Source organism: Salvia hispanica, chromosome 3, assembly GCF_029641045.1.
Source record: "Salvia hispanica isolate PSC_SH4W2 chromosome 3, Shi_PSC_v1, whole genome shotgun sequence".
Classification (NCBI taxonomy): Eukaryota; Viridiplantae; Streptophyta; class Magnoliopsida; order Lamiales; family Lamiaceae; genus Salvia; species Salvia hispanica.
The window spans coordinates 10,969,180-11,110,527 of record NC_142694.1 but is presented as its reverse complement, the minus strand read 5'-3'; the positions used below and the strand labels follow the sequence as shown (position 1 = coordinate 11,110,527).

The 141,348-nt window shown below is 35.9% G+C and overlaps 15 protein-coding genes, 3 long non-coding RNA genes, 3 other non-coding genes and 3 pseudogenes across 36 annotated transcripts; 12 read left to right on the top strand and 12 right to left on the bottom strand.

Annotated features, from left to right (window-relative positions):
* Window positions 1-2,196: 2,196 nt before the first annotated feature.
* Window positions 2,197-5,062, bottom strand: LOC125199075 (protein TUNICAMYCIN INDUCED 1-like). Its single transcript, XM_048097239.2, has 3 exons — window positions 4,792-5,062; window positions 4,334-4,681; window positions 2,197-3,112 (listed from the first exon to the last, which is right to left on the bottom strand). The coding sequence occupies exons 1-3, from the start codon at window positions 4,924-4,926 to the stop codon at window positions 2,285-2,287; spliced, it is 1,311 nt and encodes a 436-aa protein (XP_047953196.1). The 5' UTR covers window positions 4,927-5,062; the 3' UTR covers window positions 2,197-2,284.
* Window positions 5,063-5,253: 191 nt separating this feature from the next.
* On the bottom strand, window positions 5,254-5,327 carry TRNAV-AAC (transfer RNA valine (anticodon AAC)). The gene has a single exon. It is a non-coding gene; the product is annotated as a tRNA-Val (tRNA).
* Window positions 5,328-14,394: 9,067 nt separating this feature from the next.
* On the top strand, window positions 14,395-15,993 carry LOC125211070 (uncharacterized). Its single transcript, XM_048110755.2, has one exon. It carries the CDS (start codon window positions 14,476-14,478, stop codon window positions 15,850-15,852), a length of 1,377 nt encoding a protein of 458 aa, XP_047966712.2. The 5' UTR covers window positions 14,395-14,475; the 3' UTR covers window positions 15,853-15,993.
* A 3,904-nt stretch (window positions 15,994-19,897) lies between these two features.
* Window positions 19,898-23,949, bottom strand: LOC125212995 (uncharacterized). Of its 3 annotated transcripts, none has more exons than XM_048113320.2 (5): window positions 22,214-23,949; window positions 21,269-22,087; window positions 21,112-21,191; window positions 20,396-20,660; window positions 19,898-20,317 (listed from the first exon to the last, which is right to left on the bottom strand). In XM_048113320.2, the coding sequence occupies exons 2-5, from the start codon at window positions 22,023-22,025 to the stop codon at window positions 20,049-20,051; spliced, it is 1,371 nt and encodes a 456-aa protein (XP_047969277.1). In that variant the 5' UTR covers window positions 22,026-22,087; window positions 22,214-23,949; the 3' UTR covers window positions 19,898-20,048. The 3 variants fall into 3 exon arrangements, with proteins under 3 accessions (XP_047969277.1, XP_088923304.1, XP_047969279.1); XM_089067178.1 differs by having other exon boundaries at window positions 23,482-23,949; XM_048113322.2 differs by having other exon boundaries at window positions 21,269-22,071; window positions 23,482-23,949.
* A 2,851-nt stretch (window positions 23,950-26,800) lies between these two features.
* On the top strand, window positions 26,801-35,763 carry LOC125199068 (uncharacterized). Of its 12 annotated transcripts, none has more exons than XR_007172521.2 (9): window positions 26,801-26,952; window positions 27,307-27,356; window positions 27,425-27,505; window positions 28,732-28,876; window positions 30,075-30,174; window positions 31,333-31,553; window positions 31,629-31,733; window positions 35,031-35,085; window positions 35,538-35,763. It is a non-coding gene; the product is annotated as an uncharacterized LOC125199068 (long non-coding RNA). The 12 variants fall into 12 exon arrangements; XR_007172519.2 differs by having other exon boundaries at window positions 35,493-35,763; XR_016137180.1 differs by having other exon boundaries at window positions 35,484-35,763.
* Window positions 28,961-40,126, bottom strand: LOC125208864 (MADS-box transcription factor 23-like). Its single transcript, XM_089068655.1, has 8 exons — window positions 39,882-40,126; window positions 39,414-39,608; window positions 34,573-34,651; window positions 30,926-30,987; window positions 30,027-30,126; window positions 29,904-29,945; window positions 29,733-29,816; window positions 28,961-29,616 (listed from the first exon to the last, which is right to left on the bottom strand). Exons 2-8 carry the CDS (start codon window positions 39,593-39,595, stop codon window positions 29,284-29,286), a joined length of 882 nt encoding a protein of 293 aa, XP_088924781.1. The 5' UTR covers window positions 39,596-39,608; window positions 39,882-40,126; the 3' UTR covers window positions 28,961-29,283.
* A 3,644-nt stretch (window positions 40,127-43,770) lies between these two features.
* Window positions 43,771-44,522, bottom strand: LOC125199079 (uncharacterized). Its single transcript, XR_007172524.2, has 2 exons — window positions 44,243-44,522; window positions 43,771-44,073 (listed from the first exon to the last, which is right to left on the bottom strand). It is a non-coding gene; the product is annotated as an uncharacterized LOC125199079 (long non-coding RNA).
* A 4,521-nt stretch (window positions 44,523-49,043) lies between these two features.
* Window positions 49,044-49,820, top strand: LOC125199071 (uncharacterized). Its single transcript, XM_048097237.2, has one exon. The coding sequence runs from the start codon at window positions 49,107-49,109 to the stop codon at window positions 49,698-49,700; it is 594 nt and encodes a 197-aa protein (XP_047953194.1). The 5' UTR covers window positions 49,044-49,106; the 3' UTR covers window positions 49,701-49,820.
* Window positions 49,821-54,063: 4,243 nt separating this feature from the next.
* LOC125213448 (dynamin-related protein 3A-like) lies at window positions 54,064-63,629 on the top strand. The gene is made up of 20 exons (XM_048114005.2): window positions 54,064-54,641; window positions 55,615-55,897; window positions 56,014-56,042; window positions 56,128-56,229; window positions 56,839-56,907; window positions 56,989-57,048; window positions 57,490-57,603; window positions 57,709-57,757; window positions 58,568-58,677; window positions 59,145-59,237; window positions 59,373-59,465; window positions 59,553-59,690; window positions 60,140-60,253; window positions 60,344-60,439; window positions 60,541-60,583; window positions 61,236-61,384; window positions 61,464-61,610; window positions 61,989-62,041; window positions 62,474-62,573; window positions 63,053-63,629. The coding sequence occupies exons 1-20, from the start codon at window positions 54,252-54,254 to the stop codon at window positions 63,323-63,325; spliced, it is 2,505 nt and encodes an 834-aa protein (XP_047969962.1). The 5' UTR covers window positions 54,064-54,251; the 3' UTR covers window positions 63,326-63,629.
* A 3,525-nt stretch (window positions 63,630-67,154) lies between these two features.
* LOC125209212 (putative UDP-rhamnose:rhamnosyltransferase 1 pseudogene) lies at window positions 67,155-68,496 on the top strand (annotated as a pseudogene).
* A 554-nt stretch (window positions 68,497-69,050) lies between these two features.
* On the top strand, window positions 69,051-70,840 carry LOC125209213 (putative UDP-rhamnose:rhamnosyltransferase 1 pseudogene; annotated as a pseudogene).
* A 257-nt stretch (window positions 70,841-71,097) lies between these two features.
* Window positions 71,098-73,062, bottom strand: LOC125199063 (Inositol monophosphatase family protein). The gene is made up of 3 exons (XM_048097228.2): window positions 72,495-73,062; window positions 71,709-72,105; window positions 71,098-71,615 (listed from the first exon to the last, which is right to left on the bottom strand). Exons 1-3 carry the CDS (start codon window positions 72,882-72,884, stop codon window positions 71,215-71,217), a joined length of 1,188 nt encoding a protein of 395 aa, XP_047953185.1. The 5' UTR covers window positions 72,885-73,062; the 3' UTR covers window positions 71,098-71,214.
* A 2,423-nt stretch (window positions 73,063-75,485) lies between these two features.
* Window positions 75,486-77,187, top strand: LOC125199074 (UDP-glycosyltransferase 91C1 pseudogene; annotated as a pseudogene).
* Window positions 77,188-77,422: 235 nt separating this feature from the next.
* On the bottom strand, window positions 77,423-79,525 carry LOC125211546 (uncharacterized). The gene is made up of 4 exons (XM_048111391.2): window positions 79,358-79,525; window positions 78,481-78,652; window positions 77,914-78,030; window positions 77,423-77,817 (listed from the first exon to the last, which is right to left on the bottom strand). Exons 1-4 carry the CDS (start codon window positions 79,465-79,467, stop codon window positions 77,650-77,652), a joined length of 567 nt encoding a protein of 188 aa, XP_047967348.1. The 5' UTR covers window positions 79,468-79,525; the 3' UTR covers window positions 77,423-77,649.
* Window positions 79,526-79,577: 52 nt separating this feature from the next.
* On the bottom strand, window positions 79,578-79,649 carry TRNAP-UGG (transfer RNA proline (anticodon UGG)). Its single transcript has one exon. It is a non-coding gene; the product is annotated as a tRNA-Pro (tRNA).
* Window positions 79,650-79,848: 199 nt separating this feature from the next.
* LOC125216112 (guanosine nucleotide diphosphate dissociation inhibitor At5g09550-like) lies at window positions 79,849-83,258 on the bottom strand. The gene is made up of 13 exons (XM_048117738.2): window positions 82,982-83,258; window positions 82,373-82,435; window positions 82,146-82,229; window positions 81,946-82,053; window positions 81,681-81,853; window positions 81,425-81,536; window positions 81,252-81,332; window positions 81,107-81,169; window positions 80,930-81,028; window positions 80,738-80,862; window positions 80,456-80,666; window positions 80,306-80,380; window positions 79,849-80,228 (listed from the first exon to the last, which is right to left on the bottom strand). The coding sequence occupies exons 1-13, from the start codon at window positions 83,066-83,068 to the stop codon at window positions 80,178-80,180; spliced, it is 1,332 nt and encodes a 443-aa protein (XP_047973695.1). The 5' UTR covers window positions 83,069-83,258; the 3' UTR covers window positions 79,849-80,177.
* Window positions 83,259-84,281: 1,023 nt separating this feature from the next.
* On the bottom strand, window positions 84,282-89,069 carry LOC125212676 (MADS-box protein JOINTLESS-like). The gene is made up of 9 exons (XM_048112907.1): window positions 88,919-89,069; window positions 88,400-88,592; window positions 86,612-86,687; window positions 86,029-86,087; window positions 85,828-85,927; window positions 85,314-85,355; window positions 85,172-85,222; window positions 84,940-85,022; window positions 84,282-84,438 (listed from the first exon to the last, which is right to left on the bottom strand). Exons 2-9 carry the CDS (start codon window positions 88,579-88,581, stop codon window positions 84,429-84,431), a joined length of 603 nt encoding a protein of 200 aa, XP_047968864.1. The 5' UTR covers window positions 88,582-88,592; window positions 88,919-89,069; the 3' UTR covers window positions 84,282-84,428.
* Window positions 89,070-96,706: 7,637 nt separating this feature from the next.
* EIP9 (Chaperone DnaJ-domain superfamily protein) lies at window positions 96,707-98,772 on the top strand. The gene has a single exon (XM_048117180.2). It carries the CDS (start codon window positions 96,801-96,803, stop codon window positions 98,535-98,537), a length of 1,737 nt encoding a protein of 578 aa, XP_047973137.1. The 5' UTR covers window positions 96,707-96,800; the 3' UTR covers window positions 98,538-98,772.
* A 7,026-nt stretch (window positions 98,773-105,798) lies between these two features.
* FKBP12 (FK506-binding protein 12) lies at window positions 105,799-107,503 on the top strand. The gene is made up of 4 exons (XM_048111097.2): window positions 105,799-106,010; window positions 106,101-106,162; window positions 106,945-106,997; window positions 107,238-107,503. Exons 1-4 carry the CDS (start codon window positions 105,889-105,891, stop codon window positions 107,337-107,339), a joined length of 339 nt encoding a protein of 112 aa, XP_047967054.1. The 5' UTR covers window positions 105,799-105,888; the 3' UTR covers window positions 107,340-107,503.
* Window positions 107,504-112,234: 4,731 nt separating this feature from the next.
* Window positions 112,235-113,122, top strand: LOC148930149 (uncharacterized). Its single transcript, XR_016137215.1, has 2 exons — window positions 112,235-112,352; window positions 112,974-113,122. It is a non-coding gene; the product is annotated as an uncharacterized LOC148930149 (long non-coding RNA).
* A 584-nt stretch (window positions 113,123-113,706) lies between these two features.
* Window positions 113,707-115,352, top strand: LOC125213994 (transcription factor bHLH143-like). Its single transcript, XM_048114823.2, has 2 exons — window positions 113,707-113,844; window positions 113,934-115,352. The coding sequence occupies exon 2, from the start codon at window positions 113,951-113,953 to the stop codon at window positions 114,857-114,859; it is 909 nt and encodes a 302-aa protein (XP_047970780.1). The 5' UTR covers window positions 113,707-113,844; window positions 113,934-113,950; the 3' UTR covers window positions 114,860-115,352.
* Window positions 115,353-118,518: 3,166 nt separating this feature from the next.
* TRNAM-CAU (transfer RNA methionine (anticodon CAU)) lies at window positions 118,519-118,605 on the top strand. Its single transcript is given in 2 exon segments — window positions 118,519-118,556; window positions 118,570-118,605. It is a non-coding gene; the product is annotated as a tRNA-Met (tRNA).
* Window positions 118,606-120,741: 2,136 nt separating this feature from the next.
* Window positions 120,742-123,600, bottom strand: LOC125210863 (root phototropism protein 3-like). The gene is made up of 4 exons (XM_048110469.2): window positions 123,073-123,600; window positions 122,850-122,919; window positions 121,499-122,776; window positions 120,742-121,417 (listed from the first exon to the last, which is right to left on the bottom strand). Exons 1-4 carry the CDS (start codon window positions 123,165-123,167, stop codon window positions 120,887-120,889), a joined length of 1,974 nt encoding a protein of 657 aa, XP_047966426.2. The 5' UTR covers window positions 123,168-123,600; the 3' UTR covers window positions 120,742-120,886.
* A 1,166-nt stretch (window positions 123,601-124,766) lies between these two features.
* On the bottom strand, window positions 124,767-128,905 carry LOC125209504 (serine/threonine-protein kinase PEPKR2-like). Of its 3 annotated transcripts, none has more exons than XM_048109107.2 (4): window positions 128,766-128,905; window positions 127,409-128,316; window positions 126,453-126,749; window positions 124,767-125,364 (listed from the first exon to the last, which is right to left on the bottom strand). In XM_048109107.2, the coding sequence occupies exons 2-4, from the start codon at window positions 128,151-128,153 to the stop codon at window positions 125,012-125,014; spliced, it is 1,395 nt and encodes a 464-aa protein (XP_047965064.1). In that variant the 5' UTR covers window positions 128,154-128,316; window positions 128,766-128,905; the 3' UTR covers window positions 124,767-125,011. The 3 variants fall into 3 exon arrangements, with proteins under 3 accessions (XP_047965064.1, XP_047965062.1, XP_047965061.1); XM_048109105.2 differs by lacking the exon at window positions 128,766-128,905 and adding an exon at window positions 128,449-128,749; XM_048109104.2 differs by lacking the exon at window positions 128,766-128,905 and having other exon boundaries at window positions 127,409-128,749.
* Window positions 128,906-141,348: the final 12,443 nt, after the last annotated feature.

The window sequence follows — 141,348 nt, the reverse complement described above, 5'->3', positions numbered from 1 at the left end:
TATTCAATAACCACGTCAACATTTCAACAAGTTGACTATTCAACTCAATCTCCATTCTCATACGCAATTAGGTCACAAAGACACTATGCAATTAATCACTCATCAAATAATTCACATATCATAGCATTTAAGGCATTTAATGCAAAAATTTTATAACCCGAAAATTAGGGTTTGAAAAAGTGGGGCGTTACAGTTTTGCTCAAGGAGCTGTTTGATACTACTATGATAATGCAACAAAATATTCAGGAAAGGAATGAACTTAGGAATAACATTGAAATAGAAATGAAAGAGTTAAATGACAAGCGAATGAATTTAATGGACATACGAATCACACTATCGCACCAAGCACATCTTAAATCATAATATTGGAAAACATAATTAATTAATTGATTATGCATGATTGTTTTATTAATTAAAAATTTTGTTATATGTACATATATTTAAATTTGCTCAATCTCAAGAGAATCTTGTTATGCAACTAGCAAAGATTATTATTAAGTTCAGAAAATGACAACAATTAAAGAATGGTGGCATGACAACAACATGTCTCTAACCAAACCTAGCTCTCAACTTTTGTGGGCTTTAATGTAGAAAACATTAATGATTTAATTCGGATTTGGACGTTCTCTACTACCTATTTATGCTTGATCGCTTCACATTATATTTTATAAAGAACATGGCTATATTACAAAACCAGAATTATTGAGAGATGCCAAAACATTGATTTTTTAAATAAAAATAAAAATTCATATCAATGTATGTTAGATAATTTTTAAAAAGCTGTGCTCAGATAGTTAATACTTACTACTTAAATGAGAAATTGATTCGTTCTTTTGTTCCGATTCAAGTGAGACGTTTCATCTGCCACAATAATTGGGAAAAATGTTTACGAGTTAAATAGAAAAAATAATACTAGAAGAAAGAATAAGAGTTTATTTTTTGGCAAGAGATAAAATGAGATAATTAACTTGGGACATCACATAAAGGAATATGAATCAAGTAACTTGAGCCATCTGAATAGCATATTTACAAAACCAGCATATATATATATGATAATATGAAGGTGATATCATGGTTATGGACTTTACAAACATTTGAGTCATAGATGGAGGTCTATACCACAATGAATCCAAATTTCAACATGACTTTTTTAGAGGAAAATTTCAGCAGGGTGAGATAATGATTGGTAGGTAGAGCTAGACATGCATGTCATAATAGGATGAATCAATTAAATGGACATATTGTATTGTTTATTTGTTTATATTTGATTAGCCAACAAATAACCCACGTCAAGATCTGAAGTCCCAAATCTTGGTATTTGAAGGCCTCCTCTCTAACGGGCCACTGTGTACCCTGATTGAATCCCCTCACAAACTGTCGGGCCGGGGTGTGGGGGCGACCAGGGTGACCGCATCACCTTTTTTTTGCTACAATAAATAAGGGAAATTATGAAGTCTTAATTTGCCTGAAAAAGTAGATTTTCATTCTGTGGTGCACAGATTGTCGATTCTATCAAAGTAACTATACTACTAGTATCAATCATTTTGCTTGGTTGATTAACAAATTAATCCTACGTGGAAGGCTAAGTAACGCTAAATTTGTCCCGACGAAACCAAAATGGGAAATATATGCATAAAACATTAGTAAAAATATGAGACTTTGGAAAAAGAAAAAAAAAAACTAAATGTAAATCGTGTTTTATGTATGTGTGAATATCTATTCAACACCTACTGGCCGATTTGATTCTGATCGGGTTTGGACGTAAGACATGCTAGAATATTGAACCGTTATGAACCCAATAAACCGGTCCAGCTCGACCCGGCCTGAATCAGCTGCCGATAAATCGGTTTTTGATCAATTGTTTAGAAATTATCCATTTTCCTAAAAAGCAAATCATGGTTCTCAATATCATGATTTGAATCTATAATTTTGATTTGTTATTAGTTAAGAATTAAGATGTTTCAATAATCTTATTTGAATATTATTAGACATTTGAGCTTAATTGTGAACTTGTATGCATGTTCTTGTTAGCACTATATCAGTATTTTATCTGATTCAGGACTTGTATTTGATAATTTTTTTAGTTTATCATTCACTAAGTTTAATTTTTTTTTTATAATATATATACTTAATAAATATATATAGGGATATAGTACGGTATTCTGGCTTGATAAATAGTTAGACCGGTCTGATCGATTGAGCAATAAACCGCTATATTTGACGGTTCACTTGCCGGTCTGTTTTTAAAAGCATTTATATTAACACAAAATATGATCACCATACTTCATAGAGCAAATGGAGAAGAAGGCTGGTACACTACAGGAACCTTGGACATGGTCGTGTTGCCGGTCATGACATTCTCCGCGACAGTATCCTCTCCGATCACCGGATCGATCTGCACCACCCTCTCCGGTACAACCTTGTTCCCGTCCACCTTAGCCAGCACCTCAAAATGCATCCTCACAGACTGTGGCTTCGTCCTCCACTCCGGGAAACCAGACATATTGAATCCATCGCTTTGTCCCGTCTTCTTCTCGACCACAAAACCCATCTTCACAAAAGTCTGAGCCGAAACATCCGCCTTCACAAGCTTGAACGAACCCTCCTTAGCCGCTTTGGGACCCAGCACGGACGACAGCAGAGCCTCAAACCCGACCAGGTTAGAGTTGGAGCCATCAATGGATGTGATGGGCCACATTGTGCTGAAGCGATCAGGCGCAAGAAGCGCAGTGGCTTCACTTTGGAGATCAATGGCTGTGCTGCTGGATTTCACGGATTTCCTCTTTGATGCAGAGGATAGCTCGACGAGACCAGGAGCGAGGCGCTTTAACTTGAGCCGGTTGTTGGATGAAGGCGATGAAGAGGTAGGGGATGTGAGCGATGTTGGTCCAACAATGCGAAGGGAAAGAAGAGGGCCGTCATGGGATTGGGCGGCATTGCGTAGCCACTCGGCTAGAGCTAAAATACCTGATGCAAAGTTACTGCTGGTCCGATTAAATGGCAGCGGTAGCTCAATTGGATGACGCAAGCTAACGGATCGAGCACCCTTAACAGTGACTACGGCACCATCTGCTAGAATCACTTTCTTCAGCACACCGGCATCCACGTCATGCTGCATCGAAGAACAATCACTAAATCAGATAAGAGAAGCAAAGCAAATTGTTTTCCTAGTTTCCCTCTTCACATATAGATGTGCAATTCCAGATCACCATACTCATACACAAATTCAATTCCAAATACAATTAAATCAACCTATGGATTCATACATTATATGGTAATAGTGCCTCATAGTCTACCCAAGATTGATGTACTAAAGAGTTTGACACTTTGGAATACTGTTAGCTGTCAAAACTGAAAGATACATAGTCTACTAGTAGCTAATATCATTCCTCGAGCACCATACTCAACTCAATATAAGAAGTAAGAAGGTCGATTTACCATAGCCACAATCAAATAATTACATTAAACTCTAACAGAAAAGCATTAAAAGAAACTATCCTCAACACTCAATGATCAAGAACAAAATATACAGGCAATGACATCCATCGACATCAAACAGAAAATCCTAAGTTGAAAATGGATCTCCACTCATCATACTCATATAAAGCAAAAGCTGTCACCATACTCATAAGTTCAATTCCCAGATATAATCCATTAAACGGAAATCATGCCTCATAGTCCTATCAAGATTGATGGCGCTATTAAATGATGTTAGCTATCAAAAGTGAAAGATAGTGAATATCGTTCTTGACGCACCATACTCAACTCAATATAAGAAACAAGAAGCTCAATTTTCCAAAGCCACAATCAAACAATTATATTCCCTCAGAAATGCACTCACAGAAACTGCCCTCAACAATGTACAGTAATTCTTGCGTTGAAAATGGATCTCCACTCATCAGTCATATATAGCAAAAAATGTCACCTATAGATGCACAAATCCAGATCACCATACTCATAAGTTCAATTCCAGATACAATACCTATGGATCTATGTATTTAACAGTAATCGTGCCTCATAATTCCATACTACCTCTCAAGAATAATTACTAAAGAGTTTGGCACTATGCAATATAACTTTAGCTGTCAAAAGTGAAAGATACATCGTCTACTACCAGTCATATCGTTCCTCAAGCATTATACTCAACACAAATAAGAAGCAAGAAGCTCGATCTTCCAAAGCCACAATCAAACAAATACTATATGAAACTATAACAGACAAGTATCAACAGAAACTGTCCTCAACACTCAATGATCAAGAGCAAGAACAGGACAAAAACATACAACCAATGACATCTATCAACATCAATCATGAAACCTTAACTTAGACTTACAGGTAATGAGATTCGCATATCCTTGGCATCTTGAATCCAAAGCTCCATTGGGCCAGCCAGCTGGAAAGGGGCAAGAACAGGCAGATTATCATCAAATTTCTTCGTCTCCACTAAACCGTTTTCCTCACCCAGCCTAGCCGAATGCGCTGTTTGGAAAATAGGCAAATCCACGTATTCCCAACGATTCACATCCTCCAAAAGCTTAAATGGCATTACTTTATTATCAATCTCCACATCGAATTCATAAGCTACTGACTTTCCCATCTGTGCGTCCCTCAAATCAAACCCAGATATCTTAAATTCATCAGCCTGGAACCCTAATCCCTTCACAATTGCCTCCTTCAAATCCTATTACCATCACCCAGCAAATTTAAAAACCTTATAAGCAAACCTAACTTTATGCATAAGAAAAAATTCATCGCAAGAGAAGAGAATGTCGAATTGCATCAGGTGATTACCGAAATTGCTTTGGGGTATGGTGGATTGGAGGAATCATGGGTGGCAATCAGAGCGGCCGACTTCGAAACCTGAAATCCAATCACAACCAAACAAAGGAATGCAGCCAAATTCAATGATCGAAACCTTAGCTCCATCGAGAAGGTAAGATTACGAAATTCTGAATGGAAATCAAGGGCCTAATCAATTGATTGGCTGATGAAAATTGTATTGAATGTATTGCAAAGAAGAATGAAAAGATGGAATTTTTGCATTTAAAGTTTCTGTTTCTCGATATATTTCGATGCTTCTAGAGCTATATTTCATCGGTAGAGGCATGACGTGGAATTGAAGACCAATAGGAATTGAGTTAGTGATACGAATGGTGATATTTTATTGGTTGATTGACGTAGTTTTCGGTTTGTGGGACCGGTCGGGTCGGGTCGGTCAGGTTTTAAAAAATTTAAAATTAAATAAAAGAATAATGGCTTCGCCCGGACTCGAACCGGAGACCTTCAGTGTGTTAGACTGACGTGATAACCAACTACACCACGAAACCATTGTTGAGAATTCCTCACTTAGTAATTAATTTAACAGTAGAAAATCGAAAATTGGTAATGTGTGGTTTGAGATCTATTTAAAACAATTTGCTTGATACCCGATCAAGTGCTTGGACATAAATAGCGATTTTTTCTATTTTAAAAAATGGCATATGATGAAAATCGATCCATTTAATTATTGAAACAGTACATGGGCTAAAATAGAGATGGAAAGATTAAATAAAATTTATTCAGGAAAGCCTTTGTTATTTTAATTAAGTAATTACTACTTTTCTATTCGATGAGAAAGACAAAAATGTTTTAATTGTCTATTTTCACTGCCGAATGGTGAAATTGAGAGAAAAAAGAAAGGCATTTGCTCTTGTGATATGTTGCGGCCCATATATATGGTGGCCCAATACTTAAGGCCCAATACATGTGACCCATCTCTAACCTGAGAGGTTCCTATGTGGTTTAGGTATGGTCGTGGTAGTGACTACAGGTTCGTGGCTAGATCTAAGGTTTGAGGTCCGGTGTTGATATTTAGTGGTTTTGTTATTGTCTTTCTTTGAGATCTTTGATACTCCATAAATGTGTATCACTAAAAGCCTTCATCTTTATGCGATAATTGAGCCTAAATAAATTTGTTTTTTTTTTTTTAATTTTATATCGGTTCAAGTCTTAGATCTGTTTTGTTTTTGTTGTATAGTTTCTGGCATTGTATCTTGTGGAGTAATTATTTTTGTCGTATGTATGTAGTATGTTATTTCTGAGGTCTCGATAAATAAATAGTGAGTATTGCAGATATAATCCTTAAACTCTCACGTACTCACACACACACCATGACACACCTAAATGAAAATAAAATATAGTACTACTATATATTTGCATGAAGCAATGCACTGTGTTAAAATTAATGTCTAACCCCATTCACGAGCCACGCTTAAATTAACATCCATGGAGTATTCAGTGAATGTAATGATTGAGATTAAGCATTTGGATTTTGGAATACACTTTTAACACTTGCTTTCTCCAATGAGAAATTAAGTTCTTTACTTAATTGATCAATGCAAACATTTTTCTCTCTCCAATTATTTGTGTTCCACAAAGCTTTCATAGGTTATGATGGTTGATGAGAATTGAGAACCACAAAGCCTCAATGATTTGAACATTTATACTATTACTACTTTGTTCAAAAAAAATAATCTAGAATTTTTAGTTTTGATCATTCACCAAAATTACTATTCTTTCGGTCTCTAAAAATTTATCATCTTTCACTTTTATTATTTATGATGGTGGACCTCATATTCCATTAATTCTTACCTATTCAAATTTTATTAAAATTAATACTATATAAAAATAAGATTTGCATATCATTAACTTTATCAACCTATTTTCCATTACATCTTTGAATCTTTCAAAACTCATACTGAATTAAATGATGACAAATTATTAGGAACGAAGGAAGTATTTATCAATTTATATAGGAGTAAATTTCTCTATTTAATTATATCAAAATGGCCGGTTAGAAGTTGATTCCCCTGCTAATAGTTACATGTCTGCGATTCCATCATTAAATATAATATCCAGACTTAATTTTCAAGGCATGATATCATGGGAACTGATTTTTATGTTCGTCGTGATGCATAGTCGTCGGACTAAATCTCAAATTACTTTAGTTTAGTGAAATCAGATAATATTACTGTATTATAGAACAAGTAAGAATTACTACTAAATGAAAATTCGATCTCTATAGACTGTTCCTGCCACAATATTAAGCAGACATCTGTGGAATATCAAATATTTTTCTCTTAATCATTACTATATAATTATCGTTGATTTGCTACTTCGATAATCTTGGTCAGAAAAATATATGTACTGTCCTTCAATAGTTCAATAGTTTATGAAGCCATTTTCTGACTACCCTGATCATATTACTGACTCTGAAAGATGATAGTTGGAAATCCTGCCAAAACATTACCTTACACATATTTTTCTATTTATTTAATTTATTTATTATAATAGTAGTATAAAAATTTACTATAAAATTTTGTGTGATCATATATTTATTGACCAAAACATTTTTATTAAAATCACTGCACACATCACATAGAAATTCTGTAATATGATGAACCGCCTAAGAGCATCCGCAATGGTCGGCTAGCGACCGGCTAGCCGATTCGTCGCGCTAGCCGATCGGCTAGCCGGACCATTGCAATCGGCGAGGTCGATTTCGGCGAGCGGATCGGCGTGGGCTGGCCGATCACTCGTCGCTGGCCGAAGCGCTAGCCGATCGGCTAGCCGCCATTGTGGAGGCCCGATCGGCCAGCGCCGATTTTCAATTTTATTTTTTTTTTAAATCATATATAAACGCGATTTCCTTTTCATTTTCATTTGCACCACTTGTTTTAACGAGTTTTCTCTCTCTCTAACTTTCTGTACAAGAGCATCATCGAGCGATGGATCACAACAACGAGTCCCGTCCGGCGACGAGCGGATCTCAGACTCCCACAGTACCCGTGGGATCTAGATGGGGGCAGATGGGCCCGGGGTTTAACATCCCTTGGAATCAGATGATGGGGATGATGGCTGGTGCGCCGGGGAGGGGGGCGATGGGGGGGTACCTGGGGGGTATGCCGTGGAGGATGCCGGGCGGCGGGCAGTCAGCGCCCGGGTGGAGGGGTATGCCCCAGATGCAGCAGCAGATGATGCTGCAGCAGATGATGGGGATGATGTGGCAGGGGGGATGCCGCACGGTATGCATCCCGGGATGCCGAGGGGGGGGGGGGGGGGTGCAGGGGTCACCGGGAGGGGACGCGGTATATCAGCCCTCGCTTGATTTTTTGACGGCTTCGTCTCACACGTCGACCCCGGTGGAGACGCAGTTCTCTGGCGATGACCTTCTGTCATTGCATGATATGGGGATCGATCTCGGGGACGATGATACTCCCGTTCCAGCGACGCCGGCCGCGCCGAAGAAGAAGACGAGGGGGAGGGGGAAGGGCAAGGCGGTCGGCGAGTTATCGCAGCCCGCTGCCACTGGCCGGAGGAAGTGGACGGAGGATGAGTACGCCCGGGTGGCCAAGGGGTGGTTGGAGGTGTGCGACGATCCACTGGTTGCGAACAACCAGCGGGTCGTCAACATATGGGCGAAGATCAGAGCTGCCTATAAGAGGCACTGCCCGCACGGGAAGGACTTCAGCAACGAGGAGGTCCGGAAGGGGTGGGAGCGCACCAGGGCCGCGGTGGGCCGTTTTGCGAATTTGTACGCCTACGCCCTCCATCAGCTCAGAAGTGGGCAGACTGAGGACGACGCCCGGAGGATAGCCGCGAGTCAGTTCCCCTTGGAGGGGAAGTATAAGGAGTTCACCTTCTGGGAGTGCTTCTTGTTGTTGAAGGACTCCGAGAAGTTCCGGGCGGGGTGCGACGCTGGGTGGCCGAAGAAGTAGCGACTTAACTATAGCGGCGACTACAGCGGCAGCAGCGGCGGATCCCACGACCTCCCCCCGGATGCTGAGGAGTTTCCATCCCCTCCTTCATTTACTGGTCGCCCCCGCCCGGTTGGACAGAAGCGGGCGCAGCGGGCTGCGAGGGGCGGATCCCCCCTATCGCCCCGCGAGGTCCAGTCCTCCGCCCTCCCAGCCGCCCCACTCGAGTACACTCTCCATTCGCGTAACCAAACGCGGGCTCAGATGTTACAGGTCTTCCGAGAGTGGAAGAACGCCACTGACCCTACGGAGAAGAGGTTTCTTTACGAGATGCTCGAGAGCATGCGTGCTGATTTAGAGATCGCGAGGTCATGGCTGGGGGGTTCCGACGTGGGCTCAGATACCACGGGTGGCGGCAGCGGCGGCGGCGACGGCGGCGCGACGACGAGGACGACGGCGACGGCGACGGCGATGAGGAGTAGAGAGTGGCGGGGCTCGTGTGTTGAAGACCTTTTTTTTAAAAAAAAATCATGTACTTTTTTTTTAAAATCTTTGTACTTTTTTTTTAATGGAATGGATTATTTTTCCCGTATATGTGTCGTAAATTTAATTCCGTATTTTAATCGTAATTTTAATTCCGTAAATGTAGTATATTTTGAATTATTTTTATTGCGGCTGGCCTATGGCTGGCCTAAATCTGATGTGGCAGGTGGTATTTTTAGTGTTGCTGACGTGGCAGGGGAGAGAATGACTGGCCTATGGCTGGCCTAAGCACCATTGCGGATGCTCTAAAGGTACAAATAAAACTTCACTGTAGTATACAGTACGTACCTCAATCAAAGAATGGGATTAAATGTCAAATATTCACGTTTCATACAATTAATGGGGCAAACAGTATAACTTATAATAAACTCATAATTGAAATCTTGATTTGCTCTTAGAATTATTAATAGAGGTCCATCATCAATTGAGATTTTTTAGGGTAATTGGGAAATGAGATGCAATATCAGCCACTCATTTTTATTAAATGATCATTTTTGTTAAATGAGTGATCCAGATTTTGCCATACAAAAAATGTTTTTGAATTAATTTATTATAAAAGGGTAGAATGGTAATTTCATATTATAATTAGAGTCCAGCCGCTGAACGCGATCCACGAGCCCTAATTCCTTGCACATTTTGAATCCTTTGTAAAATGCATAAATTTTCCCCAAATTCCCAATCGAATTGCTGCAGAATTTTGATCAGCCGTCTTCTGCCCTTCCAATCGGAGCTCCACGGTGATTTGTTTGATCAATTTCATTCAGCCGTCGAAATCGGTGTCAATGCTGAGGACGAAGGCGTCGTTGGCGATTGGCTACACCGACTGCACGACCTTCCTGCCGGTGACGCTGAGGAGGAACTCCTCGTCCTTCGCCATCAGGTACTTGCCGGAGCAGCTCCGCGCCCTCCACCGCCTAAATCGCGGCCGCGGAATCCGAACGATCCTGGAAGACGGAGGCGCCGTCGGGGTCGGCGGTTAGGTGTTTCTCGTGGCGGCTCTTCAGCTTCATGGATTTGGCTTTGCTGAAGAAATCTATGGCAGAATCAGAATCAATTCGATTTATTTTTATTTAGGGGAGCAGTGATCAGTTTCTTAACAAAATACATTTTGATTGGTGGTAAACGGCGGAAACATCCAGCAAAGGGAATTGGAAATACATATTTTTTTATTAATCTCGTCAACTAATTATGCAATTCATGTCAACTATACACATATAATGTCAATTATATGTGCAATCCATGTCAACTACATATATATTATGTCAACTACATATATCATAGTATGTTATTCATTTGTTGACATAAATAATATAGGTTGTTGACATGAAAATATTTGTTATTGACATTAATTATTTGTAAAATGTTGTTGTTGACATAATAGTTAACATAAATAACGTTTGTTGTTGAGATCGTAGTTGACATAATGCCTCTATAGTTGACATCGCGCGAAAATGACAATTATATCCTCTAGTTGACATAATGACTCAGTAGTTGACATTGCGCAAAAATTATGAATGAGTGGCTGAAAATGCATCTTAGTTTTTAATTAGATAAAAAAATATCAATCTAACCAGACCCACAGTAGGAGTAGTATATAATGTACCGTATATTATGGGTGCAGTTATATACTAGTGATCGTTTTATTATAAATAATTTAATCGTCAATTGGTAAAATTTGAGTTGAGATGTTATTATGCACTAGTATGGTACAGGACCGATAATAATTAATACTAATAATATTATTAGTTATAGTGTAACAATGATCTCAAGATTCAGCTGTGATAAAAATAAAAGAAATTGAAAATCAAACATATAAAACCAAATTTTAAGCAAAGACTTATCTACACGTCATTAGATATATTTTTTTATTATACATATTCTGGCTTGGAGACAAACCACGATTCACAAATTCATATGGAGTAATTTATTCGAAAATGGCATGGTAAAACAAATGAATACGGTGATGAATAAAGTTTCACTGCAATAGTTAAATTTTGAATTCATAATTAATAAATTTAATAAATACTACTAGTATTTAAAAAAACAATATTTTATTTTTTAAACAAGAGTAGTATAGGTAATATACATTTTAATATCCATCCTAAAGTATATTCTATTTTCCTCAACAAGGAAAACGTCATGATTTATGACTTCAGAGAGTATTTGATTTATAACTTCAGAGAGTATAGGTAATATACATTTTAATATCCATATAGGTGTTTGATGTGGACTAATCTGGTCCCTTGTTTTTAAAATTAAAATTTGTAAGTATTATTATTATTATTATTATTATTATTATTATTATTATGTACTTAGAGTTCCCATATACCTGCGAGGTTCGAAAATTGAGAGTGAACTGTGGATTCGTGTTGTTCATCGTGCTTGATGTTCCTTCATTTAATAATCTTGGTTGTCTCCCTACTAAAACTACAAATATTTTATAATTTTATGCAGCTAGTAAATTTTTCTTAACGATAAAAGTTAACTTTTTCATGTTCCTTTTCCTAGGAAGAAATTAGAGTAAGAATTTAATATTTTTATGAGCATATATATTGGACTATTTTTATTGTTTTGAAGGAAAAATTATGAGTAATGAAGAATACAAAAATGAAATTGTTGGAATTTAGATGTGATGCCTGTGGGTGTGAACTCCCAGTGAAAGCGTGTCGTGTTATCCCTTCATTAATAGGTGTTGAATATGCACGCCTTTCAGTCACGTCTATTTCTCTATCCCATATTTTTCGAATCCATTTTTTGTATTTTAGATTAATTTATTACTAGTAATTATGAAAACTAAACGCATAAGATGGGATTAATGAAGTCCTAGAAATAAGATTACAAATATCCGAGTATCTATTTTTATCGATCATAAAAACTAAACGCATAAAAAAAATACCATTATTGTTGCATAGAAAGTATCAGGAGTATTTTTTTTTTCCAATAAGGTACGTATAAGGATGATTTGATTTACAAGATTATCGAAATTATAATATGTGGAGTATTGTACTTGTATTTGGTTTATAAAATTTAATATCACAATCAATCATAGACCATATATCACAATCAATCATAGACCATGTATTCCTAATAATTAGTTATAGTCAGTTCTTCAACTAAAAGAATCTCACTACTAAATATTAGACCATATCTCATAATTATTTTGTCTAACAAATCGAATAGTCACATAAAAGTATATTACTATATGGTTCATGAAAAATACAGTCAAATACGTGTAAATTAATATGCTGAATCAATTTAGATAATTATATTGGTGTTTGTATAAATTATCTCCCTATTAAAAGTGTACATCTCCAAGTTTCGAAATAGAATGGACTGAATTGTTTGTGTCCTTTTCATTGATATTAATAAACCTGTCACACATATCAGGCCACAAAGGTACCCTAAACAAAATCACAAGATTAATGAGCCATACTTAATTGATAGTAGTATTTTGAAAAGCCAAACAAAAAAAAAAGAAAAAGTTACGCCTAATTCATTGATTTTTTTTTTCTTATGGATTTTAATTTACTTAGATACATCCACGGGCGGACCCAGTAAAGGAGAGGGGAGGGCTTAAGCCTCTACCCAAAATAATTTTTTGGTTTTTTATACTTCTAATTTTTTGAAATTTTTGGAAAAAATGTCTTAAGCCCCTACTGTATGAATGTTGTTGGGGACTAAATTATTGAAAATTGATTGATTAAAGGGGCTGAACTTACCTGAAAAAGAAAATTTACAGATGAAAACTAAGAACTATGGCAGACGGCGACTACAGGAAGAAGAAGACTAACTCATAAAACATGATTAATAGAGTAAAAAATATTATTATATTAGAAAACTCCATTCAAAAAGTGCCGAGTTGTTATGCCTAAAGAAGCATGTCAAGTTCTTTATTTTAATAATTTAAAAACAAATGCTTATATATATATATATATATGTCTTCTTGCATTATTACCGCATAACATCAGTTTTTCTTTACTTTTTATTCATTTCTTTTTAATTTAACTGTTTAAAATATGCAAAACAAAAATATACTCTCCATTGGTAAAATTTATACAGGATTTTGTGATATTTTAATAATATGGTTTAGTTTAACATGTTTAATTTTAATTTAAGACGATTGGATTAGAGATTTTTTTTATTTTAATTTTGAGTTTGAATCTTGAATTGAATATTTTAAATTTGATTTAAGTCATATCTGCTTCTATAATTATTGTATAGCAGCATTTTCATTTATGTATAGGTTTAGTTTTACTAATAAAATATTTATGCATTTTTATAGTTGTTGTGCTTTTTATTTTTTTCATGATTACTATGTTTCATATCTACTCTATTCTTTTCTTTATAATTGAGTTATTTTTTCATTTTGGAAAGTTCTTTATAGTTAAGTCATTTCTGTATATAGTAGTAATTTTTTTTTATCTTTCTTACTTTATTCCCACTACTTTATTCACTTTTTACTTTATTCTCTTCAGTTTTTTTTTTCTCTCACTTACTTTTTTATCTATTTATTTATAACACTTTACATCCATTTCTTAAACTTCGTACCGAAAAGTTTCGCCTCAATTATGAGGGAACATAAAGAGAGTATATATTAGTATAAAATTTCTACTCGTAGAGCCCCTACTGAAAAAAAATTTTGCGTCCGCCACTGGATACATCCTTTAAATAAAGAATAATTTCGCTATTGAAGATTTGAAGTTCCATAAAGTGATCAAACGAACCTTTTTGTGTAATTTAAAATTATGTTTTGTTACATTTATTTTGTTATGAGTAGAAAATATCACCGGACTACACTTACATGGTTGTCACTAATTCTACTTTGTTTTAAGGGAGTAGTAACACTTTTAAAGTATTTAGTAATAATAATAAAAAATTACAGAACGATAGATAGAGGGACAAACAAAACCTCATTGATTATAAATATTGAAGAAAGTTTGATTATCTGAACTTATTAAATTAAAAAGTAAATTTATTGCTTAATGGAAATATATGGAATTCATCAAAGCAATTGTTATCCTCACCCGCTCTATCCACACAACGCGTCACAGTAAAACTCTGGGTGCACGGAAATGTATGTGCACCGTTATGTGAAGTTCTTAAACCTTGAATGGTGGAGCCACTTCACACACTCGCTAAATCTCTGGAAAGTGGAAACCCTCTCTCTCTCCCTCGCTCACCGATCACCACTGAAGTTATGGAAAATTATGCCTACAATTCCTCCTACCCTGAGTCCGGTAGTTCATCGCCGCGATCCCGAGAAATCGAGTTCGAAAATTCCGCGCCGTGGGAGGATCATCAGTCGCAGAATTGCAACAAGGTCAAGTTTATGTGCAGTTACGGCGGAAAAGTCAACCCGCGGCCGCACGATAACCAGCTCTCCTACATAGGCGGCGAGACGAAGATCCTCTCCGTCGATCGGAACATCAAATTCGCCGCCCTGCTCTCCAAGCTGGCCGCGCTCTGCGATTCCGGCGATATCTCGTTTAAGTATCAGCTACCAGGAGAGGAACTGGATGCCTTGATTTCGGTGACGAATGACGATGATTTGGAGCACATGATGACCGAGTACGATCGGTTGTTCAGGGTTTCGCCGAAGCCGGCAAGGCTGCGTGTTTTCGTGTTTTCGAACCAGACTCCGAGCCTGAACCCCTCGGCTCGGAGTTTCGGCTCGGAGGAGGCGAAGACGGAGAAAGAGCGGTTCGTGGAAGCGCTGAATTCCGCGCCGCAGCCTTCGGTGCCCGCGGCCGCCCCGCAGCAGCAGCCGCCGCGGAATAGCGTTGATTTTCTGTTAGGATTTGAGAAGGCGAATGCGAATCAGGCGGTGGCGGGGAGAGTTCATGAGTTTGAGGATCCGGTTATGATCGGGTCGGATCCGATCCAGAAGCACATTCAGGATCTACAGAGGCTGCAAATTGAGGAACGGCAAGGAATGTACAGAAGGAAGAGCGACGACAATCTCTCCGTCGGATCCGGAGGCGGCGAGTACAATAAACAGCCGGAGAAGCTACCTCAGGCGGCAATCCCCGGCGGCGTTCCTTATTGGACGGAGAAACAGGCTCCTACCGGAGTCTATCCTAATCCGGCGACTGCGAGCAACATTGGTAAAGAGCAACAGCAAGTTTACATGATTCCGGCGCCAGCAAACGCATACCCGGCGCAGATGATGAGGCCAGCCACCGCACCCCCAAATCAAGGCTACTACGCGGTTCAGAGGATGCCGGCAGAGGGATACCGAGAGCAGCAGCAGCCGATGTACAACATGATTCAGCAAGGCGCCGTGCCTCCTCCGGTAATTCAAACCATGCCGCCGCCGCAGCAACAGCAGCAGCAGAAGGTAGGGGGATACTCCGAGGGTTACAGGATGGTGGGGCAGGGGACAGCTGGCGGTGTTGGAATGGTGGCGGAAGGAGGATACGCGCCGGTGGCATACGACGGGAGGCAGATGGTCTACTCTGCGCCCGGCGGTGTGATGGCGCAGCCGCCGCAGTATCAAGGTGTGGCGGCTGATATGAGAGCGGCGGCGGAAGCAGGGGCCAAAGCTGCTGCCAAGGCTACGCAAGCATCTGTGTGATTGAATTTGAGGGTAAGCGTATCAATAACTTGAGTTTATTAATGCAATTTTATGTCGTCTTTTATCGTTGTTTAGTTATTGAGTTTGTCACCTGAACTGAATTCAGAGGAGTAGTATTTGTTGAACTGCCAATTTTCCTCTTGTTCTCTTTGTTTGATTTTCGCAACATTTCTGTTTTAGATCTCCTTTTTGTGACCAAAATATTTTGATTTTGGTATATTAGCTCCCAAAGTTTTTACTCAAGTATAAAGTGGGAAATATAAATAAAGTTTGTTATCAAATAAGGAAACAATTCAATTAAACAGACGATTCGAAAATGAATACTACTACAACTCAATTTGATTACAAATTCTATTCGCAAGTTTGTAAGATAATTCACTAATTTACAAGGAGACAATATTATTAGCCGTAAATCGTAATTGCGGTAGATCGCCACTTTCTTTCTCAGTTCTAATAATTTCTTTCTTTCTCAGTTCTAATAATTTCTCATCAATCGCATTCCAACAGCACTCCAATTTCTAAACAGATTTAAAGTGAAAGTAAAATGTTATCGCATATTAAAGCGTTTCGTTCTTTTACTCCAATTTTCCAAATCAATAAAACGTTTACAAAGTTCAGAGATTTATGAAAAAAATATATAATGCAAATGATGGAGTAAAAGTATTCCGCTAAAGCCCTGTTCGGTTGTCCCTACTAAATCTCAAGATTAGTTTAATTTTACATTTGGTTGGTCATATTTTATCTCTGACTCAATATGATATTAAGTCCAACATGAATAGTCCCATTATTAGTCATCTAGGCCTACCCCCCTTCGACAAAAAAAAATAATCGGCCTCTATAATTGCTTAACTTTCCATATTTACCCTTTTGCTAAGAGATGGTTTGCAGGAAGAAAGAGGGAGAGAGGGAGGGACTTAGACTTCGATTTCATTTTTATTTGTTATTTTTTCCAATTTCCATTTTGTGTTATTTAAAATTGGTATTTTTATTTAATTTTGTCAATAGTTTGTGCAATGTAGTTATTGATTTGTAATTTATTTAATTTTGTCAATAGGTGGAATGTGATTATCAAACCTATTTCCTATAATATTTGTAAATTGGTATGATCTTAATTTTCTTATAATATTTTATTAAAATGTGTGTTTTTTTATCATATATTAATATATTATGCAATATGCCTACTTTTAAAAAAAATGACAGTTATAATAAGACTTCTTCTATTATTGAAGCATAAGAATATTTACAGATTTGATAGAATCGTAGTAATTTGTATTTGAAGTTTTGATAATTTAATATTGAAATATAAAAATAATAACATCCTTGCCAGATTATTATTTGAAAATGGAATTTAACATATTTTTGTTTATTGGAGCAAATTCATACATGAACGCAAAATATTAGACTCGATGATTAGGATAAGTATTAGAAGGGTATCATGGTAAATATACATCATCTTCGCATTCAAACTAAAAATGCTTTTTAAGGAGTATTAAAATTGACATTCCAACAAAACATCTTTTTTTAGTCTAATATTGAGTCATGGCTTATGCAAGATTATATCTTGCTACTATTTAGTCTTGCAAACCGAACACCACCTTTGTATATTATTTTTAGAGTAAAGGCCAAAACTGGTCCTGAACATATGGTCATTTTATGATTTTGGTCCTAAACTTTATCTTTTGAATATTTTGATCCTGCACATTTCAAATCGAATCACAATTGGTCCTCCGTCAATAATTCCGTTAATTTTATATCAGTCAAAGGGTTTAACTAATTTTGACCAAATTAGACCTTAGTAAATATTCAATTATTTCTTAGTTAATGAATAGTACATTAAATCCCCTGGAGGAAGTAGAGTGCGGGGGGGAGCTGGCGGTCGACGCAGCAGGTGAGGAGGCGGCGACGCGGGCCTCGCGGAGGAGGAAGGTGGTGGCGCGGATGACGGTGGCGGAGGTGGGAGAGGAGAGGAGGTCGGGGCACATAGGGATGATGCGGCGGAGGTCGGGGATGGTGAGGCCGAGGGAGAGGAGGAAGACGACGGTGGATTGGATTTGGGAGACGGGGGTGGAGAGGAGGGGAGGGTGAGAGTGGAGGCAGTGGAAGGAGTCGACGCCGAGGGAGTCGAGGTAGAGGATGATTTCTTGGATTTGGGAGGTTTGAGGCGTCGGGGGAGAAATGGGATTAGCAGGAGACTTGATTGGGGGAGGGAGGGAGATGGTTTTGGTTGAAGAAGGAGGGGGGAGGGGAGTGATGGCGGCGGAGGAGACAAAGACAGACACAGAGGGACAGAGATGCGAAGGAGATAAGATGAAGAAGGCGTGTGAATTAATTGAATATTTAGAAAAGTAATTAGGGAATTAATTAGTGACTTAAAAATTAGAATTATAAGTCTAATTTGGTCAAAATTGGGTTAAATTCGTTGACTGTTATAAAATTAATGGAATTATCGACGGAGAACCAATTGTGATCCGATTTGAAATGTGCAGGACCAAAAAATCCAAAAGATAAAGTTTATGACCAAAATCGTAAAATGATCATATGTTCAGGACCAGTTTTGGCCTTTACTCTTATTTTTATCCATATAAATACTAGAGATTTCTCAAATGAATAAATACTATACTCACAAAATTAAAGTGAAATTGTTATACAAACAAGGTAAAGGAAATTAGTATATAAAATTAGGGAGAGTTTCTTAAAAAAAGAAATAAAAAAAATTAATATATTTTATTTTATTCTATCTCTTTTTTTAGTTTCTCTTCAAATTATTCTCTTATATTTCTCAATTTGATAGTAAAAAATATTTTTATTTGAATATCATCTTCAACATATATGGAGAGAGAGGCCATGGGATTGAAAGACAGGGTCATTGACGAAGGTCCCGCCATTAAATTAATCAACCTTCTGGTTCAAGTTTCCTTCTATCTGGACCCACTTTGTAAGACTTGCATATTGTCCGATCAATTAAAACTCAAGAATTGGGTGTCTTTGAAAGAAAATAAACATAAGAATTGTGATTGTTTTTCATTGATTACAAATGACTAATTAGATTGGACTTCGTTGGTAGGGTCCTCCTAATATATAACACTAAAATTAGGATATCAGATACTTCTCTATTAACAAATGGTTATATTTCCTTTAAAATTAGGATATCAGGTACTTCTCCATTAACAAATGGTGATATTTCCTCTAAAATTAGGATATCATGTACTCTCCATTAACAAATACAACATTCGTCCCACAATAGGAGTTTACATTTGTCTCGATACGAGTTATAAAAAATATAAAAAAGAGTGAGTTGAAAAAGTTAATGAAGTAAGGGTCATAGGATAAACCTCGATGATTACAATAACTTCTATTTATTTTAATGCTAATAACTAACTTAATGAACAAGAAAATAAAAATATAGAAAAGATACTCAAATCCCTAATTAAACTAATTAAATAATGCTCGTATTAAAGGGTCCCACTTTTATTTATTAATTTCATAATAAATGTGGGTGAAATGGGTTAGTGGAATATGGGATTCAGTTATTATTTATAGTAAAAGTAAAAGTGGACATTTATTGTGGAATAGACTAAAATGACAAAAATTAATATTTATTATAGGACGGAGGTAGTAATTATATTTCCTTTATTATCTATCCCCAATAATTGGCTTGTTTATTTGTTTTAATACTGTTAATAAATAAATCTCGCATATTACTAACTCGTATTTTATTAATAGTACATAAAAATATGACTAACTACGCACTTAGTTTTACATTTTTTAAAATTGGAGTAGAGTTAGAGTAAGGTAATAAATCGCATAAGGATGAAATATTTATTTGTTTTGAGTAAGGGAAAATGGGAATAGCTAAGTTGAACACACTAACCTCATTCGTTGTACAACCAGGGCTATCTTCCCGTTCAAAATCAACAAGATTTTAGAATTCGAGATTTTGAAATAACTGGATTTTGATTTATCAGAACTAGAGCATTTTAGAATTAAGATCGTTCAATACTAAGCTAAATTACAGATTTCAAAACTAGAGAGAAATATGAATCAATCGAACCAACAACCCAAAAACAATAGTCTTTTCCGTCTAAAATGTAACTTAAATATTTTTTACAAGAGAAACAAGACAAATACTCCGTATGAGTTTTACCAAGAAAAGCCTCTATACAATTGAGTCAAACATCAGTCTAAACTTTGCAGGTCTAAATACGAGAGTACCCTCCTCTCTGTATTGGTTCGCCTCCCACCCCGGTTCGCCTAATGTAGGACTTATGATTAATGGAAAGGCATCTCCTCAGGGTCCGCGTCCTCTGCCACCCCATGATGTTGCTGTAGATCCCCGGGAAGAGGAAGCAGAGGAGAACCATCGCCAGCATCACCACGCATATCGCCACCACGTTGTAAAATCCATCCTTCAACTCGGGGTCATCCTGGCCCGTCCATGGAACCCCGCCCACGTTCATCCCAAACACTAGAAAACACATCCAATCAACGACACATATGAATTCGTTCTCAACCAACTTCAGTGGTGGATTAAAATCTATCATACCTCCAGTTATTATTGAGAGAGGCAGGAATATAATAGAGAGGAAGGACAGGTAGTATAGTTTCTTGTTTATCTGCTCCGACTGCCAACTGTCGAGTCCAGCCTGCAATGCTGAGACCCGGTTAGCTATGAACCTCACGTTCTCCTTGAGGCTCCTTATGAGGGCAATGAGCTCCTCCAACGCGATAATGTCCTCGTACGTGAACCAGTCTTTTGACCCACACTTCTCCTTCACCCGAGGGAACACTTGCTCACTATGCGCGATCACCTGCAGTTCCACTCCACACCATCAGAATTCATTGTTAGAAGACAAAACTACAACATCAACTCATCAAGAAAAGAGTCAAGTTTCCCAAAATGGTTATTACTACTAAGGCTTATGTAACTAGCCTTGCACTTAACAAGACAATATGCCTTTTCATTACACAATAGCATTCTCCTATAAACGAAAGACAATACAATGTAGTCTTTCAAGTTTCGCGAAATGGTTATTACTAAGGCTCATGTAATTAGCCTTGCACTTAATGAGACAATATGCGTTCTCATTACACGATAGATGGCAATTTGCATTGTCCTGTAAATGGAAGGCTAAATAATGTTCCTGAATCGATCAAGCCAATACAATGTAGTCTTTCACGTTTCATCGCTCTTTCAATACAATATCCCTATTTTCTAACATTTATCACTCAAGCATTTCTTCGAAACACACTTGTTTTTACCTGCAACAGCCTCTGCAGATCAAGATGCATTTTTGGGAACTTCTTGTCATCAATCATCTGTTGCTTCGAGTCGAAACCACCTAAACCAAACCAAATCAAAACCAAATAAAAAACAAACAACGAACCTAGATAACTTATCACAACAACACACACCTACCTCTGTCAAGCTCAAACTCTACAGAGTCAAGCTCGATCTCGAGCTTGGTCACCGTGTCCTGAAGATGATCAACATGTGTGTCAATTATATGCACAACGAGATTAGACACAGACCTAGGAACCGGATTGTCAGCCTCCTCCGAGTGATTCATAGTTAGCAAGAAATCCAAAACATGCTCCCTAATCACCATAGTCCCCTTACTACTAACACCATCACCACCATAATCAGAGCTCTCCACAGCAGGAATCTCATACAGCAGAGACTCATTAGCAGGGGAGAATCCCAACCTAGGCACCCTCCCTAACGAGACCGTGATCACCGAGTGCTCAGTAACCCTAGCTGCGATCCTAAATGTGAAATTGCTCGAAGGGGGGCCGGGGGAATTGACACGGAAGACGAGGGCGCCGTCGACGTGGCCGCAGAAGGGGCCGTTACTGGCCAGGGAGAGGATGTCTTGGAGCTTCAATGGAGGGCAAAGGACGTCGATTAGGTATTGGGCTAATTGGGAGATTTTTTGCTTTCCTTTGGGGAGCTCAACGTGGTACCAGCAGAATTCCTTGCCCTTGCCCTCTTTGAGGCTCCATTCCTGATTGTAGTAGCTGCCGTCGCCGTCGAAGATGTAGGCCTTGCGCCGCACCGGGTGCTGGGAGGAGTTGAGGTGGTTAACTTGGTAGCTTCGTGGCTGTGAGGATTCGCTGTCAACGTCCTCTGCGGAAGCTGCGCCGACGTCGTTTTGTTCGATTTCGTTCATCTCCATTTTTGTGTTCCGATCAAAATCAAATCAACCCCATTTTTGTCAATTTCTGTATGGAAATGCAGCTTCAAAACAAAACAATGATGATGAAATTATTTTAATTTCGTTGTCTCACATTGTCAAAATCGATATCAACGTGATTTTTGTTTACAATATTCTTTCAATCTCTTGGATGCGAAGATGTGACTCACCGTAAAATAGTAGCCGGGAATGAGGAAAAATTCAATCTTGAAAAGTTTTAGGGAAAAAATGAGGGGAGGTTGAAGATAATTGTTAGACGGTTTTAAAATGATAAAATTGAAATGATGTTATTGTAGAATCATTGTGGAGAATAGTGACATGAGATGCTTGTGATGAATTTTGTAACAGAATCTTCCTAAAAATCTGCAGAATTAAATCTGTGCTGCAAACTAATTAAATTGTTCCCTTGCATGCACCATGTAGGGATATTCAATCTTATTATAAATTTTATTTTGTCATTTGTTTTAATACTTCCGCAACCAACACTCATATAGACTATACACTACTGAAAACTGTTTAATAATGAATTTGACTTGTTATAGCATTTGACACAACTTTAATGTTTCAGGTAATAAGTATAAAACTTACAAATTGCTACTCCCTCCGTTTCGCCATAGTTAAGGCGAAACTTTTCGGCACAGAGTTTTAGAAATGAATATTGGGTGTGTTAAATAAATTGATAAAAAATAAGAGAAAGGAAAATGCAGAGAGAATAAAGTAAGAAAGAGTAAATTAAGAAAGAGAAAAAGATTACCATATATAGAAATGACTCAATTATGAAGAAACTTCCTGAAATGGAAAAATGACGCAACTATGAAGAAACGGAGGGAGTATTTGAATTAAAGTTTCTTTAGAAAATTGTCATAATGAGTTTCATGGAGTATCCATTTGATAGGATCCTGTTTTCCGCCATTGTGGTTGGATAAAAAAAAACAAATTTATAAATCGTACGTATATCCTTTTGAAGGATGACCTTACATAGTACTCCCTCCAAAGTATTACTGATAAATACTACTCTCTTCGTTCCACTTTAGAAATCTCATTTGAGTTTGACACAGATTTTAATAAATGTAAAAGAAAGTTTGTGAAAAAAAAATAGTGAAATGTGGATGGAAAAAAGATAGTGAATCCTACTTTTATACTCCTATATTTGTTTTATAATAAAATAGAGTAAAGACCAAAACTGGTCCTGAACATATGACCATTTTATGATTTTGGTCCTAAACTTTATTTTTTAGATTTTTTGGGCCATTTCAAATCGGATCACAATTGGTCATCCGTCAATAATTCCGTTAATTTTATAACAGTCAACAGATTTAACTCAATTTTGACCGATTAAAGCTCTTACTTATGATTTTTAAGTCACTAATTATAGCATTAATTATTATTCTATTTATTACTCCTATAGAGAAAAAAAATAGAGATATTAAAACAAAACCTGTGATAACATCGAGCTGAAGAACATTGGAAATTTGGGGGCCAGAGAAAGAGGACTGCCCACTAATCCCAGGCATTAGAGAGCGTTCCTCCCACGATGAGGTACAAATAATCGGTCCAAGAACCCGGCGCCAGCCCGGCCCCGTAATACCCTAAACCCTTCCTCCCAAGAAACCCTAATCCGGCTCCCGTTTCTTCCCAGCGAAGCCATATCCACCACCAAGCCGCCGTGCGCTGCCGCCTGCCCCCTCACGGAGTGGCCGTGGCCTCTGGCCGCAATGCCGAACGGGGTGGGGCACTCATTGGACAGCCTCACGAGCTCGACGACGTCGTTTTCGGAGGAAGGGTGCAGGACTGCTCGAGGGGGAGGGAGATGTTAGGTAAAACGTCGGGAGGGAGAAGACGATCCATTTTCTGGGAAAAGAGAAAGAATTTGTTGAAATTTCAATTTGTTATTTTAATTTCCATTTGTTAGAAGATGATTTCTTTTCAGGCTAATGTTTAGTATATTTATTGATTAATATATTTGTTTTTTTCTATAGGAGTAATAAATAGAATAATAATTAATGATATAATTAGTAATTTAAACATCATAATTAAGAGGTTTAATTGGTCAAAATTGAGTTAAACCCGTTGACTGTTATAAAACTAATGGAACTATTGACGGAGGACCAATTGTGATCCAATTTAAAATGTACAGGACATTAAAATCTAAAAGATAAAGTTTAGGACCAAAATCGTAAAATGATCATATGTTTAGGACCAATTTTGACTTTTACTCAATAAAATATGAATGTAAAAAACTTAGTGGACGGGAGACCTATTACCATTTATGGAATTTTCATACCAAGGTCATACAATGGGACACCAAGAATGATAAATTGAAACTCCTAAGAGCACTCCCAATGGTGCCGGCTAAAAGTCGGCGTTTTTTCGCCGTCTATCGCCGACCAATGGGAGAGGTCGGCGATAATTCGGCGATTTTTCCTCCCGTTTTATCGCCAATCGGCGAAAAATCGCCGGATTATCGCCGACCACTGTGGGCGATAATTCGGCGATAAATATATTTTTTGTTTTTTTTTTTTAATTTCCCCCTATAAATACACACCTTCTCTTCATTCTCTCTCCATCCTCATCCATTTTCTCTCTTCATTCTCTCCTCATCCTCATCCCTTTTCTCTCTTCATTTATTTTCTCTCTCTCCATCTATATTTAATGAATTCTGAATCGTCTTCTCATTCTCGGTCCGACGAGGAGATATCTCATTCTTCTTCCGAAGAGGAGGTACCTCCCGCTCTCACCGGATGGGATGTCGCGGGTTTCGCCAACAACCCAGTCAACAACTATATCTCCCGTTTCATACAAAGCGAGCTTGCTCGAATGCAGCAGCCACCCAAACGGCCAATCCGCAGGCGGCGCCGATACATCCCCCGCGACCACGCTGGTGGGCACGATCGGCTGTTCGCCGATTATTTTGCTGAGGAACCACGTTATCCGGCAGATGTATTTCGTCGCCGATTCAGAATGCGCCGCTCCCTCTTCCTGCGCATTGTTAATGCGTTGTCCGCGCGTTACCCCGAGTTCCGGCTCCAGCGAGACGCCACAGGGAAGCCCGGTCTATCGCCCCTGTAGAAATGCACTGTTGCCATCCGACAATTGGCATATGGAGGGTCCGCCGACATATTCGATGAGTATCTGCAATGCGGCGAGACGACTGGCAACGAGTGCCTGAAGAATTTTTGTCAGGGCGTGCGAGAGATATTTGGGGAGCACTACCTTCGCTCGCCGAACGCAGCTGACTGCCAGTTCCTGCTGGATTGGCACTGGAGGAGCCACGGCTTTCCGGGGATGCTCGGCAGCATCGACTGTATGCACTGGCAGTGGAAGAACTGCCCAACCGCGTGGCGAGGCCAGTTCACTACCGGCTACAAAGGTACGCATCCCACCATCATTCTTGAAGCCGTTGCCGACCAACGGCTTTGGATTTGGCATGCTTATTTTGGTATAGCCGGGTCGAACAACGACCTAAATGTTCTCAATTCCTCGCCCCTTTTCAACGAGCGGGTCAACGGGTTAGGCCCCTCCATCGAATTCACGGCCAATGGCAATGTGCATAACATGGGGTACTACCTGGCTGACGGCATCTATCCGCAATGGCCCGTGTTTTTGAAGATGATCAGATGCCCAGTCGGAGATAATAGAAAGTATTTTGCCCGAGCGCAAGAGTCTGCGCGCAAGGATGTGGAGAGGGCGTTTTGGGTGCTCCAATCGCTATTTGCACTGGTAAAGGGCCCGACGCGCTTTTTCTACCAGGAGGATATTGCCGACATCATGTATGCGTGCATCATCATGCATAACATGATCATCGATGATGAACACGAAGGCGTCCTCAACGTCACCAACGACACCAGTGTTGCATCATCGAGTCACGGTGTCTCAACCGAGTCCGAGTCCGAGTCCGCCCGCCGGGGTGTACCGTACAACGAACATGAACAATTCAAGGCGTTCATGGACATACACCAGAAGGAGGCCCATCGAGCACTACAACACGATATGATCGAAGAATTGTGGGCAAATAGAAACCGCGCCCACCGCCCTTGAATTTTTTTACTTTGAATTTTTTTTTCCATTCCTGTACTATTTTTTTTTATTAATTTTCGTCGTTGTAATGTTTACCCGTGTTTAATACAACGAACTTTATTACTATTATTTGTTTTGTCTTATAAATTAAATTAGCTAGCTTTATTATATACAAAAATAAAACAATTAAATTAGTGATATGTAAAAATGAAATGTTGAGTTAGGGAGAAATAAGGTAGAAATAAGGGAGAAACCATTGGAGCAGTTGGCTAAAAGTTGGCTAAAAACTGAGGATAAATTATGGTGCTGATGTGGCGCTGATGTGGCAGGAGTTAGGGAGAAATAAGGGAGGTTTTAGGGAAACTGTTGGGAATGTTCTAAAGTAGGACGAAGAGAATAATGGATTTAAAATTATGAAGTTTTTTTACTACTACTACTGCTGTTGTGGAGTAGTACTATTATGAGTTATTTTCTGCTTGTTTTAATTAATAAAATAAATTATCGAAGATCAGGTATGCGTATTTGAGTGATATTACTACTCTCTCAATGTTAAACTCATTTTTTCCATAAAGATAACATTAATATAATAAATTAAATAAATAAAGATTAAAGCAAAAAAAGAATTAATTATAAAATCTCCAAGTGGTTGACTCCGGAGGCTCACAAAAACACCGGAAGCACTGAATCCCAAACCGCTTGTTACAGCTATTTAAAAAAACTCGGTACGTAGTTCATGGGGCTAGATATTTTCTTCTCTCTCTTCATCTTTATATGTCTCGCTGCCCACAGCATCAATCATTGCTGCCTAAAAGCTTTCTTCTCGATACTTCTCCTTTTATCTGGAAACCGCGATTACGCATCGAGATCTCCGTATCGCCATCGCCAACACCAGGTGATTCTCTTTTCCTTTCTTCTTTCGCAGCTTCAAAGCTCTTTTATTCTCTCTTCGGTCGCCTTTCGCGATTTTGCGTTGTTCATATGATTCTGGCGATTTGATCGGATTACATACTTGCCTTTGTACTGCTGTGGCTTTCTTCCTTCTGCCTGGCTTATGTTGGACGCACATGCATTACATTATGTTGTTTTCAGCTACTTTTTGTTGTGAGAAATTATTCGCACTAATGATGTTCTCGTCATAGCAAATGATCCTTTGTTTTTCGTTTTGGTTTCTCTTTAATTAGGTGTTTTTGATTTGTTGAGTATAGTTTCTGGTGTTAATTTAATCTACTTTGTATTTGATATCCAGCTGATTATGAGGTTTTTGAAGCCAAAGTCTACTGTTCCAGGATCTATCAGGTGAAGAGAGTACAATATTGATTCTCTTGATTCGTAGTTTTAATTGATGGTTGATTTTATGGTTTCAGTTCATGGTATCGTTCCTTCCTTGATACCAAGCTGGATATATAATTATTGAAGCTATGTTGACTGTTTCCACTATACATAAGGTACAATTTACAAATCATTTTTCTTTTGCTTCATGTTTTTGTGAATCATAGTTTTGATCATCAAATTCACAAGAAACGTTTGTTTTCTAATTTTCCACATGTCTTCAGCTTCTCATGGTTATACGTAGTTGTTCAATTACTATTAAATTATTATATGTCATCATCGAACTTTGCTTGTTTTCAGTTTTCAGCTAGGATTATGTTGTTGGCACTTGATAATTCTAATAACATAAATGTCAAGTTTAAAGGTGTTAACTAAACTATTTTAGTAATCATTTATGTTAGACTTGCTAATCTTATTCTTCATGTTTGAAGAAGGAAGTTCTAGAGTTTTTCTGAGCTTGTTACTTGTTAAACCTTATAGATATGGAGTAAAAAAAAGTAATACTGTTAGCATTGATGTTGGCCTCTTTCTTTCGTGTTTATTACTGGAATATATATAATTTGCTTGATGTCTGTTGTTAACTTGTTGTAACAGTATTTGATTCTAACAACCTGTAAAAGTAAGCTCAGAAGTAAGTTATTTGCATCTACATTTCGTAGTTGTCTGTGTCCTTCAATATGAGGGAGGTCCTGGTATTGGTCCATATCATTGCGGTCACTAGTAGACAATGGAGACAAAATTGCCTCGAGGGTGGAATAGAATATTGGTGTCTTGGTGATCCATTATGAAACTCATTCATCGTCTATAAATCCTCTTGTTATTGCTTTGGAATATGCACTTGCCTGAGGTTGATTTTGGATGTGAGCCAAAAAATTATAATTAAAGTGGATATAGATTTAACCCAAATCATTGAAAAACTAGCTTGGAATGAGAGTTAAAGAGTTCAAAACCATATATATCCGAACAACTACCAGTGGATCTCCTACTTGGAGTTAAAAATATTATTCTTGTGTCATTTGTTTCAGTCACAACCTTGTCATATTTATCAATGACTTGCAACATGCCAACTTCTGCTCTTTGTTGCATTTTTGTTAGATTAAATTGGTGAACATATGAACTGGTAATAGATACTAATAGTATGTAATCACAGGCTTCTGGTTATTTACCTCTAATGAGCTTTATGTGCACTTACTAAGTGCAAGAGTTTTGATTTTTACTCGATTGGTTTCCATAGTAGCTAATGGTCAACTGTCAAGGACTCAAGGTCACGAGCAACATTGTGTAGCTTGTCTGATTACATTTTTTGAAGGTTTGGTGATGAGTCTATTATTTGCCTCTGTAGTGAAGTGATATGCTGATTTGGGAATGAGGTTGATACCACCTAACACTCGTCTAAGTGACACAAGTTAGAAGAAAGGACCTCATATACTTCATGTCATGAAAAGCATCCACACCTTGCAGTGTATATTTAGGAAATGAATTTCATGGTAAGTTGTTAAGTTCGTGCAGGACCTGTGGTTTTAGTTTGTTGCTTGCCATTAACGGAAAATAAATTACTTCTAGAAACATGGTTTGATGAACTTGTCCTTTACTTTTATCTCCCCCAGCCCCAATAAATGGCGATTTAATTATTACATTTACTGAAGCATCAATTTTGGACATTGTTTCCAGTGAGCATTAGTAGGGACTACAGCTGCCGACATAAATTACCACAATATTAGTTTGAGCTAACCTTAAACAGTCATTGCTTCTTCCCTCAGCCATCATTACAATAATCATGAGACTATGTACATAAAAATCTCTAGTCTTCACACATTTAATGAACATGATGCCCATCCGTTTCAGACGCTTATTGTCAACCATAAAGTTTCTAGTTCATCGGAGCCATTCACTCTTAGGATTGTAGGATAACTTGACATAGAACTGCTAAACACATTTCCTGTGCTGCCAATATGTTATTGCTGCAGTTGAAGCCTGTGAGTTTTATGATCATTTGATAAGATTGACAAGTGCTGAAACCATTCTTAGTGGTTAATATATACATATGTGGATTAGGGATAAATAGAGCTAACCCCAAATTCATCACATCTTTTGGTGCACCATCTGTTTGCTTTTGTGGCTGGCTCGGCTCAAGATTTATTATAGGTAAAAAAGAATATCCATCACTGATGCTATGTATATGGTGGGATGCCCCGTTTTCTTCACTTGTTCCTCCCGGCCCATGAACCTGTATTAGAATGTGCTTTAATTGTGACTCATTATACCTCTACAGTTGACTGTTGGGTGTAGTTTTTGTTCATCATCCAAGTTAGAGTCTTAGTCTTAGTTGTTGTCAGCCAATACCTTTTTCCGCAATTCCTCATTCTCCTTGACAACAAGATTCATCTTCTTGTGAAGTTCCATATTCTCTTGATGAATGATGTTTCCCTGTAACAAAGATTAATGATGGTATCCCCGATTCTAAACATGAACATAAAATAGAAACTCTAGCTTGTTAATTATCTAAAAGTGGACCTTCTGATTCAAGTCGTTGATCTGAGTAGTCAGAGTTTGCTCCTGCTTGAGATGAATTTATGAAAACAGAAACTTATTTGAGAATTTGTCCATATAGTTGCGCTATACATGATTTTCACTTGCCTTTTTCACACGTACACCTTTCAAGCTCGTTTCTAGCTGATTTTCCAGATTTTGGAGGTCTCTGATGTTCATTCCAGCAAGTTCCTCTCCCAAAAGCTTCCTGCAACCACAACAGAAGAGACAAATCATTTCAGATGAAAGATGAGAGGTATAACTATATTTTAGGAGCACATGGCCTATTTTAGTCCTACTAACTGAATTTCATTGTACAGAGCCTCTTCTACGTACTCCCTTTGTTCCATGTTACTCGCACTTTCCTATTTCGGCTCGTCCCAAACTACTTGCACTATTTTTTTAGTAAGAATTAGGGTATTTAATTAATATATTAGAGGTAATTAAGTATTCATTATTAAGTGATCTCCCATTATACTTAAAATACTAATTTAATTACACTGAAAAAATCAATCTCAAATTAACGACCTAAAATGAAAAGTACGAGTAATATGGGACGGAGGGAGTATCTTTTATATGATGGTGCGTTTCATGCATACACATTTGTAATGTATTTTCTGTGTCTCAATATGTGCATATGCGTATTCATCTTCCTTGCGTTTACTGCATTTTCTGTCTTGAGTTTATATAACAGGACGCACTTTGCAAAATTATTTATGTTGTGACTGCAGTGATACATCATACATGCCATGTACAAGGCAATTGCAAAGAATAAACTGCAGATACTTTAAACCCCTGTACATGGGGCAGTATTTAGGAGTATAATATATGTTCTACAATATCATCTGCCTTTCCTTTACCTATAATTTCTTTTTTTTTTTATCTCTTCAGTATTTTATAGCTCTCCACCAGCAATAACTTAGTTTCAATCAAATTTTTGTACATAACTTTGATTGGCAGAGGAATACTAATCAAAGTACTATGCATAACACATCTAGTGATATTACCTATGGCTTTCTTGCAAATACTGTAGTTGTTGCCTCAAGTTTTCTGCTTCCCTTTGCCATACCTATCCAAAATTGACCAAGCAAAATTAGGCATACTTACAACCAAGATATCAGTCTACCAATCAAAATGCTACAGAAATTCGACCGCCCTATGATGAAAATCACATTAGTTGGAGCTATCTTGTTCTGTCATCATCATTAATGCTAGATGAATTTACTGTACTGTTTGGTTGTTAATATAACAGAAGATTATCGTTGTTTAGCTTTATCTTGCTTTTCCTATTTAATGTAATCTTTACATTGTCACTCCTGTAATAAAGAGGAGTGCAACCTAGCTGGTTTTGGAATGTGGAACATTGGGAGAAACTTTCTCATCCCCTTACATTTTCCAATTTAAAATCTTACAGCATGACGTGGATTTTTGGGAACCTGTGTTTCAAGTGGATCATGGTGAATTGTGATGTCTGCAGCTAGGAATGGTCTTTCAATGGTGTAGGGGGAAGAAGTAGAAGAATAGACACTCAATATAGTAAAGCTTCTTCTGGAAGGGGGTATTAACATCTGACGAGGGTCATTCATTAATCATGAGAATATGCTTCCTAATGCTCGAATAGGGAAATAACTGCAGGTAAATTGTCCTATAACCTGAGAACTAGGATCTGATAACGATGGCTTAATAGTAGAGCTTGTCTTGTGAATTCAGGTAGGCAGGTGCGATGGGTGCAAGTCTTCAGAAGGCGAAACTGATGACTAGCTTCAGTGATGCAGAATTAGTATATCTAATTACCGCCAGGTTTCAGATTTTCAGGTCAGATTCTCATAATATGTATTCCCTCCTCAAACTCGAGATCTCAGTGTTTGCTAAAGCATGTTAAACATTTACACTGAAATACGGAGTATAAACTTTAAACATAATGCACCCCTTAGATCTATAGAATTTAGCATCCTAAATTCTAATCAACAAATTAAGTAAAACTATGTAGTAGCTACATCTGAAGTATCGATCAAAACTTCCCTCATGTAACCAGTAAAATGAGTGTGCATAAAGTTGATAAAATATAGTAGAACTATGTAGTAGCTACATCTGATATAGTCTTGTTTGATGGTTAGGGTCCTATGATATTATCTAAGTCTACATTTAGTGGCATATTTGTTGTTTTGGTGGTGTTGCTTGTGTTTGATTTCAAGTTGAGATGTGATGGCACAAGACTCCCACAGATGTGATGACATGAAAATTTATATATATGTGGTTTTCATTTATGAACTATGCTCTTTTTTGTCTTCTGATTCCAGTGATTATGGTAAAACATTAGTGAGAAACAATGATAAAAAAAAAAAAAAAAAAAAAAAAAAAAAAAAAAAAAAAAAAACCAAAAAAAAAAAAAATCTATTAAATCACGAAGAATGTGTCGTTTTTTGTTTTTTCAGTAGTATACTACAAAATTTAAATGACAAATCATTTAGTTTCAAAAAAACTTCATGGAGGCCATTGTTAGGATGACATGCAAGTTAGAGAGAGATGAACAAGTAGAGTGGAGGGGAATTTTTTTTTAGTTTCTTAGGCTCAAAACATAATTTGTTTAATCATCCACGTTGTCACATTAATGTGTGTACTACTATTCATTCACACTAGGCCTGCTTATTCGGCCGGTCCTGGTTCTAACCGGACCGGTTGATTGGTTAACCGGTTTTAAATTTTCATAAATTCAAGAACCGGAACCGGAACCGATCGGTTCCGATTTGGAACCGGCCGGTTAAGAACCGGTCGATTCCGGTTCTGAACCGGAACCGATGTGTAATTTTAATCCGAATTTATTTATAATTTTAAATAGTTCAATACTAAAAAAATAATAATCCAACATCTAGAATTATAACAAATAATACCTAAAAATTAAAATAAATACACAAAATACAAACCAACAATACAATAATATTCATATATGGATAAGAGTGATGCCAAGTGTAGTAGGTCGGGTCGGATTAGTTTATGTTAGCAATTTTTTACTAATACAAAAATAGGAGTTCTAAACTTTAGCAATTTTTTTTAAAAAAATGAGTTTTAAAATTGAATTTCATTTTCCCTTTTTTGGCTAAACATAGTATTCATTGGAATTTCCAATGCTAATTGATATTGTTGTGACTATTTGGTTTATACCGGAACACTTAATAACTTATTCACAAATATGTTAAAATCGTATGTTAAATGAATTGTTACATAAATTTGTAATAAATATATCATATGAAATGATATTGTATTTGTATAAGTTTTTTTGAAAACTAAAAACAAACTTATGATGTTCTACTCATTGTAGTTAGTTCATAAAAAATGGATTAGAGAAATAATTATAGATTCAAAGTATCACAGATTAAACATTTAAATCTAAAAATCACTCAATGTTTCAAACTATTTTACTTTAATTCAAAATTAATTCAATAAATTAGAATTTTTAGTATATTAAATTATAAAAAAATAAAATTGAATTATAATCCGGTTCCCGGTTAGGAACCGGTCAGTTCCGATTCGGAACCGGAACCGGTGTTATTTAAAAAGTTGGAACCGGTACCGGAACCAGAACCGGATCTTCCGGTTCCAGTTCCTCAATTAACCGGTCGGTTCCGATTCTGATTCCGATTAACCGAGAACCGGAGAACCGTTTAAGCATCCCTAATTCACACCATCAAAATTTTACATGTATGTGCCAACTCCTTATTGCATTTGCATGAAAAGTATCGCTGAGGAGCAGTTGTACGATTTGAAACTTCATGATTTGTTATTCAAATGTTGAAAGTTACATGATAGACCTTTAGTTCATTAATTTTGTGATTTTAAAAATAACTAACTTAAAATATTACATAATGATGTGCTTTTTAGTTTAGCTTATTATGAGATTTTCTGGATCTAATAATAAAAATACAGGTACGCACACATAAACAAATTTCAGTACTTACGTTTTATAATAAAATTCTAAAGATCTTATGTGAGCAAAGAAGTACTTAGATATATAAGTCACTAGTACTACAATAAATCTAACAAATTTGAGATACGAGTCCCCTGTCCCTGCAAGTGACTTGACGAAGAAACTTAGTTTACTGGTAAGATGTGTTTCTCCTTCAATTAATAAATAAGATTTGGGTGACGAAGATGAATGGAGAATTATTATTATTCTTTTTTTTTAAATGCAAGGATTTTTCTGTTTATCACAAGTTTTGGATTTTTCTTACTACTATAACTCACTCATGTATTATGCATGTTCTTTTTCCTTAGAATTCAGTTCTAATTTGGTTACGAGGATCAGTGGGTTGACAAATCTGAATGTATTATGTATGTGTGCTTATAGCCTTATATATCATCTAAACAAGGAGTATTACTTTATGTTTTGTTTCTATTTGATCAACTAAACTTGATTACAAAATTTAATTAATAAATTTTACCTCTAGTGTGACGCCTACAAGAAACAGAAATTTACTTTCTTCGGTTTACAATCTTTGATTTGTGGATCTTCTCTCTCACTTTTTCCGGGAAACTCATTAAAACTAGATATAAATGATCATTCTACATTTCTACTGAAACTGGATACACATTTTAATACATTTGGCAATAATATTTCCACACCCAGAATTTGATAGGGGTAACTGATAAAGATTACCTTTATCTCTGAAGTAGGATTCATCAGATTGTAATTCTCCTCCTTGACTTTGTTGTATCGGCCGATTACAGATTTCATGCTGCTCGAATTTTGAAAATATCTTGATTATCAGTGTCCATTATGCTATCAATGTGTACATATGCATGTATACCAAGATAGAGTTAATCACATTTTAAATTGTACGCCATTCACATTTGACAAAAATTGGCTTCAACTATTCATAATGCACAAATTATCACAAAATTAATAAAATATCTTGAAGATAAATTTCTGGTGTCCAAAAGATGACCCCGCTTGTCGGGTGTGAGTTTGTGGATTTCAATGAATAATGTTTCATCTGTCTATAAAAATATTTGCTTCAATGTCACAAATGTCAAGTGTGATCGTTATTTTATTCACACAAAAGTATTCATTTTATTAAGCCTGTATTAATTCTGAAACATTTTTTTAGGAAAAAGGAGAGGGAATTAAAATTGTGATGGAAACGGAGTAATTTCATAGAGGAGATTCATGGTATGATGATTCATGCATTTAGTTATTATTATCAACAGTTCCTGGTCATGTTTATTCAAATATTATTGATTTAACATTTGAATTCAATTTATTTTTTAAGATGAGAATTCAATGAGTCGCAAAACAATTTCATTATTATCAATTCGACACAAGATATTTATGAATTTAACTGAGAATCATTGCAAAAGTTGTGAATAAAGGCACTATATAGAGCAATGCAGTTAGTTTAGGGATAAATTATACAGTGACGACCTAGCATGGGCAAAAACTATCAAGTAGTATTGACTACTCATTAATTAAGAAACAAATCATCTTGTCACTTTTATAGTAGAATTATTCTTCTAATATTGTACTCTTATTTCTTCAAAGTGGCAAGATGATTTTTTATGTACATCAAGTTTAATTAGGTTTCTCATCTTTCTCTCACCAACCAAATATGGGGACACAACAAGACTTGTGCGCGGCAGCTGCATAGATGCGGCAAGATCAACACTGTCGGTTGAATCGACCGGACCGTCTGATTCACCATTTTTTTGATGTATCAGTAATATTATGTCTACGAAACTTTTGCTTCAAAGCAAATGAGATTATGCGCATAAAGCATAAGTTATGTAGTGTAGTATTAATTTCATAAATGTCACATTTTTAAAAGAAAATAATGTAAAACTTGATAGTACAGATGAAACCTTTTTTTATAGAAAAATGACGCTGATAAAGCATGAGTAATATAAGTGATAGTACTTCTTTCGTGCCCCGTTAAATGTCCATCGGCACGAGTTTTAAGAAATGTAAAGAAAAGTAGATTGAAAAAATTAGTGAAATATTAATCTCATTTATATATACTTTGTATTAGTTTTATATTGTAATAAAATGTTAGTGAATAGAGAAAATAGAATGCGATATCTACTTATCATTTATGATAAAAAGTAAAAGTAGACTCTGATAGTGAATTGACGAACTGGAATGGCAAAATTAGATAGGAGTACTTAATTGGAGATGCATAGAGTAGTATAAAAAAGATTTTGTTTCAAAACAAATACTAAGACTTTTCATCAAAACAAATGAGACTTTTATAAAAATAAATAAGATTTTGACCAAGTCAAACCAGGCGTGAGTTTGGGGCAAGAGTCAGGTCGGGTTCGGGGCGTGAGTCCCAACTGCCACATATATGTCACTGCCGCATGCAAGTTTTTGCAATCAAAATATTCTCTCGCTTGATTAAAATTAGGGTTAATAATCGAATTTATTTCAGATCTTTATAAATTTTATGAATTTTATTGTTAACCTTGGAAATTAAGTAGTACTGTATTAATTTTATCATCAATCCTTAGTGATTTAATCAATTTTATCCCATGTTCTTTAACATACCAACTATATCAAAATATTTTCAATTTGTATCAAGTAAGTAAATTGTTTTAATAATTCAAAATAAAAATAAAAACAAAATAATAATGTTCACATATACAAATAAGTCATCTTCTGACACGTCATGTCACAATCCCACCGTTAGAGTGAGATTTCAATAATAGAAACTGAAACTGATACACTACATGTTAAAAAGTGTGATAAAATTGGTGAGTTGAAAAAATAGGGATAAATTGTTACAATTATTACAGGTTAGAGACAAATTCGATAAATTAAGGTTCCACACCAAAGTGGCATAATGACTTGGTGTGCCTCATCAATAACTCCTTGACAAATAAAAATTAAATGGTTCCACATGCCACTTCAATTAAACACCTATTCACTAAACTAACACTACAATTAAGCCTTAGTTAATTGTTTTATGGAAAGTGAGCAAAACATTAAATATAGTGATCACAATTTACGTGTCATATATATAAATTTAATTTATATGCAATTGGCCTCATAATATAGTAATATTTTATATTTATAAAAGTAATCATATACACATTACTTACAATAGTGTTACAACTCTTTCTTTGATGATACAATTTTAGAATTTTATGGGTATTATCTTTTTTCTTGTTTTATATTTATATATAAATTATATTAATAGAAATTATGGCTATAACATATGTTTTGTTAGCATATTAAATTATATAATTTTCAATATGTTTTTAAAGAATGTAAAAAATAAAAAAATAAAAAGAACGAGTGAAAATTCAATACACATAAGAATATTTGTATATGCATAGAGAGCTATATTATATACGCATATCGAAAAATTGATACACACACATAAAGAATATTTTTATATTACGAGAGAGAGATATGTTATATACATATATATGGCACACAAATTCTTCCATGTGCTGATTGCCGCCATATTTAATATTTTGGCTCACTTTCCATAAAACAATTAACAGAAGGCTTGACTGTGCTGTTAGTTTAGTTAATAGGTTTTTAATTGAGGTGGCATGTGGGACCATTTAATTTTTATTTGTCAAGGAGTTATGGGTGAGGCACACCAAGTTATTTTTTCTAGTAGTAAATTTTTTACTAGTAGTAATTTTTTTCTATTATTTTACATTCTAAAATTGGTGAGTTAAAAAAAAAATGACTATCATCTTCTTTCATTCTCAGCTCCTCATTCCCAAATTTCACCCTCCAAGCCCTAATTCTCTAATTGCATCACAGTTTTACGAGCACTCAGATAACTTGGATTATTTTTTTCTAATTCATCAGATCATTCAAAAATAGTTGTCCCCTAGTATTTCTTTACGTGGTTATAGTTGCCAAATGAAAGAAAACTCGTTTTTATTATAACTTACTACTATATGATTGTAGAAAATAGTGACAACGGTATAGTGATATTATACAGAACCAAATTTGAACAAGTAATACAATTACTATAGTATTATAACTTAAGCAAATAACACCATTTTCGGTAAGAAAAAATTAGTACAAAAAAAAGTTTAATATGAGTATGAATTAGAAGATCAAATTATCTAATTAATCACAACACACATACATGATACAGGCACATACATTACTAGATTTTCTCGTTTATGAACGTACAAGGTTTTTCTGAAAAATGTATACTACTAATATTTTTTTGGCAAAACACATTCTTAGGTCCTTATACTTTATTCAAAATGTTCATTAGGTCCTCGTACAATTTTTTCGTTTTAATAGGTCCTTATAACTTTCTCATAAATTTCATCACATCCTCGTACAATTTTTTCGTTTTAATAGGTGCTTATACTTTGATTATAAATTTTATTAGGTCCTTATACAATTTTTTATTTTAAGATATTTTTTTACTTTTATATTAGATAATAGTTTATATTTAATTAATTAATTTTCATGGACCTTTTAATTTTATTATTTAACTTATCTTATGATTATAAATATTTAGGGAAACGTATCTTTCAATATAAATATAAATAATCAATTGAAAATTCGGATAGTTATTCAAAAAAAAAAAACTTCGGTTTTAATCTTCAATCATCACGGTTAATCTTTTTATTATTCTCTACAACTTACTAGATTATTGGATAACAAGATGATATTATCTTCGTAGACTATGCTAAGTTAAATAATGGAATATTAAAAAGTTCATTAAGTTTAATTAAATTTAGATTATTATCCAAGATAAATGAAAAAAAGTCCCTAAAATAAAATATTGTACAAGGACCTAATGAAAGTTATGATAAAAGTATAAGGACCTACTAAAACAAAAAATTGTACGAGGACCTGATAAAAATATTGTGAAAAGTATAAAAACCTATTAAAACGAAAAAATTGTACAAGGACCTAATTAACATTTTGACTAAAGTATAACCACCTAAGTATAAAGAGCCTATTTTTTTTACTAATAACTGCCATTAGAGTCATATCATGCAGCATTCGCTATTTTCGAGATTAATATGTTAATTATGTATTTCAACGCATTATACATTGCAAACACATAGTACTATTTGTATCATGTATATATGTATGTGTGTGTGTCTATTTTATGAATTCCTCAATCTGATAAAAAGAATGATTCATAGAAATTCTAAAACATGAAAGATTACTCATCTGCAATTTGCATGCATGATATACTGCACCTGATCTCCCAAGAGTACTACTATAAGTTATAAAATCCTTCTTTTCCTCTAATTAATCTATATATTGAATAAGTACTTTAATTTATTTAATCTCACTTTATAGTTCATATGAACACAGACGCACACACACACATATGTATCGAAGAAAACAAGCTCACATAATCGTTTCCACGATCATCTAAAAAATAATGTATCCTGCCTAATGGTAGGTATAATATATATAAAAAAAATCGAGACATTATATAATTCAATTAAAAAGGTGGAAAATATGTTTAAAATATGCAATTAATTAAAGGAGGAAAATAGCAAAACCTGGTGCTTGAAAAATCATGGAGCTTTCCGGTGCTGGAGAAGATAATCAACCCAATCTCCGCATCGCAAAGGATCGATAACTCTTTTGCTTTCTTAAGCAATCCATTCCTTCTCTTCGAGAAAGTCACTTGCCTATTCGTCGAATTATCGATCCTACGAATCACAATCTTCCCTCTCCCCATTTTCTCCTCCTCTCTGCAACTCAAAAAACCACGAATCAGAAATTTTCCTTCCGATTCGCTTATCTCTACCTTCTCAATCTGAGATTAATCGGCGATCTAAGCCTATAATTAGCCGAGATCGGAACGATCGCGGACAATCGGCCATTGATTTCTCCAACACAACAACATTTTATCGCAATAACCAAATTGTAGATACAAAAAAAAGTAGAGAGGGAAAAGGAAAAGAAGAGCGAGAGAGAGAGAGAGAGAGAGAGAGAGAGAGAGTTGAATATAGATTATGACTTACTAATTGGAGCTTGGAGTGAGGAAGACTAACGAAACGAAAGTGAGGGTTGTGTTTTGGTTTTGGAGGAAGCTGGTATTGTAAGGCGTGAGGAAAGCGGTTTTGGGAAAACCGAAACCGGTGTTGGAAAACAAGGAGCTGCTTAATTTAATTAGCCTAAAATGTGGGGGTGGTTTTGGATAGAGAAATGAGTAATTATTAGATTAATTATCCCCAATTATGGACCAGCTTATTATAGAAAGGCGGGAATATTAGTGAGTGAGAGAGAGAGAGAGAGAGAGTAGCATAAAATTGTGCTACTCGCGAAAGTGGAGGCTGTGGTTTCCTCGTACAATGAGTAGTTTTGTGAATGGTTGGGGTTGTTTAGGAATGAGTTATAAATTAATCTGACTCTCTCTAGCCTATAGATCTCCGACAGGTGGATAACCGAGATTGGGTTTTGGTGCACCAACCAGGTTTACTTTATTTCTTTCTAAAGATATTTTTAAATGGTCAAATTTTCAAATAAATTACGAAAATAGTACTACTACAATCCTAGTTTATCCAATACGGAGTACATTTTAAATCTAAAAATAAAATTATGAAAGATGAAAAATTCGCAATTATCATGCTCATCTCATTTTTCTGCAAAATGGTGGAGTATATTATAATGTAGCAACTAATGGATGATTTGATTTATCGTTATATATTTCGTGAGAAAGGAAACAAATTTCATAATATCTCATTTTCATCTCTCGTGAATCAATTTTCAGATTTTGAAAACTACGAGACTTAGCAACGTTTAACCAACTTTTTGTGATTTGTTTGGATATTTTCCCCTGTTAATTTGATATTCTAACTCGTTCAAAATATAAAAAAAAAATTGATCACGTGATTATATAAAAATATATTGAAAGGAACGGTGGAGTGAGCTGCCTCCAATAACGTACATTATCTAAATTTTGAAGTTACTATTTTACAATGATAATGTACTATTCCCTTTGTCCTATAAAAATACGTAGTCTTTTTTTATTAGTCCGTCCTATAAAAATGTGTATTTTCTAATTTTAGAAACTCTTTTATTACTAAAGATATGAGACGTTCTCCACTAACAATACTTTAATTACTTTTTTTTCTATATGTCCCTTACTTAATTACTTTTTCTTTCTAAGACCATCTTCAGTCGTACACTAAAACCTAAAATGAAATACTCCCTCCGTCCCAGAGAAGTTGGCATACTTTAAAAATGGCACGGGATTTTAGGAGGTTTTGTTTTATGTGTTAAATGGAGAGAGAAAATATAATTTTTATATTCATGTGAGAGAGAACTTTTTCCAAAAAGGGAAATGTGACATCTTTTGTAGGACAAACTAAAAAGGAAAGTGTGCCAACTTCTCCGAGACGGAGGGAGTATGTAATTAGGTCCAACGGCACTCCAAAACTAATCTCATTTTTTATTTTTGAGTAAAAAAGCACCTATTTTTAGGTTTACGCTAAACCAAAATTAAAAACTTTTTCAAATGGTTGGAGTAGATGTAACACTTACACTAAAATAGATTTGACTTTAATGTAAATAATTGGAGATCTTTTAACGGTTAACTAATTTAAACTAACCCTTTCCTAATCAGCTTTATCTCCATTACCAAGCACAAGTTAAAGTAAATGAGAAATAATTAAATTTATGATACTCGCTCTGTTCGTGAATAGTAGTTCCATTTTTTCATTTTGGTCCGTCTGCGAATAGGAGTCCTGGTTTATAATTACCACAATGGTAAAAAGGTTCCATACTTTACTAACTAATTTCACTCACGTATCATTTAAATTTAATATATACAAGTGAACATATATTTCACTAACTTTTCTCCAACCACTTTTCTTAACGTTTTTTAAAACTCTGTATAAATAAGAAATGAAACTTTTATTTGCGGACGGAGGAAAAGTAAATGTCACGAGAACATCTTATATAGACATGTACTCCATATCTTTTATATATATGCCTAGGGGATCCAAATTTGAATTATTTTATTTTGATGCAAGTTCTTAATCCAGTACTTACGAATAGGTAACAAATTAAACAATCCTAATAGAGCCGACAAAGCTGTCTAAATCATTCTTAAATGGGCTTTTACATATAATGAGCTGTACAGCATTATTTTAAGATTGGAAACTTGTACTCAATTTTTTTTAATTTAATCCCACCATTAAGCTGTCCCTGTAGATATTTAAAAAAATAAATTGTTGTCTCGCTGCAAAGAATCTTTCAACATAGTTCTTCATGGATGATAGTGATTTTCCTCTTTGAATTAAAAAACGAAATTACTTAACTGTCATAATAACATAACTATATACTAGTACTACATATAGTTAATCATATGAGTACAATTTATAAACACCATTTTTATTTTTTATTTAAGTCATGTTAGTACTATTTAATTTGAGTTTAATACTTTAAAAAATTATTATTAATGTCGTTAGTTTTATAAATTAAAAAAATTAAACTCAATTTATTTTATAGCGAAAGTGGAAAAATAGAATTCCATTAATCGGCGCTTCCTTGTAAGGTCGAAGTTCGAACTCAAGCAACCATTCTAAATAGAAAAATATTAGTACTATAAACTCTATAGACGAAGCTACAATTAATTAACAAAGATGAAAAGCAGGGATCGACGTTGGTCGTTGGGAATCAAATTATTGACAATTAGACATATATAGCATATTTAAGAAAATAGCTACAATGTACTTAAAAGTTTATTGATGATTGATGAAGGTGCGGTGCAAGTTGCAAAAAAATAAATTATGAGTATAGAGAGAAAAGAATTACTCCACTGAGTGTATTTCATTGCTTGGCATATGTAGTAGTACTAGTCACAGGCGGACGCAAAAATATTTATTAATAGGGACTGAAATTTCTAAATTTTACCATAAAGTATACTTTTGAATAAATTAGAATATTTGTAGGGACTTTTACATAATAATTTATACTAAATTTTAGAAAAAGGATAAAAAATTAATATCAATGAGGGCTTAAGCCCCTCCCCTCCTCACTTGGGTCCGCCCATGGTAGTAGTAATACTTTAGAACGAGACGGCTTCTCTTTGATGGATGAGAAATACTCATGGCTAGCGCATGCTACTTTGCGTGTTTCAATATTGTAATTATTGTAGTATTAGTCTTAATATAATAAAAACAATATGGAGATTATTTTCATCTTACCTACATAAAAAGGGACCATAGTAATAATTGGAATAAGGTATATTCCAGTTCCAAACTGAAGATTCTCTTATACTGGTGAAAAAGAGGGGTCAGGGGTGTCACTATCTCCATGCTGTAGCCTTTCGTTGAGATTATTAGTCATTATTCATAAAGATAAATCCAGCCTTAAACTTTTATTTGTATTGATTTGCCCTAACTTCTATTTATTTATTAAGAAGTGCAAACCGTAGTTTCAAGCCCTTAACTATTTTGTAGTATTATTATCATTGTTTAAAAATCACAAATGCGTATGCAAGTGCTCATCAATTCGTCGGCACTTATATATGGTGTTGTGTATTTGTGCTTGACAATTTTTTAGTGATTGTACATCGTCATTTTTGTTCTTGTTACTCTTTTTTTAGAGTGTGCTTGCTAGTTCCTATGTTCTTGATTTTTTTTATGACGGTGCTAGGCTCTGTTGTTTTGGAACAACTATTTAGAACTTAGATGCATCTTATTAGGAGTATATGTTAGTCTATGCACTTTATGTTTTGGGTGGCTCGGACTTTGACGCGAAATTAAACTTTAGCTCGCAATATTTGTGAAAAATTATATGCTACTATTTTCTCTTTATTTTCCAATCAATACTAGTATGGGGTATTTGGTAGACATGTTAAGTTATCATAATATAATTTAAGTATGATTGGCTTTAAGATAAGAATTAAGATTAAATCTAAGATAATTTATTTAGCATTCTTGTTTGGTAGCAATGACAAAAATTAGGATAAAGACATAAAACGACTAATTTAACCCAATAAAATTAATCTTATCCCAAATCTGTCCCTAGCACATATCATCATTCATTTCTTCCCATTTCTCTTAATCCCAAAAAAGTAGGGTTTCTCCGATCCGGCGCCTCTCGCGCATCTCTTCTCCGATCCAGCGCCTCTTCTCCACCCATTTCTCTTGTTGCAACATCTCTTCTCCACTCATTCCTCTACCTAATAAAAGCAATTTCCTCCTCCTAAACAAGGAAATACTATGATTTACTCAAAATTGAGGATACGTCTCGCATTTATTACTTCCACTCTCACTACAACCCAAACTTTCAAATTAGAACCCTATATTACTAGTCACCATTTTAAAGGATGGCATACACTCCATTTCCAAACTAAAAATCCAAAATACTCCACCTGAATGAGTGAATGCAAAGGAAATCACAGCGGCAGAGGCGGCGTGCTAAGCCGCCGGAGAGTTGATCAGCGGCGAGGCGAGATGGAAGTAGCTTCCCCAGAAATTAGGGCTAGAAGAATTGGGGATTTTTCACGCAGAGATCAAAGATAATCTTTACCAAAACAAAATAAAAGAGGAGTAAAAGAATAGAGTATTTTAGTCATTTTATATTTTATCTGGATATGGATATAGGCCTGATAAATTAACACACCTGTTTTGGGCTGATAACATAAATAAAAAAATGAACTAATTTTTTTCGGGCCAAGATGGGCCTAGGTCTTAAACATGGGCCATATAAATAAATTATCTTATCTATCAAACACTCAAATAAATCAAGATAACTGATCTATCATGACTTATCTAATCTAAGCTACCAAACACCCGAAGTATCGTCAATTTTACATCTAAATAGAGTTGTTGTTGCCTGCGTTACACGCAATAACATCGATTTTGCATTTTTTAATAGTATAATTATTGACTTCTGGCAAGATATAATTGTATTTTTTTTTCTAAAAGTGAACTACAAAAATGGTCCCCGGACTTTAAAAATATCACCAGCAGTCCCTGGACTAAGGGTTAATATAAAAAAGAGTCATTTTGCACTGTTTCAATACGAAAATGCCCTTTTGAGGGGTTTTGGGGGGTTTGGACAATTTGGTCCTTTTACACTTTTAGCATTTTAAATCTGATATTATTTCAGTTATGTACTAAATCTGATATTATTTCAAAATTATCATTCTTCTTCCCTTTTGTCATCCTTCACTTTGTTTCTTTATTTCAATATTAGATTTAATTTATAAAATTAAATTTTAAATTTTAATTTTTAAATATCAATAAAAAATTTAATTAAAACTATTAATTCATGGACTATTGATTAAAACTATTAATTTTTGTTATTTAATATAATATTCAGCTGAATTGAAGAAGTACAAAAAAATAATATTAATCATGATGGAAAAATAAGAGCTATTCTATTTAGCCTCCGTTCGGTTATTATAATTGCTTGTGATAGAATATTATGAAGTTGACTAAAAATTTTATATAGGAGTATTTTTGTTGAAATTTTCTAGTAATTTTGATTGTTTTCAAATTAATATACGAAAATTATACTAATCTTACATTAGATGCATATTTATTTCAGAATAAATCGTGTTATGTGATCTATTAAATATTGATTAAAACTAAGACGTTGTCATATCTTATTAATTTTTGTTATCTAATAATTTTTATAATTAAAAAAATTTATTGATATTTAAAGACTGAAATTTAAAATTTAATTTTGTAAAAAATCTAATATTGAAATAAAGAAACAAAGTGAAAGATGACAAAAGGGAAGAAGAATGATAATTTTGAAATAATATCAAATTTAGTACGTAACTGAAATAATATCATATTTAAAATGTTAAAAGTGTAAAAAAAACAAATTGCCCAAACCCCCCAAAAGGCATTTTCGTCTCGAAACAGTGCAAAAGGACCGTTTTTAATATTAACCCTTAGTCCAGGGACTGCTGGTGATATTTTTAAAGTCCAAGGACCATTTATGAGATAACCCCATAGTCCATGGACCATTTTTGTAGTTCACTCTTTTTTAAAATACAATTAAAAATATGCAGGCTTGCAGATTTTATGTAACTTGCTTAAGGTGTGTGATCAAATACTAACTAATTTATAATAATAAATAATAACTAATATAAATTTAGTGTGTTAAAAATATCAACACAAAGACATAAATTTATCAATATTCTTGTTTTGATAAACTTATGTCTTTGTTGATATTTAAATTTACATGTTGTATTGATATAATTATGTCTTTGTGTTGATAATTTTAATACATTAAATTGAAAGTTATTAATTATTACTATAAATTACTTAGCTCACTAACGCAGCCCACTTGCGACTTGCTTAATTTCTAATTATAATTCGGTAATTTGATACAAGTATACATATTTTTTTTATTGAATCGTATACATTTTTAAAACATAAAACCAAATATTTATATTGTTGATATACATTTACTTTTTTTACATTACTAATTTGTTAGTTTATTTATATTACTGTTAGCGTGTTATTTGATCATTCTTGCTTTGTGAGGTGTTAGGTTATCAGTATATTAAAGTTCAAAAGTGAACCATTAAAACCTTACCGTTTAAAACATAAATGGGATTTCGAAAGTTTTACATTTTTACTCCTTAATTTGATACCACAATCAATTGCATCAGGATTTTCAATGAAATGCAAAATTTCAAGATGTAAATCTCAAAAAAGGAAAACTTAATTAACAATTTTGAAATTTTTTGAACTTTTTTTATTTTTTCAAGATAAAACATTGAGCTCCCTTCATCTCTTTTGTGACTTGAGCCCGATTTATTGGAGAGAGAGAACAAGTTTTAACAAGTCGTAACAAATAAATTTGAGATTCTAGTTGAAGGTTTTACTTTTATTATTTTGACAGATCACATGACGTGTCAAGTCACAATAATATATTCATATGTTATTGAAATTTTTTATTTGAATTATGTCTTTTTTTACGAATTAGCACTACAATTTTAATAGCAAAAATCACAATAATATATTCATATGTTATTGGTCTCTAAAATTATACGGAGTAATTTTTTATCTAAATTATGTCTTTTTCACGAACTAGTACTGCAATTTTGATAGCAAAAACCATGAACTTGTATAGTAATAGTGCAGTGAATTTCCAATGTTATGGAATTTCACCCAAATTTGAGAAAGAATTTTTTGGATAGAAAAAGCGGGCATAGCATGGAAAAAAACTAAGCATAATGAATGTCGTTGTAGACCATATAAGCATAATGTGATAGGTAATCAACAACAAGGTTCTCTTCTATGTTCACATGCCACAACATGACCGAGTTAAAATCTTGAAACATTTTGTTGATTCTCAACACTATGGCTCGACAATTAGTAGAGATTTCTAAGTATCCCTTTTGTCATAGCAACAACCACATGACTATTGCTTTCTAGTTTAAGGTTTTACTTTTATTATTTGACAGATCACATGACGTGTCAAGTCACAATAATATATTCATATGTTATTGGAATTTTTTATCTAAATTATGTCTTTGTACGAATTAGCACTACAATTTTAATAGCAAAAATCACAATAATATAATCATATGTTATTGGTCTCTAAAATTATAATTTTTTATCTAAATTATGTCTTTTTTACGAACTAGTACTGCAATTTTGATAGCAAAAACCATGAACTTGTATAGTAATAGTGCAGTGAATTTCCAATGTTATGGAATTTCACCCAAATTTGAGAAAGAATTTTTTGGATAGAAAAAGCGGGCATAGCATGGAAAAAAACTAAGCATAATGAATGTCGTTGTAGACCATATAAGCATAATGTGATAGGTAATCAACAACAAGGTTCTCTTCTATGTTCACATGCCACAACATGACCGAGTTAAAATCTTGAAACATTTTGTTGATTCTCAACACTATGGCTCGACAATTAGTAGAGATTTCTAAGTATCCCTTTTGTCATAGCAACAACCACATGACTATTGCTTTCTAGTTTAAGGTTTTACTTTTATTATTTGACAGATCACATGACGTGTCAAGTCACAATAATATATTCATATGTTATTGGAATTTTTTATCTAAATTATGTCTTTGTACGAATTAGCACTACAATTTTAATAGCAAAAATCACAATAATATAATCATATGTTATTGGTCTCTAAAATTATAATTTTTTATCTAAATTATGTCTTTTTTACGAACTAGTACTGCAATTTTGATAGCAAAAACCATGAACTTGTATAGTGCAATGAATTTCCAATGTTTTGGAATTTCACCCAAATTTGAGAAAGATTTTTTTGGATAGAAAAAACGGGCATAGCATGGAAAAAAACTAAGCATAATGAATGTCGTTGTAGACCATATAAGCATAATGTGATAGGTAATCAACAACAAGGTTCTCTTCTATGTTTACATGCCACAGCATGTCCGAGTTCAAATCTTGAAACATTTTGCTGATTCTCAACACTATGGCTCGACGATTAGTAGAGATCTAAGTATCCCTAGTCATAGCAACAGCCACATAACTATTGCTTTCTACTTCAAAACTTGTACCCCCAATCATCTTAGCCAATTCTAATCCATGAAAAACACACCAAATCTCAGCAAGCAAAAATAGAACAAACCTCGATATTAGCCACAAATCCATGTTTCCAATTACGTGCATCGTCTCTAAACAATCCTTAGTCATATTAAAACTCAAGTAACACACAAAAAAATGTCGCTTAGACCATCAGAAGCGACATCGTTTTCTTATGTTGACGGTTTTATTCAATTACATAATCAAACACTCCACACCCAATTTAATATAGGAAAATTTTCAAACTCGTGGAAATTCATTTTGAAGTGTGAGCTTACAATATTAGCGAACGAACTATCTAATTCATAGAAAATATCGAATTCAAATCAAAGTTTATGATTTGAAATAGCACTACCTTTTTATTATTAGACTAAAGTTTCATTGATATAATTTGTTATTCATTTGAAATTAAAAGTCTCGATAAACTTAGTCAGCATACCTTATTCGACGAGAATTTATGACTCTTAAAATAGACTGAATCACATAAAATCTAGACAACTTAATTATACCCAAATTTGTATTTAACCCTTTACCAAAATTAAATTGTCAGTATCAACATTATTTTATTTGCTTTTTTTTTTACCGTTTATATATAATCATTTTGTTATAGACCGTTGCTCTATCTCTATCTCTATCTCTATATCTTTCATTCATGTTGTAGCAGACTTCTCTTCTGCAGTCCTTTTTTAGATCCAATGGATTCTGTAATATGTTTGGATCATCTACCTTCTGTTTATTATCATTTCGGATTTGGATTTGTTGCGTTATGGAATTTCAAAGAAATATCCGAGATTTTCGCCCTCTTTTTGCTGATTTCCTTCGGCTTCAAATCCTTCTCTTCTCTCTGGTTTCCAATTGATATTTCTAGGGTTGATAGATCAAAAAAGGTCATTGATCCGAAATTGAAGCGAAAATCAGAGGGGAAGCATGCCTCTGTATCGGAGAGAAGGCGAAATTGCGATTCGGAGGTGTCGGCATTGAGGAAATTGGTGAAGATGGAGCGGCGGAGAGCGGATGCAGCTCTGGCGGAGGTGGAGAGAGAGAGGGCGGCCTCTGCCACGGCGGCGGAGGAAGCGATGGCGATGATTCAGCGGCTGCAGCGCGAGAAGAACTCGATCGAGATGGCAGCCAATCAGCAGCGCCGATTGTCGGAGGCGAAACACGTCCACGATGAGGAGGTGATTCAGTCGTTGGAGTCGCTGGTGTGGAGTTACGAGGCGGAGCTCGGCTTGCTGCGGCAGCAGCTCGGCGGCGGAGTGGAGGAATCGCTTTTCTGTTTGTCACCTTAGTTTTTTTAATCATTTGTTTTAGTCTAATTTAAATAATTTTTTTTTGATTGGATTCCTCTTGTTTTATTTAAACAATGTGTATTGAAATTATTTTTTTAGGGTAACTAGTATAATTATAAATGGAGATATCTCTTTATAAACTGTGAGGACATTTTTGACGTCGTCTTCTAGGTGTATTTTCATCTGTTTAATGTTATCTCTAGTATTGATAATATTTCATACTAGTACTATTTAGCAGAGAAATAAATGGGCAAATATCAGTATATTGTAGGAGTACCATTTTTGAACATCTAGGGATGGAATTTTAAATAAATGATTTTTTTTTATATAAAATTTCATCCATTTATCTTACATGCACTAAGAGCATCTTCATCCGTACTCTTAAATAAGAGCACAGAGATAGTCCCGGATCCACTTTTACTCTCTATCCTTAGGCAAGAGCACAACACCCACATCCATGCTCTTCCGCAAGGACAAGCTCAGGGATCTCACCATTCAGCTATTCAATTTAAATACTTCAATTACTAAAAACATTTATACAATATAAAAATACATTAAAATATAAATAATACATAATTAAATCATAAAAAATTAAAATTACATAATTAAAATCCTAAAAAATAAAAATACATAATTAAAATCCTATAAAAAAAAATTACATAATTAAAATCCTACAAATTAAAAAATTGAAAAATAAATTAAAAATGTGCAGAAAACGGATATAATTTATTGGGAAGTGGGAAAATAATTTTTTTTAAAAACGATTTTTTTTAATTAATTTCAATTTTTTTTTAAAAAAAAAGAAAAAAATAAAATTGCCAAAGGCTATGTTGTTGGCCAATCGCAGCCCACCACGTAAGCTTGCTCAGCGGCACGGACGGACAACGTGCAGTGGCGAACAGCGGCGTCCTTGCCAGCGACACGGACGGCGTCCGTCGGCAAGGACGACCGCTGCGGATGCTCTAAGGCGTGTTCCGTTGTTGTAACTCACTATCATTTAATGTTAGTAGAATTATTTTAGTTAGAGGGGATACTATGACTAATTATTATTCCGACTATCCACATCTATAATTAAATTATGGTATTTAATTTAGTGAGTCAACTATGATACATATTCAATTATAAAATATAATCTTATTAAATGACGATCCTCTAATTTTACTCAAAATTAGGCTATATACCATTACTCCCCATACGTATTTCCATTTTTTAAATAATTTTGAATTTCCAATTTTTTAAAAGCGGCGTTAAAAGTGTTGGATCACCACTAACATGGGGTTGGCAAGCCTGGAAGACCTGAATTCACATAATTTTCAAACTCCATGATGGGAGTGGATCCTCTGCAGTGGAGGATAATCACAGCATGGTGTTATGCTAGAGAACGACGTCGTATTTGATTTTGGTTTCTTTTGCTGATTACTAACCTATTGTTATGCGTTTAAGTTACTGTACTTTTTAATGGGTGATTCATTATTCTTATAATTATTATAATATTATATTAATTTAACGGCGTTGATTTGATTTTTGTGGAAGATTATTATACTGCATTTTTTGGTTTCCTTGAATTTTTATTGTTCCTACTCTTTTTTGTATTTTTGTTTTTTAATACTCTCGCTTCCTTGGATTCTCTCTATAGTTCAAATTATGAGAATCATAATTACAATTTTATAATGCTATTCATTTTTACTTACTATATAACATAGAGATAGAAACCAGTTTAATAATAAATGCATAGTTGTGTTTTATAAAGAAAAATATAATAAAAATACATATATTTCACTTTGAATTTATTTAGCCAATTCATTACTACTCCATCCATCCGATCCCAAATATGCAATCTTTCCTTTTTAGTCCGTCCCACGAGATATGCATTTTTTAATTTTAGAAACTCTTTCTCTCTAATGAGGTGAGATTCATTTTCCACTGACAATACTTTAATTATTTTTATCTCTCTACCTCTATCTTACTTTACCAATTTTCATTAATACTTGTGTCAAACCCAAAACGCATATTTTTTAGGAACAAAGAGTAATATTTTTTCAAGTAAAAGTTTTTATATTTTATGGTTGAACATACTCCCTCCGTTCCAAGGTAGTTGAGTCGTATTCATTTTTGGATGGCCCAAGGAAGTTTAGTCATTTTTAATTTTGGCAAAAACTTTATCTTCTCTCATACTCACCTCTTTTCATATCTCTAACTTTACTCTCTCGACTTTAACCGTTAACACATCAATTACTTAAATCTTGTGCCCAAAAGACATGTCCAACTATCTTAGGACGGAGAGAATATAATTTAATTTTTTTTAATTAAACTTTGGCCAATAGAAATCTATACAAGAATTTTGTGAAATTTTTAACGCACAAGAGTTTATTTTATCACATATGTATATAATATATACACTATCTAATTATTAAATTTCATTTCAAAATTCAGAGTATTATTTTAGTATATTAAAAACAAAACTATTTTGCACACAGTATTATTATTATCATTGTTATTCTGCAAACATTATAATAGTTCCATTTCCTTGTTACAAAAAGTGTCATTAAACGAATAAAATATTATAATAATAATGAATTACCCATTAAAAGTACAGTACGTAAAGCATAACAAAATGTTAGTAATCAGCAAAGAAACCAAATCAAATACGACGTCGTTCTCTAGCACAGCACCATGATGTGATTGTCCTCCACTGCAGAGGATCCACTCCCCTCCATAATTCAATATTTGGATCCATCAAATTCAAATATTACTGAGATTTAAAACCTTTATTTTAGTTGTAAATTCATCTGGTCTACCTTTGAACCATTCCAGTGTAGTGGGTTTATTGTTTTCAAAATCACAATAATTCAATAATCGCAATTCATGAATTACACAACATCTAGTTTTATGATAATTCAATCACAACACACGTAAATAATTTTGAAAGCTTTATTTGACGTGTCTACAAATTAAGGACTCGTTTGATAAAAAAGATGAGATACGAGAAATATATAAAATAAGATAAGAAATACGGGCTTTCCATGTCAAGATATGCAAATATATGATTTTTTGTTGTTGTTGTTTGATAGAACAGAAATTATCTAAATTAGTATAGTATATTAAATAACATGGCTTAACTTGACAAATTTGCGAGTTACATAAACATGGTTAAAGTTATAATTTTGGTAAGATTGGATAGGACCCTTATCTTATATTGGACTTTGAATTAAGCTTAACTATAATATCAAACGATTAGAATTGTCTATATATAATTCTCTATCTTATATTACTAACTTATAAAACACACCCTAATACCATAATACCATGACATTATCTATTTGCTCTGCCTACAAATTTACAACTAAAAAATCTCTCATTTGAGTAAGTGATATGATGCTTTCTGTTTCACCTCTTAAAATAGGAATTGCTGGCGAAAAAACATGACATCTATTACTTAACCTACAAGACAAAATTTGCCAATTATTTAAAAAATGGGATAATGGCCAATTAAATCTAAGAAATTTGGCCAAATTTTAACCAGTCCCTGTGATGTTTGCAAATATGTTATATAATTACTTAGTTTCAATTTTTCTTAATTATTCTATTAGTATATACCAAATGACATATTTGATGATGTTAGAATAATGTTAACGGAATCAAATAAATAGTAGTAGTAGTATTTTTTTTCTTCTATTTTCTTTTATTCTAACTAAACGATAACATATGTCATTTTATACACAAATGAAAAAAAAATCAAAATTTGAAAATTTACTGATGTTATATTTTCAAATTTTATGCGACTAATAATAATTTCACTAAATTTTGCAATTTGAATAGCTATTATCCATTTTTAAATTTTATATTTGGACTCATTAATTGTGAATTGGGTAGAGAGTGGTGTGCCATCACCACCATACGGCTCCACAAATGTCCGCTTCATTAGCCTGCACCACAGATGGACTCACATTCAATTTTAATTATCCTTTCTCCATTTTTTTTCAAAAAACCACAATAATTAAAAATTGCAAACCTTCAAAATCAATACCCCATTAATCAATAAATATAAAAAAGTATTTTGAGATTTTTTTATAATTGTGAATTTGAGATAGCAATCCAAATTATTAGTATCAGTATCAGTATGTTTTTATAAAAATGAAAAGAATCTCACTACATGCTTCATACTCTGATTCCTGTTATGATTACATTATAGTACTAATAATAAAATAAATTTAAAATATTAAAAGTAAATATTTACAGATAAAAAGTTTATATAATTAAAAAAAAAACCTAACCATGCGACCTCTGCATCGCTCGCTCTCTAGCTAAGGCGGTAGAGAACATTCGCATATATATACACACGGTTTCATTTCTGCTATTCTTCTCTCTCTAAAAATCAAAATTCAAACGCTCTCTCTCTCATCCACCTCCAATCACACATTCCACCACGCCTATCTAGGGTTTTCAGCTAATCACTCTCGCGATCTCCCAAATCAGATCTTAATAATCCAGTAATTTTGACAATTCACGCAATTATTAAACTCTGTATTTCACCTTTTTCACCACGACTCCATGGCGGAAGAGCAATCGTCGGCGGCAGCGGCAGCGGCGGCGGCGGCGAGTAACGGTACTGGTGCGACGGCGCCGCTAGGGCACTCGGTCATACCGATAGTGAATAAGCTGCAAGACATCTTCTCGCAGCTTGGAAGCCAGTCGACCATCGAGCTGCCGCAGGTGGCGGTGGTGGGAAGCCAGAGCAGCGGCAAATCCAGTGTGTTGGAGGCGCTGGTTGGACGCGATTTCCTTCCGCGTGGAAATGACATCTGCACGCGCCGACCGCTCGTGCTGCAGCTGGTGCAGACCAAAAGCAAGGGAGACGGTACTGAAGACGAGTGGGGGGAGTTTTTGCATTTGAACGGGAAGAAGTTCTTTGATTTCAACGAGATTCGGAGGGAGATTCAGGTAATTTTCGTATATGTTGTGTTTTATCAAGCGCTGCCATTATGCCTTTGCATATATATTGAAAATTGTTAAGCATAGAGTTAATCCTATTATTTTAAACTACCTTGGTGAAGAAGCCACTGTATGATGTATGAACGAGATGTGTTTCTGTAAAGTGACAAATTTGTAAGTTATTGAAAATAAAAAGAGTGTATTGGTACTTGGCTTAAACTTGAAACTTAAAGCACTTAGATTATTAGGAGACGGGTGCTGGGGTCTGATCACACTATTTTTCATAAAGTGTGTTGGCAAGTTGATTTGAAATTGAGATACGGAGATCTTGAAAACATTCAGGAACATAATATGGCCCAAACATTCATTCAGTGAAGTGATTGTCATGCACAAATATGTTTGTACAATTTACACTAGTCAGGACTGGACTCAACTGACAATAACTAGAATACATTTGTGAACACTCCTAAAAACTAAGCACATTATGATTGCCATTATACTGATATTTAGGGGTGGTGAGTTGTTTTGTTTATGTACTTTTGAAGGGTTCAGAGGATATAGTTAAACTCATGTGAAAAGATGGAAAATCCGAACAGATTTTAAAACTTACAAAATACTTTTAGTGATATTCCTTTTTCTTTTGAATTGCAAGCACTAATATTAGTTCTTGCGTTTCAGTAATGCATATCTGTAGATACTGCTAGGCATAATGCAATGCTGGTATGTTTTACAAGTTCACTATTTCACTGGGACTTGATACTATTTGAATTTCTTACATTATTTCATAATTTCACCTAAGTAAGGACAACTTCTGGTAGAAATAGTAACCATGAATATGAAAGATTAGCTTCTGATGGATTCTATTTTGTTAACGATTCTGGTATATTTGTGTCACTGTGTCACATTGAGGGTAGGGCCTTCACAGCTTTGAATGTGATGCATAGCTTTTTTCCAGTATTTGATCAGCTTAATTATTGTTTAGGCTGAAACTGAGAGAGAAGCTGGGGCAAACAAAGGTGTATCGGACAAACAAATCCGTTTAAAGATTTTCTCCCCCAATGTTCTAGACATTGCACTTGTGGATCTACCAGGCTTAACTAAAGTTCCTGTTGGCGATCAGCCATCAGATATTGAGGCTCGCATTAGAACAATGATAATGTCATATATCAAGCGTCCAAGTTGCTTAATTCTGGCTGTAACACCAGCAAATGCTGATCTAGCTAACTCAGATGCACTTCAAATGGCTGGAATGGCTGACCCCGATGGTACCTTCTATATTTACTTATCGTTTTTATTTTCCTCTTTAGAGTCGATATCTTGCTCCTACTCTAGTGTTAGTATCTGGATTCTGGATTTCATGTTTTCAAGTTTGTACCTGCAGGGTATAGAACAATTGGTGTAATTACTAAGGTGAGGTTTACCATCATAATTTGATTTAATGAACCTAGTTATTATGTGCTTTTATTCTTATCTTGGTGGTGCTTTGTTGTTTCAGTTGGACATTATGGACAGGGGTACTGATGCTTGCAACTTTTTGCTTGGAAAAGTTATTCCACTTCGCCTAGGTTATGTAGGTGTTGTTAATCGCAGTCAAGAGGTGATTTTCCTTGTTCTTACTCTTACCCATCAGTTGTTACCCGTTTCTACACAATATGTTAATTTAATTCCTTATGTTAAACCTTTAGAATTTTTTATAGACTATAGATGATACGATGATACTTTAAAACACACCCTCCGTCCCAACTTAATTGTCACTCTTTTCCATTTCGGACCGTCCCAACTTAATTGTCACACTTCATTTTTACCATAAATGGTAAGTAGGTCCCACATTCCACTAACTCACTTCACTGACATTTTATTATAATAAAACCAATATAAAAAAGTGGATCCCACATTCCACTAACTTTTCCAACCAACTTTTCTTACATTTCTTAAAAACCGTGCCCACTCCAAGAGTGACAATTAAGTTGGGACGGAGGGAGTACAATGCAGATGCACTATTTTGTTGATGTATAGCTTAGAGTTGGTCTAAGAATATTAACTTATAGTGTCAAGTCCGAAGATTCCCAATGTATATTGATTACAGAACAATTAACAGAACTATATATATTAGGGGGCGAGAGAGAGAGAGAGCAGTGTTGTATGTAGCATGCCAGACGGATTTTGCAACTGCAGCTTATGCCCTTGATGATTATTAATTATGCAGGATATTATGTCTAGGCGGACCATCAAGGATGCACTTGTAGCAGAAGAGAAATTCTTCCGCAGTCGCCACGTATGACCTTGATCTATTCTGTTTAGAACTGATTTCTGGATCTCTTTCTTATTTTAGATTATTAATGTATATGTTCTGCAGGTGTACAATGATCTTGCTGACCGTTGTGGGGTGCCTCAGTTGGCCAAGAAGTTGAACCAGGTATACAATGTTAGACAGTGTTCTATATAAATATTATGTGAAAAATTTCTTATAGGTATCCTTGAAAGTACATCTATTTTCAACATGTAGTTTCTGGATAACTGCTTATTCTTTTCTAGTCTTCATAGTTGGATTTCTTTCTTCATCCTTGCATGGTTTTGTTACATACTTACATACTTGTCAACTTGCATGCGTGTTACCTGGGTTAGTAACTGATGAGCATAAATGTGCCATTGAAATGACTCAGAGCATTCTCTTCAGTGTGCAATTTAGTTTGCTGGTTGAAACGTGGATGCTCAAATGCTGTCTGTCTTATGTAAAAAGGGAAATTAAGATCTACTAGTACTATACTTTAGAGCATGAGATATTGATACTTTATGAAAACTAACAGATACTTATTGAGTTTCGGTTTGCTTGATATTTCCTTTGTTCTTGCTACAGATTCTTGTTCAACATATTAAGACTGTTCTTCCAGGATTGAAAACCCGCATTAGTGCCGCCCTTGTCTCTGTTGCAAAAGAGCATGCTAGCTATGGAGAAATTACTGAATCAAAGGTTCGTTTGTATTCCTAATGAATGTAAAATGATCATATGTATGGCTGTTGGTGCTATCCTGCCTATTATCTTGATCCTAATATTTGACCTTCTTTTGATGAACAGGCTGGCCAGGGAGCACTGCTGCTGAACATTCTTTCAAAATATTCGGAGGGTAAAGACTTCATTTGTATTAACTTATTAGATAAGTAGGTCATTTAAGACACCAAAGTTAGACCTTTATCACAGGCACTTCTCATCACCAATCATCCCCATCAAGGGATTTTGCACGAGCACTGCTTTAAACTTCAATGTCCCTTTATATGAGGATGCACACTAGAGTTATTAAATACTCCCTCCGTCCCTGAAGAGTATGCACTATTTCCTTTTTCGTCCGTCCCCAAAGAGTATGAACATTCCAATTTTGGAAATTCTCCTCTCTAATGAGGTGGACCCATTCACCACTAACAAAACTTAAAAAACTTCTCTATCTATCTCTCTCTTTACCAATAATGCATTAAAACCCATGCCGAACCCAATGTTCATACTCTTTGGGGACCGTCATGCTAAAATTTTAGATATGAACGTCTACTCGTTCCATATTCCATAAACACATCAACCACTCATGACAAGTATTGAAGTACATGCATGCTCATTTATCTTGTACTAATGTTTTACTAATGCATAGTAAACTGATTCATATATTCTTTATATGCACTGTGCGGTTGATAATTAAATTAACTTACTGTCTTACTCCATATATCATATAAAAGTCTGACCTGTAGTAGCTGTACTGTAAGCATCTAGGGCCACTTTCCCCGATTATCAATTATAGTCGTTCTTATGTTTGTCTAAGACTGGAAAAATGTGAAACTGTCCCACCATTGATGACCACATTTGTCCATTTGCTGCATTCCTGGAAATCTCCCTCAAAAAGATTTATGTAAATGCTACTTACTTGAGGAGTTTATTTTGTTCAAAACAGCATTCTCCTCCATGATAGAAGGGAAAAATGAAGAGATGTCAACTTCTGAGCTGTCTGGTGGAGCTAGAATCCATTACATTTTCCAACATATATTTGTTAAAAGCTTGGAGGTTTGTGATTCCTATTTGATTGAATTTATAAATTAGTTGTGTTTGAGTTTGATTTTATCTTGAATTTTGTTTCCGAGACGAAGGAAATATGAATATGATTATTCGTTTGTTTTGTCGACTAGTCAAAACTGGAAGCTAATAATGCTGTGTACAAATTAGTTCAGACAAATAACAGAATAAAATGATTAAGCCATGCTCGCTAAAAACGAAACATGTTTAAAAGTGTCGTAGTCATGGCTTTATTAATCCCCCATCCACCAATCTACCAAAGATATTTCAAAAAATAGTTTGGATTATGTTGCTCCACTATTGAGATCGATGAATGTATGTATTTTGCTGCAATGTGCTAGTACTATCTTATCTAAGATTCAGTTTTTCTTGAGCTTCATACTTATGGATGTTTTATCTACTCAATTCCTTTGTATCCAGCTTCTATTTGCTTAGTGCAGTCCTTTCTCTTTGTGCAGGAAGTAGATCCTTGTGAAGATTTAACTGATGATGACATCCGTACTGCCATTCAAAATGCAACTGGCCCGAGATCTGCACTGTTTGTACCGGATGTAGGTTTTTGCTCCTACTTTCCTTTCTATTTGTGTTGTGTTATACTTCTAGGTCAGGGAAAGCTGCAAGTGCCTTCATTTTGTGTTTTCTCTTTCCTTGTAACATTTTCATGCCAAATAATTTCAAACACGTAGGTTCCATTTGAGGTTCTTGTTAGAAGACAAATAGCTCGCTTGTTAGATCCAAGTCTTCAATGTGCCAGATTTATATACGACGAGTTAATGAAGGTATATTTATACAAATTACCTTTTGAATCGGCCCATTGTTACCTTTTGTCTTTTTAACTGGACATGTTCTCTGGGTGTTGTTTATAGATGAGCCATCGTTGTATGGTTAATGAATTGCAACGGTTTCCGGTCCTACGGAAGCGCATGGATGAGGTTATTGGTAATTTTCTGCGAGAAGGACTTGAGCCGTCAGAGACAATGATTGGTCATATAATTGAAATGGAGGTATTGTGCATCTGGACGTATACCCTTTTTTCACACCTTGTCATATTTTTTATTTGGCCTCATAAAAGTACTGGTTATTTATCATTTATCTCACCTAAGGATTTGATACAAATATACTTTATTGTGCTACTTATCAGTCCACTGACTTCTTTAGTGATGAACCTGTCTTATGGATTCAGTATAGTTATTCTGTTTTCTACAGTAAACAATCAAATATAGTAGTGGATCTTATGAAAGAAATGATTTCGTATGTATTGTGATATTTGAATCTTTTTAGTATAAGGAGATAGTTAACCTTTTCCAGTCTAAGGTGATTTGTGATATGAATGGACTAAATCTTTTCAATATAAGGAGATAATTGAACTTTTGCCGATTATATATTCTTTTTCATGAAAAATTTGCTTCATTTACTTTTGGAAATAGCTGAAACATAACTACTCTATTTATAGATGGATTATATAAATACTTCCCATCCAAATTTTATTGGCGGGAGTAAAGCTGTTGAGACAGCAGTGCAACAGACCAAGTTATCCAGGATTGCCACACCTGTTTCAAGGCAGAAGGTCCACAATTTTTGTACTGATGAGTTACAGTCTTCTCCAATTCCGAACAATGTCATGTTAACTAATATATGGTTGGCATTTATCAATTAGGATGCTGGAGATTCAGATAAAGTAATAAACTCAGAGAAAAGTCTAAAGTCTCGTGCTATTCTTGGTCGGCAAGTGAATGGAATTGTTCCAGAGCAGGTGAGTTTTGTACGGATGCTCAAAGTTCCTGTGGAGCCAAATATTTATTTAATTTCAAAGTGATTAATTGCTTTCTTTTTTGCTGCTCTTTTGGCAAAAAGGGTGCTCGGCCTGTTGCAGAATTAGAGAAAAGTTCCTCATCAGGTACATCTGCCATTTTATTTCAGGAAAAATTTCTATGTGAATAAACCCTTAAAATCTGATGACACCATCTCCCTCGGAGGAGTAAGAACAATACTGCTGGAGTCTTTGTTGCATACTGTTATCCCACATCAAGTTAGTAAGGATCCTGCCTTCAATAGTATAAGTTTGGATAACTCTCTCCCTCTACAAGGCCTTTTGAGGAGAAGATAGGCCCCATTCTAATAGACTGCAAAAAAAATTTGTTAGAATTTGATTAGTTGCCGAATCCATTGTAAAATGCATATCATGTGCCTTTGCAAATGGTTAGTTGTATATAACCAATTTTTCCTTCTATTTTTGGAAAAAAATGTCCATGAAGTTTATTAGTTACACTGTCTTCCATCACTGAAATGAAAGTATGAGATTGTGCGACTTAAGCACGGCTTTCAATTTGAGGAGCTGGTAAATGATGTTGAACTTCTTATTGTAAGAAGTGGTTCTTATGATAAGAACCAAATTATTTTAAAAGGTTTCAAGCTGGAGGCTTCCATTCTTTTCAAGATCTTGAGAATACTTTTCCTGCTTTCGAGATAGAAATTGATCAACAGTTTGTCATGCAATTTTTGTGAATGATTGTCGTTACTAGATGTGACATCGTTACATATTCAAACAGGTAACAATGTCGGTTCATCTTGGGGAATATCTTCAATTTTTGGCAGCAATGATAATCGTTCAACCACAAAAGAACATTCAACCAGCAAACAATTCATTGAACCTGTTCAGACCATGGAACAGGGTATCTCAATGATTCATTTGAGAGAGGTATATCCTCTTTGGTAATCAATATATTTTGGGAGATATTTTATTCCATGCCATCTAACCGACTTCTTTATTATTTAAGCCCCCTAGTGTATTGAGGCCCTTGGAAACCCACTCAGAACAAGAGGCTGTCGAGATTGTTATAACAAAGCTGTTGCTGAGATCATATTATGATATCGTACGGAAGAACATCGAGGATTCTGTACCAAAGGCTATTATGCATTTTTTGGTATTCTAATTTCTTTTTCTCAAGTTTTTTGTTCAGCTTATACTATTCTAGTATTCTGTTATTTCTGTTACAATTTATCTGTGATTTATTACTAGTGACCTATGTATCATTCTGAGCATGGCGTGTGTTTGTATCTGAATATTGATTCCTTTTCAGTCACTCAATCTCAGTCTTATGTCCATTTTGACTGAAACCCCATGTTAATTCCTTGAATATCTGGTCAGGGATGCAGCTGCCGTATATGCACTAGTCTCATCTGTTCCATTATCCTTTTCTTTTTTAATCACTGCATGTACTAATGTAACCTGTTTAATCTATGCATCTTAAGTTGTTCTTCTTTGATCATAACTGTATACACATGAATATTTCTTCTTGCAGGTTCACCATACAAAAAGAGAGCTCCATAACGTTTTCATCAAAAAGCTTTACAGGTATGTTATGTTTCCGAGATATGGTAATTTTGGATGATGGGGAAGCAAAAGGAGGATGTGAAATATAAGGTGGAAATATGGTTATTGGAATCAAGAAATTGTAAATGAGCATGTTTAGAAAATGCCATGCAATGATACAACGCAGGCTAGATTACCTCCCCAATCGAACAATGTTTTGTTTTGGTTAATATTACTTTCTTCCACCCTATACAAAAAAAAACTGGATGAGAAATTCAACGACACTCTAGTTCCCTTTCCTTTGATTATTTGCCTCTTATCAGCAATTTAGCATGGATGTCCACTGTCATGTAACATATGAATAAAATGGCCGTGTTAAGTTGCAATTTCCTACCCTCATTCCCATGTTTAAAGTACTTTTGAACTTTCCCGAACACAAATAGCTGATGCGTGTTCTCGGTTGTGTTTGAGCAGAGACAACTTGTTTGAAGAAATGTTACAGGAACCAGATGAGGTGGCTACTAAGAGGAAGCGTACCCGAGAAACACTTCGTGTCCTGCAGCAAGCATTCCGAGTAAGTCTTTGTATTTGTGGTTTAGTCAATACCTTGGGTTAGACACGAGAAAAAGTGTCAGTTACACCATCCCAGCCTTATTCAAGTGGATGTTCCCTTCTTTATGCTTGATCAGCAATTTCTCATTTGACGCTTTTCCATGCTCCCCCCACGGCCCCACCCCCAGTCACCCCACCCACTAATCCCTTTTCACCTTTTCAACTAGCTGACAAAAATTCAAGCTTTGAAGTTGATTAGACCCTTGAACATAAATTTGGGATGATGCATATCCCTGTTTCTCAAGGCGACGTAGTAAAAACCTTACGACTCTGGACTTGTAATCAACTTTTCCAAGTTGCCTAGTTAGTATGCACGAGGAAGTAGTGATACATTTGTGTGGCAGATTTTCCTCATATTTTTTTCCACGGGCACTGTAATTTCTGAACAAAGTTGCGTTGCTGGTAAATAATACACGCGTTTTTGTTTTTTGTGTGTTGTAGACATTGGATGAACTGCCACTTGAAGCCGAGACAATTGAGAGGGGCTACAGCTTGAGTAATGATACAACAGGTCTTCCAAAGATCCATGGGCTTCCGACCTCATCTGTATACAACACCAGCAGTGGTTCCACCGATTTATACGGTGCATCACCTAAACACTCCAAGTCACGGAAGTCATCGCATTCCGGTGAGCTGCACTCTCCTTATTATCCAGAAACCAATGGCAGTGGACGCAGTTCGGTGTCTGGTCTTTATCCAACACTCGATTTTTAGGTCCTCGTAGAATGCTGCAAAACCAACAGCTGCAATTAAACGACTTCCTACGCAGTGTTCTTTATGTTAAATCAAGATTTTTGCCTTTTACAGAAAGCTTCTAATAATAAAAGGAGCTGCTGCTATAGCGAGTGGGTAACCTTTCTTTCTAGAAATAAGGGTTGGTTGCGAAGTGCATTTTTTCTGATAAGCTTCAAACTACTCTCTCTGTATAGTGTGCATTTATACTATTATTGAGTCCCTGTAATTTCTTACTATATCCATATTCGTTTTTTTTTTGTAATTTTTTGATTGGGCGGATAAACTTGTCATTTTGTCACTTTCTTTCTCTCTATTATTGGCGTCTGAAGAATCCCTGCATTGATCGATGTATGCTTCTTAACATCGCATTAGACTCGTGGTGTTTAGAAATTGACACGCACTGGAAAACCGATCGAACTGATGCGGTTGGTCTGTCACCGAATCGACCATATATTTGTGTATATATATTCTGTCTTCTATCATTCACTTACTACCACGATTCTTGCTAATGACATGCACTGGATGACCCATGATCGAGTGTCTTGATGAATCAAGTTTGAATTCGGGCTTGTAATGTCCTGATGTGTCGACTGCGTCTGTCTGTCCTAATGTGATCTCGATTTGAGAGGGTTTGTTGAGTACAAAATCTATCCTATATTGGATGTTGGAGGAATTTAAAAGGTGTATATAATTTCTGACTAATTCTAATTATCATAATTAATTTAATGATTTTTGAGGGTGATTCAAAGTAGGTTTAACCTAAATCGAATAATATCAAACTATTGCGGTGGCCTATGACTATATCAACACAAATAGAATGCAATTTTAATAATTGAACATAAATATAATACAACATTAATAATTGACAACCTCACATAAATATAATATATACAACTTTAATAATTGAACATAAATATAGTATAACATTAATAATTGACAACCTCTCTTCGGGGTGAAGAATCAAAATCGGTGGTATGGACACACGTGTGACGTGGCTGATGATACGACGTCTGCGAGTTGGATCACTTGGAGTGTATGTATGCATGTGATTTTACTTTTGAACAAATGGATAGAAAAACTTATAGTACTCTCGTCCCAGTTAAGATGACACACTTTTATTTTTAATTTGTTCCAACTAAGATGACATATTTCTATTTTCTGTAACTTTCTATCTTAATTCATTCAGTTACTTTTTTCTCTATCTAATTAAATATTCAACTCTTTATTTCTCTCCATTTAATACTTTCACACACTCTTTGTCTTTCCAATTAATCATAATAATCTACAATTCCTAAAATCTCGTGTCAACTATGAAATGTGATCTTAGTCGAGGCGGAGGGAGTAGTAGTTACTTCCTTCATTCCGGTTCTGTTTTGTTATTTTGGTCCGTCCCACAGTAAGAATCCTATTTCATTTTTTACCATAAATATTAAATAAATCTCACATTCCATCAACATATTTTCTACTCACTTTTTATTATAAAACTAATATATATACAAATGATATTTATATTTAACTAACTTATTCACATCATTTTCTTTATATTCTTAAAACTAATACCAAAACTAAATAGGTCTATTGCGGTCCGCGGAAAGGAGGGGGTACCATTTCTTTTTTATCAATTTCTAGTCATCCATATAAATAGTCGAATCATATCTTATCAAAATTGGCTAATTGCTGTCAAAATAAAGGTAAAATAAACTATCCAAAATCATTTTCATTCTATCAGAAAAAATATTTATTTAACAAAATGCATGAAATGAATATAAATGAGTACATATATTATATACATAGATGAAAATATTTTTACGCCCTATACTTTATGACAGCATTATTCATGAACACCATACTCGTTTAGAGGAAGGGATCACCTCATACATAGTATAATACATTTTATAATACATCATTAATTAATTGAGAAATGAATCTTATTTTATGGTTAAAAAGATTATTTCTAAAATTTATTTCCTTCAATTTCTTACTACCATATTTAATCAAAATAATTTTGTTAACTCTTGTTAAAAAAATATCATAGGTCAACACTTTTTTACATATTCAAAAAAATATATAAATGTAAAAAATTTCCCATTTTATTTCTTTTTATTTTATTTTATTATGATGATTTACTTTTTAATAACACTCAAAGAGCGTCGCCTTTATATGAAATTATAATAACATGAAGCTTGACCAAATTTTATGTTTTATATAGCAATTAATTTATCTCAATATAAAATAATATAAAATTTATTATATATGTTCTATAAAAATAATTTTAAATTTTATTAAGTTAAAAAAGTTTTTTTAATTAATTAAAATTTTGCAATTATTTTTATGGAGTACTGTATTTTCTATTTTGATAATAGCTATATAAAATATGAAATTTGGTCAAATTCAAGTTAATTACTTACTATACATTTTTATATGATCTAACATCTTTTACAGATAAAAAAAATCAAACAATCTCAATGAAATTAGAAAAGAAATTTTTAAATTTTTTGGAATACATAAAAATTTAATCTTTTTATATAAATATTTTGGAGTAAATAAAATTTGACTTATTAAATATTTTTAACAACAGTTACATAACTTGGTTGATTAATAAAATAAAAAAAGAAATAAAATGGGAAATTTTTGACATTTATATATTTTTTAGAATACTTTATATAATTTTTTTAAAAAAGTCAAATTTGACCTATCATATTTTTTTAACGAGAGTTAACAAAATTATTTTGATTTAATATGGTAGTAAGAAAGTGAAGGAAATAAATTTTAGAAACAACCTTTTTAACCATAAAATAGGATCCACTTGTCAACTAATTAATGGTGTATTATAAAATGTATTATGCTATGTATGATGTGATCCCTTCTGCTCGTTTAGTCCATGTTCAGATTATATATTTTGTCTTATAAATTATTTTTACTTTAATATTACAAAATATACTATTAAATCTATTAATTCTACAAATTACATGAAAATCATAATCTGATTTGTTCTTATAGAAATTTGTCAAATAATCGTAGTCATTAATTTTGGAGTATTTATTGTTCGTTGCTTGCGGAAGATAGTGATTAGTGAGCATTGAAAAGTAGAATCGACCGCATACAGTTTTGCTATGCAAATGTACAAATAAATAAAGTGAAGTGGGGTTCAGATTCAATGGTTTATTAGGTTTTAGCTAGAATTAAATTGCTTATAGAAATTTATCAAATAACGTAGTCATTAATTTATATACTACTTCTGTCCCTGAAAATTTGATACAGTTTACTATTTCGGTCCGTCCCTGAAAATTTGATACACTTCACTCTTATCATTTTTGGTAGTGGACCCCATATTCCACTAACTCATTCATACTCACATTTTATTATAAAACTAATACTTTAAAAGTAAGACCCACATCCTACCAACTTTTTCAACTCACTTTCCATTACATTTCTTAAAACCCGTGTCGGATCAAAGTGTAGCAAATTTTGGGGGATGGAGGTAGTAGTAGTTATTTGTTTGCGGAAGATAGTGAGCATTTAAAAGTAGAATCGACCGCATACAGTTTGCTATGCAAATGAAAATATAAATATAGAGAAGTGGGGTTCAGATTCAATGCCACATTTTTAAAAAATTAGCTAGTTGTAAGCTTGTAGTTTTGCCTTTTTTCCTCTATCGTTAAGTGAGATATATTTCTTTTCGACACGAAATTACAAAACTGTGTTTCGTGAGTTAAAAAAAAATTAAATAAAAAAAAGACCAGGGAAGCACATAACAGATCTAATGTCTCTCTTTATATAAGACAGCATGCCACAAGTTTGGAGAAACTCACACAGAAAAATGGAGCTTCTCGAGATCCCAATGCAGTCGGTTGATGGACTACCGGAGAATTGCGAGGCCACCATGGATATCCAGAAAGCGCAAACACCGTTCCTGAAGAAAGCACACGACATGTTAGCTGAGCCATTCGAGCATCTGCTTGATAAGGTCACCCCAGATTTGATCCTTGTCGACTTTGCTGCATACCGAATTTCAGAAGTTGCTGCCAAGCATGGCGTAAACACTGCGTTTTTCAGCGTTTACACGGCTGCCACGTTGGCTTACTTTGGGTCACTGGCTGAGCTCAAGGATGGGAAGCCACGGCCGAGTCCTGAAGGCCTCACCAAGCCACCGGATTGGATCCCTTTTCCTTCTCGTGTAGCTCAGACGAAGGAGCACCACGCACGTACCTGATGTATCAGGCGTGTCCAGCGTCCAACGTTTGGCGAAGGTTGTCGAGGAATGCAGCTTTGTTTTGGTGAGAAGTTGTGAAGAGTTCGAGGGCAAGTACTTGGATCTAATTCAAGAACTATATCAGAAGCCGGTTTTACCTATTGGATTACTCCCTCCGATGACTGGAGAGAGCGAGCACGCATCCACTGACTCGAGCTAATGGCTGGATGGGAAAGAACCCAAGTCAGTATTGTTGGTAGGGTTCGGGAGCGAGTACAAGATGCCCCTCGAGGAAATACACGAACTGGCATTTTCAATTGAGCTTTCAAGATTACCTTTCCTCTGGATTCTGAGAAAGCCACAAGGTGTGGATAGTTCAGAGTTACTGCCTCCTGGTTTTGCCAGCCGAATGCAGAGCCAGGGTCTCGTTGTTCTCGGTTGGGCGCCTCAACAAAGAATACTCGCCCGTCCAGCAATCGGGGGATGTTTTTTCCACTCAGGCTGGGGAACATGTGTTGAATCTCTTGCTCATGGCCACCCACTAATTCTTCTCCCCTTCGTATCAGACCAAGGACTCACTGCTAAGCTTATAGCAGAAAACCAAGCTGGATACGAAGATGGTTCGTTTAGTAGGGACGTGGTTGCTGAATCCATAAGACGAGTTCTTGTAGATGAAGAAGGCAAGCAGTTGAGGCTGAAGGCTGCAGAGCTGCAAAGTGTGTTTGGCAATCATGAGAGTCAAGATAATTATATAAACAAATTCATCGACCATCTGATAAAGAAGCAAGTGTAAACTGGATCACCATCAACCAAGAAGAGCACCGTAATTGCATTTCCATTCATGTCTTTCCTTTATCTTTGTTTTGATTTCAGGTTCTGTACCACCACTACAACATATTCCAGCAAATTACGATCCAATATGTTTGTTTTGGATGAAATTTCGAAGTTTGCATCACTCCTAAGATATAGGACTAGTTTGGAATTACGAAGAAACACTTTATATTCATGAGTTCGAATTCGGCATAATACAGCCGTGTCATCTAAATCCCAACAAAAAATAATGATAAATAAACCAAAATTAATTTATCTATCCAAAAAAAAAAGAAAGAATTACGTGGAAATAATGAGGATACAATTTCTTCTCTATCCAATAATGCTGAGGGATACAACTTCTTCCCAATCAACCAATGCAACAATCATTAATAACACCTCAAGTCCTCAAGAATGAGATGTCTTGATATACAAACGAGAAAGTAGAATTGGACAAAGCTAAACCAAAACAGTTTGAATGTGCGATCATGAGTTGATCATGGACTGCACAAAGTGAAAAACTTAATTTATAGCAAAAGCAGTACTTACAAATATCCTTTTCGTTCACATCGAAGGCCACTCTTTTATTTTTTGACATGTTTACTCATTGTGATTGATATCGATCATTACATGCATAAATCGATACAGTAAAAGCATAAAACAACAACAACCGCCCTTTTCGTTGTCGTCACTTGTGCGATTAATGTATTCAATGTCATAAAGTTACAACAACACTGTTCTGCAAAAGTACAAATAAAGAGGCGTGGCGTACAAATTCCATGCCTCAATAATTGAAAAACCAGCTACTTGTATCATATAGCCGGCCATGGCAATACTTGAATACAAAATCTCGATCTAGTAAATATAAAATTCCAAACACAAATAAACTGAAGGGTGTCAACATCTCTACATAAGATCTGCAAAGCACAAGTCTGCAGAAAACAATACAGAAAAATGGAAGCAAAAAATCACCACATAATGATGTTTCCATGGCTGGCCTTCGGCCACATGATACCCTTCTTCGAGTTATCGAAGCGATTGGCAGCGAAAGGGATGTTTGTTTCATACGTTTCCACCCCAAGAAACCTGCAGAGACTACCTCCCATCCCATCATCTTTAGCAGCCAAGATGGAGCTTCTCGAGCTCCCAATGCAGCCGGTTGAGGGACTACCGGAGAATTGCGAGGCCACCATGGATATCCAGAAAGCGCAGACGCCGTTCCTCAAGAAAGCGCACGACATGCTAGCCGAGCCATTCGAGCATCTGCTCCAGAAGGCAGTGCCAATGCCGGATTTGATAATTGTTGACTTTGCTGCATACCGGATTTTGGAAGTTGCGGCCAAGTATGGCGTGAGCACCGCGTTTTTCAGCGTGTACACGGCTTCCACGCTGGATTACTTGGGGTCACCGGCTGAGCTCAAGGACGGGAAGCAACGCCCGGGTCCTGAATGCCACGCCAAGCCACCGGATCGGATGATGCGCAACACGCACGTACCTGATGTATCAGGCGTGTCCAGCGGCCAACGTTTGGCGAAGGTTGTTGAGGAAAGCAGCTTCGTTTTGGTGAGGAGCTGCGAAGTGTTCGAGGGCAAATACTTAAATCTAATACGAGAACTATATCAGAAGCCGGTTTTACCTATTGGATTACTCCCTCCGATGACAGAAGAGAGCGAACAGGCATCCACTGACTCGAGCTGGGCCAGCACCTGCAAATGGCTAGATGGGAAAGAACCAAAGTCAGTATTGTTCGTAGGGTTCGGGAGCGAGTACAAGATGGCCCTCGAGGAAATACACGAATTAGCATATTCAATTGAGCTTTCGAGGTTACCTTTCCTCTGGATTCTGAGGAAGCCACAAGGTGTGGATAGTTCAGATTTACTGCCTCCTGGTTTTGCCAGCCGTACGCAGAGCCAGGGTCTCGTTGTTCTCGGTTGGGCGCCTCAACAAAGAATACTCGCCCATCCAGCAATCGGGGGATGTTTTTTCCATTCGGGCTGGGGAACATGTGTCGAATCCCTTGCTCATGGCCACCCGCTAATTCTTCTCCCCTTCGTATCAGACCAAGGACTCACTGCTAAGCTCATAGTGGAAAACCAAGCTGGATATGAAGTTCCCAGGAACACAGATAGTTCTTTTAGCCGGGACGTCGTTGCTGAATCCTTAAGACGAGTTCTGGTGGAAGAAGAAGGCGAGCAGTTGAGGCTGAAGGCTGCAGAGCTGAAAAGTGTCTTTGGCAATCATGAGAGTCAAGATAGTTATATAAACAAATTCATCGACCATCTGAAAAACATCAAGATAACGAAGTAAGTGTAAAATCCAGTGAAACACGAAGATCTGCAATCACCGTGAACCAAGAAGAACAGTCAGGTCAAGTGCCAATAGTAGTTGTGATGCCATTTATGTCTTTCCTTTATCTTTCTTTTATTTCAGGTTCTGTATCACCAACTACAACATATTCTAGCTTCTAAATGTTATACTGGTCTCTCGTGGAATTATCAAGGAATACTGCAAACTAGAAACTAAATCGAACCTGATAATGAGTAATGTTAACTCTGTCTATTTTACTGTCATACAAGATAGTTTCGAAAATTAAAAAACAATGTACCTGAAGTCCAAGCTTGCTTCCACCTCTTCATTAGGAGAGTATCGTTCTATGAAAATTACGAACATATAAACTTGGGCTGCATTTTCGACTGAAACATGTTTAAGAATAGCTAAATAATTCAAATTCTACTTACATTACATGGGATTTCAGAAAATCCTTTAGCACATGGTATAAAAGTGGGTTTTAAACAGAATGTACAGTAGAGATGGCGGCAAACCATGTAAACGAAAAGACTCAACAGACAAGACAAAAGTACATTTTCTATACATCATATCCAGGGTTTACTTTTTGTTGCACATCTCCATAACTCTCTAACTCTTCTATATCATCCGGGCTTCCGAGAAACAGAGGAAGTCTCTGGTGCAATTTCACAGGCTGAAGAGACAGTATTCTAACTTTACCATCAGATCCTTTACCTCCTGCTTGCTCGGCTAGGAAACTGAGTGGATTAGCTTCGTATACAAGTCGAAGGTGATCCCTTGGGTTCATCGCAATACCACCATATAAGAGTGTCCTGTGAAAATCAGCAACAAGAGAGCATATATATCTGGCTGAATATTTCTTAGGATGTTTTCCCTTGCCTTGTCTTACAGTATCTATATACCGTCTTAAACCTTCCGGCCAATCAAAATATCGAGCATCATTTACAGAGTATATTTGCCCTGACATGACAAAGAAACATAATGAAATTATTAGATCGAAAAAGCAGTGTTTTCCTTTCATAAAAGTTGATTACAAAATCAGAAGTTCCATACCTCGCGGAGGAATTTTAATGTCTGGGTGGGTCAGGATGAAGTCTCCTGTCGAGTGATCCAAGGTGAAGCCATGTGTTCCTGAGCCGAAGCTGGCACACAGAAGCGTAGCTGACGAGTAAAGGACATAGCCAGAGGCAATAAGCTTAGTTCCACTCTGGAGAGAATTCAACAACGCCTTCTCTTCTATTGGCAGATGATCGAGTTCCTCCAATTTCTTATAAATCCCAAATATCGTTCCAGTAGGAATAGATGCATCAATGTTCCGGGAACCATCAAGAGGATCCAACACAACAACAAACGGACCATCATCAGCAAGCCAAACAGGAGCATCATCTTCCTCCGAGGCCATCACTGCAACTTTTCCCGAATTCTTCAAAGACGACAACACAATCTCATTCTGCAATAAAAAGTGCATTTTTGATAACTCAATCCCTCCCCACTGAATGTCCAACAATGAAAAAGATGGAACAAGAGTCGACGTGTAACGCTATTGAATGCTAATTCGAAACGAAACAAGAGGCTTTCACCAACTAAACACAGCCTAATAAGTAATCAATGATATCAACTCTCTCAACACCAAACACTATGTCTACATCATAATTACACAAACCCTTCTTTTAATCAAATCTGCAACAAGTCATTATCCACAATTTCGAAGTGATAATCATCACTTCAAATAGCAAGCTAGTAATCAACATTTCATAGAGACATAAATCTCCTAAGCAACCTCATGATAAGAAACAACAAAAGGGACATTAAACAATCAAAATCAACAAGAAAACGCACCGCCACAATATCGAGCGGCTTCGGCTTATCTCTCTCAGAAGTGCATGCTCCTGCGCCGGAGCTTTTGCCGAGATTCGAGCTGAGAGGCGAAGCCACAAGAGCAGCAATCTTCTTGCAAGCATACTCCAAATGAGTGAACAGCACCACCAGCTCATCGCCGACGTTTGCGCCGCCTTTCCCCATATACTCCGCCAGGGTCTGAGATCCGGCGCCGCTGTGATCACCAACCGCGCTGATTTTGGAGGCTAATCCACCGAGAAACGCCATTTTTCTTGAGGGATGAGCTGCAGCGAGAAATTGTGGCGGGGAAATTTGAATATTTTGGGGGAAAAGGTGAGTTCTTGGAGGATAATTTGAGATGGGGGTGACGATTATGGCTGCTGAATGCATCTCTGAGTAGTGGGGAAGCTGGAGTATAGTGTGGGAAGGCTCATTTGAGATGGGCTAAGGTTTGATTTCTTGTCTGAGGATTCTATCTTGGGATTTATGGATGATGTATTTGGGAATTTGGTTGGCCAAGAAATAGAGAGTTGCAGCAGGTGGTTGAAAACTTGAAATTCAATCAAAAATGAACAATAGTCATCAATAATTTTTTATCAAATTCTATTCAGCCCAGTTTTAAAATACAAAAGGAATATCTTTTTAGGCGCACAAACTTTGTCAAAGTATTAGTCCGTCAATTACAAGTCTACAAGTTAATATCATTTGAGGTATTTTGATTATTTTCTGGACGAAAATGCCCTTAAGGCCTTCTAAAGGCAATTTGGACAATTCTTTCGCTACTCATCTTGCGTCAAAGACCTAGAGTCAAACAATTTTTTTATTACTCCACTATTTTATTTAGTTACCATCCAAATTGAATTTAAATATAATTAAATTTGCTGTAAAAAATATGTGTTAGTTTTTCAATTATGAGATGGCTAATTATTTAATGATAGTGAATTGGGACTTGATACTTTATTTTATTTTTTCAATCTAAACTGCATTTTAATAACTTACTATAGGTGATGAGTGAATTCTATTTAGTTTATTTGTTTTGAAATTAGATAGCTATTAATTTTAGATTGTCATTCGGAGATGAATTTCAAAATGGAGATCAATTAACATCTAAATTGAATTTAAATATAAAAATTTACCGTTAAAAATTCTTGGATTCTATGTCTCTAACGCAAGATAATTGGCGAAAAAATTGTCCAAATTGACCTTGAAGGTCTTAAGGGCATTTTCGTCCAACAAAAATTCAAAATACCTCAAATGATATTAACCTGTAGTTGATGGACCTAAAATGATACTCCATTTTCAAAGTTTATGGACCTAAAATGATATTTTGGCAAAGTTCGTGAACTTAATGTTCCCTCTAAAATATAATATTATATTATCAAAATTACAGATTAGTAGTACTACTATGAACTAACTTATTTACAATAATTAAAGATAATTTTATAAGGATTCTAACGAGATCTCACTTGAATATGTTCCGATGTCAAAATTTGAAAAATATTTTTCAAAAGCAGCAAAATGTCATATTCAATGAATAGTATTGATATGTTTAATACACTATCTTGACATTTTAATTCAAAACTTTAATTATGATAGTTTTCTTATCTTTTTAAATTTAAATAATAATAAAACGAATATACTCATGACGATTTATAAACCACTAGATCTCTACAAATCTTATGGTTCTAAATTAGTTTTAGTTACAATTAAAGGTTTAGTTAGCAATTGACCCCTCCCCTAATAGACCAATATCATAATTTAAATATCTACTATTATTTCAAAGAAACATATCTCTGCCATGTTTTATCATTTTGAATTGGTAGTATTAAATGGTTGAGTTTTTTTTTTTTTTTTTTTCCTCTTCAGAAGCTTCAACTCTTTCATAATTCTTATGCAGATTAAAAATTCTCAAAATCATCAAGATTTTGTTTTGTTGCATTTAAGATCTTTGTATAAGTGGTGATAAAAAAATGTGACTTATATCAATTAGTTGCATAAAAAGTTTTCAAACATTAGTTTGAAAGGTTCAAATATAATTTGATCATACGTATATGAGTACTTGACTTGCGTTGAAGCGTTGCTGGGTTAATCTACACTCTAATATCACTTAATAATCACCTTCATCCAAATTAAAAATAAGTGAGGATACAGAGTCAAGTTCTACACAACTTTCTGATGGCTGCTGTTAATACTAATCAGCCTTCAAATGATCAAACACAATTAACATGAGATTAACACAAATATCGGAAATTAGGACCACTAATCTAACCTAGAAAATGTCATTGTAACTAAGCAGTCCTCTAAATATGGATGGAGATATATCACTGCTGATTTTCTGAAGAAGTCAGTTTTTGTAAAAAATCCCGCCTCAAAGCTCCGAGATCAACACCATCGTCAACCAAAAATACTTGTGTCGACACTCACTTTCGATACCTAGAGGCAAAGATGACAGTCATGAATACAATTAAGAAGTCCAATGGCCATGCTACTGCAATAAGAAACTCAACAAATAATCTGATTCATGGTATTTGCAACACATTGTAGATTAAAATGGTAACAACAAACTAACTGATTCTGGTAACCGTCTTACTAAATCAAAAGAAACTTGTCAAAAATATTCCTATCTACAAACATTTCAAAAGATGTAGTATTTGTTAATCCTTAACAATGAAGTTGTACTTGTGTGAGTAGCGCCAAATTAGGGTGGGAAGGAGACAAGTGTAATAAAGGGCTTTAAAAGGTCATCAAACACTCACTATCTCATAAACCATTTTCTCAACAGACCAATGGATTGACGTTATTCAACCAAACACTCTACAACTTGATAGTACCTCTCATCTCCACGTTTTACAAATGACTATCACAGCCTGGCCATGGCCCATCTATTCTCCACCATTATGGAGGAGAAAGGTAACATGTACGGTTGCTGGTGGGCCATTCCACAATAGTTGAAAAGCTAGCGACTTGTAATATATAGTTGGCCAAGGCAATACTTAAATCAACCATCTTTTTATCTTGAACATCACAAATAACTCATCTAATCATATTGCCAATGGAAGCAAAAACTCACCATATAATGATGTTTCCATGGCTGGCATTTGGCCACATGTTACCCTTCTTTGAGTTATCGAAGCAATTCGCAGCAAAAGGGATCTTTGTTTCATATGTTTCCACCCCACGAAACCTGCAGAGACTTCCTCCCATCCCATCATCTTTAGCAGCCAAGATGGAGCTTCTCGAGATCCAAATGCAGCCGGTTGACGGACTACCGGAGAATTGTGAGGCCAGCATAGATATCCAGCCTGCACAAATGCCGTTCCTGAAGAAAGCATACGACACGTTAGCTGAGCCATTCGAGCATCTGCTTCAGAAGGCAATTCCAGATCTGATAGTTGTTGACTTTGCTGCATACAGAATTTCAGAAGTTGCTGTCAAGTACGGCGTAAGCACTGCGTTTTTCAGCGTTTCTTCAGCTTACATGTTGGCCTACATGGGGTCACCAGCAGAGCTCAAGGGTGGGAAGCAACTTCCCAGTCCAAAAAGCGACACCAAACCACACACGAAGGAGAATGCAGAGGGAGTGTCCAGCGGCCAACGTATAGGAAAGGTTATCGAGGAAAGCAGCTTTATTTTGGTGAGAAGCTGCGAGGACTTTGAGGGCAAGTACTTGAATATAATTCGAGAACTATATAAGAAGCCAGTTTTACCTGTTGGCTTACTTCCTCCGATTACTGAAGAGAGCGAGCATGTATCAACCGACTCAAGCTGGCCTGAAACCTGCAAATGGCTGGATGGGAAAGAACTCAAGTCAGTATTATTCGTAGGGTTTGGGAGCGAGTACAAGATGCCACTCGAGGAAATACATGAATTGGCATTTTCACTTGAGCTTTCGAGATCACCTTTCCTCTGGATTCTGAGGAAGCCACAAGGTGTGGATAGCTCAGATTTACTGCCTCCTGGTTTTGCCAGCCGTACTCAGAGCCAGGGTCTCGTTGTTCTCGGTTGGGCGCCTCAACAAAAAATACTCGCCCATCCAGCAATCGGAGGATGTTTTTTCCACTCAGGCTGGGGAACATGTATTGAATCTCTTGCTCATGGTCACCCACTAATTCTTCTCCCCTTTATATCAGACCAAGGACTCACTGCTAAGCTGATAGTGGAAAACCAAGCTGGATATGAAGTTCCCAGAAACAAAGATAGTTCTTTTAGCCGGGACGTCGTTGCTGAATCCATAAGACGAGTTCTTGTAGAAGACGAAGGTGAGCAGTTGAGGCTGAAGGCTGCAGAGCTGCAAAGTGTCTTTGGCAATCATGAGAGTCAAGATAATTATATAAACAAAATCATCGACCATCTGAAAGACAACATGATAAAGAAGCAAGTGTAAAATCCAGTGAAACACGAAGATCTGCAATCACCATAAACAGGAAGAACAGTCCGGTCAAGTGCCCATAGTAGTCATGTCCTGCATCGAGTCAAGCATTTAATAAGTTCCAAGTTGGGTTTTCTTTTCGGTTCTTTCCCAACTTGTATTAAGAGTCGAACCGCATAGGTTAGTATTATAAATAGGTCTTTGTCGCTTCTTTATTTCTATTAAGAGTGAATAAACTTGTATCTTATCTTTCATCTCCTACAAACCCTTATCTCTTGTTCAATAAAAAACTACTTTTCCATCTCTTGTGGAGAACGTTGTCAATCTTCTCTCGTTCCACACACGATACATAGTTGCAATGCATCAACCGGTGCTCTGAGTGTTGTTCTCATAGACCTAACCATGCCTGCTGCTGATGATCTACCAATTCCCGACGCCATTGTTGAATGTCTTGACAATATCATAGCCGTGATCAACAGCCTATGACATGCCAACTACACCCAACTATAGTGGGACAACTAAAAAGAAATACGACCCAACCATACTGGGACGGAGGGAGTATTATAATAGCAAATGATCAACATAAAACCATAGAGTAAGAGACTACAAAATTATCAAATACACAGTCAAGTTCTACACAACTTTCTGATGGCTGCTGTTAATACTAAGCAGCCTTTGAATCACTAAACACAACAAAATTAGCACAAATCTCTGTAATTAGGACCACTAATCCAACCTGAAAAATGTCATTGCAGGTATGCAGTTCTTTAAAATTGGATCGGGAAATCATTGCTGATTTTCTGAAGAAGTCGGTTTCTTTGAAAAATTCTGCCATCTTTGCTTGTTCTTTTCCAATGCCGACCTATTTTGAGAGAACTTAGTGAGCCCCTGCCTCAAAGCTCCGAGATTGACACCATCGTCCACCAAAATACTCGTAACACTCATTTTCGATACCTAGAAGCAAAGATCACAGGTTATGTGGTGATTCACAGCCAAAAAGATTGTCATCCATGTGGTTCAGAAAAGAAGAAGCACGGCATGAGATCTTACCGCTTGTATGTTGCGATTTTCATCATCAAAAAAGAGCATCTCATTGTATGGAACACCAGTCCTCTGCTTCAGTTTCTGAAAATGATCGGTCTTGTGGGTCCAACTCGAGAATATCTCCTGAAACGTTACAAATGTCAGGCAAATCCCAGTTCAGAATGTATCTAAAGCATTCGACGGTAGAATGTCAAGAAGTGCTCAAGTAGAAAATAGTACCTATCCACCACCACCGCAAATGAATGATGGTCTGGATTGTGCCATACCAAGTACGATAAAATAAACAATTTTTTTGCTACAGATACATAAGCATTTGTATTGCATGGTATGTACAAAGAAGAGGATTGAACAAAAAGCTTTTGTAATGACTTTCCAATGTAAATCCCCCACAATGGCCAATGCCTCAAAATGTAACAAAAATGAGGTTTTCTAGTAGCTCGATTAGGAATCCTTTATTCAAACGAAAAACTAGTAGCTCTTCTAGTCCTAAGCATATATATGAATTCAGATAATTTCACAAAATAACATAATTAAGTAGCTCAAGCAATTGATCAAATGGCAGAGTTAGCTCACCTGAGCAACGAAAAATGATTTTATTCCCAACTTCTCAAGAAAAGTGTTGGCTTTATCCGGAGTTGGTGATCTTGAGGCAACAGCGATATCAATACCTTTATCCTTGAGAGCATGCAGTATGCCTTTGGCATGCGGATATAGTGATGGCATTTCACACTTGGAGAGATATTCACTGCAGAAACACACAGCCAGATTCCCCATGAATACAAATACGCAATCCAATGAACATACAATAAGAATAACTCAACAGATAAACTGATTCATAGTATTTACAACACATTGCAGATTAAAATGGTCAATACACACAAAAATGGTCCAGTTTCTTACCCTAGTATCAAGGAACTCATCAACACCATTGTTTAAGCTATGGTAAAAGTTGGTCAATAAATTACTAACAGATTCTGATAACCATCTTACTAAATCAAAATCAAATCCTCAAAAATATACTCCTATCTACAAAGAGTTTAATCTTCCAGAGGAGCAAATCACCCAGCCACTCGTTCACAATGACTGTATCCTACAAACCGATTAATATTTGCATCCACATGTTTCTGGTTTGCTACGAAATAGTAATGCATTAATCCTTGTGATTTTCAAGTTCAAGAAATAATAATGTCAAAATCTAATGAAAATGACCAGAAAAATTGCTTCCGCATCTAACCAGCCCTATGTTGAATGCATATATTCTATAATTTCCATTGCACATCTTAATAGATTAACATAAACCTATACTGTGATTGCAGCTTAAAATCAAATCAAATTACCAATAGAACACCCGAATTCTCCCAAACCAAGCTTTTCTATCAATCTAATAAAAGATCACTTCTTTTGGGTTCATTTCCATGATCAAACAAAAAAACATAGTAGAAAATATTACCAGTAGAAGGGCCAGAGAGTATAATCAAGGTCAAAGACGACGAGACGAGGCAGCACCTCGAATTCAGCTATGATCTCCATAGCCTCTTTCTTCACCATCTCGTCGCTCATTTCTCTCTCGATTCTATCAACTCAAAATTCGGAATTGGCAACTGACTTTTTTTTTTTTGGATTTTCAACTGAATTTTTTTTTTTTAAATCCAAAAAATAAAAAATAAAAAGGGGCATTCCGAGAATCGAACTCGGGACCTCTCGCACCCAAAGCGAGAATCATACCACTAGACCAAATGCCCACTTATGAATGATATGCCAACGGATAATTATCTCACCTAATCAATCGAGTGATGAAGTGAATACTAATATACGATGATGACAAAGGCTATTTCTCATTTCATAAGTAAATTACTCATTTCATTGATTGTTTTTTTCTATCAACTATTCTGATTACATAATTCGATCAAGGAAGTTAAAAAGTGAATACAAGTCGTACCATTCCACCAAATTGGCCAGAGTTCGATTGAAAAGCATTAGCACAAAAATTGGTAAGTTTAGTTGCAACCAACATCAGCATCCATGGCTATAACTTAGATGGCTTGTCCCATTACACTTAGCAGAAAAATATATCCTTATTTTTAGCTACTAGAAAATGCAAAACCAAAAAAAAAAACAAAAAAAACTTGAGTAATCTGGTAAACTTGTATGAAGCTGAGGAGGAGCATGCATGTACTAGTTTCATCTTCTCCGGTGTCGGGATTTGATCCTCTGCTGTGAACCACACAACTCATATAATGAGAGAATACAAGGGTAGAATCTGAGACAGCTCATTGTTCACCAGCACTTGCTGCACTAAGGTCCACTGACAAATCAATAACCTAAACCAAATCATAAACATGTTAGAATTAGTTATACTCTATTTTGAGAAGTTGTACAATATTCTAGTTACATTCACCTTTCCAGTAATCTTGTTATACATAGCCAACACATCTTCCACAGTGGACTCAAAGTGTGTGGATGGGTCATAACTCTGCAATGCAATAACACAAAGTTATGTGAAGATATATGATGACAAGTGAAGCAGAGAGAAGAACGCGATGCGTACCATAGAAATATAACAGTGGTCAGAATCGCAGTCGTTGGTGGGCTTATATCTGTCATAGGTTTCGTAGAATATCTCATCAACCGGTCCAAGAAGGTCCAACCCGGGCTTCAGCTCTGCCTCCGGATCATCAGTCTCAGCCTCTGTCAAAACGAAAGCAATGTATTTGCCTTTTGGCGCCACGTTGTGATAGTACGAGCAGCAGAAGAGATACCTAAGTGAAATCAAAGATACACAAGTAAAACAGAAAGGTATGAGTTGGTGAGAACTGAGAAGCATATATACATGTCTGATTTACGGCCAAGCTGCTTCTGTGGGATGATGACTTGAGCTGAGTGCGACTCGTGAGTGTCTGGGATCGGGTGGCTCATTATAATGACAGCACGCGCAACTTTCCCTACCTTCTCGGCCTGAAACCAAAATTGGTCTGAAAACTATCTCCAAACTATATGTATGCATAAACGCGCAAAAAGTAACCTTATCGGGTGAATATGAGGGGTCGCAGACAACTTTCTTGCATTTAGCCGTTTCTCCTTCGGATGTTACTCCAACCACTACTCCATCCTCATATTCCACCTATAGATTGAAAAACAATTAACACATCTCTTCGCTGAAGGTTTCCACGAACGAAGCTAGGATGTAACAGATTATCACCTTACAGTCTGGCTTGTTTAGCATGTAAGTCCCACCATAAACTGCGCTCAGGCGAGCAAACGCCTGTTGATCAGACATTATAGCAAGTCAAAACTACGCTATCAGTATATTCGTCTGAAATTATGATTCTCAGAAGGGAGCAAACCTGAGGCAACTCTCCAAGTCCGTACATAGGATAGATGTAAGGAGATCCGGATTGGAATCGCGCCAAAGATTCTGCATACAGCTGTTTGACAGACGAAAGTTTAGCAAAGCTGTGCTACTTCTTCTTTTATTCAACTAAACACTATAGATTGCAATTTAATAGAATCTCTCCACCTTCATTCTCTTCACAAAAGCCAGTGCCGGCTTGTCCAAGTATTCATCGCTGAAATGCAGAGCCAGTGCATGGCCTATAAAATCAATCGTGTCGTCTTCCAGTTCATACTTTCTGCATTTTAGAGCAAACAAGGCTGTCACTCAGAGTTCAACCGCGTTCCATTTACAACATCACGAGTAATTCACAGGCTAGGACAACTACACATTGTGTAAATTGGCAGTGTAATAGAGTGATGCATAAGTGTGAAAAACTGACGAGATAAGCTGTCTTGCTGTAATCGTGCTCAAGTCCATCCCGTGATGAGTCTTGGGATCACTCTCATTAAAGTCTTGAACAAAGACAAAGAACTTGCGCGCGCGCCTCTTCTCAAAAAGCCCCATTAGTGGGGATTTCAGTGCCTCGACATCAGTTGCCGGGACCTTGTGGATCTGTAGCATGATGTCAAGTGTCAAGGCTGAACAAGAAACATAAAAAGGCAAAAAGAGAAAGCTAGCAAAAGTTCATTCATCAGTCATCACACCTTTCCTTTATTGTAGACAAAACTACCATCTACAGCCTTGAAGTTGAGGTACTTGGTGACGTTCGCATGAATCAAGACGCGTACTAAAGTTCCATTCGCCATCATGAACTACAACAATCAAATTAACATATTATTTTTACCAATCATAACACAAGTGGCTTAGGCAATGCAATTTGTAGTACATCAATGTTCACCTATACCTTTGGGATCATATCAACGTTGTACTCTCTGCTTGCGCCTAAATTCTCGGGCGGTTGCTCCTCTCCCCTGAAGCGCTTCCAGAGCTAAAGAAAACGAGATATTAAATCCAAACCACTTCATTTTGTTACTTTCAACTAGGTAAAATATACATTTGGTCATATAATTGTACAATATACTACTAGTAGTTAAATTTAATCAGAAATGAAAAATAGTTCTCTAACATTACCTGAATCAAACTGAGAGAGCTGGATTCTCCTCCATAATAGTCATTTTTGTCCATGTGTAGTACCTGTTTGGAAAATCAAAAAAATGAAAACAATACGAGAAGTAACGTAAAACCAACTTTTCCCGCCAAAATACTCGATACAAACTCAAAAAATTACGAATATAAGAAAGAAATCGATCAGAAGAACATGAATCGAAGAATCACTAATCATATTGTCAATTTTTTTTTTTGAGTTCTCTCTCGAATTTTCAATTCACATATTGAGGAATCTATCTAACTTATCAAACGAATAATCACATTCGCTTGTGGCGTCATTCTACCACTCTGCATTCTTAAATTCATTCAAATCGGACGAACATCCATCCGATCTATCTGATCATCTATCCAGTTCTATCAAGCCTTCCGCAGCGTTTTCATAACTGATACGTCGTCGTTCATCAATTAATCGGATCATAATGTAATATTAGCCGTGTAATCGAACAAAAACAACTCTAATTTAGTCAGCAACGGTTGATTTTACCAGAGTTAATATTCCTCAAGGCACAAACAGATCAATCAATCCATTTTTTGTCCCAAAAACTGAAACAAAGGAGTGAGAGATGAAGTTACTTTTAAGCCATCGACGGAGAGAAGGCCGCTGAGAATGCATTCTTTCAGACCAGTGCCGAGAACGATGACATCGTACTCTTCATCCATACTTTTTTCAGGCACAGCACAGGAAAGAAAGCAGAAGAGAAGGTGTAAAGGAATTAATGGAAGAATGAATGTAAGAGGAGAAATGTGAATTGTGAGCGAGGAAAGAGTAACATTAACGCGCAAATGAAGATCGAAGAGCGCGGGAGATTTAGCAGTGGAGCGAGTCTTCTCCGCAGTTGATGGCCACACTATTATGTTCTTCAACCGTTTATATTGTTATTATTACATATACCTTAATAATTGGGCATAATGTTTGAATCTTTTTGTGGTGTAGTAGCAGTCAATATATTTTTCCAAATAATTTACCGGAGTAAATAGCTAAATAAATTATGGTTACATTGATCAGAAAATAAATATAAATTCATTATATAGAAGTATAAGTTAATTAATTTTTCATTTAACATAAATGAGAAGATATTTAAATGAGAACTTATATTTTAAAAAAAATGAAAAATATTCCGATCATTCAATGAAGAAGATCTACAATGAATGCATCATCTTGCTACACGGATGCAATGCTTGATTTCGAATTCGAATTTTGCAAGAAATACTAATTTTAATGTGACATGACATTTCATAGCTTCCTCGTTAAAATCAAAACAGAAATTAAATTAATAAGCGCAACTCAATTGGTAATTAGGCGCTTTCCCTCCAATTAATCATATCACCAAGATAATTAAGGATTATAATTGATAAAAAGAAATTTAACAAATATCCAACAACATTTACTTATAAATCTCAAAGTATATACCAAAAATTGATTTTTACCAACTCATTTTTGTCAAAAGATGACATGAACTTTAAGGTGCTCAGACTTTGGCAGAAGTTTATATTTTCATTGTATCGAATTTTTGGGATCTATGTGAAATTTATCATTGAAAATTTCTTAACAATAATATTTTAAAGGCACATCGTACACACATCTAAATTCCTATAATAATTTTATGATCAAGGTATCGCGGCGTTGCTTTGTTTTTAGTCCTTATTTCGGATTTTGGATTTAGTTAGTAGTTGTATTACTCAATTTTCTATGTTGTACCTATAATTAGCTGCAGCGGAGACTGTAAATAAACTTTGTGAAACTAAATTCAATTTTTTTATGAGGGGCTAAAAACATAGTACTACTACAATAATTTTTTTGTTCGATGATGTTTCACTTGACCCTACGAAATTAAGATGCAAAATTTGAAAAACTATCATAAGTTTCAAAGTGTAAATGTAAATAGAATCATAGATAGATAGTACTTCCCATGTGATATGTTATTACATGGCGACAAACCATCCAGAGCTAGAAATCATGCATCCGTTTACATCAAACATTACACAAAATATATCTCATACATATATAGTTACAGTTGGATTAGGGCAGCCTGCAATCACAGAGAGGCAATAATAGTTTAATTAAGTTTCATCATATAAGATTAATTAAGACTAGGACATTAATAGGGTAATTGGTAGAAAAAACCATGAACTATTGCTATATTTTCCACAACCTTTAAAGTTGGTCATATAAATCACGAACTTTGATAATTGTGCGAATTTTCCATGGCGATTATTACTTGGAAATTAGAGGCTAAATAATATGGATTGTTACTTGGAAATCAATAAGTCCGCATGAAATTTATTAATGCAAATCTATTTCAGAAATGATAAATATGTTCCACTAAGATAAAATAATTCAGGTTAATTTTAGCCATGACTGAAATTAATCACCATGGAAAATTCACACAATTGTTAAAGTACATGATTTATCTTGCCAAGGTTATGAGAAATACTAGTACTAAATTTTGGCAATATATAATTCATGTTTTTCCAACCAATTATTCATAACTAATTACTACTATATATTTATAATAATATACTAAGCTTACCCTAGCTTGAGGAATGTGTCGGTGCAATTGCTGTCGGAAATGGGCTGAATTCCTAGGTCAAAAGCATTTCTTTTGCTGGATTTCTGCGCATCATGCAAATTCAATTTCATTTAAGTCAAAATAGTATAAATGTAGTAATATATACGATTATTTGAATTGAGGTATATCAATGCATCTAAATTATTTTATTTTTTTTTAAACTTGTAATAAACTAGCTAGCTCTTAAATTGACCTCTATTGGCTGCGAATTCAACCGTGAGTTTTCTTCCATCAATTTAAATTCCTGCATTATCCAATCAATTAAATCATGAAAAATGTGGTCCATCTAAATATATTTGTTAGGTAGAAAAATTTGGGTGGGTAGAAGCACTTGCCCTTGTCTTGAGCACCCTCATTTCATCTTCTAGCCTCTCATTCTGCCACCAATCAAATTATGTAGACGAAATAGTTCTATATAAATATGTGGCTAGTGAAAGTGCAAGGATGGATGCAGAATAAAAGATTAATAGAGGCTATGTTTTCTAAATTTTATTCAAAAATACTACTCCCTCCGTCCCGCTTTAGCAGTCTCATTGACTTTTCTGCATTCGTTTTGTAAAAATAATAATAAATAGTTAAAGTGGAAAAATAATAAAGTAAAAAAGAGAATAATGTAGATAAGACTCTTCTCTATATTATTCTCTTTTTTACTTTATTATTTCTCCACTTTAATTATTTATTATTATTTTTACAAAATGAGTGCAGAAAAGTCAATGGGACTGCTAAAGCGGGACGGAGGGAGTATATTTTTAGGTGACTCAGATCATTGATATAATCGCACATATAACTTGGTACATGCACGTTATGTGTATATTACATGTGCTTGACCTATAGACTGTACGTACATACCTTAGTTTTTCGAATGCGGCTCATTCCTCCCTCGATCAATTTCTCAAGCTTCATGAGACTGGCTAAGCTAAGCTCTTGGAGATGTTCTCCCTCAAGCTGTCTGTATATAGAAAAACAAATTAAACAAGTATATAAATACATATTCATCTCTATGTTAATTATTGTATCATATCATATATAATGGAGTGTGTCATGAATTACTTTAGCTCAATGCTGAGCTCCATAAGATGCCTGCTGAGTTTGCCAAGGCCATCATTTCCCTGAAAATGGCTCTTTGATTATTTCTAATTTCTCAACAATGCATGAGATCATGATAATTTATAGTACATCAGTATATATAAAGAAAATGGAATAAGATTGAAAAAATCTAGAAACCTTTTGTATTGGTTTAGTAAGGTGAATATATGTGAGCATGCATATTTTATCACCATATAAATATGATTCATTGATCACTATATTAATAATGAATTCCCCAGATATGCATCCATGTCTCTACTCCAGCACTAATTGACCAAATCTACTAATTAAGTGAAAAATTATCAGTACAAAATTGCACACAACAGCACTGATTTTCTTCAAAATTAACTAATTCAATCAAAGTTATAAGAATCATTTAGTGAACATAGAAATGATTGATTATCTAAACATATCCTCAAGATTCACTATAAGTCAAGATAAGATCGGTTCAAATTGAAAACTACATACATCAAATTAAAAGTTAGTGAAGAGTAGTTTATTTCGATCAAGCCTGGTAAAATAAAATAAAACTTATGAGATCGATTACCTGAATATGGAGGGGAGGTTGCCTAAGTAGTTTGAATTCTGTTTGATGATCATGCCTTTGGATGATTTGCATCATGCTTCAAGAAGCCACAAAACTTAATAAACAAATTATGAAGCTAGTGTATAATTAAACCAACCGTGTATATACATATTTCATCTAATTTTTTAGCTATATATAAAAGTATGCGTTTGAATGATGAAGATGAAAGGAAAGAAGCACATCGATTCATATATGTAAAATTGTAAATAATTTCTCAATCATTAGCTGAAAATGATTCTTGGCTTGGGTAAATTCGGATTATATTAATGTAATACCTAAACCTACATCTTTCAACAGTAAAACATAATCTATATTAATGTGATACCTAAAACCTACAGCTAGAGAATATTGTGTGTGAAAACAATGCTCACTTTTGTTTTTATTTTTTTGTGCGATTTTTAGTAGTACATTACTGATTCTTTTATGTTAGAGATTTGAACATACTACATTAATGCCACAATCATAAAAAAAACAAATTAAAGATCAATTTTCTAAATTGTTTTTAATTAGTTTTAACGCGCCAAATTAGAAATCACCTCTTGACAATATATGTTATAAGCATATGGAGTATATACAAAATCTTCAATTTGTTTCCGCAAATCCTAAATGAATAGCTGTCACATAGAGTAATATGTTTTCTAATCATACACGTATATGGATATTATAGGAATGACATTGGATGAAATCCACCAGACTGCAAGCTTTGGTTGTTAACATAGTAGTAGTACTTTAGATTCATAATAACATTGCACTGAATCACTTGGATTATAAGTTTCATGTCTATTTTAGTACTCCACTTTATTGGTCCTAGCCATTTCCCCCCAATAATCCACCATGAAAAGTACAATCTTAGTGTCAATATATATATATATATACCTGATTGGTCCTAAATACAATCTTAACTATGTCTATAAATTTGATCTTAACATATGGATCTCTAGAGTACTAGCCTCTTGTAAGTAAGTTTAACATAAACATGAATATAAGACTTACAAATCCTCCATTATACACAACATAGTATTATAAATAGATAGATATATATACATATACAATCTGACTTGAATAGTTACAAAAGAAGAAGTTATACATGTTATGTAGAAGAAGTTTGTACTATATGTATGTATATCTCACTTTCTCTTTTCATCACATGTGTTATGTCTAAAATGCATGAGATTTTTGTCTATCTCAGTTTAACTCCAGCAATTAATTGGTCTTTTTGTTGCTAGCTCTATGTTTTCGCAACTTGTAAGCTCTAATTAATCTCTTTCTCATGTATGTACATGAATCAAATTCAAAAAAGATTTTAGAGTACATTAGGAGTTAATATAAGATCATACATATGTTAATAGAAAAACTAAACAGAAAATCAGTTCCTAAACCCTTGAAGTACATAATAAAATCACAAAACTTGACAAAAGATTTAGTTCAACTGTTAAAATTAATACCAATAAAAACCCATCTCTCTCTCTGGGTGTGTGTAGCCCCCATATTGTACTTATATTCTTGATAGTAGTAATGAAAAATTATTACCATATAGTGTACTGTATTTGGTTATGAGTAAAGCATGTATTGTTTCCAATTTCCATGCCTTTAAAACAAGATCTATGACATATGTAAACTAAATCTTAATTAATTTACACATCATCAAGAACTTCCCTCAATTAGGTCTTAACACACAATTAACCTCCCAAACCACACCAGTCGTACTTCTGTGTGTGAGAGAGAGAGAGAGAAGGAGAGAGAGAAAACCTTGAGGAAGAGTAGTCGAAGAGTTTGCCGGAGGCTGAGAAAACAATAAGGGCAATCTCAGCATCGCAGAGAGTGGAGAGCTCTCTAGCTTTCTTGAAAAGCCCTTTTCTCCTCTTGGAGAAGGTCACCTGCCTCGCCGTCAAGTTGTCAATCTTCTTGATCTCAATCTTCTGCCTCACCATTTTTGAACAACCTAAAAACAAACACAAATACTACTTTATTACATCACACAGCTGCGAAAAAGAGGGTGTCCGTACAAATGGGGATGTATATTTAGGCACTAGGTTTTTTATTACATCCTCAGAAACAAACAGTAAAACCCTCACTTCAAATTCTTCTCAAAATATAACTAAATATAGCAATGGATGATAAAGGGAATTTTTTTTTTCTTTTATGGGGTAGTATTTTTTACTTAAAAAAGAAGAATTTAACATTTAAGGGGTGGGAGAGTAGTACAAGAGATTTGCAGAAAAAGGGGAAATTTGCTGCATATGCTAATTCAGGGAAGATTTTGACTACCTGGGATGAGAGAGGAAACTGGCTAGAGAGAGAAAGCAAGGCTCTTCGCAAGGGTATTTGTCAATCAACCTTAAAGTTTAATCGGAGTTGCTGCCAAAGCTTCTGTGCATAAGGGTGGGGTTTGTGGTGGGGTGAGCATATTATAAATATGAATTTTTCTTTTTTTTTTTTGCTTTCTTGAAATTAACGGTGTGTGGGTATTTATTGGCCATAAAAACTTAGCTAAGACACTATTCAATTCCACCAACAAATGTACTTGCAAGGTTAGTGTAGATACTACTACCATTCATACCAAATAAAGGTAACGTATGCTAATGCAGTCCAATATTATGGCTTTGATTTTAGCATAGTCTTATATATTATTCAAGTCCAATTAATTATACTTTCTCCATTCCGGTAATGATGGTATGTTTCTTTTGTATGAATGGTATGTTTCTTTTGGGCATGAATATGCGGAAGAGTTAGTTAGATAAGTGGGGCGGGGCAGAAAATTGTTACAGTAAGAGCTATATTATCTAAATTTTATATGGAATAATCATTTTTCTATATTTTCTTGTTTTGATATGGGTTTTTGCACTTCATTTTACACAAAATAGCAACAAAATTATAATGTTATGTAACTAAAATAATTAAAAAATATAATAATTTGGGAAGGGCTTAAGCCCCCCCTCCTTAAGCACATGTGTGTCCGCCCATTAGTGAGTGATTGTGACTATATATTTTGTTTGTATTGATTTATATATAAAAAAAAGGAGCGTGAAAAATGCGTTTTAGACTTATGAGCCGCATGCATGTGAGGCTAAAGCTAGTGGCTGAAGTCGTCATATAGTGGCACGAGCCGCACAAAAAGCACAATAGCTAAGTGAGAATAGTCGCCGCTACTATTTCTCTTATTACTAACACATTTAAATTACTTTATTATTCACATATTTTTACACAGGAAGTCAACCTTCCTAAAATCTACTATAACCAAAAGCAATAATATGTTAGCATAGAACGAATGTACTACTTAGTAAATATATGATTTTATGATAGTTTGACTTTATTTATACATCTATATCATTAATCTTAGTAAAACATTTTTGCGGATACTTATACTACTACGAGCATTATTTACTAGTGAAGAAAATTTTTATACAAAAAGAAAGGATAATACCCGCAAGACCTGAATGGTATCCCTACTATATGCATAAATGCCTTTGATATAAATAATAAATTATCTATAAATATGAAGATCTGATCTATACTATATAGTTAATAAGAAAATTTTAGTTAAAGAAACATGATTTACCAGAAATTCGAATTTAGAGATGGACAGATATGAAATCGATAGGAGCTAATGTGGTTTCTATTAAAATAGTACTACAAGTTTGTATAATTCATTATTTATTGTCCTTTGACGAATGCGATGACACCTCGTGAGCAACATTTATTTTTATTTTTTCAATACCACATATATTTATCAATATATATCTATAAAGTTTTCTTAATATGCTCATATTACTATGTACATACATCATACATGTGTGAAGATTGCATATGTATCAAGCAAAAGTAAAATTTTAACCGGTATTTTTGTTCAGATGATTTTGTTATCGAGTCAGATAAAATTAGGCAGCTTTCTTTAATTAGAAATACATTTGTACTAGAAGTAAACACTTTGCTAATCGTTTTTAATTATTACTATATTTATATATACTTGCCTTGTGCAACTCCAAGAGTACTATTGCGCACAATTAGGGACTATTTGTGTATATTATATAGTTTAATTATAGGTTTGTAAATATAGATGCAGCATTACCTATAAGTCAGTTAAAATTGTGCAAAATGTGCAAAAAATATGTGCATTAAATATTTAATACCAAGAATGGCCTAATTATTTATTTATTAACCTTTATAATTATTTGACTATCTTCGTTTCTTCTCACCAAAATTTAATGGGCCACTTTATCTCTACCTTGTGTAAATCATAATTAAATATGGTTATTTATCATGGCCATGACCATGAATTGTTTTCATTGATAATTATGCAAAAAAATCGAAAACACTTGTATTTTAGATAGGAGGAAAGTATTTATTTTCATATTCACAACCTTTCGAAATATAATTCATTTTCATCTAAATCATGAATTTTTATCAAAATTTGATCAGTCATATATTTGAAATCATAATATCATTCATAAAAAAAAAAATCTTTCTTATCTTTTTTCTATTATTAATTTAATAAAAATGTCATCTTAACATCAACAAACTATGTCATTTTGTATACTGATAAAATGGTTGAAATTTTTTAAAATTTCATGATTTTATATTTTACTTTCAAATATTATAGAACTGAAGTTGATCAAATTTCATCATCACATTGCATATAATATACGGCATTTAAATCTTCAACCCTAGCTAAATCTATTTAACTTCCACAATATAATTATGTTGATAAATTAACACCACAACCCAATGAGGTACGCTGATTTATTGTGCAACTACTCCTAGGTGAGTGGTCCTGGACCTCCTGGTGCAGTACTAATTAAATACCCAATTAAAAATACATGTACTATATTATATTAGTCAAATGATATTTATAGTAGTACTACTAGAAGCCCACAAATGTAAAAATAATTAATTTAGGAATAAAGCAAGATTGTCCGGCATGCTGTAGATCAATTAAACCTTGTGATGCATATTATTCCCGTACACCATAGCATGGCCATGGGGACATCACCTCAAATATATGACTCTTTTGCCCTCCCCTATTTCCACCAGTATTATTCAGTGCCATTTTTTTACTTTTATTTGATTTCGACATGTTTCAAAAATATCAGGCAGGTTCTCCTCCATTAAACTAACGATGACTTATTTTTCGTTTTGGCTTCTGTCAATCGAGACGTTTCGTTATTAAAAATAGAAATATTTTTATTTCTATTTAATTATTACTTACTTTATTTTATCCATTCAACGCATAAAATTTTGTACCGTCCAAAGGTCATCTTCCGGAGTACAAAATATGCAAATTAGTTTTGCAGATTTAGTAAGTCTTAATTAGTTGAAGTTGGACCTACTAAGTATGACTATATATGACTTAATTACTAAGGGCATTCACAATGGGGCACCCTATGCAACGCTTTAAGCCCTACCCTATGCACCACCATATCAGCATTTTATCATCCGTCCCTTCCACCTGCAGTGGGGTGGACTATAGCCCACCCTAAGCGATGCCCTAAGCATTTTACTTCTATTTTGTATTTATATTTTTATGTTTGCAGATATAAATAAAAATAAACAAATAAAAACAACACAATTAAAGAGAAATTCTAAATTTACTTAATTAAAAAAAAGTTACAAAATAAGAAATAAAAAAAAGCACTAAATACAAAAAAAGGAGGCTAGTCTAGAGTAGTCCCAACTTGCGGATGAGGCCATCGATCGTCCGCTGGATGCCTTCGATTTGAGCCGGGTTGGTCGCCTGCATGAGGGCGGTGTGCGCGTCCAACAACGTCCTGTAGTCGGAGGAGGCCGTCAAATCCGCGTAGGTATGGGCCGCAGTCGAAGTCGCGGACGGCGTCGAACTCGGGGTCGGCGACGGGGCCTGGTCAGGCGGCGCGGTGGAGGAGGATGTGGCCTTGCCCTTGCCATTGGCAGCCTTAACGCCAGGGGGACTCCGGGAGGACATCGGTGTGCCAGAACTCTCATCCTCGAACACTGGACTGTTGAGGTCCATTGGAGACGCGCCGCTATTGCTACTTGTATAATCAGCGAAGGTGTGCTTCGACGCCCTCCTCCTCGCCGTCGTCGATTGGGGAATCACACCACCAACGAACTTCTGCTTGTCCCTCAAGAGCGCCCAGGACTGATAGTGCTTGAAATCGCCGTACAATGAAATGTACGCCTGCATCGCTTTGTCCCGCACATCCGCGAGACTCTCGCCACTGCCCTGCTTCCTCTCGCACTTCTCGTACTCCCCCGCGAACAAATTTACCTGCTTCTTTATTTGATCACAGTGCTTGCGGAGCTGCTCCTTGTGCGCTTGTACGCGTACGCCGGCTTGGCCGCGTTGTATTTCTCGGTGATGCACTCCCAATACGCAGTCACCTTCTGGTTGTTGGCGTACACTGGATCCTCCGAAACATCAATCCAACATCTCGTCAAGACTATGGATTCGGGGTCGGAGTAGTTCGTCCTTCCCGGGGCGAACTCTTCACACACCTCCGTTGTAGACAACTTCTGGGCTCGTGCCTTGGTCCGCTTCTTCTTGGTGGCGGACCTCGGCGGCGGAGGGAGCGGCGGCGGCGGAGGGGCGGTGGGGAGAAGGCTCCATGTTGGACAGTCCGTACGAGTCGGTGCTGAAGTCAGGATCGTACTCGGCGTTGGTGTCGAATGGCCGGTATTCGTCCGGTTCTGTTCCCGGCCATCGTGCACCACCGAACATCGGACTATTTGGATAATCTCCGGAATCCATTTTGCTTGAAATGTAGAAAATGTAATGTGAATTTGAGAGTGAAGTGAGTGAAAAAATGAAGTGAAAATGAGAGGAATATATAAGTTTTGAAAATTTAATAAAATTTTAAAAAAAATGAAAACGCGTCGCATCGTCCGCGTCGTCCACAGTGACGGACGATGCGACGGACGATGGGTAACCCATCGTCCGCCCCATTGCGGATGCCCTAATACGAAATTTTGTGGTTATCGCTTGTCTTACTGAAAAATCTTGAAAAATACTTAATCGATCATAAACATAGTTGGAACTAAGAAATATTCACCAGATATGAATGTTTGAAGTCTATGCAAAGACCATGTTGTAAATTGTTAGAATTAAGAAATATTCACCAGATAAGAATGTTTGAAGTTTACGCAAAGACCATGTTGTAAATTGTATGCACATGTTATGTGACAATGGTTCAACAACAAACGAGAATATTTTTATTTTTCATCCATCTTATGAAAATATCTCATTGTTATTCATAAAAAGTTCTTCCAAACTCATTACCCATATACTGCATCAAATTATTCACAACTTATACCATTAAGGGCAGCCATCAAACATTAATAATAATGTTGGTCACACTGTGCATTAACACTATTTTAAATTTTTGCACCATCTTTCTTACTTTACCAATAATTATTCATTCTCGTGCCGTCCCAAAAGTCCTTATTTTTGGGGACGAATGGAGTATATTATAAAGAACTTATGCTGTGTTTAGTTGACGGGAAAGTAAAATATTTAAGGAAAAATATTCCTGAGAATATAATTACTAAAAACTTTACTTTCCTCTGTTTATAAAAATATAAAGATTTTAAATTTTATATTTATTTAAATACTAAACTAAAATATAATACTCCACTAATATTTATTAATAAAATAATAATATTATTTTTAAAGTTACTTAATAAATTATTAATTAAACATATAATTATAATTTTTATATTATTATGGAGTATTTATTATGATGGAAGTAAAAATAAATTATCCATCATAATAATAAATATAATAATATATTTTAACAAAAAATGATATAATAGTAATAAATATAATTATAATTACTGTTATTTACTAATATTATTAAAATTTTACAATTAAATTTATTGATTGATTATTAATTTATAAAATAATTACTATAATAATAATAATTATTATTATATGATTCATAATTTCAATAATTATATTAATTTTTTTTAATACATTATTATGATAATAACAACTACAAAAAATATAATATTGACACAATTATTATTATTATTATTATTATTATTATTATTATTATGATTGTAACTATCGTTATCATTATATTAAAATTAAGTATGATTCATAATTTTATATTATTTTAAAAAATAATTAATTACTCATAATAATAGTAATATTAATATTAATAATAGTTGTACAGGATTATAGTACTCCCCTATTGTTCCGTCCCATAATAAGAGTTTTGTTTTGCCATTTCGTTCTGTTCCACAATAAGAGTCATATTTCACTTTTACCATAAATGATAAGTAGGTCTCACATTCCACCAACTTATTCCACTCACATTTTATTATAAAACTAATACATATAAGTGAGATTTCTATTCCATTAAATTTCTTTCACTCACTTTTCTTAACATTTCTTAAAATAAGTGCCGGAAAGAAATGAGACTCGTATTCGTGGACGGAGGGAGTAATAATCAATTTTCTCTACCACCACATTTGAAAATGATTATTCACAAGCCCATATATAATTTTATATAAACACGTGCATGAGAGTATCCATCATTTCATAATAAAGCAAATAATGGTTGCTAAGGCCACGTGCATCGGCCCATAATTTTCAAACAAGTAGGCCCAGTATTTCAGCCCAATCTATACTCTTCTGATTATTTGTTGCTCCATTATCGTACTCCTTGTTTACTTCTACGCTTTATTTGATTATTTTTGTGAATCAATAACTATATTAACATTTCAAATGATTGGATGTAAAGCTACATTGTTCACTCATATGGTACATTCAAAGAAAAAAAAGTCAAATCTGTAATAAAATAATTAGAGTAACACATTGCATTTCAGTGGTTTGAATAATGATGTTTGGGAATTAGGTTAGTCAAGCACTTCGAGCTTGATTTCTATTAACATCGCAAAAGAGGCTCCGAGTATATTAATGAGTGCAATTATTGTGACTATATATTAAAGGAGTTTCATTTATAGAATATTTTTTTAATTATTTTTAGTTTAAGATATTATAAATAGAATAATTAAATTGTAATTTTGTGATATTATTATTAGGACAAATGCACTATTAGACGTATTTCCTAAATTGTTTAGGTAATTTTGTCCCATGTGTGTACAAAATGAAGTTACCGTTATCTCAAATAGTGATTATAGTATAAGGTATAAATAATTAGGTAGTAGTAGTAAAATATAACACCAATACTTTATAGATTTTTACAATTTATATGTTAGTTAAGATTAAGTGATTAACTGTGAAAAAAAAAATCACTAGGTCTGAACTAATTTTAATTTTTAATTGGTTCCACAAAATTTTAAGTAGTGGAGTACTACTATTAATTTGTGATGTTACACCTTTTTTTTAATTTATTCCAAAATTATAACATATTTTTATTAAAAAAAAAAATATATATCGTCTTTACACTTAATACACGGACTAGCCTCTTAAAATCTATACCATCGTCTATGTGTGACATTTATTATAGGTAGTATAGAGTACTTATTTATACTCCCTCCATCTTATATTAAAAGTTTTGTTTTTTTCTTTTTAGTCAGTCTACCGTTAGAAGTAGTTTGATTAATAGTAATTACATTTTATATTTTATTAATTTATTTTACTCAAATTTTGTTTGTATAAAAATAATACTCCTTCCGTCTTATAAAATTATGAGCGATGCATATAGCATGAGAATTAAGATAAAATTGGTAAAGTAAAAGAGAATAGGAGAATGATAAGATAAAATAAGATAGAGAAGAATGGTAGTCAGTAGATACATAGTGAGACCTATATTATTAAATTGATATGACTTTTTAAAAATGGATAAACATATTTTTATAGAATAGATTAAAATGAAAAGGATATATATTTTTTTTTAGGACGGAAGAAGTATATAAAAATGAGGTGGATATTCTGCAATCGACTAAATTTAGAGAATCCAATTGACTAATTTTAAATTTAAGTTTTATTACTGATCTGCACTATATCCAGCTGATGACTGACCTCGTGAAACCCCCATTATACCCTCCTCACAACCCACTCAACCTTTGTCCTTTTCCGAAAAGGCCTCATCCTTTCTCGTACTTTCACCCACCACTCTCACTCCTCTAACTCTGATTTCACTCCCATTGTAACAAAAATTCTGCAATTCCCAATCCCTCAATTTTCTCAAAAATTGATTCTAACCTAAAAATGGAGCATCCATTTTTCCCGACGACCACCACCCGCGCGGAAGCCCTACGGTGGCTGACAATCGCCGAGAAGCTGCTGTCGGCGCGCGACCTAATGGGAAGCAAGTCCTTCGCCACCCGCGCGCGTGACTCCGACCCCACGCTCACCCCCGCCGACCAAATCCTCGCCGTCGTGGACACTCTCCTCGCCGGAGACCGCCGGATCGGGAACAACCAGCAGGACTGGTACGCGATCCTCCGCCTCACGCCGCAGCAGGGCCGCGAATCGGACGCCGCCGTCGCCTCGCAGTACCGCAACCTCGCCATCGCCCTCAACCCCCAGCGGAACAAATTCCCCTTCGCCGACCAGGCCTTCCGCCTCGTCGTCGACGCCTGGGGCGTCCTCTCCAACCCTACCAGGAGATCCCTCTACGACAAGGAAATCTCCTTCTATTCGCAGCCTCCGCCGCTGCCGCCGCTGCCGATTCAGCAACCCGACCCGTTTACCAATCATCCCCTTCCGTCAATGCACCAGAACTTCATGTTCTTCGGGGGCAGCACCTCCACCGGCCTCGCTCCTCAACAGCACCAGAGCAGCGGCGTTCCCTTTTCACAAGTCCAGGTACATGCAAACCCTCAGCCCGACCCGGTTGCTTCCGTCGGGTTGAACCGAGAGCCGCAGAATTTTATGAATTTTAATTCGGGTGCTAATCTCGCATTTGGGGGTGCGTCTGGGTCTAAAGTAAGTAGCGCACAAGAAGGTTTTTCAGCGTTTGCTGGAAATGCTGCTGAGCCTGCGCAAAATTACTCTGGTGTTGATGAGAGAGCTAGTCGTAATTTGAATGAAAGTGATAATGTGGGGGAGAAAGCAGATGAGGAGGGTGAGGATGTGGAGGTGGAAGATGAGGTGGAGGTGGAGGAAATGGAGGCGGCAAGAAATGATGATGGATTGCCTTTCTGGACTGCATGCCCTTATTGCTATTATATGTATGAGTATCCTAACTTGTATGCTGATTGCACTCTACGCTGCCAGAATTGCAAGAAAGCATTTCAAGCGGTGGCAATTCCGTCCCCTCCGCCACTGGTTGATGGACAACAAGGCTACTTTTGCTGTTGGGGCTTTTTGCCCTTGGGTTTTTCTATGGAGAATTGGGAGAAAAACAAGGGTGCTGCCTCAACTTGGACTCCCTTTTCACCTATGTTCACTTGCCCAGGAGATGGGAAGAGTAATACTAGAAAGAAGAACCCGCAGCCTAGGATATATATTGATGATGATGAGGATGAGGATTTTGTTGAGGTTTCGGATTCGAGTGGGTCTGATGATAATTGGAATAGGGGTGCGGGGAAAAGGAGGAAGAAATCAAGGATTGTGAAAGGAAAGGGGGCTAGTGTGACGCCCCGTAGAAGTGCTAGGAATGCACAAGTTGATAAAGGTAAGAATCTCCCAGTGCAAGATGATTTGGTAGCTCCAAATGGGGTGGAGACCCCTAATAAAACAGCAGGTGACTCGAGTAAAAAAGTGCCTGCTACCACTGCTAGAAAACAACCTGCTAGGGTTGCTAAGAATTTCGAGAAGTTGGATTTGAATGTGGAATTCAGCAACGAAGCTGAGGAGCCTGCACCTAGGGTGAACCAAGGGAATGGACCAAGCCGTGGGGAGGATGATAATATTGGGTTTTTTGAGGGTCTTGATGAATTCCTTAGCAGTCTCCCCATTCTTAATGTCGTAGGTGATGACAAGGTTGTCAAGGCCTCTTAATAAAGTAAGACCTTTGCGATTGTAATTGTCGGGGATCATGTTTTGTTGTTAGCGCAGCTTAGTGAATCGAGAGCTTCTCGTGTTGTAATTTTGATCTGCAGTATGAAATTATGTAGATCAACTTAGAATATCAGTTGCTGCTGTTTTTTGCATCTTCGTTAGTTGTATGTCTTATTTATGTCCTTTGAAATAATCTCATAGCTGCCCCTTGATCGTATGGCAGTTGGACTTGGTAGCTCTGTGCAGTGATAATTGTGGTTGTGGATGAGCTCCGGCACTTAACAATGCCAATATTTTCCCGTTTGAGTTATTGTGCTAGTGAAGGTCGTATATAATGTACTTTTGTGTAGTATTCTGCATGGCGACTTGGATAAACATATTGATGCATCAAAATGCTTGAGTTTTCCAGGTGAGTAATTAGTGTTAATGATCACAGGTATGGAATTTTTTCAATTAAATTAATTATCTATGCTGTCTTATGCTTGTTTGTTCTAGGATAATATGCCTGGTTAACAGCTATGAAGATCCTCTAATATGTTTGTTGATTGGATTGCTACCAACAATGTGGCATGTTTTATCTATAATGGTTGAACAAATATCTCAGTTTTTCTTTGAGTTATCTCGATGAAAACTTAGAGTTGTGTCTCTTAAGTGCCTTCATGTTTATTCAAGAAACATACCAGCACTTTTTTTGGGGTTGTATATATGCTGTGCTACTTCTATTACAGTTGAGTCTGAAAATTGTCTTCTTGTGGGTTTTGATTTCATTTTTGATCATCTTCATTATCAGAGTGAGGTTCTCAAAGTATGATGTAAGAAAGGTAAGTGCTTTCTATTTCTTATGATTTCGGAACGTATGATACTTGAGTCCCTCACAAGATGCAGATCATATGCACGTGTCTAACTACCATTATCGATCAGTTTTGGATGAATCTGGAATGTGCCTATTCAGACTATGTTCACTGCATAGAAGAATGGTTTCTTAGTTTTTTTGCATTTGCTCGTGCTAATCAAACGGTTTGTGTTCTCCTTTTATTTTGACTAGCTTGTGCTCATGTAGAACTAACTATATCACTGCTGCTCCGCTTGTAATCATCACTCGTTAATGTGTTGACTGTGAGATGCGGCAGCTTCTTTCCTCAATAAATTTTAGGTCCATGTCAGGTAAGTATAGTACTACTTGCTATACCACATTATGATCTGCGTATTGTGAATAAGTCATGTATCAAGATTTCAGTCTGCATCTTGGGAACTTGCTATCGTTATACAAGAAGCTGCAAATGCACCATTAAAACGGAACTGTATGTCCTACCGTGCAGCAGTGCAGGGCCTGCTTAAGGTTGAGATCGATACATTTACTGCTTTCCTTAATTCTTGATTTCCTTCAAATTTTGGACTTGGTAAGTTTTTCACAGTAGGTTTCTCAACCAGAGCTGATTACAAGAATGTTTTTAAGGATTTGTTTACTTTGGAGTGATCCAATAAACTGAAAGATTGTAACTTTATTGCATATTATTAACTGAGGAAAATCATAAAGACGAATTTCGTACTGAAAATTATCATCGAATATTTTTTTATACAAATGGTCAATATATTCAATCATGAATAAAAATAAGTAATATCTGATTAATTTTTATTACTACTAAAAATTGAAGCAAAGGAAAATCAATATATGTATCCTGTGAACTATAAATGAAAGTGAAAATGAAGTGTTTGGACACGATTATGAACCGTAACCAAATATAATGAATTTTTAATTATTAATAATAAGAATAGACTAAAACCCGAACTGAAATTCGAGACAAAGCTAAAAAGGCTAACAAGACAACAGAAAGTGCGGCAAATCATCTCAATTATACAGACCCACAGTCTAAAGCAAGGACACTAATTACAAAGACTTCTAAATAATGCGAATGATAACCAAAATAATATAAACTGGTCCATATCAAAATAAAAATGAATTAGGAGTACAAGTCTACAACCCATATAAACTCGAGTACATCGATTAAAACTGATTTTTAATAACAAAAGTAAAGAGCTGAAATGGCTAGTCAATTATCCCAAAATTATGCTAATAAAAAACTGCAATTTATATCAATCCTTATTTTCCCCTTTTCACTTTTTTTGGGATTAGATACGATCTTATTCATTGAAGCGTATTTTCAATTGTTTTTTGATTAGATACGATCTTATTCATTGAAGCGTATATAATATATGAATGGAGACCAACTAAACCATAGTAAAGTTCAGTGCTAAAACCAATCAGTATAATTATATACTACTACCTAATTAACAAATGTGCAATAAATATCTCAGCAATAATACATTGATAATTTTGGTCTTGAGCCAATTCTAGGTCTTGTAGAATGCAAAAATTGGTTGTAAAGTTCATTATTAAGCACAATCATACACTTTTGTAGCGGAAAGAAGTAAATTCATCACATCAACAACAAACACCAGCGTTTAAAACCTAATCACCTATGATCAATGATTGAGAAACTAGTTAATCAAGAAATCATATTATAAATACTCAAAACGCATCCAACAATTCTCAAATCAAACAAGCATCCACATCCAAACATAATTCACTAGTTCAAAATGGCTTATCGTTCCCCCAATGTGCTCGTCCTCGTCATCGTCCTTTTGTCATTCCCATGCATGGAAGCGGCCACAGCAGGCGGCAATCGCCGCCTGCTGCAAGGGCCAGGGTCATTTTTTCCTAGATTTCCAGGGATGACGACCCCTTCCCTCCCAATAGTGTTTCCACCTATGTTTCCATCACCATCGTCGTCGTCTTCATTCCCGAACTTTCCTAGATTCCCGGGAAATCCCTTTTTTCCTAGTACTCCTCAACTCCCCGATAATCCATCTACGCCCAATGCTCCTCAATTCCCCGGAAATAGTCCATTGGTGCCCAATGCTCCTCAGTTCCCCGGAAATAGTCCATTGGTGCCCAATGCTCCTGAGTTCCCCGGGAATCCTTCGTTGCCTAATGCCCCGGCTGCTCCAGCGTTTACTCCTCCGCACGCCCCTTGATGATCGATGGAGGAACCAACTCATGTTCTAGTGATTTATCATCTACTCTAGGAATTAATTTATTTTGTGCGTCTGTGTTTGTGTGTTTTTGATTACTTGTCATTCTAGGTTGTGTTGCTATTGACTTATTGTAATAAAAATGTATTGGTGTTTGTTGGTGTAACCATTATTCGTCAAATATATCTTCCTATTTTACGTGAGGAGTTACATGCATGTTAGTAGCTCAAAAGGTTGAACTTGAACGTGTTGGTGTTGTTTGGATAGATTTGATAAATCACTAAAAAAGTCGAGATATGTTCGACCATTAAACTTATTAAGGACAAGTGAAGTGAAGCAAAGCAGTAGAAATGTAGAATCGATACACTTCAATAAATAAAAAGTCGTTAAGGATATTTTTTAACAATTAAGGATGCTAATTTGTGTTTCTAAATATACCACCAATGCTTAAAAAAACGTTTAGATTATATGTGTCTCAACTAAAATGAGAGGACGCAGATAAAAGCGTCCTAAAAAAGCAAAAGATTAAGTTATTATGTCCCTAATTTATTTGGGAACGCTTTTTATTCCGTCTTAAATTATTGTTATTTTTTAAAATTTTCTAATGTAACTAATTACGTCTATATTTTTGTGCCCTTAAAATATAAGTGTTTTTTTTAGTGATAGTGAAACGAGATAATTATCATGTCTATTTAAATTAGGGCAAATTGAAATGTATATAAGAGAAATGTTTAATTAGCTACTTTTATAAGTTAGTCAGGGGAATGATAGAAATCAATCAAAAATTATTAAATAACTATTTTTCTGAAAAGATATTTTTGATTGGTTACCACAAAGAGAAAAAGAAAAAATGGAGTAGTAGACTTGTTATAGAAAATTGAGAGAAAAAATAATCTATATTAATATTGGCACTTATACTAATATTTTCCAATTTAAGGTAAAAACGAGTCGGGCTATAAGTAAATCAATCATAAAAGAAGAAGACTAAATTTTGAAACCCAATTAATAGCTTCACTTAATCCGCTGGCAATGGGGGCGTTTCTTAGCAGTTTATCCATCCAACCTAGTTTTGCCGTTGTATCTCCAACAAAAAAAAGGCTCAAGTTAGGCATGCCACGATTAGAATAACAATTGATGCTTCAAATTGCACATTTTTCAAATTCCATTGTTTTGATTTCTAAAACTTAGAACTTGTACTCCATCCGTCCTATAGTAGATGTTACACTTTCCTTTTTAATTTGTCCTACAAAAGATGTCATATTTTCGCTTTTAAAAAAATTCATTCTCACATTAATTATAAAATTATATTTTCTCTCACCACTTAACACACAAAATAACATCTACTAAAATCGCTTGTCATCTTTCAAATGTGACATTTACTATGAGACTGAAAGAGTACTATTATTGAATTTTAAATTGGTTCAAAGATGTGCATTACATTAACCCATCAAAGATAGCTTATGTAAATGCATTTAGAAAAAAACTATATATTTGAATATACTTTTTAAGAGTTGTAATCAATGTCGAACCTTTCTTAAAGACTGAACTAGAGATCAAATCTGGGCCATAAGATCTAGTTTTTTGATGGGATATGCTGTTGTGTAAATTTTTTTCGCTCTTCATTACAAGCCAATTTTACTTCATTGTATAGGTTTATTACTTCATTACGTAGGTAATATATTGAAACTACAACATGTTTTTACTTACTTCAAGTAGGTTTTGAAATGATTCAACATATGATTCATTCGAATTCATTGACATGAGCTTTTACTTTATTCACATTAAAAAAATGCAATTTATTCAAGTGAGTTTATTACTTCATTCAGAAACGTTATTACTTCATTGGATAAGGTTTTTACTTCATTCCAGTAGGACTTCAAATGCTTCTACACATACTTCAATCAAATAATTTATTATATTATTCCATGTGTTTATTACATCATATCAGCGCCGTAGCGGTGGTGATAGATATTGTAGAGAGAAAGAACGGCACGAGACGGCGAAACTGCATTTACGTACTAGAATGAAGTAATAATCCTATTAGAATGAAGTAAAAACCTATTGGAATGAAGTAATATATTCTGGAATGAAGTTAAATCTTCGTAACGTGTTAGTATGACTTATTTACCTTCGGATGAATTAAAATAGACTGGTGATGAAGGAGAAAATAATTTATAAATTTGTGAATCTCATCCATAAAAACTAGATCTAAAAGCCCTAATTTGGTATGGTTCGGTGGTTCGGTCTTTAAGAGTGGGTTTGTGGATAATGGGACTCTACTTTTTAAATTTTAAAATATGTTGATATATTTTGAGAGTATATTTATTATTTGTAAGGGTGTCTCCAATGGCGGACGTCCCGGTAGGACGACGCCGGACGTCCGCCGTAGTGGGTGGGAAGGGCGCCCACGCCCGTCCCGAGTGCCCGTCGGTTGGCCTTGCCCCTCGCATCGACGTCCGACCGGACGTCCGCCACTGTGGCGAAGGTCGGACGTCCACAATTTTTAAATTTTTTTTATAAAAACAATATAAATAGGGCTCCCCCAACTTCATTTCATTCACACCACTTGTGTTGACAAGTTTCTCTCTCTAACCTCTTTTTTCAATTATCTATAATGGCGAGTAGTCGTGCGGGTGGTAGTGGCGGAGGCGTCAGTGATAGTGATGGTGATAGTGATGATGAATTGGATCTCGCTGTCCAAGAGGCGATTGATCGATTGCTCCGGCAGAGGCAGCAGCGGCAGCAGCAGGCGGCGGTGACGGTACCTCGACCGATCCATCGCCGATGGCATGTACCCCGGGACCACATTGCTGCACATATTCGGTTGTATGAGGACTACTTTGCTCCGCAACCGCGTTTTGGGGATGCCTTATTCCGCCGACGTTTTAGGATGCATCGTGCTCTGTTTATGCATATCGTTGGTGCTTTAGAGAAAAGGTACGAGTTTTTCAGGGTCAGGGAGGATGCGGCTGGCAAACTCGGACACACGTCAATACAGAAGTGTACGGCCGCAATCAGGCAACTGGCGTACGGAGGCCCAACCGACATGTTCGACGAGTACCTCCACATTGGGGAGTTTTCAGCCGTCGAGTGTCTGTTGAATTTTTGCGCGGGCGTTAGATCGATATTCGGGGATCAGTATCTTCGGCGTCTGAGCCCCGAAGACTGCCAGCGGCTGATTAATATGCACGGGTCGGTGCACGGGTTCCCTAGGATGTTGGGCAGCATCGATTGTATGCATTGGGAGTGGAAGAACTGCCCCGCCGCTTGGAAGGGGATACACACTTCCGGCTTCAAAGCCAAGCATCCCACGATGATCCTTGAAGCTGTAGCTGACTACTGGCTGTGGATATGACATGCTTATTTTGGAGTGGCCGGGTCGAACAACGACATCAACGTCCTCCAGTCGTCGCCCCTGTTCAACGATCAATGCAATGGCGTTGGTCCCGCCATCAGTTTCGTCGCCAACGGAAACCAGCACAACATGGGATACTATTTGGCGGATGAGATATACCCAAACTGGCCCGTCTTTGTGAAGACGATCAAGCATGCGATCGGGCCAAAGAAGTCCTACTTTGCGACCCGCCAGGAGGCAGCGCGCAAGGATGTTGAGCGCGCATTTGGTGCGCTCCAGAGTCGATGGGCGATGGTGAGGGGTCCGGCACGGCACTGGTATATTCCCAACATCGGCGACATCATGTACGTGTGTATCATTTTGCACAACATGATTGTCGAAAGTGAAGGGGACGAACTGACTCAGTGGACCAACGAAGATGACACGGGTGTCGGTCCAAGCCACGGCGTGGCCACCGCGAATGTGAACATGGGGGTACCTCATGGAGAGGTTGAGCGGTTGCGCGCATTTGCCGACATGCGGCAAAGAAATGCCCATATTCGACTTCAGGAGGATATCATCGAAGAGGTTTGGACGCGGAGGGGTGGACGTTGATGTGGTTGTTTTTTTCTTCTATCTAATATGTAATTTTTTGTTTCGAATGATGTATTTTTTTTTTAATGAAATATTCGTATTTCTCGTTCGTATTCGTGTCGAATTTTAATTCCGTGAATTTTAATTTTAATTGCGAATTAATTTAATTGTGGGAAGGGCTAGTGAAAGTCCTAGTGGGAAGTCCTAGTGCAGTGCGAAGGGCTAGTAGAGGTTCTAGTGGGAGGGGCGCCACCGGAGACCCCCTAGACGTAAAAAAGAAAATAAAGTGTTCACAGTTACACACTCGTTACACTAAACAGTGACAAGCAAAACCCTAGATAAAGCCAAAAGGGGGCGAAACTGCAGCAATCTTCCTCACCAATCTCAGCTATGGGAATTGACAAGGAATTGATCAGGCAAGGCAATGGCCCCAAGCCCACACCCGGCCAAACCGTCACCGTTCACTGCACCGGTTATGGCAAAAACCGAGATCTCAACCTAAAATTCTGGAGGTACCTTTTTTTCTTTCTCATGCTTATCGATTAAAGAAGAACCGTGATTGATGTATTTGACCTTACTTTTGCGTGAATTTGGGGGAATAGCACCAAGGATGCAGGGCAGAAGCCTTTCACTTTTCAGATTGGGAAAGGCAATGTTATTAAAGGTATTCCTCAACGAATTTTGGTTGAATTTGGCTTTGATTTTTATTTTGAGCTGACTGTGTGTGTTTTGGCTGAATTGTGTAATTGATCGTGAGATCCAACGGTGAATTAGTTTAGCGCAGTGGAAATCGGCAATGATTGAGTTAGGTGTTTCGGTAATTGAGTTTTGTATGTGTCTCGTTGAATAGTCATTTTGCTGTGCCATTATTTTGGTGAAAGTTTTTTATCATTCATTTGGCTACAGATCTGTTATGGTAGGAAATGATTGCTGTATGCTCATATGAAGAATAAATACTGTATGAGTGGATAAAAGCAAGTAAGAATAGAGTGTTGGAGTTCTTGTACCTGTGAATATCACTCGTTCGTGAAAGATGATGATATGTACAATCTTAATTTATTAGTCACTTGAGTTTGCTTGGGGAATTAGCTGGCAAACATGAGTTGTGGTGAAGTTCCATGTAATTGACACCATGATTTGCTACATGTTCTTCAATATTGTGCTTTTATTCCCATTATTGCCTATGGTTGAAGACTTGTAGCTTCCTTCACCACTATTTTGAATTTTTGATGATCAAAGAACCAAATTTTCACCTTAAGAAATAATCAATCAATATAAACATCTTTTTGATTTGATGAGAGCTACCTTAATATGATTCAGATGGAATATTGAGAAACCTTTAATGTATGATTGCTTATATCACTTGAAGGTGCTGTATCTCATGATTTTGAATGTGTTATGCTGATGTTTTTTATTGATTAAAGTAGCACTTTGCCTCTATTGCAGGATGGGATGAAGGAGTGCTGGGAATGCAGTTAGGAGAAGTTGCTAAGCTGAAAGTATGGAAACGTTCTATAGTTGTTGTTCTTGCATTATAAGTAGTTGCTAGTATATAATTTATACTCCATTTAGGTTGTTGTTTAGCCAATCAATTAGGATCAAGAACTGCTGCTTCTGATAGTAATTTCTTGCAATATTCCAGAAACCAAATTAGAATTATAATTGCTCTTGATGTTTTGTTATGTTATTATCTTTTTCTCTAGTATTTTGTTAATGATTTTGTGGTTTTAATCTTGCAGTGCTCTCCTGACTACGCGTATGGCAGTGGTGGATTCCCAGCATGGGGCATTCAGCCGAACTCAGTTCTGGTTTTTGAGATCGAAGTTCTGAGCATCGAGTAAATCACACTTCTATAATCTATGTTGTGGAAGAAAACATAGCATATATTAATGCTTATCAAACATGTTTTACTTGGATGCTTTGCTACTTATATTATGCATGAATAAACCTTGAACCATGAGCATTCCTCATCGAAATTGGGATTTACAGTTTCACATTTGTCTTATTGCTGGTTTCAGACTTTCACAAAGTGATTCTTGAGTGCGAAAAATATGTCCCATGGTTGCGCTGTGTGTGTCGATTGTGGTATTTGAGTATATGATTATATCTATCTCGTCTATTTCGTAGCCATGATTTTCCCTTCTCTTTCCATCAATTTGTTTAGTTTGAATTATATACTAGTATATTTGTATGACATGACTAACCACTATTTTAAACATTATACTTTTGTTTCCAGATGGATGTTATATCGATTCAAGTAATAACTTTATTTTGAATGTGCGAGTTTTAGTTATGGGAGTGCCTACTTTTAAAACTAAAAGTGCTACTCATTTGTCTCTCACGCGTTTTATGTAATTCCTTTTTCTCAATTATGATGATTGAGAAACAATTTTTTAAACTATTTGGGCTTCATATAATCCTAAGTTCTTTTTACCTTCCCAATGGAGGTTGGGGTCGATCTATTCCACCTTGGTTTATGAGAGCCGGAGAACTTAATTAAATTTGGTATTTGGAGTTAGACGATGATTCTTCTAAGTTTGGGGTTCACTTCCTTTCCTCGTACACCATTCATTGTTAGTAATGGCTGTCAATTCAGTTCCTCGGCCTTTGTCACTGTGTTTGATCTCTTGAAAGCATTTCTTGGATTGGCCATTGGTCATGATTAGTTTAATGCCTAATTTACTTGAATTAAACATACCAATTAAAAATTGGATAGGTACACATGTTTTATGATAAGTAGGTACAAGCAAATGTTTTTGAATGTACAAGAATTTTTAATCTAAGCTTTTTATAAACTATATCTCGAATTAAGGTGTAGCCTACTCAAGATTTATGGCTGTAAAATCGCAGAGATGTTTACATAAGGTGTATGCAATAGTAATATTTATCCGATAATAGAAGTGCACATAAACAAAGACGTTTAAAAATGGAATACTCCTAGAAAATACAAATATTTCCTTTTCTAATTAGTATTTTGAGCATCAAGATTCCACTGCTGTAAAAAGTGGGCCTAATCCTACGCAATTATGTAGACAAATAATTTGCTTTATGTTTCGTTTTAAACTAACTTAGTGCAAGCAAATTAAAAGTTGCACTTTGCTTTGCCTCTCACACAACTGAAGTTGTCGAGATTACTTAATTCTTGGGCATTTAATGTATGTGCAATATCAAGATAACTTTATACAGTAATAATATGATATGTCAAATTAACTTGCTACGTGTAACGTGCTAATTGTAAATAGCGAGTAGGATTAACAATTTTGGTGGTTATATTCGCTCGAATATGCTTTTAATTACGACTAAATAGTCTTAGTTTAGAACTATCTAGTTACTTCAAGAAATACGTGTAACTTTATAATTTGGTGGTGTTCTTCACATTTTCTTCCCCAATTCAAATTCTCTCAACTCATGTCGAAAAGTTTCCAAAATTAAAAAAATGGTGACTTCCAATCCATTATATTGTGAAGGAAATAACATACTGAGTCAAAACAAGAGAGAGTATTAACCAATTAAAAGAAGAAAACGTTAATCCCACAGTTTAAATTATTTATGCAACTAATTAACATGCTGAGATATAATCCTCATATTATAACTAAATTTAATAATTTGTTTAGAGATCATTGAATTTGATTCCTTCAAATGTTTGTGATGACACACACATAGGGCTGGCAATTTTTGACACGACACGATAATCCGACACGAATCCGCACGAAATTATTGGGTTTGGATCAAGTCTTATTGGATGCGGGTCATTATTGGGTCGACCCACTAAGAACACGAAAAAATCGGGTCAGGTGCGGGTTGGATGCGGGTCGGGTCGGGTAACCCGTTAAAAATTAATATTATTATTTTTATTTTGAGTAAAGATAAATTTGCAAAAATTGTATACACAAAATGCCCTTCAATTTTTAAAAAGGATAATATTAATTTATTTTGATTAGATAGCATCATTAATTACATATTTTTGTGACTAATTTGACCTTATTTATAATTTTTCATTTTTCATTTGTATTGTTGTACAATATGTACCAAGACTCTTATTAAAAGATAAAATTTTAGAGAGAATAACCATCCATAGTATTTTAATAGAATAATAATGGAATAATTTTTTATTCATTTTATTTAAACTATCACAACGATATAAAGATAAATAAATTGCTTTTTTTTTTACAAAGTATAAATTAGGAAAACACTCTTTTGTTGGGAAATTCTCTCATATTATTTTTGAAACCATTGATATTTTATCATTAATTTCTAACTTTTAATTTTGAAAATAATATTATACATATTGGTTGATTATTCTATCTAAAATTATTAACATTATAATATGGGTCATTCAATGATGAGACATTGTTGGACTCAACACATATAATAGTAATACAACATTCAAATGTATAGCACTTGCTCCAAAAATTGATAAGATCATGAAAAATTATTAGTATTACTATATGATAAATCACAATATTTTCAATATTTCATTTACTGTATTATTTTAATATTACTTTTATAATTATTTTCATAGTGCGTAATAATATCATAATAGAGATGGTACGATGATAACATGTGGAACCCAACATGTAAGTTGTAACATATCCTTTAATTATATGACTGCTATATAAATTGATATATTTAAATATTATGATAAACCACAACAAATTTTAGACCCATATTATAAAATTAATTTATGATTAATAATCTGTTATATATTATAGTGCATCAAATGATACATAAGAGCTAGTTCGACGATAGAAGGTTGTTGCTATCAACGTCTAGGCGTGTGACACTTCAAGTATATTAGTTAATATATTCAAAATATATAATTATGTCTTTATTCATGTAATTTTGGATAATAATATTAAATGACCATGTAATGACCCTACTTTGCATATTTCTTCATGTGTTATAATATATAGAAAATATTTGAAATTACAGGCTTCAAATTATATTTCAAATTACAAAAATTAAAGTAGTCGAAAGAAATGAAATAATACACTCTTTTTTGTTTTGTTCTTTTATCTTGTTTCAAATTTTTTTGTTGGGTTTTGGAACAAAAGTTATGTATTTGGAACAAAAGTTATGTATTTTGTTGGGTTTTTTTGGATTTTGTTGGAGTTTTGTTGTTTAAAATGGAACATCTTCATGCTATATGGCTTTTTAAAGTCTTGATCATTTTTTGAAGCAATATGTAATCGTGTTGTTATCGTGCTTAGGTTGTTGTCGTGTTGTTATCGTGTCGGGTCAACCCAAAGTGGTTCGTGTTGGTATCGTGTTCAGGTCGATATCGTGTTCTTATCGTGTCGGGTCAACCCAAAGTGGTTCGTGTCGATATCGTGTTCTTATCGTGTCCAGGTCGTGTCCGGGTTTGAAGATGGCGGATTGGGTTCGTATTCGGGTTTGGGGTTTCCTTAACAGGTTGGGTTCGGGTTTGGCCTTATTAGGTTGGGTCGTTATCGGGTTGCCAGCCCTACACACACACCGATAGGGACACTCGGTTTTGGTTAATGGTGACTTCACCTTTTTCATTTGATTTGATTAAATTGGTTCTCTCATTATTATGAGATGTTAAGTTACACATCAAGTTAGTCAACTGTATAGGATATTATCTAATTATTGTAATTACCTATTAATTTTTAAAAAAAATCAATTTGTTATATTGTTTTAACGAATACTACTACTCTCTTTGTGTCCCAAGCCAATAGTGAGTTGCAGACATAGTCGAAAATGTCAAATATTTAGTGACTTCATCATTTATGATTGAGTTACAAAAATTATGGATATGTATCCTATATATATCGAATTTTTTTTTGGCTAAAGAATCAATTGATATTTAATTCTAATATTCGTTACAAATTTGATAGTATAATAGTGCGGGTGCTGCTATAGAATGAAATTCTGCTATGGTCCATTTTTGGCGGGTAATAAATATCGGGACTAGTTTGCATCTCTTCTAGTATACTTGTTTCTCTTCTTTATGGAGATAATAAGTCTATGTGAAATACTACCTCTGTCCCTGAAAATTTGATACAGTTTATTATTTCGGTCCGTCCCTGAAAATTTGATACACTTCACTTTTACCATTTTTGGTAGTGGACCCCATATTCCACTAACTCATTCCTACTCACATTTTATTATAAAACTAATACTTTAAAAGTAGGACCCACATCCCACCAACCTTTTCAACTCACTTTCCATTACATTTCTTAAAACCCGTGTCGGATCAAAGTGTAGCAAATTTTGGGGGACGGAGGTAGTAACTTTAATGAAAAAAGGTGCTAAAATGCCCGATCAAACCATGAACATTCTGGTGATGATGTTTCTCTCGTTCTTGACGTAATGTACCCACAATGAGAGGCTCACACGACGAGCTATTAGCTTAGTGATAGAACATGTTCCTGATAATTCCATAAAAACGTTTATAGTTACGGTTAAAAATTTATAACCAATAAAATTTCAAACAAATTGAATTAACCCAAATTCACCGAACTAAACCGATTAACTTCCTTATAAATTAGTTTTTTCACGCTAATATATACCAAAAACACTTAATTAACAGTAGTAAAAGTTTTTGTTTGTGTTTGTTTTAAGGAACTTTTCATTTTCTTTTTAAAATTTAAGCACGATTAATGAAATAAAATTCGTGCCTAAAAATAAACGGACAAAAAAAATCCAAGCGTGGCAGGGGCATAACGGTCATTGAATTGTTTATATAATCCAAGCAATCCCTGAATTGGTGGCTACTCTGAGTTTGAGCTGCTATCCAACCACTGTTTACCACTTCCACTTTCCTCTCTCTCAATTGTCACAACCACCACTCCCATTCTCACTCTTCACTCTTACTTTCTTGCTCCGGATCTGTAAGTTCTCCCAATTCTCTCCTCCCTCTTTCCACCTCAATTGATTTTCTTCTGTTTCTGTTTTTTCTTCATGTTACACTCTTTTGATGGCTTCAAATTCTCCCTCTTTGTTGGCACACAACAAAATTTGATCCTTTTTTGAGTATTTGGTCCTTTTCTTGCTGAATTCTCAACATACTAAATTGGAATTTTATGTTTGAGAATGGTTCCCATCAATTTAATTATGTTCATACTTATAAAGAAAGCATTTTTATTTGTGGGTTCAATTTTTTGCTGTTAAACAATTGAATTTTTTATTCATCAAGCGTGGTGTGAGGGAGGTTTTCAAAAAATGTTTTAGTAATAAGCACGCTCGACAGCCGAATCTTTTGTGATCTGGAGAAGATAAAGAAAAAGATAACCTGTTGGGGGCTTTGGATTGGATCTGATGAGAAAAGTGAAACATGGATTGTTGGACTACAGATTTTCTATTTGCCTTTTCCAGATCCCCTACTTTTCATGATTCTAAAACACACACTAAATTGTGTATTGTTATATTCTGATAGGTCACTGATTTCTTATTCTTTCCAATTTGGATTTTCATTCACTTGTCTTGTCTGAAAAGCTTCGCTCTTGTTTCAGGTGGCAATCTTATTACCTTTGGATATAAGGGGAAAAACCAGTATGCAGTGGTGGATTCACTTTGTTATCTCTTTGAATTTGTATTGCAGGGTTATTCTATAACTTGTTTTGTTCTTCCTCCACTTGAGCTGAAAACACTCCTTTTTTCACATGCTCATTGTTTGCTTAATCTTATCCATGATGGGATCAAATCACTTCCCTTTGGCTTCTTGTTTTTTCTACATTCTATAAGATTTGCTTGTGGTTTATTCAATCTTCATAAGTCCCTCATCTTCTTGTTGCTGTTAGATTCTGTTTGAGTTTGGTTTGTTGATCAAGTAGGATTTCTAGTCCAACTTCAGCTTTACTTCCATTTATCTATTGTCGCTCGCTATTTCTTTGTTTAGCCCGTGTGGAATACATTAGCCTCCTTTCTTGTCGTTAGCTGTTTCGTTGTTTACCCCGATTTGTGAAATACATCAAGAGTCAAGCGTAGTTATGGTGTGCCAAGCAGCGAGCCAGACGAGATTTAGGGCACTTAAACATGAGAGTGGGATTGCTGGGAGAACAACCATTATAGTTAGAGTAATAGCATGCTTTCAACCTTTACAGAATTGCCAGGTTCGTTATCGAATCCTTACTTAGTTTCATTTGTTTGTGCTGCAAATTCAAGTTTTGTTTACTTAAAATTGAAAAACATCTGATTTATGTCCTTAATTGTGTTGTTCAGGCTGAATATTTCCGTCACTTGCTGAAACCTGTCACGTAGACCTGTTCCCGTTTTCCGTTTGTCGAAAATCAATCTAGCAGATATATTTTTGTTTTCATTCTTTTGTTTTGCATTTTGGAAAGTAATCTACTTGCCGGACTAAAGTAGAACTACACTATTCTGGTATGTTTTTCTTTCTTGATTGTTCCTGTGCTTGATTTTCTCGATTTTGTTCGTCTTCTCGTATGTTTATAGGCTTGATGTATTGGCAGGTAGCTCATTTGGCCGGATGGCTGCGGCCAGAGAGTCTCAGCTGCGCCAGCAGTTTGCTGTTCGGAATTCTTCGTATATCGATCATATGGCAACGCCTCATCTCGATAGAAATCTCAGCTTGCCACATTTTCCCTCTTACCAGTGGCCTACTGCCAATGCTACCTTTCCAGGACAGTATGCTCCTGATTTGAATGCATTCGGTGGGTTTCGCCCGCCTCAGTGCAATATCCCGTGTCCAACCGGAGAGCCTTATCTGAAAGGCTCGCAGTGTGCCTTGCCCCGCGGCCTAGGGGTTGTAGATAAGCAGCCGGTTGGTGCTCCACAGAGGAGATTCCTTATCTTCGACCAGTCCGAGAATCACACCAGACTGTTCTTGGGTCCTTCCTTCTCGCCCCTCGACAAGATGTTCGCCTCCAAGACTCCTGTCCCGCTCGACAAAGCAACCGCTCATGTCGATCCACGCATCTTGTCGAATCCCGCGTTCGAAGAAAAATGGGACGAAAACCATTTGTCCGAAGAGGAGGGCGGCGAGACGTATGAAGAAGATAGCGACGACATCGATGCTTTGCTCTACTCTGATACTGATAGTGACGACGACGATGAAGTGACTAGCTCGGAGCACTCTCCGCCACTCAGCCTCGACGAACTAACAGAAGAAATAACGAGCCCCGCGCCGAAAAGACGAAAGCTGCTCGACGGCAAGCATGAGAAATCGTCTCTGGAGAGTCACGACGAGGAGGACGACGACGTCATGGAGTCGAGGTGCGCCAGCGACGACGACAGCGGGAAGAAGATTAAAATCCGCGAGGCGCTGAAGGTGCTCGAGAGCATCATCCCGGGACTGGACGGGAGCGACCCGGTGTCGATAATCGACGGGGCGGTGGCGTACCTGAAGGCTATGAAATCGTCCCTCGGGGGCGCATGATTAATGGTGCGTGTTTGATTATTGAAGATGGCTTTTACTTTTAGAGTCAGCATGAAGATTGTGGGGCAATAAAGAGGGGAGGGTTAAGTCGATAAAAGCAGCCATCTTTGCTATAATTGTTGACTTTGAAATGATTAAAAATGTGATTTAAAAGTAAAAAAAAAGGGGTTATGGCAGATTGAAGAAAGCGTAGTGGTGTGAAACGAGGGCTTCCTTTTTTCTCCGGAATTGTCGAAAAACGCCATGGATGGTGAGCATGCGTGTTTGGTGGTAGGGGGGGCCCGCGCCTCCTTTCTTCGTTTTTATTATGATTATCTTGAAAATCTGTGCGGGGGGCCCACCCCCCCAGGGGCTTCCGAGCTATCATCATCAATTTCTTGTTGTTTGTTTCCAGTTGTAATATTTGTGTTTTCTGGGTTTTGAACGACTGTTTGTGAGGTTGTAATAACCATCTGTTGCTGCTGTTGTAATCTAATGATGTGGTTGGATTTGATGTTTTTGAGTTTTTCTTTTTAGTGTATGTTGATGAGAAATGTGATGTTTAATTAAGAATAGAAGTGAATTCTAATTGGTGAATTGGTTTAAGAAAATAAATTATACTCTACTATTATCAAATTTGATTGTTGAAATATCTTCGAAGTTGTTTCTGGTTCACAAATGGAACTGGTAAGGTTCGACATAGAGAAAAAGATTGTTGTTGGTGCTGAAAGATGGATGCATTGTGACGATTGATGATAGATGATAGATGAAAAATGGAAGCGAATACTTACTAAAAAAAATGTGGTAAATAGTCTTGTTACTGGATCGGTAAATAGTCTTGTTACTGGATCGGCAGAAGCTCTAAATGTCGAATTTTAGAAGGATTTTTCATATTCATAGGCCAACAATGTAGTTGGTCGACCATTCAACTCCACCTGAATTTATCATTGAATAAGAAAGATTTTGAAAGTTGATAAATTCAGGAGGCAAAAGCATGGTTCATTAGCAAACACAACAAGGTGGTTTAAATTTTACCGTTTGACTTGTGACTTGTGAGTGATTCAAGAAACCAAACTTGCGCAATATTGTTTTATTTTAATCGTTCAAATTAAATTATTTAGACAGTGCAATGCTAATCGATCAATATTATTCTCATTTCAAATTTTCTTATATTAGTAACTAATTTAATTTTAGTTTTACTAAATTAATAAAAATTAATTTTTGGAACGGTCGATAGCCAAACTTGGGAAATTGAAATGTACTGGATAGGTCCACTTTCTAAATAAATTTATTATATACATGGATGTGCGGGTTTCAAGCATAACCAAATTAATGATAAATTTGTCAGATGTTACCTAACTTATTTGTAATAAGATGCCAGCTTTCATGCAAATGCTGTGGTACAAAAACAAAGCGCATTCTTCTCTTTAAATGTTTAATCATTTATTCTTTTACTTGATTAGACTAAATAAAGTTGAGGTGTAGAATGTATTCTTTTCAGTTTTTAATCATTTTTTCTTTTATTTTGTCATGCTTATATAAATCATGTGTTTATACAATAAGACATGAATTACTTTTATTTCCTATTAGTGCATCTAATGACTAATATGAAATGAAATAAAATTCATTAGGTTAAAAAGTGATAAATTTATATAAACTGTTAATATTTTAAGTATTTTACATAAAAAATGGGATCACGTGCATTAATTAATTTAAAATAAATTACTACTCCCTCCGTCCGCGAATAGGAGTCCCAGTTGAGTTGGGTGCGGGTTTTAAGAAAAGTTTGAGTGTAATAATTTAAGTGTGTGATAGTGGAATGTGGGACCCATTTATATTATTATTTGCAATCAAAGTGGATTAAAATTAATTGCAGCTTCTAAATTAAGGGAAAAGTGGGGTCATTTTTTATAATCCCAAGATAAAATGTCTAACCGGGACTCCTAATGGCGGACGGATGAAAATGGTCAACCGGGACTCCTATTCGCGGACGGAGGGAGTATAATATACTCCACATATTAATCTTTCTGCAATAATATAGGAAAGTATTAACCTTTTGAATTATATATTTACATATTTAAGAAAAGATTAATTATATTATATAACTGGGTATTGCATAATTATTTTAAATTAAGCCCAAAATCATATGTGGATTTTTCATAAATCTTTCATATTATCTCTCTTATATTTTTATAAAATAATACTCCAATAACTAAATCCAAATTTAAGGGGCATTATTTACCTACAATTTATGTACATCACCTTGCCATATATAGAGATTAAATACTTTTAAATAATCAATATGTTGTCAATCACATACTAGTATATTGAGTTATGGATCGTGTGTGATATATTATAATCGGATTGGAGCACAAAATCAGGTCAATTTGTGCACAAAGTCTTTGATGATGCAGAGTAGTTCAACAAATGGTCGGATAGTTAAAGAGAATTAATGGTGTTTACTAATAATTACTAAAAGTTCATAAAAAAAATAGATTGAAAATGACTTCCACAAATTATCATATTCATCATACCTTTGATTTATGGAGGTAGTTATTGACCTAATGAACCAATTCTCAACTCTCAAGGGAAAATTATTTCCCAACCATAACATCACAGCTGATGCCATCATTAAGATTCTGGAATTTAATAATTTAATTACCTTTAATTATATAATGAAGCGTGATTGCATTTATTAACTGTAATTAATTCCATTTTATAGCATGAGCAGAGAACATTCTTTCTACTTTCCATTGATGAAAAAATTTGGGAGTTGTATAAATTGAAGGGCTTTATTAAGAAAATTGGAGGTTCAATATAAATATCAAAATGAGAGGGACAATTTCTATAAACAGCTAACTTAATTAGAGGATTGTTTTGCACACTTTTTACTCTAATATTAGTTTATTTTCAAATTTTGGTTTTCCTGCAAGTTGAGACTTGGAAGTTGGAACAACCGCTTTCACTATGTTTTCAAATTCCAACTAACTAAAATTGTGCAGAACATAAATGATCTTATTTGTTGGTTCATCATTTTAATTAGTAGAATTGTAAGTATCTAATCATGTCATGATTTATGTATGAATTATCAATAATTGTTCTAACTAATATCACTAATACAGAATTCCACCAAAAGCTTACTAATGCAAACCCAAGATATCATGATTTAGGACTTTGATATATTTTGCTTTTGCCACTTAAACTCTGATTTCTTTCTCTATTGGAACTTAGCCTCTTCGAGATTTGTGTCTCTTAATAATTTTATTTCTCTCTCTCTTTCCAACACAATTAAAGAAAAGAGAAAACTATACATGAATTCAAACTTAGCCAAAAAATCACTTAATCTATGCAACTGCTTAAATTTTGAACGCTGTTATCCATTCTGACCATTATTTTGTTACTGACAATAACTTATATATAGAGTTATTTTGTCTGTCATATGATCCAAATCAATAAACAATGAAATCTTTTGCGACAATTATTTTCTTACAAATAAACATATTGTCAGAAGGCGCCATATAATCCAAATTGCATGTGTTTCTTCCTCTGCTTATGCCCTGTTTTCCAAGACAAAATTATATTCTATGATACCCACTGACACATTTAGATAAACATAAAATATCACTATTACACTTCAAATAAAATAAATAAGTAAATATCTCAATAATTACATTATTAAAGGGGTGGTGGCGCAGTTGGCTAGCGCGTAGGTCTCATAGCTAAGCTGAGTTATCCTGAGGTCGAGAGTTCGAGCCTCTCTCACCCCATACGTTTTTTTTATATATACCTTTTTTTAGTGTAATAACATAAAATGTCTAAATTTCTCATATAAATATATAGTTAATACATATATTTCCTATTTTTTAACTCAATCACATTAATATCACAGCATATGTTTGTTTAATTCAAGAAGACTTCACATTCTTATTACGTAAAATAATTTCGAATGATTTTGTCACATGATAGTATACAATTTTTGCTTGAAGCTACAGATAGTGAACATTGATTGGAAACAAATTAACGCTTTATAGTTTCCACGTATATCTTCTCCATCCATTTAATAATTATGGATGGAAATCAATGATTCGTACGCCTATGTATTATTTATATAGTATTTGATTTTTATCTTCCAAGTAATTATTGCCCAATATTTGGATAATCAGTGCAGGCCAAGTGTAAGTGAGTATGTCGGCATTTTTGTGTTATAATTCTAATTAAATTCAAGTATAATATGATTTATTATTGTATAATGTTGTATATACATATATGGTATTTCTGAATGTTTCAATTATTTATAATTAACTTTGTGAAAAGTGAGAAACCTATATATGATCTAATTTGTACTTCTATGTTAGTTGATTTCATGTACTATGATTTCTCTTTTTTCTACCCCACACTACATTTTTGTACATCTTAATCTAGAGTCTTCATAGTATTAATTTTTAGGTGAAGTACAATCACTCAAGAACAAAAAAACGTACACAATAAAGATAATATCATCCGAAATCCAATTAGATTCACACATTAATGAATCCCAAAGTAGCAAAATTTTTCCTAGTGGATTGTATCATATCAAGTCCACTTTAGGACTAAAAAAGTCAATGTTGACATGATAACCGCATACATTTCTAAATCTAATTTGCAAAGAATTAGTAAAACATTTACTTCCTACGAAAAATAGTCTTAATAGTGAACGACATAAATTTTAATATAAAATTGGCCAAAGATATTGAGAATAAAAATGATTGAAGTAATTTAGTAGAAATTGAGACGCAAATTTGATGCATCACATAAATTATACAATGACTAGCTAAAACCTTCACTTTTGATCAAAATGATGATATTGCACTCATGAATCTTTGTTCCTCACTTTGATCAAATCTAGTAAAAAGTAGCTAGTCAATTTATAATAATAATGACAGACAAGCTTGGGATTTGCGATCCCAGTTGAGATCCGTTCAGAATTATGAGACCCTTTCCTATCAGATAGCACGAAGTGTTATATCACAAAATGTACTTCTAAGTAGAAATCCAAAATTCACGAAGTAAAATGAAAGGGATCACTATAATCGGAAATTATCTACGAGATAGATAGTATGGAGTAGAAAATTTCTACTCCTTATTCAAGTACCCAGCTAGTCCCAAGCAAGATGTTGTCGATACAACTTATTTATTAATAAAATAAATATTTTCTTAATCCATTATTCAATGCATGAATTTATTTTGGTGTGTGATTAATGTTCAAAATAGCTGTACTAACTTAGTAAATCAATTTGATTACTGTGTTATAGCATAAAATATACTTCTAAGTAGAAATCCAAAATTCACGAAGTAAAATGAAAGGGATCACTATAATCAGAAATTATCTACGAGATAGATAGTATGGAGTAGAAAATTTATGCTCCTTATTCAAATTCCCAGCTAATCTCAATCAAGATGTTATCGATACAACTTATTTATTAATAAAATAAATATTTTCTTAATCTATTATTCAATGCATGAATTTATTTTAGTGTGTGATTAATGTTCAAAATAGCTGTACTAACTTAGTAAATCAATCTGATATTCCACAACTTGTTACATAGATTAATTGTGTTCCCCACTCTATGTCACGAGTCTATATTTTTTGTTTCAAGACATGATTTGAAGTGGGGTGTCTCATCATGCTTGTAATGCCAATTCAACTGAGAAATAATACATTAAAACCACCAAACAAATTATGCAAAATTTTCCAACACCTAAATCTTGAATATTCCATAGGATTTTGTGCAATATGTAGCACTGTTAAGGAATATTCATATAGTAGATCCCTCATTTATAGCATGCTATTCTTAGTCTCGTATTGTGATCATGGTTTCAACAATTAGCAAATATAGGACTACTGATTGTGTGACAATTTCATATACTAAAAAAGTTTCTCAATAACAATGAAAATCATGTCAATATTGCATCTTCCTCTAAACATAAACCAAATGTAGAAAAACAAAAACAACACAATTAGTCATATGTTATGCTAAATGAAGATAAAATTAGAACAAAAATTGCAATTCAAGAAATGGAATTTCTCCACCTTCTAGGAGTCTTTCTAGTTTGATCAGCAGTTGCAACTTGTGATCCATTGTCATTGGCTTCTGTCGTCTTAGTAAACTTGCTGAGTTTCTTCCAACCCGAGGTCCACGCCGACGTCTGCTTGGGCTTCGCCAACCTGTTGAGCTCGCGCTGCAATGCCTCCATCTCGTTCTGAAGCTCCGAATACTTAGCCTTAACACTCTCCACCTCGAATTTGAGAGTATTGATGTCCTTCTTCGCCGTTGTCCATCCTTCTTGGAACGATTGCGGGGTCCCCTCTAGCAGTGTCTTCCGGTTCGGCACCATGGGCTGGTACTGCGACTCCCCACCTTCCTTGAGCGCGAGCGCGTTGCTTATCTTCATCTGCTCGGAGAAGAGGACCTGCACCACCACCCTGAGAGGGAGGCGCTCGTTCTGCGCAGCGTGCATACATGCGTCCATGGATAGCTTCTGGCACTCCATCACGCGGCACAACCTCTTCCTCTCGTGCTCGGTCAGCGTTGGATGTGCCTACAACATTTCAGTTTGTTAGATTTTACGAGGGCTAGATACAGCATCGTTTATTAATTAAGAATTAGCTATGTTGATCACCTTAAGATAAGAGTCAACTGCTCTGTAGAGTCCATCATCACAGGTTCTTGCTGATTCAGGCAGTGCCTCAGCAAGAACCTGGAATTTGGTCAGGGACAAGTTTCTGTCCCTGGCCACTTCCGTCAGATAACTGTCGACCAGTCTGGCAACCCTCATCTTGGCATTCAGATGGCTCCCTCTCTGGGAGCTGCTGTCATACATCTTCAAGTCCGATGAGGGATGCCTCGTCGGACTCGAACCCTCCGATTGCTCTTGCACTAGAAAATGCTCGAGGAGCCTCTGAACGAGATCGACATCGTAGATAGTCTCTTTCGTGTTGAAACAAGGGATGAGAAGATCCGACAAGGTCGCATGTTCGAACTGCATCCCGACACGCTTCTCCAGCTCCGTCACCAGAGCCGGAGCGACTTTGAGCATGTTGGCCATCCTCAGCAGCCTCAGCAGGAAACTGCAGGAAACGCAGTCTCTCTGCTGAGGTATAATGCTGATTAGGCTTTCCACGATCATCCTCTGATCCTTAGCTTGGACCGTGGTCGGGAACTCATGGTTCCCAGCCACGATCACGTGTAAGCCGCTGGCGCCGCCCTTCCAGGCGGCGTTGCTGATGCTGCTTATACTGCAGCCCTCATCAGAGGGGGTGGCCGCGGCCACCCCCTCTGCCAGACCAGGCAGCCATTTGCTCCCGTAGTGGACTATGGCTGCCCCGATCAACTCGTACCGCATCCCTTTCACTTTGATCGCGGTCACAACGCGGACGAAGTGATCGATGCGGAGAATCGAGACGTCCTCAAACCACCAGTCCGGCGGCACGAGGGCGCCTCGGCTAGGGCTGGACTCGTTCGAGGACGATCTCGGCTTTCCGGTGTACTGCCACCGAATCCCCTTGGGATTCGCGCACGCTTTCCACGCAATAGACTCACTACACCTCCGCACAATCTGGAGATTCTCCGCCCACGGCGAAAGATTCTCGCAGCTTTGTAGAACAACGATGGAATCTCTCCACGAGGATAAGACAACGTAGCTTAAAAAGGCTTCGGTTTTGAATATCAGATTCCCTTCCTCCAAATCCTCCGTCATCTCAAGATACTCCGCGGCGCAACGAAGGCCGGAGATGTTGGTCGCTGTGAGATTGACGGCGACGCCGTAGCAGAACTTCGCCGCCAGCTCGAATGCGTCGGCGCCGCCGGGGAGATCGTCGAGGCATAACTTGTTTATCTCGCCGTCGCGGGATTCGTATATGATTCTGTTCATCTTCGCGCATCGCGAGAGGAGAGGAAACTAGAGAAGTTGTTTCGATTAGTTACGATGAATCAATCGAAAAAAGAAGCCTTGAATTAACTGATTTAACTACCTTGTGTAAATGGAAGGTGATGTCGCCAATCTGAACCAAGAAATCGCTGGGGATATCGGTGGAAACAAACCTATGTATGAATCAAAGATTGCATTTTTATAACTGGACTATTATGTAAAAAAAAAATACACTATGTATGAATCACAAAGATTTCATTTTTAAAACTGGGTTATCAAAAAAACAAGAAAAGGATGAAGGAAAAAGGGAGTTATTGATGATATACCAAGAGTGGCCTCTTTGGTGGAAGCCATCGGTGTGAAGGCCGTTTTTGGCGGTCGAGATAGGTGATCCGGTGTCATAATCGCCGGATTCCCACATGTCGGAATTGGACAGAGATGAAAGTAGGTGCAGTGGTGAGTGAGTGAGTGAGTGAGGAATAATCTCACATGGGGAAGATTGGATTTATCTCATAATTGTCGGATTTGGGGTGAGTATGGGGCAGAGTTATAAATTAAACCAATAGTTTTGGATGCATTCGCTAATTGTGATAATCAGTTAAAACAGTGGTGCATATTCTTTTCTTTAAAGGGTAACTTTCCTGTGCACACACACTCTCTCTGTGTCACTCTGAGTGAAGAATAACATTCAGTTGGGATTGTGTGGATGGAGTTGATCAGTGTGCAAGAACATTCATCTGTAGCAATAAGAGATGGTGATGATGATGAGAGTTAAAGCAGTAGGTGAGTTGTATTAATGCAGAATGATGTATTTTTTTTTTAGTTTTTTGTATGGATTTTGAAGTTCAAGAGAGGCCCCCCTCCCCCCCAAAAAAATTGTGTTGTTTTGTTTTTGTTGTTGCCCTCCCTCTTTCTCCAGTCTTAATGAACATGAGCATTTGTTGCGATTTTGGGGAGCAAATGGCTGTGGAAATGTATTTTTTACTAGTTTTTGTTTTAGATGAAATGATTCTTGAAAAATTTGATTAGGAGAATTTCTATCTATCACTTGGACTATAGCAAGTACAAAATTTAAAAATTTGATCTGTATCCATGGTTTTCTTTTTCTTTTTTAACAGATTAGGAATTGTAAAGTTTTGATACTAAATTTCCAAATTATAGAATTCTTATAAGGGAGAAGTAGTTTTTGTGAAATGGGTTTAATCCAATTTTTGGAATGGTCTTTTCAATGTGTTCGTGAAGACTCTTAAGCATTAAATATGATCGGGATCTCTATCTCCTAACAGCTGTATCAATCATCAATTCGATATTTCATTTTTCTTGTTTAATCATTTATTTTATTTTAGACACATAGTGCAATTAATAAAATGTTTCATTTAATTCTAATATATCTGATAACGAATTACTTAAGATCCCGCAGATGGATAAACTTGAGTGGTATGCACTCATGATCACATTATTTATTTATTGGGTTGATTTATTCTACAGAAATACCTTTAGTAATAAAAGTTGTAATAACAAGATTAATTATGTATGAACTCTCTCTCACAGTAGCGGCAACAAAGGTAGAGATAAGATGGGCCATAACCCATCTGTGATAGGCCCACTTCTAGTTAAGACTCATTTCATAATTACAATTACAAATTTAGAATCTTGTTTATAATACTAGTACCATTTAGAACAAAGAAAGTATAATCTCTGTACATAAATTGCATTAAAAAAGAGAGAGATCTAAGTTGAAATGGCCCACTTATTTATGTTGACAGTGTAATGCCCCAATCTTGCCTGTCTACACTTGATCAATTGTTACCATATTGCCAAAACGTGGCTTGCTTTTTCTATTTACAGTCCAAATTTTGTAGTCTAGTCAAATTCAATAATTCCAGGGGCAGTTTGAAATGAAAACTTGTTGGAATTCCCAAACAAAAAATTGTCAATTTAGACAGAAAAGAAATAGCATACCCCATGTATTAGTGGACCATTTTAAATAGAACTAAAATATGAGTTTGGAGTAAACCTGTGTAGCCAAACGTGGCCTTCCAAAAAACTCAATATATCAGTAGGTTAAATGGAGGTAGAATTTACAGGATTCTGGTTACCAGATAATCGATCAGTTCTTATTATTCGTTGTCATTTATACATGAGAAATTAGGTCACCAGTCTTCAACCACGAGTGATATCATCCATCTTGTTAGGGTCAAGCAAGCCGCCATAAGTTATTTCCATCCCAGCAACATTTAAAACTCCGAGACGTTTCAGCGATGATCAGAATGCTGTACAGAGGTTACTGGTTTTGATGTTAGAGGAGCATTCCTGTTGGATTGGCCTTGAGGGGCTGCAGATCCGGCTTCGTTTTGGCTCAGATATACGAACGCGTGAAATAGCCACAGCCAGTATATCCACCAGCCCTGTGTCTTCTTCCTCACACGAACGACTAGAGGCTGAGGTAGGGGTAGAGTCATCACTGAGACTGTCTTCGTATACGTTCCTTTTTCTCTCCAACTCTGGCCCATGAGTAATAGTTAGCTGCCTTAATGTCAATCTTACTAACTTCTTCTTTGGATCAAGGGTTCGCGCCTTTAACGACGGTTCAGTGTAGAAAGAAATCCATGGGTGTCCTGGAGAAGCAAATATCAAGAAAATTAATATCATAGGTTGAACTAAAACTTCCAATTCATTAGGATGCAGCTCGAATATTTGTTTCAAGTAAATCAGCTACATTTCAACTGCAAACTACAAGCAAACACATGGGTAATTTCTAAGAGAAGTTTAGCGTACAATGCACGACACAAACATTAAAAAAAATGTAGATTTCAATCTGACTTTCACCAGCTGAAAGGAAGTAAGTGAGCCTAGATATATTTGGAGCAGTTTATGAAAATAATACTGTAGATGACTCGTATCCTCCAGATGTTAACTAAACGCACTACTGTATGATGTCCTTCCCTCCTTCCCCAAAACACAAGCTAGAGATACAGGAAAAGAATGCCTGTATAGAGTGTACAGTAGGAGTCTTGTGCTCGACAAAACACATGGTATAGACAAATAACCCATCTGAAATATTGAAATTAAATAACTAAGCAACATGTTTTGGAGTCTACTAAAATTGTAGAAGTGCCATTATAAGATGACTAACTTATTGAAGGCAAAGGTTATGTGCATGATGGGGCATTGTCCCAACCTCCCATCTGATCATATATTTGTAGTCTACCATCCATAAGGTTTGGCCTAAGAAATTGGATTATTTGACCAAACCTCACTTTGTTGTTCGGAAACAACACTACCCAAAAGATGAGAAAAGCCAAACTGGAGAAGAACAAGATAAAACAGAATAAGCCCAAAAGAAAAAGGGAAAAAATATGAGATGCTTGGGTATCTGTCTGCTAAAAGTATGAGAGTTAAGCCTCTTGAGTCAATCCGATGGGACTTAATCAGGCACCTGTATAGATCACAACTCTCATTATTCAAAATTTCTAAATTAGCTTCAATTATATACTCCACTAGAGAGACAACTACATTGCCAGTGCTGGCAAAGTCCATACAACTGGCATTTGAGGTACCATGCAGTTACGCTGCACATGCACAAAAGCGCTAAAGGTGGACGAGATGTCATTTTTGGAAAACAAAATTACTAAGTTTCAAGAAAAAACCTCAACTTAGATATTAAATCAACTCATGGTAAAGCAAAAAATAGCAGAGGACTTACTTAAAACTGCATCAGCTGTAAGCCTTGTTGAGATATTCCTTGTTAGCATCTTTGATAGCAGATCACGAGCAGGCTGTGACACAGATTCCCAAGCACCACCCACAAAATCTAACTTATCTTTCTTGATAGCCTCAAACACGGTGTCCAATGAATCGCCTTTAAATGGAAGCACACCAATCAAAAGTGCGTGGAGAAGGACACCAGCACTCCAAATATCCACTTTCTCTGAGTAATTACCAACTAAAACCTCAGGAGCAACATAAGCAGGACTTCCAACGATACCAGTCAGGCGCTGACCTGCAGCATAAGGAATCTAGGATATAAGCAACGGAACAATGGTGCATTAGTTCCAATTATTAAAGTGTTATTCCCAACCAGCACTTTGTAGTGTTTCTCCCCCCTGAGTATCACCCGACTCCAAACACAGGTAAATAGCTTTCAGTTGACTTTTAATTAAGACTTGTAATTGGTTAAAGATTACTATAATGTAGGAGCAAGCAATACACCATATGATTAAGTTATAATCACAATGTATATTTCAGACTTTCCATGTCATTTGTCAACACACTCATATACTCCTATGACCCTGTTAAGAAAACCCATAAAACAAGGAAGCAAACAGAATACATAAAATTGCAGCATGTGATAGTCAGTAGGAGAATGCCCATAGGAAGTAAGAATCAATTTCAAATCTGCTGACTACAATTTTGAGACCATCACAGCCAAGGGGTTATAAACAAAAAAGTAAATATCAAATCAAAGACACAGGTTACTGAATGGTAAAAGCAGTTTCTTCACAAACATGAAAACAAAAATGCATATTATATTCCAGAAGGCCATTAAAATGAGTTTGAGATGTGATGAAAGATTAAATGAGATCATAATCACATGCACATTATGGACTTGAAAGCAGTATTGCATAACAGAGGGCAATATATCAGGTTATGTTGTAATACCATCTAAAATCCTCACAGCTAATCCAAAGTCCGCAAGCTTCATCTGTCCAGAGGTGGTGAGCAGGATATTCTCAGGCTTTATATCCCGGTGAACTACACCCATCTCATGACAGTACCGAACAGCTAACATCAATTCCTTAATTATATGAGCTGCCTTCTGCTCAGAGTAGAGGCCTTCTCTAGCCATCTGATCAAGCAACCGCCCCTCAGAGCAAAGTTCCATCACTAGATAAAAAGATTCAGCATCTTCATATACTGCCTTCAGAGTCACGACGCCTGGATGCCCAGACAGATGCTGCATTATCTCCACCTCCCGGTGCACAATCTCCTCCCCTTTCTTCAGAGTCTTGCACGCAAACTCCTCCCCAGTTGCCTTGCTCCGACACAACACCACCGACCCAAACTTCCCTTTCCCTAGAGTTTTATCCAGTTCATACACTTGATCGATCTTCTTCTTTCTGCCTAACCGTGTTGCTGTATCGATACAGCCAATTTTTCTCTTAAGACCTCTGCCTGAAAACTCCACATGAGCAGTTCCGCATGCTGGGGCAGTTGCAACACCATTAACAACTTTTCTCCTCGAATCAAGATTTTTTGGGATTACAGCCTCCTTGCACTTCCTTTTCCTTCTCGAATAATCTTCCAGCGACAAATGTGGCCAAAGAACTGTCAATCGAGCCTGATCGTCAAATTCGTTTTCACAGGCCCTCGCAACTCCCTTCCTCTTCTTCCCCAAGCACTCCATTGTTAAACAAACAATCCACAATTATGGTCTTCCCAGAGCTTCAGAAATTATAGACGACCTAATTAAACTAACGTTTGCCTTCTCTCTTCCTTCAGAGAATCAAGACAAACCTAACCCACTCAAGTACCAATTAAGGAATAATATCTCCAACCTCGACCAAATCCTGTTTTTTTAGCAGGTGGGTTCGTATCAAAACGTAGCAATAGTATAACGGACAAATCCCAGAATCAAACGCAAATAGCACAAAAACAAATTCATAGAAAATAAAAACTAAAAAAGACCCAGCATTCCGTACCTTCAAACACACAATGCTTCCCGCATTCTACTACAATAATGCGGAAAAGCAAACCCTAGACGGACTATCAACTCAATTCGGAAAAGCACATGATCATCGCAGTGATAAAACCCTAGAAAAATCTGAAATAAACCCTAACCCGGAATGGCAGAAACAGAATAAGATAATAAGGAGTGACTAATTAAAACATGGAAACCGCGAATATTGCGGCAAATAGGTAGCATTGATTGAGAGATTTAGAGAGAGAAAGCAATGGAAGAGAAGAGACTTCAACGAAGAGGAAAAGGGGGAAAGTTGGTCTAACCGAGTCTACTTACTCAGTCATACGCGACGCCCAATAAAACTGCTCTTTTCGCGCGAATCTACTTGATCTGACGGTGGGGACATGCCCTCGCCATTGATGCCAACGGTAGGGATCTGCTTTTTGCTTCTGGTTAGTTAATTGCTCTTTATGCTTCAGCCTGCAGCAATCATATTAATATCTTAATTTAGGATTTATATAGAGGTGGTTTGGGAGATATGATTTGTACAGTTGTCCTTTTTTCCTAATATATACTCCCTCTGTCCCATTAGAAATGCAACGTTTTCCTTTTTAGGTTGTCCCACTAAAAATGAAACGTTTCCTAAAATGGAAACTTCACTCTCTCTACTTTTTCCTCTCTCTTACTTTACTCTCTTTATTAACTCACAAAACAACACTTGCATAAAATCCTGTGCCGGAAACCAAATGTTTCATATTTATTGGGACAGAGGGAGTACTTTACTTTCCAATTTACTTGTACTATGAATATATATATATATATATATATATATATGGACGTATTCATATCCTTTTTTGGTTTAATGTTCTATTCTCCTTTTTAATCTTGGCCATTCAATTTAAAGATCTTATGGCCCTAAATAATGCCACATGTTATTAATTAAAATGATTTAAAAAATCGTGTAGGGGCTTTTTAGGAATTCACAATGGAGTTAGTTATGGAAATTTGCTTGATTTTCTCTATCAATATATTATATCGGTTTTTTTTTATGGAATTAGCAGAATCTTTCTTATCTCTCCAAAAGATCTTTCTCTATCAATATATCACAGAGGAATTATTAACATGTGGATGCATCGTTAATTAGCAGAAATTCGTGAATTACAAGAAAAGAAAAAGTTGCAGCCTTTGTGATTTTTCTTCTTATTCTCCAACAATGGAATAAGGTAATTTAAGGACTTCACATGTTTATTATGAATCTGAGTTCGTTCATCTCATTGATATTTTAGGAGTTTTGCGTTTAATCTGATGTCCTTTTTGTGAATTATACAATCTCAGGGTTTTGTTTATTAGTTGTCGTGTTTGAATGTATTGGGCGAGTTTAATCTAATCCACTAGGGTTTAGCAGTCATTGGTGGTTAGGGTGTAGTATTTTGTTTAGTCGACGAGTTTCAGTTTTTTGTATAGGGTTTAGTTATTATCTCGGCTACTGTGTGGTATTACTCGACGTATGTAATGTACAAATATTAAAGTATAATGCACTATTTCTTATTTGTAATGTACGATTTATATCATATAATGAAACTAAATTCTAATATGCTTGTTGTTTTGATTTTATGTATAGTGTTCGTTGTACCTGAATGTTCTCCAACGTCGGCCTTTGAAAAGAGGCGCATGATTGAAGAGTTTTACGGAATGCCAAGGCCTGAGGTAGTAGAGGTTCATCCTCCGGATGTTGTAAAGACCAAGGGTCATGCTAGCAGCTCTGCGAGCCGACTGATTTCAAAGAGAGAAAAGGCTATAAAGGAGGCTACTAGGCCTCTTAGACATTGTAAGGCGTGCGATGAGTTGGGCCATCACGACTCTAGAAACTGTCCAATGCTTAAAGAGATGGAGAAGGAGAAAGAGCTTAGTAAAGGCAAGAGGAAAGCTTGATGTGTTTTGTAACTAATAAAATAGTTTTCGTCTTGTATTCGTTCTTATTATTTCTAGCGCTGTGATCATTTTTTGCATAATAAATTTGTATTCTGCGATAGTTAATGTGCATTATCGAATTACAGCCTTGCATTAATAATGATATTCTATGCATCACTCCCTATATTTATTCCATAAGTCGAGTTCTTTGGTAATGTGCATTATTGATTTATAGGCTTGCATTAATAACGATATTCCATGCATCACTCCCTTTATTTATTCCATTAGTGGAGTACTTTGTTAATGTGCATTATCGCATTTTTAGCCTTGCATTAATAATGATATTCTATGCATCACTCCCTCTTTTTGTTCCATTAGTCGAGTTCTTTGGTAATGTTCATTATCGATTTATAGGCTTGCATTAATAACGCTATTCTATGCATCACTCACTTTATTTATTCTATTAGTGGAGTACTTTGTTAATGTGCATTATCGCATTTATAGCCTTGCATTAATAATGATATTCTATGCATCACTCCCTCTTTTTGTTCCATTGGTCGAGTTCTTTGGTAATGTGCATTATCGATTTATAGCCTTGCATTAATAACGCTATTCTATGCATCACTCCCTTTATTTATTCCAGATGTTGAACTCTAGATGTTGAACTTAGAACAACGCTGAAACCCAGTTTGATCATAGCTTCCTTCTGCCGGGGAGTCAGGTTTTGTATACATGAAATGAACTCGGTGGGGTTCTGTCGACAGTACATGTGGTCGGCTTTCTTCCCCCTCGGTTTCTTTTTCTCCACGTCTTCATTGCGTGAACTTGTTGTAGTTCTTCCTCGGCTAACCTTTGCCGAAGTTTCTGAGCTAATGCTATGGGAATAACATCGTCAACTGTTTGGTCAAACTCAACCCGACGCTGCTTAGATACTGGCCAGAATAGGAAAAACCATGTTTTAGAACAAATAATCTATGCGTTACAGCAAGTAATGCACGACATCTATTTACCAATGCACATAACTGAAGATGTAATGTACAAACCTAGTTATACTAAACAATTACTTGCTATAGGGACGAATCCAACAACTTCATGCCAAACTTCCACAGAACAAAAATGGACAGTAATATGAACAAAAATGATGGAATGATGCATAACCTTCATTCGGTTCTGGCTGGCTTTTGTAGGGGCGACCTCTTTTAGTCATTCTATATCCGCGCGACGAGAGTGCCGAAATCGATGAGTTTTCAACTATAAATCAGTGTGGTTTCACCCAAAAAATGACGAAAACTGTAAATATTGGCCAGAAATCCAGTATACAGTAAATAAATGCTCCCAATATCAACTTCTTCCACAAAAAACCAACAACTTTTGTGTATTATACCAACTCGGTCAGTAAGCCGATGAAAACCCAAATCCAACTGAGAAATTACTTGATATAGCAAGGATGAACAAAACCCTAACTCTAATGATTGCAATTTCATCTTTTTCAACAAAACCGAGCAAAACAATTTTGTGCATTATTTCGATTCTAAACTCAAACGACGTCAATTGATGTTTAGGAGTGTTTTTGCCTACAAAACAAAAAATCAGAACCATACCTTTTTGTGTGCAGGAGATGAATCGACTGCCAACGGAGCGCGCGAAGCAAAGAAGAAGCTTTAGTGTGATAGAATCATCGATCGACGGCGATTTCATGGCGGGAATCGTTGCTAGAAGTTGAATCCGACTGAAATAGTGCGGCGGCTAGGGTTTGTTGAATTAGGGCAGAAATTTTGTGGAGAGAATGTTGATGGGATGGAGTGAGAGAGAGGGGAGATGAAAGGTCGATGAAAATGCCGCGTAAATTTCGGACCTTCCGTTTCAAAACTGCTGTTTAGTATGTTATTTTACTGCTTTACCCTTTTAATGCACAAAAATGCACTAATAATGCAACACGGGATCAGATTGATCCTTTTAATCTAGTCCATCCATTCCATCAATCTAATGGTTGATATTAAGAAGAGAAAAGACATGTAATAGGACCCTAATGCTCCCCTATATATATATATATATATTTTCGATATCCAATTCCCTTGTACTACTATAAATAATAACTAGACCAAAATAATACTGCCTCCGTCCCCTAAAGCTTGACACAGTTTACCATTTCGGTCTATCCCTAAAATTGACACATTTCACTTTTTCTATTTTTGATAGTGGACCTCATATTCCACTAACTCATTCCTACTCACATTTATTATAAAACTAATACTTTAAAAGTAGGACTCACATCCCACTAACTTTTTCAACACACTTACTATTACATTTCTTAAAACCCGTATCGTATCAAACCGTGTCAATCTTTGAGGGACGGGGGTAGTAACTAATACATTCCATTCATATTTTATTATAGGAATAATTGGAATCTAAATCATCAGTATATAGTAATTTTTAGTTGACTTGGTCAATTATTTCATAACTTTTGAAATTTTATACAATCCTCCAATTTTTTGCTTTTATCCCGTGATGACCGAAACTAATACTAATATAATAAAATTAAATAGGATAGGATAACAAAATCAGGTATATTAGTATATTTTAATCAATCAAAATCAAAATACTCCCTCCGTCCCACGTTACTCTCTCGTACTTTTCACTTTGACAGCATAAATTTGAACATAAGTAATTAGTATAATTAAATTAGAATTTTAAATGTAATCAGTGACGGAACCAGAAAATTAAAATAAGCCGGGACTGAAAATTTTAAAATAATAATAATATTAAAATATTTAACTTTACATGTAATATTTGTACAACTTTTACGACACACTAGATGACATTCCTCCGTCTGCGAATAAGAGTCTCATTTCTTCCTATACGGATTTTAAGAAATGTTAAGAAAAGTGGGTGGGAAAAAGTTAGTGGAATATGAGTCTCACTTATATATATTAATAGTTTTAAATGAAATGTGAGTGTATTGAGTTAGTGAAATGTACGTCTCTTTTTCATTTACAGTAATTATGAACCGGGACTCCTATTCTACCAAACCACCAAGTGATCATATCTTAAATGAGTTACACATGCTAATAAATTCATTGACTACTACTTGCGTAACACTTGCAAATAATTTTATACTACTAATTCTGATTCTAGCAAATCACCAAGTAAGCTGAATCCAAGTACCAAGTAAATTAGGAGCTTTGGGGCCAAACAAAATTTATAAAAAGCATGAGACGTATTGCACACCGCACTTAAGATTTTTTTATTTGATAAAATTATAAACATTTACATAAGCAGCCCAACAATTATATAAATGGCCCAAAACTTATAAGCCCAAGTCTCATCTTCTCCAATAAATTTTCAATTTCGCAGAATTAGCGGCGACGGCGGCGGATTCCGTGGAGTCTAGATGGTTGGAGTGCAGAGCTTAATCTGGAGCGGAGATCGGTCGGAGAACGGAGGTTCGGTGCCAAACAAGCTCCCGCTAGTGCGGGGGCTTGTCCCTACGTAGTTCCGCCACTGAGTGTAATAAGACAACACTTAATAAGGAACACACTATGTCTTAATTAAATATCATACTTTTTTATTTAAATAGAAATAATGTAAATAGTTTGGATTATGGGACAGAGGGACTAGTAAATTGTATAGTTATTGGCTTACGGATAGATTATAGGGAAACATTATATTGTTCCTAATTTATCTTATTATCGAATGGGATGTGTTTGCATCCAATAAAAATAAGAGAAGAATACTAGTATCTTGTAGAAATAGATAAATAAAGATATGGATCTCACGCCAAGATAGGTAAATTATATATTTGTACCATGAATGATGCGTTCATGCGTTATTTGTCACCTTTTAAATAGGACAATATGGATACCCGATACGGACGGTCATGAAATTAATCCGTGCTAGGTATTATAATAGGACAATATGGATACGGACAATATGGATACCCGATACGAACGGACAATATGGATACCCGATACGGACGGTCATGAAATAGGACAATATGGATACCCGATACGGACGGACAATATGGATACCCAATATGGATACCCGATACGGACGCCAAGATAGGTAAAAATCTTATATCCCGTGCATAGCACGGGTTAAGTTCAGCTAATCCGTTAAAATAAGAGCATCTTCATCGGTGCTCTTAGCTAAGAGCAGGCGTCGTGCCGTCGGCGCGGCGAGATCCCTGCTCGCCGTTGTGTTCTTGCTGACGGCACGACCCCTGCTCTTAGCTAAGAGCACCGTCGTGCCGAAGAGCTGGTTGACGTGTCGCTGCGTGATTCGCCAACAGCAATGCCGTTGGCTATTTTTCATTTTTTTTAATTTCAAAAAAATATAAAAAATCAGAATTAAATTAAAAAAAAAATTCCCACTTCCCAATAAAATATATCCGATTTTTCAACACAGTTAATTTATTTTTCATTATTTTTACCCCAAGATTCACATTTTCATCTATAAATACCCCCCGATTTCAACACAAAAAATTACACCACACTACACCAAACAATTCTCTCATCAATATACTTCTCTCTAAATTCTCACTCTTTCTCTTTTGCAAAAATGTCTGGCTTCGGCGATCACTCCTCCGACTCTCGTGATGGAACCAAGAATGGTTCAGTGCATCACCATTCCATTCGCCAGATACAAATATCTCGGCCACTCCTCATACCCAAGGTTCGCAAATTCAAGGTGGCTACCGGCCTTACCCGGTGGACGAGCAAGATGCCCGAGAGATTTGGATCCCTAACGACAAAGGAACCTACGAGCGGGGCATTTTCGGGGAGTATCCCGCTTCCCATTACTCAAGAGGGAATTCGCACATAATTAAGGGAGCCATTGAAAGGTGACTAAAACACCAGAAATGACAACTACCCGAGCTAATGATAGAGGCAAGAACACTTTCCGACCAAGTCCCATTAATTGATCAATAACGATATCGTGGAAATGTTGCAAGGACCCATATATATAGGAATAGAAAGAGATCACCTTGATACTAAACCAGATCGAACCGAGGATCTTCTTGGAAATGGGAAGATCTAGGATAGGCGGCCAACCTCCTGGAGAGAGAGCGATGTGCATGGACCAGGTGAGTAGGGATGCAGCTCCGTGGACCGCTCGTTGGGCCTGATAGGTGGTGGTATCACACCCTTCTCAAAGAAACCGTACGTGACACTCTCGCGTCATACGGCTTCGCTTTCCTCACAATAAATAGCACTAGCAGGTTTAGCACTTAAAGCCACTATAAAGAATGAAAGAATGAAGAGCAAGTCTAAAGAAATGCGTATAGAAAGAGAGAGTTCACGTTCAGATAATTTCCTGAAATCTCAGATGGATACTTTCGAGATGGACGAATCGTCAAGCAGAAAAGGAAAGAAAGTCATTTTCTATTTAGAGAAGGGCAGCAGGATCTGAAGAAGAAGCGGGTTAGGATTCTATCTCCGATGTTTAGAACACTAAAAGGAATTAGCAGTATGCTCTATATTAGGGATTAGGGCTGGGAAAAACAAGAGAGTTAACACCATTTATGCATTTTAGAAGAGATTGATTCTTTCTTCGTTATAGAGGATCTATGTAATAAACATAGATAGGATGAGTCTATGAATCTGGTTTAGGAATATCCCCAGGAAAGTCTGCTATTAATAGAGAAACACTTCCTTCATCACGAGAAATCGTGGACCATATAATCTGACGGATTGGGAGCTCTCAAGCCGGGCAGAAAACGATACCTTGGGGGCCCATATCCAAGTCGGGCCCAAGCCCGATTTAAAAACACACCTCAAGAAATGGCTTATGCGCACCTGAAACAATGCACAGGACGCAAGCAAAGGGCAGTTGCCCATACGGAGTGAAATCATAACTATCATTGAGAAATATAGTTCTAATGATGGATGATGGCGAAAATCCCTGACCGCCGACCAATAATGGATACCCCCACCCCAAGCAGAGTTAGTGAGCCGTGTAATAGACGACCATTTCGTGCGGTTCGAGGGGCACTTGAGTCAATCGCCTAGGCCCGATAGCGTCTTGACCCCATCCAATTTTTGGGCCAATTCCCCCTTCGTACTACCAAAAAAAATGAGATTCTTGACGAATCCGAGTTTGCTGCTCCAACCATTACCAAACTAATACCTATTATGTTTAGTACAACAGATGCTTCTGTTGCGTATAATGTAAATTCCGTAGAGGATCAATTCGAGCCTTTCAAACTAGTACTTTTTGGAATCGACTCTATAGCTTCTTCAATAAACTAGTACTTTTTCGATCAAGTTTTGAATGACTTTCTAGTCAGATCGTTCTTGCATTTCGGATATGAAGTCCCATTCGAAGCTTTAGACAAAGGTGTTATTGAGATATTGGGTCCTTATGGTATCTCCTACACATTCCGACGATTGGCCGAGCGAATAAGTCAACTTCAAAGTGGATTTTTTGTTGTGCGAAGAGTGCGTTATGACCCATGGCCACCTGCCTAGTGGGGGCGGCTCCTCCGTTGTGAGTAAACGAGAAACCTGACTCTACGAACCCGAGGAAAGGCTGCACAACAGTAGTAGGGGTGTTAAGACTGAAGTTTTTTGTAGTGCTAGCAAGAATGCAAGTGAATGAATCCCATCCCCTAGCGAGTGAAGTGTTTACTCCCCTTTAGAGTTATTGATAGGGGCGAGCATTCGCTCATCTCACATTCGTTCGAGCAACAAGCAACGACCGAGCACACTAGCGCGAAAGCCACTACTTGTTAGCGTAGCCATTTTCTTGCTGCTTCCATGTTTAGATCTTTAGATTCGATAATAAAGTCACTTTACTTTCTATTAGTTATATTATATTAGTCAAGCGCTAGCGCTTTTATTTTAATAAGGTTAGGGGGCTGAGAAGCTCTTGCTTGCTGCATGCTGTCTACTGCCCCGTTTTGTACCTTTCCTTCTTTCGTTCGTCCACGAGGCTGTAAATAGAGAGAGAGGGGCGGCTATCTAGCGGGAGTTGTTTCGGTTGTATGCCATGAGGTTTCTATGGACAATGGGACAATTGAATCATATCATCGCTTTTGGGCGTAGACAGCCCTCTACCATCTATCCCATTGCATTCTATCGTCTCATATTGTACTCTACCGTAACAAACCAAATAGATCTATTGAGCGAGAGAAAGGGAGAAAACTCGAAAACTATATTCTTAACTATTGATTGGTATTCCTATTCATTCCGAGATTTCCATCACTACGGATTGATTGTCCCTACCCAACTACATGGTAGTGGTCTAGGGAGCGCAATTGCTAGAGCACGAGAGAATGAAGAGTAATGATTTCAGCAAGAGTAGCCAGACGGACTACTATAGTGAATCTAGTGACTACTAGAGTAGACTTAAGTCAAAAGGTATGGTATAGCAGCCTTTCCGAGCGATCCTCTGGGATCTCCTGTAAACCCCCATGATGTGGTAAAGAGAGGATATTAGGGGAAACAGTGAGTGGAGATTCCACTGCAGAGAGCCGGATGAGGGGAGACCTTCACGTCCGGTTCAGAGGTCGGGGATATCCCTACCCTACTATCATTATGCCTTTGCAATGTTACTTGCTTCAACTCTATTTGTGACCTTTTCTCATATGTGGGACTCTCTATCTTCTTGGGTAGATAATCGATCGTCTTTCATTTGGATAGTGAGCCATTTTTATAATAATAAGTCAAGTCAAGAATAATAATCGAACAGAAGGAGCTTGCCGGGATGGCTTGGTAAGCAAGCAATCTGTTATGTAGGTGCAAACTCCCAGTTTTTTCTCTTCTTTCTTTTCAAAGTTACGACCAGAAAGGTTGATCACTGGTTCTAGCCCAGCTCGTGACAAGACCCTTTAGGTCATAGAATATCTCGGAGCCTTTCGTTTTCTCGTTAGACGGATGACTGTCCCATTTCTGATAAAGACGGGATATGATCCACTTTGGAGCTGATTCACTTAATGCGAGACTGGTGTTTTCCGATGTGGAAACAAAATATGGCAGTTCCAAGGTTCTACAAGACTTGGATGAGTCCTCTATTGTTTCTAAAAGCTCTAAGTTTCTGGGTAGTGATTAGCGACCGGCATTAGCACACCAACAACCTTCACGATGAATTGTCGGGTAGCGAGCGATGGTCCGTTAGCGTCTGGCCTTTTGTTAGGGTTCATGCCCAAGGTTTTCTGCCCCTTCCTTTTGCCATGGTAGAGACACGAGATATGCGCCCCTTCGGGGCAATACGGGTGAGCACCCGAACAAGGCTCAACGCCACCGTTGTCCCAAATTCCGGAGGGCGGTTCCAGCAGGGGCGGCGCTCGCGGTGTCCGTGTCCGTACTCGTGGCAGTACAGGAGAAGATATTCGAAGCCTACCTCCTCATGCCAAACCGGAGATAGGTTTTGGTACTGCGTCACTCACCGGTACAATGCCGATAGACCGGCTGGAACGTGGAGTGCAATGAGAGTATTGTGCGCAATGTCATTGGAAGAGCCAACGAAATCCAAAAGTTCCAGGGGTATTACCTCCAGGAACAACAGTCGGCAGCGAGCGGCATGAGCGAGGTCGAGATCATCACGGCCGTCATGTCGACTTACCATTCAATGCATTACAAACCATTCAAGCATCTCAACACTTGGTAGGAGGTGCATCATCAAGTATAAGGGAGACATTCGATCATCCTCCTCTAGCTCCTCCAACAAATGGTCGAGGACGATATCCCTATCCATGCCGGCGAGGACGAGGTGGCAAGCCAGCTGCCGTCGTGCCGCGACCCCAGCCGCACCTCTGGCTCCCACTCCCGCTCCCTTTGTGCCCACTTCCACCCCCACCAACTCTTTGTGGGCCATTTTGTATCAAGCCACCGGAACCGATACGTCTCGGATGACTCCCAAGCAATTTGATGCACATCATGCAATGATACGAGGTCTCCAGCAACAATTGGGGATACCGCCATCGGACTAGTCTTTTTTAAATTTCCACGGATGTATTTTTTAGGATTTAATTATGTAATTTTTAATTTGTAGGATTTTAAGTATGTAATTTTTATTTTTAGGATTTGAATTATGTACTACTCCCTCCGTCCCCGAATACTTGATACGGTTTGACCCGGCACGGGTTTTAAGAAATGTAATGGAAAGTGTGTTGAAAAAGTTGGTGGGATATGAGTCCTACTTTTAAAGTATTAGTTTTATAATAAATGTGAGTAGGAACGAGTTAGTGGAATATGAGGTCCACTACTAAAAATGGAAAAAGTGAACTTTGTCAAGTATTCGGGGACGGACCGAAATGGAAAACTGTGTCAAGTATTCGGGGACGGAGGGAGTATTTATTTTTATTTTTGTAATTTGTAATAATAGTTCGAGTATTTTTAATGCATTTTAATATTGTGGAAATATTTTTATTTAAATGGAATAATAGAATGGTGGGGCCCTTAACATGCTTTTGCGGAAGAGTATGATTGTGGGTGTTGTGCTCTTGCGGAAGAGTAAGGAGTAAAAAATGAATAAAAGTGGGTCCAGGCTCACATCCATGCTCTTAGCTAAGAGCATAGATGCAGATGCTCTAAGATTTACCCCCTCTGTCCCAACAATAAGACCATGTTTATCAGCAGCCATCCAACCCAACCCAACCCAACCTAACCCAACCACCCACTTTTTCAATATTTAATTCATTTCTATCTTCTCCATATCATCTTCCACATCATTAATATTCATCCAACCCAACCACACCCATTTTCATGGTTTATCAATGACCACCCAACCAAACTATTATATATTTTATTTTATATTATTTTTTTGAAATTTTGAGAATCAGAGAATATGTTATTCTCATCATCATCCATGATGAACAACAAAGGGGACTAAAAAATAAGAAATTATACCAAAGAAAGGATTATAGGAGGAGAAAAGATAAGATTTTTTTTGTGTACAAAACTATAGCAAATGTGGCCTCTATTTATAGAGGATGAAAAATTATAAAATTTGGTATAGTTTTTTTTTTAATTTTTTTAATATAATATATAAGAGATATATCAATTTTTTTTTAAAAAATATCAACCAATGAAATTGTGCCATGTGGCACAATATCATTGGCTGATTCATGATTCAATTGAGAGACCTTTCGGTCGCTGGTTGCCAACCAGCTGACCATGGGTTGAGGAGAGAGACACACCACTACTTTAATTCTTTTTTTTTTTTAAATTGCAATTGTGATATGGAGGTCCACCAACAAGGCCGATAAACCAGGTCTAAGAGTGACACTTTGCCATTTTGGTTCGTCCCACAATAAGAGTCACGCTTTATTTTTACCATAAATGGTAAGTAGGTCTCATATTCCACTAACTCACTTCACTCACATTTAATTATATAAAAAAATGGGTCTCATATTCCACTAACTTTTCTAACTCACTATTCTTTATATTTCTTAAAACCCGTGCCCACAATAAGAGTGTCTCCTATTGTGGGACAGAGGGAGTAATTGAGTTGAGTATTTTATAGTAGTACGATGAATGATATGCTACATATCTTATGTGCTCCTAATGTAAGTATCATTCTTGTTTGACATACATTTAACATTATTAGTCTCGATTTATACATTTAGTTTGATTCTAATACTATATTTTTTACTATTATTGAAAATTTTAATTTCACAAAATTAGTAAAAATCAAAACTTTATTTGTTAATAGAGAAAACGAGCAAATCAACCATTGATTTTTATGAATTTTGTAAAATTAAAAATTTCAATAACATTAAAAAGTGTATTTAATTAGATTCAAACTAAATATAGAAATAGAAACGAACAACACTAAATATGCGTTAAATGAGAATAGTGCTCACATAAGAAGTTCATATAAGGTATAAGGTATATAGCGTATCATTCCTCAGTATAATTTCGAGTGGTATAAACCGTATAATTAATCTTATTTTACAATTTTTGTGTGCAGGTAGTGGTATAATTAATCTTATTTTACAATTTGTGTGTGCACGTTGTGTTAGTTAATTAAGTAGTTGAATCACACACATTCCTTAATTTATAAAAGA

Bases quoted from the DNA above. Each gene is read 5' to 3' on its own strand.
- LOC125199075 (XM_048097239.2), bottom strand. From the start codon at position 4,926: ATGGAGCTAAGGTTTCGATCATTGAATTTGGCTGCATTCCTTTGTTTG. The intron at 4,682-4,791 runs GTAATCACCTGA...TGATGGTAATAG, and splicing joins CATACCCCAAAGCAATTTCG to GATTTGAAGGAGGCAATTGT. The intron at 3,113-4,333 runs GTAAGTCTAAGT...TCTTCGATGCAG, and splicing joins ATATGCGAATCTCATTACCT to CATGACGTGGATGCCGGTGT.
- LOC125211070 (XM_048110755.2), top strand. From the start codon at position 14,476: ATGGAAAATTATGCCTACAATTCCTCCTACCCTGAGTCCGGTAGTTCA.
- LOC125212995 (XM_048113320.2), bottom strand. From the start codon at position 22,025: ATGGAGATGAACGAAATCGAACAAAACGACGTCGGCGCAGCTTCCGCA. The intron at 20,661-21,111 runs GTAAAAACAAGT...GTGGAACTGCAG, and splicing joins ATCTGCAGAGGCTGTTGCAG to GTGATCGCGCATAGTGAGCA. The intron at 20,318-20,395 runs GTATGATAGATT...TGTGTTTTCTAG, and splicing joins TCTCTCAATAATAACTGGAG to TGTTTGGGATGAACGTGGGC.
- LOC125208864 (XM_089068655.1), bottom strand. From the start codon at position 39,595: ATGGGGAGAGGGAAGATTGTGATTCGTAGGATCGATAATTCGACGAAT. The intron at 29,817-29,903 runs GTCCACTTTTAG...TCTTTGTTACAG, and splicing joins TCAACGACTTGAATCAGAAG to GGAAACATCATTCATCAAGA. The intron at 29,617-29,732 runs GTATTGGCTGAC...ATTCTAATACAG, and splicing joins ATGAGGAATTGCGGAAAAAG to GTTCATGGGCCGGGAGGAAC.
- LOC125199071 (XM_048097237.2), top strand. From the start codon at position 49,107: ATGGATTCTGTAATATGTTTGGATCATCTACCTTCTGTTTATTATCAT.
- LOC125213448 (XM_048114005.2), top strand. From the start codon at position 54,252: ATGGCGGAAGAGCAATCGTCGGCGGCAGCGGCAGCGGCGGCGGCGGCG. The intron at 59,466-59,552 runs GTATATTTATAC...TGTTGTTTATAG, and splicing joins TATACGACGAGTTAATGAAG to ATGAGCCATCGTTGTATGGT. The intron at 61,385-61,463 runs GTATATCCTCTT...TTATTATTTAAG, and splicing joins CAATGATTCATTTGAGAGAG to CCCCCTAGTGTATTGAGGCC.
- LOC125199063 (XM_048097228.2), bottom strand. From the start codon at position 72,884: ATGCATTCAGCAGCCATAATCGTCACCCCCATCTCAAATTATCCTCCA. The intron at 72,106-72,494 runs GTGCGTTTTCTT...TTTTTATTGCAG, and splicing joins AGCCGCTCGATATTGTGGCG to AATGAGATTGTGTTGTCGTC. The intron at 71,616-71,708 runs GTATGGAACTTC...TTGTCATGTCAG, and splicing joins CATTAAAATTCCTCCGCGAG to GGCAAATATACTCTGTAAAT.
- LOC125211546 (XM_048111391.2), bottom strand. From the start codon at position 79,467: ATGAGCGACGAGATGGTGAAGAAAGAGGCTATGGAGATCATAGCTGAA. The intron at 78,653-79,357 runs GTAATATTTTCT...GTGTTTCTGCAG, and splicing joins ACTCTCTGGCCCTTCTACTG to TGAATATCTCTCCAAGTGTG. The intron at 78,031-78,480 runs GTGAGCTAACTC...GTAACGTTTCAG, and splicing joins AATCATTTTTCGTTGCTCAG to GAGATATTCTCGAGTTGGAC.
- LOC125216112 (XM_048117738.2), bottom strand. From the start codon at position 83,068: ATGGATGAAGAGTACGATGTCATCGTTCTCGGCACTGGTCTGAAAGAA. The intron at 82,230-82,372 runs GTAATGTTAGAG...CGTTTTCTTTAG, and splicing joins GCTCTCTCAGTTTGATTCAG to CTCTGGAAGCGCTTCAGGGG. The intron at 81,537-81,680 runs GTCAGTTTTTCA...TCTAAAATGCAG, and splicing joins ACAGCAAGACAGCTTATCTC to AAAGTATGAACTGGAAGACG.
- LOC125212676 (XM_048112907.1), bottom strand. From the start codon at position 88,581: ATGGTGAGGCAGAAGATTGAGATCAAGAAGATTGACAACTTGACGGCG. The intron at 85,356-85,827 runs GTATGTACGTAC...GATTGGTGGCAG, and splicing joins GCCGCATTCGAAAAACTAAG to AATGAGAGGCTAGAAGATGA. The intron at 85,023-85,171 runs GTCAATTTAAGA...CATGATGCGCAG, and splicing joins TGAATTCGCAGCCAATAGAG to AAATCCAGCAAAAGAAATGC.
- EIP9 (XM_048117180.2), top strand. From the start codon at position 96,801: ATGGAGCATCCATTTTTCCCGACGACCACCACCCGCGCGGAAGCCCTA.
- FKBP12 (XM_048111097.2), top strand. From the start codon at position 105,889: ATGGGAATTGACAAGGAATTGATCAGGCAAGGCAATGGCCCCAAGCCC. The intron at 106,011-106,100 runs GTACCTTTTTTT...TTGGGGGAATAG, and splicing joins CTCAACCTAAAATTCTGGAG to CACCAAGGATGCAGGGCAGA. The intron at 106,163-106,944 runs GTATTCCTCAAC...CCTCTATTGCAG, and splicing joins GAAAGGCAATGTTATTAAAG to GATGGGATGAAGGAGTGCTG.
- LOC125213994 (XM_048114823.2), top strand. From the start codon at position 113,951: ATGGCTGCGGCCAGAGAGTCTCAGCTGCGCCAGCAGTTTGCTGTTCGG.
- LOC125210863 (XM_048110469.2), bottom strand. From the start codon at position 123,167: ATGTGGGAATCCGGCGATTATGACACCGGATCACCTATCTCGACCGCC. The intron at 122,777-122,849 runs GTAGTTAAATCA...CAACTTCTCTAG, and splicing joins TCACCTTCCATTTACACAAG to TTTCCTCTCCTCTCGCGATG. The intron at 121,418-121,498 runs GTGATCAACATA...GAAATGTTGTAG, and splicing joins CAGTTGACTCTTATCTTAAG to GCACATCCAACGCTGACCGA.
- LOC125209504 (XM_048109107.2), bottom strand. From the start codon at position 128,153: ATGGAGTGCTTGGGGAAGAAGAGGAAGGGAGTTGCGAGGGCCTGTGAA. The intron at 126,750-127,408 runs GTATTACAACAT...CTTATGCTGCAG, and splicing joins AGCTGTGAGGATTTTAGATG to GTCAGCGCCTGACTGGTATC. The intron at 125,365-126,452 runs GTAAGTCCTCTG...TTGCTTCTCCAG, and splicing joins TACAGCTGATGCAGTTTTAA to GACACCCATGGATTTCTTTC.